Source organism: Colossoma macropomum, unplaced genomic scaffold (genome assembly GCF_904425465.1).
Source record: "Colossoma macropomum unplaced genomic scaffold, Colossoma_macropomum, whole genome shotgun sequence".
NCBI classification, from domain to species: domain Eukaryota; kingdom Metazoa; phylum Chordata; class Actinopteri; order Characiformes; family Serrasalmidae; genus Colossoma; species Colossoma macropomum.
The window spans coordinates 18213232-18357410 of record NW_023494805.1 but is presented as its reverse complement, the minus strand read 5'-3'; the positions used below and the strand labels follow the sequence as shown (position 1 = coordinate 18357410).

At 38.4% G+C, this 144179-nt stretch overlaps 4 protein-coding genes across 5 annotated transcripts in view; 3 read left to right on the top strand and 1 right to left on the bottom strand.

Annotated features, from left to right (window-relative positions):
• LOC118825468 (macrophage mannose receptor 1-like) overlaps positions 1–22385 on the top strand; it is a 37938-nt gene extending 15553 nt beyond the window's left edge. Inside the window, 14 exon segments of the mRNA XM_036596071.1 lie at positions 2235–2296; positions 2390–2490; positions 3789–3931; positions 4160–4262; positions 11532–11671; positions 12000–12105; positions 12190–12249; positions 12252–12415; positions 12532–12697; positions 14041–14199; positions 14446–14562; positions 14674–14880; positions 20120–20152; positions 22043–22385. Of these exon segments, the coding sequence (XP_036451964.1) occupies positions 2235–2296; positions 2390–2490; positions 3789–3931; positions 4160–4262; positions 11532–11671; positions 12000–12105; positions 12190–12249; positions 12252–12415; positions 12532–12697; positions 14041–14199; positions 14446–14562; positions 14674–14880; positions 20120–20152; positions 22043–22272 (1791 nt within the window). The 3' untranslated portion in view covers positions 22273–22385.
• Positions 22386–28886: 6501 nt separating this feature from the next.
• LOC118825469 (macrophage mannose receptor 1-like) lies at positions 28887–57246 on the top strand. Its single transcript, XM_036596072.1, has 31 exons — positions 28887–29050; positions 29391–29780; positions 30434–30613; positions 30721–30876; positions 32110–32223; positions 32771–32908; positions 33000–33179; positions 34542–34699; positions 34821–34928; positions 35560–35675; positions 37015–37163; positions 37263–37462; positions 37683–37807; positions 39599–39674; positions 39793–39961; positions 41669–41704; positions 41811–41977; positions 43416–43477; positions 43576–43676; positions 43897–44039; positions 44119–44221; positions 44816–44961; positions 48706–48747; positions 48843–48948; positions 49051–49280; positions 52169–52334; positions 52551–52709; positions 54253–54369; positions 54681–54869; positions 55832–55861; positions 56922–57246. Exons 1-31 carry the CDS (start codon positions 28987–28989, stop codon positions 57074–57076), a joined length of 4275 nt encoding a protein of 1424 aa, XP_036451965.1. The 5' UTR covers positions 28887–28986; the 3' UTR covers positions 57077–57246.
• An 11579-nt stretch (positions 57247–68825) lies between these two features.
• LOC118826502 (macrophage mannose receptor 1-like) lies at positions 68826–92165 on the top strand. Of its 2 annotated transcripts, none has more exons than XM_036597487.1 (30): positions 68826–69085; positions 73977–74363; positions 74610–74789; positions 74966–75121; positions 75390–75503; positions 75659–75796; positions 75909–76088; positions 76401–76558; positions 76734–76850; positions 76967–77082; positions 78537–78685; positions 79416–79615; positions 79876–80000; positions 80156–80228; positions 80333–80489; positions 82077–82112; positions 82210–82376; positions 82506–82567; positions 82657–82757; positions 83936–84078; positions 84689–84791; positions 84988–85136; positions 85621–85729; positions 86134–86360; positions 87254–87419; positions 87727–87885; positions 88048–88164; positions 88830–89030; positions 91472–91510; positions 91703–92165. In XM_036597487.1, the coding sequence occupies exons 1-30, from the start codon at positions 69052–69054 to the stop codon at positions 91918–91920; spliced, it is 4281 nt and encodes a 1426-aa protein (XP_036453380.1). In that variant the 5' UTR covers positions 68826–69051; the 3' UTR covers positions 91921–92165. The 2 variants fall into 2 exon arrangements, with proteins under 2 accessions (XP_036453380.1, XP_036453379.1); XM_036597486.1 differs by lacking the exon at positions 68826–69085 and adding an exon at positions 73504–73634.
• Positions 92166–102143: 9978 nt separating this feature from the next.
• On the bottom strand, positions 102144–141558 carry cacnb2b (calcium channel, voltage-dependent, beta 2b). The gene is made up of 14 exons (XM_036597634.1): positions 141414–141558; positions 124619–124696; positions 117912–118034; positions 115813–115952; positions 115578–115639; positions 115259–115281; positions 114961–115041; positions 113141–113199; positions 112876–112985; positions 111262–111270; positions 108629–108780; positions 108201–108296; positions 107539–107712; positions 102144–103113 (listed from the first exon to the last, which is right to left on the bottom strand). Exons 1-14 carry the CDS (start codon positions 141429–141431, stop codon positions 102472–102474), a joined length of 1767 nt encoding a protein of 588 aa, XP_036453527.1. The 5' UTR covers positions 141432–141558; the 3' UTR covers positions 102144–102471.
• Positions 141559–144179: the final 2621 nt, after the last annotated feature.

Here is a 144179-nt window from a genome sequence, read left to right as displayed (position 1 = left end):
AGATACACTACATAGACAAAAGTATTGGCCCTTCTAAATCTGTAGGCATTAATATAGAGTTGGTCCTCCCTTTGCAACTATAACAGCTTCCACTCTTCTGGGAAGGGTTTCTACAAGATTTTGAAAAGTGTCTGTGGGAATTTTTCCAGAAGAGCGTTTGTGAGGTCAGACGCTGGTGTTGGACGAGAGGGCCTGGCTCGCAATCTCTGTTCTAGTTCATCCCAAAGATGTTCAGTGCTGTTGAGGTCAGGGCTCTGTGCAGGCCAGTCAAGTTCTTTCACACCAAACTCACCCAGCTATGTCTTTTATGGACCTTGCTTTGTGCACTGGGGCACAATCATGTTGGAACAGAAAAAGGCCTTCACCAAAATGTTCTCACAAAAATAAAAGCAAACCATTGTCCAAAATGTCTAGATTTGCTGAGGGATTAAGATTTCCCTTCACTGGAACTAAGGTGTCTTGGCCAACCCCTCCTCATCATCCCTCCTCCACCAAACTCTACAGTTGGCAGAATGCAGTCAGGCAGGTAATGTTCTCCTGGCCTCCGCTGAACTCGTCCATCAGACTGACAGATAGAGAAGCACAGAACACGTTTCCACTGCTCCAGAGCCTAGTAACAGCATGCTTCACCCCCCCTTCTCATTGTGCATTTTGATTTTAGGCTTGTGTGTAGCTGCTCGGCCATGGAAACCCATTTTGTGAAGCTCTTAAATGCAGTTCTTTTGCTGTTGCTTCCACAGCCAATTTTGAGCTCTTTAGTGAGTGATTCAACAGAGGATAGACACTGTACGCTTCAGTACTCGCCGGCCCCATTCTGTGAGTTTGTGTGGTCTGAGCTGTTGCTGCTCCTAAGTGGTTCAATTTCACAACCATGGCACTTACAGTTGACAGGGGCAGATCTAGCAGGACAGAAATGTTGCAAACTGAGTTGTGGCAGAGTGGACATCCTTTGACAGTGCCATGTTTAAAGTCACTCATCAGTATCACTCATTCTACTGCAGGTGTTTGTCTATGGAGATTTCAAGACTGTTTGCTTATTTTATCCACCTGATAGCAATGGGTGTAGCTGACACACCTGAACTCAATAGTTGAAGGGGTATCCCAATACTTTTGTAGTGTAGAATATTGTCTCTGCAACTGTCTGCAAGCCGCGTCACCTCCTCCCTGTATGTCGCCTTTTTTGTTGCTGAGAAGACCTACCATGTAGTATCATCAGCAAACCTGAGCATGTGAGTTGAGCTATGCTTTTCAGCACAGTGTATTTCATTACTGACCACTCAAAGCACATCATGATCAGATTGAGCAGATTCAGATTGGGTTGATAGTCATTGAGGCAAGACACAGTAGACAGTAGGCTGCCTCAGAGAAATGTTGAAGATGTTAGTTAGGACATCCGCAACTTAATTCGTTTTCAGTGCCCGGCCAGGTGTGTTGTTAGGGCCAGCAGTCTTATGAGGGTCAGCTGTGGAAAGGGTAGTCCTCATGTCTAGTGGGTAGACCAAGAATTTGGTCTGTGGGAGGAGGGGTGGTCCTCCTTGCTGGCTAAAATCATGCATTTGGGAGCAATGCATCACCATCACAGGCATGTGATATCACTTTGTGTTCAGTGATGGCCTGAATGTCCTGCCACATACACTGTGTGTCTCTGGTGTGTAGAAAGTCTCCACAGACGCTCTGTGTATTAGTTGTCCCTTTGCCTTTCTATTAGCCCAGGACAGGTTGGCTCTTGCTATGCTGAGAGCAGCTTTGTCATCTGGCTTGAAGGGAGCGTTCCAGGTTTTCAGCAGCACATGCACCTCTGCAGTCCTTCACTGCTACTGGTTAGCATGTATGGTGATGGTCTTAAAGGAAGTCACATCATCTATGCACTTGCTAATGTAACCAGTCACAGATGGCATATAGTTCTCCAAATCAGTAGAATCATTATACGTGGCATGTTATATTTTGCTGCATATAAAAGCATAGCATATTAACATTCCTGGCTTATTACATACTAAGGCTGATTATACAGTAACTGCAGGGACTTCAATGCAAACTAATAGATTTTCTTAGGTTATAGAAGATGCGTAATAAAATATTGTTTGGTAGAAGGGAATAATTGTACCAAAGAGCACTTGCATTGCTTCCTGGTCAAACGTTTTATTTGCCGAAGGTCATATGTATTAATTATAACTACTTTGTGATTATATTATGATTTGAACTGAGTGTGACAAAGTATAATTTGTGTATTACAGGTTAAAGAAGAGCGCAGGAATATTTATATTGGTATGAATGTTGATATGGACAAGTCATTTTCGTAAGTCTGAAGAATGCAAGCCCATTCTCTGTCCACATTCAAACACATATTATTAAAAAAGAAGTATGTAGTTATGCAGTTTTTTCTGGCAAGGTGGATGGATGGATCGCCAATTGTATTCCAGGCATGGGCACAAAACCAGCCGGCCTTTTTGAACAACGAGGAGCACTGTGTAAAGATGAATTGGTACAATGGTAAGTCAGTCTTCAGTGTTGAAGCTATATTGAAATTGACCACAGCAACCAGACAAAATGGCACACATGTAAAGTAGAAACTGGAGAATCTAATCATTTTAAACCCCATATGTGTAATTGTGAATCAAAAGCATTGCATCTGGCTATTGGAGCAAATTTAGTTTATTTATTTTATTTAATAGTTAAATGTTTGTGACTAGTATAGAGAATATGCATTATTGAGAGCCTACCAATATCTCCACAAACACACTTGTTTAGCTGGCAGCAGGTTATTTTAGTCAAATTTCATTTTGTACTAAGATTTCCTTCTGAACTTTGAGTGAAATTTTACAATGTGTAATCTGAATTCCTGATATTAAGAAAAATAAGAAAAAAGCTAAAACGGCTTGCCATAGTAATTAAAATTGTGTGAAAAAATGCCACATATTAAACTTGGTAAAAATTGCTATAATATATTGGAAAAAAACTCAAATTAATTTACAATAAATTGGAAAAAAGCTTAAATATTTACCTATAAGAAATTCCTAAATGCTACAGGTAAAACCTGAATTTGAAGATGTAATAATTACATTTTTATATACTTAGTGTTTAAAAGTAAAAACATTTTCTGATAAAGAAACTTTGTTTCTTGATTAAAGTTGAAAGTATCTTTACCAAACACTTTACAATGGTTTGCCAGCACTTCTTCTCTTAAAATTCATAGCTCTGTTTCTGAGAAATTTGGTTGTCTTTGTTTTTTTTGCCTCATCTGTTCCATCCTGCCCTTTTTGTCAGCCAACCAAAGCTTCACTTGACATGGGTCTTTAATATGTATAACCTCATTTACATGTGGATTTTGACTGGTTCTCGTTTAGAACACAGATGAAAGTACTGCAGTGTTAAAAGACACCGGTGCACTAATTACCGCTGTGGTGACTTTACGAATAGCTCTTATTTACAATGCCATGCATTTTGCATGGAGTAGCGCTGTTACGGAGTTTCCCATTTTTGTTGTCGTTCTTTTTTCATTTTTCTTAATTTATGTTTTCAATCTTTCTGTAATCTGAAAGTCATATTGAAAAAAATGGAACAATCATTGTGGTCTTTTTGTCCTAATCTCATTCTAATCTCCCCCCACAAAAAGAAAGGCCTTCTTGGATTGAATTCAGAGTGTTAGAGGATGAAAACTGATCAGTTCTGCAAAGACATGGCCTGGATGGAACCCAGTTTGATATATGATATAATCCACCCTAGTGTACTACATTTGAAGATGTTTGTAAATTCTGTAGTCAGAGTAACAGATCATTGCTTTTTTTCAGGACTTTGGGAAAGTGTAAACTGTGGTGAAGCGATGCATTTTGTCTGTAAGAAAAGTGACTCTGTCCTGGTGAATACCACTGTTGCCCCCACTGAGCCCCCCCAAGGAGGCTGTGCTTCTGACTGGGTGAAATTTCAGGAAAAGGTGAAAGAGATTCTACATTAAGCATATCACACTCTTAGTAACATATATCCTGGTTTATGTGATCCAATCTTGCATAATATATATAAAACAGTGAAAAGTAGTGAGCATGCTATGTTCCAGTGTTCTCTACACCACTGGATAGGGCCACAGTAAAGGAATGGAACTTGCCTACAGTTTTGTCTCTTGTCTTCAGATATAATGCATGAGAAAATGTGTGTTTGCTTACAGTGTTTCCAGATAGGACTGGACATGAAAACATGGGCAGAAGCCAGATCATACTGTAAACGTCTTGGAGGAAATTTAGTTTCCATTACCAATATACATCAGCAAGGTCAGTAAAATCATCAGAAAAAATAGCAAATACTTTCTTTTGAATGTTATCTGCAGATGCTTTGTCTTTTACTAATATTTGACTAAATATCTAATAAATGTACCTGTACTTGAAGTTGAAGGCATTAGATTCTATTATAGATTCTCTAACCTTAACTGTTTGTCACCAAATAGTTTTACTATTTGAGCATGTATATATGCAGTCATGTGAAAAAGTATTTACACCCCAAGAAGTGTTTGTTTTTTGACATTTGTGGGCATATCGGTATTTGATTATCAGCAACTGGCAAATAACAAAATAACAAACAAAAAAAATTTACTGAGATTTTGTTTTTCTCTGTTGAAAAAGTAAGTACACCCCTGACTTAAGTAATTGGCACTGTCCAATACTACAATGCTATTTCCTGATTCTTTAGGATTATTTTACAACATTTAAAACTGTCTTCATAGCCATTCATTACTAAAGGTACTCTTTACGTTGTTACTTTGTGGCTTCTGTTGCAGAACATTAAAAGAAAGCAGTACTTTGAATGCTTTCCACGCAGCTAGGAAGTCACGTTCACCACAAGTTCAAAATCATACAGTTCCCAAACAACTGCTATAATACTGATTTTTCTGACATTTCCCTCCTGTTTATAGTATATGAGAGTTCAAGCGCAAAATCAAAGCATTAATCGAACCACAATAAGGAAATGACAGTGTGTACATCTAGAATGTAATTTCCACAGCCTGCTCTCCACTAGGTTTTCACAGGCCATTCACTATCACTGTCCTTTATTTACAAATTGGGCTCTTCAATTTCTTCCACTGCTGCCAGGGTGTTGAATTCCTCCAGCACTAACATGGCTACATAACCTGACTCCTCTGAGCCAATGGCCTCATATACCAAGACCTTGGTGACAGCAGAGTCAATGAGGCACAGGATGAGTCCTCTCGCACAGGGGATGAGACAACACCAGACAACAGGTAGTGATGAGGGCTGCTGCCACAGCAAAGGAAACTAGAACAGAATAGACAAGAGCACCCCACTTTCTGAACCATGATTCGAGTAGGGAGGTCAAGGGGTTATTGATACCAGCATTATCATGCATTTGTTTGGACAGGGTCTCTAACCCATGGAGAGCCCTAGTAAAACTTCCATCAGGGGAGGTATTATTGGGAATGAAAGCACAACAAAAATCACGAACATCCTATATACACCGCCTCACTCAGCTAGTAACATATCTAGAGCAATTCTATTTTGCCATGCCATAAGTGATGTAGCCTGCAGTTGTACATAGAGAGCTTTTAGAGCATCTCTACTATGATTTATGAACTGCAACTGATTGTAATACAAATAGTTAATCCAATCCACATTTTTATTAATCGTTGGCCACAGAAAAATTGATTCAAAATCTGCCGCAATCTGATTTCTAGCCTTAAACTCATCCGGTACACCTCTAGGGACCCCTATTGCATCTGTATAGATAAAGTTATCAAAGGCTCCTGGTGCTGAAGCATTGCGCTTCTGGCGGTGGTGATGCTTTAGCCTCTCAGGCAGTGCGGGCAAGGCGGTAGTGGGGTAGATATGAAAGGGCATGAGGAGCTGCACCAAGGTGCAGGATCCCTGCCAGGACTGGGGCAACACAGCCCTCTGTTTGCTAACCCCACACAGGCACCACAGGTCAGCGCGTGCCATGGTGTGGTTGGTGAATCACTTAGACGGATAACCATTACTATTTTTGGTGACATCGTTGGTATATGTGCACCAGGGAAGCGTTGACACATTCTTCCAACCAGAGGACCTAGAGAAACAGGTGTAGTTCCCAGGTAAGGCTAGAACACCAGGTGGCATAGTAGGCTTGGTGGCTGGAAACAAATAAGAAAGAAGTTGACATGTGCAATTGAAAAATTTGTCACGTGTGAACAGCCGCAGGGCACATCCCTCATCTGCATTTGCTTGTGTTAGTCTGAAGGGAGTTGTTCCTAGAAGAGGTCTGCTAGCTGAGCATGCTATGCAATTGCTAACATTTGTGGTTTTAGCCGTGTACAGTAATGGCTTCAATGGCTAGTTTTTCAGATATGGAGAAACGTGTGGAATTCAACCAAGAGCCAGCAGTTGTGGTAATGTTAGAGGCAGTTTGTGAGTAAGGTTTTGGGGTGACCTTTATTTGAAAATGACCCAAAGGATCTTGTCCGGAGACATAAAAACCAAGCACATAAAGACCAGCATCTGAGAGTTTTGGATTTATGAGGGTGAGATACATCAGATTACAATCATCGATGGAACAGCTTGTGGGCGTTGTGTTGGGTTAAAGGATCGGGTCCTCGGGAGGCTCCTGGACTCACCAAGGGTAGCTGGTGTGATTATTGGGATGATGTTATTTACAATTTTGCCCCACCTATAAATCCCAAAATTGCAAATAACATCATCCCAATAATCACACCAGCTACCCTTGGTGAGTCCAGGAGTGTCTATCAGGGGTGTTTCACAGGCATATTTTTCTGCCCAAATGTAACCAGTTCTCTGGTCAGTACATTCAATTACTTGGCACAGGTCAGATTTGACCGTGCCAGTGATCCCTTCCTGGTACTCCATTGTTAGGGCCTTGATTGTTCTTTGGGGGCCCCCTTCACCGGGTTGCCCTGAAAGATGGGAGAATGAATCCCTTTTACAACATAGAGCCCGTAGGCAGTGATAATTATGTAGCAAAAAGTCATTCTGGTCATGGTCGAACCTGCTCACTACTGTCTCTGGACCTTTGTAATTTCTTCACCGGTGTTGAGACGAGTGACCCTATTGGTTTCACTCCCCTTTGTAGCCGGACTAGTCCTAAAGAGGCTCTAAGCAGGTTTGTTTCGACCGTGATCAAAAAGTTCTCGTACTTTCTTACAGTGAGAGAGATGAATTCAGGAGGGACGTTCAGCTATTTTTACTGCTGTGGGGGTTGCTAGTAGAACCTGGAACGGTCCCTCCCACCGTGGGTCTGCCCAGGATTTCTTCTTTATGATCTTTATGAAAACACAGTCTCCAGATTTGACTTCTGTGTTTGGCCTCAGTTCTCCTTCAGCCTGCATGGGAGGGTTATTAATAGAGAGAACATTTTGTTTATTCAACAAGTTCCTCATATAGGTAGCCAAGCTGTCTTCTGCTTCTTCACTTCCTTTTGAGAGAGATTTAAAGAGGTATCCCATACCTGGGAATTATTTCTTTTACTAATGCTTTTGCCACAGTTAATGCATTTGGATTAGCACAGGGAAATATTTCAGTCCATTTGGTGAGTGAATCTATAATTACTAGGCAATACTTCTTTCCTTCGCATTTATTTAATTCTATGAAATCCATACATATGTGTTGAAAAGGCCATTGTGGGCTTTTTAGGTCTGAAATTTCCCTGTGGGTTGTGTTTGCACATATTTCACATGCTAGACAAAAAATTTCGAGTAATTCGCAAACCCATAAGCTGTGAACACCTGATTTATGGTATGCACCATCCCTCCTGTTGAGACATGGCAGGGGCCATGGCTCAAAAGATCAGCATACCTAAATAAGTTCTTTGGAAGGATAGGCTTCCCTAGGGGTCAGCAGTAGATGTTAGAAGCATTGACCTGTGTCCCATTTTTCAACCAGTGCTGTTTTTCAGTGTCAGGAGAAACATGTTGCATATCTGCTAGACCTTCCTCATTTAAGTGTGTGTGTGTGTCTGAACTGAGAGAGAGGATGTGAGTCACACTAAGAGCGGCCCGCTTCGCTTCCTCATCAGCTCTGTGGTCATCGTGGCGTGTGTGAGCAGCACACTTACAAACAGCGAGACGTTTAGGCAATTGAATTGAGTGTAAAAGGTCTGGGATAAGTTGTTTGTGGTTAATTCGTTTACCTGCGGAGGTAAACATACCTCTGTTTTTCCATTGTTGGGCAAAAATGTGGACAGTAGCCAGTGACATTAGTGCCATCAGGGCATTTGCTACTAGAGCCATCAACAAACATAGTAATGTCAGGGCTGGCGGATGGTTGGTCTTTGAGATCAGCGCGAGGCAATACATTTTCTGCTATAACATCCAAACAACAATGAGGGGATCCCTCAGAGGCGTTTGGCATAAGGGTTGAAGGGTTAAGCCCCTTGCTACATTCTATTTCCAGATGAGGTTGTGACAACAATGTCGTCATACATGACAAATGTCTGGAGGGAGAGAGATAAGAGATTTTGTTCTGCAGCAAAATAATAGAGACAGCGTGTGGCACACGCAAAACCAAATGATGAAACAAAACCACAGAAGCGGAAGCTTGAACAGCGAGTGAGGCAGCAACAATGGCCTGCACACAGGGAGGCAATGCCCTAGCCACAGGGTTTAGTTTGGAGGAGTAAAACCCCACAGGGCAAGCTTTCTCCCCAGTACAGAAGTCATGAAGCCATTTCTGCAATCTACAGTCTGAAAAAAGGTTTTAGAGTAGTCAGGAATCCCTAACACAGATGAGCTAACCAGAAGTTGCTTAATACGAATGAAAGCGTCCTCGGCTTCGGGAGTCCAGAGGAGGCTGTCATGGGCTGCCATGGGGCTAGAGTAGATGAGGTCCATCAATGGGGCTACAATCTCAGCATAATTAGTGATCCAACTATGGCAATAATTAACCATGCCGAGAAAAGACATGATTTGTCGTTTCGTCTTAGGTTTAGGTGCCTGGAGAACAGCACTTTTACGGGCCTCATCTATGTGCCTGCCCTCATGGGAGAGAATGTGGCCAGGATATTTCACTTGTGTCTTGCTAAGTTGCAACTTGTCTTTACTGACTTTTTGGCTGTTCTCCACCAAGAAGTGGAGAAGCGCTACTGTGTCAGTCCAGCACGAGTCCTTATCAGGACTAGCAATATGTCATCAAAATACAGCAAAATTTGCACAGGAATAGAGAAAAAGCCGTTGTTTATGTCAACAACTTGTTTTCAGGAAGCAAATCATTGAGCAGGGTGTGGAGGTCAGGCACAGTTGGTGCTCGAGGAATTACAGCTTTATTTACCGCTTGTAGATCTTGGACCGTTCTCCAGCCGGAGGATGGTGGTGCCTTTTTAACAGGAAACAATGGGGTGTTGCACGGAGAGTCAGGACACTCAATTAGTACTCCAGCTTTTAATAGATCTGCAATGATAGGTTCTATACCAGCCTCGGCTTCAGGCTGAAGTGGATAATGTCTCTGATGTGGTCGGAAAGAAGATTTTGGAGTAATTGAAACAGGAGCAATGCCTTTAATAAGGCCTACATCAGCTTTACCTTTAAACCATAAACAGTCAGGGACAGTACTCAGCACTGCCTCTGCGTTTTCAGTCAACACATAGATTAGTCAAGGTTCCTTAGAGGAACCAGACAAATGAACTCCAGGGGTGCCTCTAGTAACCCAATTCAGGCGTGTAACAAATGCATGGAGGCTTTGAGAATGTTGGACCCCTGGCATGTATTCTTCGCAAGCTTTCTCGCAGCGAGTTACAAATTCTCCTACATCCATCAAACCAGTTTTGGGTTCCTTAGAGAGGGAAACGTGGGGAGCCGTGCAGCCACAATGCAGTTTTTGCATTTCGGGCTGTAATGTGCATGCGGCTCCACACATTCCCCTTCCAGACCAGTACAGATTTGTTTTTGTCAGACTGGTCTCCTGAGTTTTGAAAAAGCATTGTTCGTACATTACATCACACCCTCCTGTGTGTTAATAATATGTTGTGCAATGTAGATCAGGAGGGCTCAGATAGTGAGCTCTTGGAGGGACTAAGGCTCAAGCTTTGTCAATAAGGGCCTTAGTAATTGAGCTTGGGCCAACATTTGTAAGGTACAAGGAGAAACAGTAATGTGGTTCTAACACCAATACCAGGTCTGCACAGCACTGCGCCCGCAGACCATCACGGACCGGGACCACAGCCATGTGCAGATCGGCTAACCGATCTCTTCCCGATAAATTCACTGGCACATCGGGGGAGAACACAATTTGGGTGTCGTGACTGCGTACACCGGAGTGTGGGCTAAACACACGCACGGGAGTAGACAGTGACGCTTTATTAACTCTGCCATTGGCTGATTTAACATAAATTGAATCATCAGAATTTTGAACATGGGGAACTAAACTAACTAAAAAAACTGAGTAAAATTGTATCAACATGCATGAGGCAAACAGGTTCATCCTCAACTCCTTCAGTTACCTCACCAATGTTAGGAGTAATAAAAGAGTCAGTCTGACCTGTTTCTGTGTCTAGTCATGGCGTCCAGTCGTCAGTCGATTTGTGGCTTGTATGTGGTGTCTACGTATAACTGCATTATCGTCCTCTTTGTCAGTCAGTGCTAAAACGTCAGCCTTCCTAAGTTCTCTCGTCTTTTAAATTCCCGGTGACTCGTTTACGAGCCTCACTCAACCAGTTTTTAGCAAAATTATAACCTCTTCAGTTTGACACAGAAAGCCAAGATGATGACTTATATTATGAATTTTGCACTGCTCACAATTATCCACAGTAATCCTATTAATTGGGGTGAAGGTAACTAGTGTTGTTATTCAAAGGGAGGCAGAGCACTAAGAAGCTACAGTTAAGGCTGTATCTGTGTGATGCATCATAGATTTAAACACTGTTGTAAATCTTTGATCTTGCCATGGAAGAGATTGGGGAGACCGGGGTTTGCAGAAATAATGATGGTTTTATTAAAAAGAGAGCGCTCAGTGTACCGGCTTTAGTCCCACCCCAATCTAAACAGCAGCTCAGACACACAGCTTTTATGCTATGCCACTGACCCCCCACCCCCAATACAGTCATACAGAACAGAGTGGGACTTTTGAATCCTGTCATAAATACCTTACTATGTTCTGCCCCAGGACATCCTCCTTAGGGGGTGTTGTAAGGCCATTTGGTGTAATTGTTCAAACCATGAGAACAGAAATGGAGGTGGCTTCTTAAACCCTTCAGCATTAATACTGTTTAACAATGAGTAACAATTAAAACAAAGGAAAACAAACAGAAAACTAGAAAATACATGAAAAGAAAACAGTTCCAACAACACTGTAACCAGGTGTTGAGAAGACATTAAATTGGGTAAAAATGAAATTGACTTTAATTAAAATTCAGTATTTAACCCTGAAATTTAAATCAAATAGAGAATAAAAGTGAACCTATATGCCATGAACTGGAATTTGATTACAAGAATTCAGTTGAAATATGAGTTGCCAATGTAAAGGAGGAACAAGATTCATCATTTAACGTGAACACTGTCCAGCCACTGGTTAACAATTGTTTAACAGGCTATGCTCCTTCTATGGTTGTAGCCTTTTTAATCCTAATGATGGATGAAGACACTCCAGATTTATGGACTGGACTCAGTAATATGGTGGGCAAGGGATTTAGATGGACAGATGGAAGTCCTGTCCATTACACAGGCTGGGCCAAAGGAGACAACAATATGAAGGTATGAGCATTACACTATTTACTAGCTATTAATTTACTTTGGAAACAGGCGTGTAAGATTGACTACATCAGGAGTGCTCAACCTATCACCCTGGAGAGTTCAGATCCAACACACCTGGCTCTAATATTGGTGTGTTTTGGGTTGAAGCTAAACTCTACAGGATGGTGGATCTCCAGGACCAGGATTGAGCACCCCTGGACTACATGTAACAACAAAAAAAAATGGCCACCGTTAATGATGAGACAGGAATATCACTGCACTTTTGACCAGATGATCTTTGAATCTGTACATATAACCCCGAGTTAGGACATTGTCTTTTATATTGAAGGATAATGCTTGTGTTGCAATGGGAAGCATGCAGAACCCTGAGCTGGGAACATGGGTGAAAAGAAACTGCACTGAAACCAGTGGTTATATTTGCAGTCGTGCTCTGGGTAAGTCTAGAACATCATTTGTGAACATTTTGCCTCATTTTCTTTGTTTTCCATTTCCTTATACATCTTTGCTTCTACATTCAGATCGTTCAATCATCCCAAGACCCACAGAGATACCCAAAACTTTCAAGCTTGGAAATGCTTCTTCATGCTCATCCAAACCAACCTGACCTGGAAGGAAGCACAGCGTCTCTGTGAGGCTGAGGGAACAAACCTGGCCAGCATTCGGGATACCTCCACCCAGTCCTACATTGCTATGCAGGTGCATAGACTCGGACAACCCTTGTGGATTGGACTTAATAGTATGGAGGTATGTTGAATGTGTCAAACAGAAAGGATAGAAATCTTGGAGACTAAAGACCTTTTACACTTCTGGCAGAATTTCTGTCTGTAAAGCTGCTAAAATATGTTAATCTATGTGAACAGACACAGGGATATTTCCTGTGGATCGATAACTGGCTGTTAAATATGGAAAGATGGGCCTCTAATGAACCGAAGAAGGACCATCCTTGTGTTTATGTGGATGTAGATGGAATGTGGAAAACTGCTCGCTGTAACGAAACCTACTATAGCGTGTGTAAGAAAACAACAGGTGAGCTAAGGGCTTTGGCCTTTATGGACTGATTTCAACAGCAATGTAGTGCTGCTAGCACTGTTGAGTATTCCTACAACAGCCAATTCAAAGTGTTTTTGTTAATATCTTATTCCACTTGACTCTAAAGCTGACAGTATACGACCAAAGAATTAAACAAAACTGAATTTTAAACACACACAAACACAATCACAAATGCTTCTCTAATATGGGAGGAGATGCATAGACCAGCTAAACGGAGATGAAAAACATGACATTTGCTACCAAAGTTCGTATATGCCGACTCTGTTTAACTGAATAGAATAGCAAGGTATAGATGTTAATTATTTTTTTTTTTTGGCAAAATGGGCTGTAGAGAGGCCGCATTGTCCTACCGAGTACAATGCTTGGTTTTAGCTTCAGTGTTCAGTGTTAGTATTGCTGCTCAGTTTCTCAGTATTTCTGCTCAGTACTCGGTGAGCAGCGTGTTATTTTGAATGAAACTGTATTTGAAATTGTTCATAGAGGCTGTGTTTTATGTAGCATGTCAGTCAGACTGAGTGTTTAATACAGTGTGAGTATATAAATTGTAGGCTTTGTCTGTACATGATGGACTGAAAAAAACATACAGTGCCAATCATTAAAGAACAAGATTTCTGAAATTGTAAAATGTGTGTCTGGCTTTAGAGGACATTCAATTATAACTCAGCCAAACAAAAGACTCTGAGGAGACCTAAACTCCACAGAGAATAGCAGGGGAAGTTCACTTCTAGACATGTAACCTCTCTCCACAAACCCACAACCCAACACTATAACACACATTCAACACATACACACATCTTAAACTAACAAACAGCAATGGAGCAGCTTTGAAGACCATGCACCAAAAGCCCCTTCTGTAACATGGAGCAAGTTACAGCCATCACAGTATGGACCATAATGCCAAAGAGGGGCCAATGATACAGTGATTAGGAGTTCAGTTACGAAACACATCATTTTGCTTCAAAGCATCACTTTTGTTCGACGTACAGCTTAAGAGGATGGGGGAGTTGAGTGAGCAGACATCTAAACTGAGGTTCAACTAATGCCTTCTTATCTCAGCTCTTTACTGTAAACAATACTCTGATTCCAAGAGCACACGAGAACAACTTACCACCTCCTTCATGTTCAGTCAAGACTTCGTTTCCTCGCTACAGCCCAGAAAGCTTTTCCGTGTTCGGCAGATGCATTATACCTTGTACCATTGCTAATCTATAACCTGTTACATTTATGTTTAAAGTATTTAGCAAATTCTCTTCTCCAGATCAGTGTGCTACATGATTGCGGTGAATCTTTAACAATATTTAAAAATATGACTTTCACAGACGTTGCTCCAACTCCACCAGCTCAGTACCCAGGTGTGTGTCCTGAGCAAACCAATGATCATCCAAAGATGATATGGGTACCTTATAGAGGGCACTGCTATGCTTTTGCATATGGTTCAGAATCATGGTACACAGCTAATCGAATGTGCATGATGAGAGGTGAGTGTCACAATAAGTTTTGGACCAAGATATTGGTCACATGATATGTTAGATTAATTATCTTTCATACATTTCATTTGTTTTTCACAACTACATTGTCATTGCACTGCTTTGTTATTTTTCAGACTGTATGTTTGATGAGCTTAAGGCTTGACTATATGCTTAAAACATGTAATACCATGCTTACTGACTGTTTGTACTTAAAGCAAAAAGTGGTGGAAATGCAGTGTTTTTACATCCCACCAGGAGCTAATCTTGTCAGCATTGAAGATACAATGGAGGCCAAGTTTATACAGAGCTACATCAAGATCTTAGGTAGTGATTATTCTTATTTCTGGATAGGCCTTTTCCAGAATGATGCAGGTAATACCAAAATGAACTGTAAATCGTCATTCACTCAGACATACATTTGTTTTTTGCAAAATGCAAAAGGTTAATGAACGTAAATTGTTATATAATGTTTGACCTGCACAGGAAACTTGCTGTGGATAGACGACAGTGTGGTGGATTACACTAACTGGGACGAAACTGCAGAGCCTGAAGACACAGGCAATGAATATGAACACTATAATTATCAAGATGACAAATACGACTGTGCAGTTATTTCAACCACTACTACACTGTGGCAGATGCAACACTGTACATCTGCTCACTTACCATTCATCTGCAAAAAAGCCAAAGGTATGCTTCTATTTAATTCTGGGCAATACTTATAATCAGAAACACAGATTATTATACAGATGAATCATTAGTGAAGGTTGTATGTTTTAAAAAGGAGTGAAAAGTAATTACTTATTTATCATGGAAAACATATGTGTTTGCAACTTATCATAAAATTCTGTATTAACTTGATAAACTGTCCATTTTTCTGCAAATTAATCTCTTGTGTCACTGGAGAGAAAGGTATTAGCAGGCACATTGTTTGTGTTGTTCACAAAACTCAAGAGTCAGTTCACTTGACAAAAGATGCCATAGGGTACCATTGCATGGAGCTTGGCCACCCCTCTGGCCATCCCAGTTAAACAAAATGAGCGTGCCCATGTGTCTCAAAACGAATAGTGCCCTTTTCGATGAGTTCTAAAAACTTAATATGCCACTGTGCACAACCTGTGTAAACTTATACTGTGCAACATACCAGGGCTGCATCCATCATTTTATAACATTACTTTAAAATAGCAGCCTGATTTCACTCATGCCCAAACTTTTTTGCCTGACGCTTTTATTTGACATCATACAGTACACACAGTCTGGGCCCAAACTGCTCACTACAGCACTAAGTAGTATATAAAAAATAGTGTATCATCAATAGAAGTACAATATGTGAAGAATAGCAGTGTGTGTCTCAGCACGCAGCACTCTTTACCTTAAATTTCATAGAGCGCGAGACTGTGAGGTACAGCGCTCTATTTGGCAATACATATATGTCTAATGAAATGTCCACAAGATGACATGCTTTGAGAATTCAGGTTTATGGAAAACTGGCAAAGCGTCATGGCATTTTAAGTTGCTGAAGTTTGCTGCAAGTTTCACCTGGTGAGCTACTTGAATTTCTACTTACATTAATCACAAACATACTGATCTCTGCACTTACACAGGCTTCCTATTCATGAGTTTCTTATATGAATTTTCTGTTAAAATTCATAACATTTTTCAGGGCATGTATTAGGGCTATGTTATTAAAATAAAATTGTTTTGAATTTGTTCATGACGTTAGCTTCTTCTTTGTCAGCTCCTATGACTACATTATGTAACATTTACTGGGCAATTTCAGGTGGAACAAAAAATCGTAGGAGATGACAAAGAAGAAGCTGACGTCATTAACAAATTCAGAACAATTTTATGTTATTTTAATAAAATAGCCCTAATACATGCCCAGAAAAATGTTATGAACCACTGTTATTCTTTGCCACCCCAATAAATTCACTGGGTCTAACCTGTCCGCCCCATTGTGAAAGTTCTGCCTACACCCATGGGGAGCAGGAATATTTGGTGGGCATGGTGACAAATCGCCAATGAGCCAGGGGTCTAGAAAGTCTTTCCACAGGGACCCAGCGATGTTCCTTAGGTTCATAACCCTCCAAGTCCACCAGATAATAAGAGAATAATCTGGTGGGCCTGAATATGGGAATCCAGAAAGGCCCAGACTACGTAAGCCAGTTCCTTACATTCTGATGCTTAGTTGTTTCCTTAGGGGTAGGTAGCTCCTTTAGAAGGATGCAGCACACTTTAGACAGTCTGTCAATAATAACCACAATAACAGTGAAACTTTGTGTAGGGAACAGATCAATTATAAAATCAGCAGCTATGTGTGACCATGGTCTATGAGGAATAGACATTGGTTCTAAGAGACCAACTGATACCTGTCAAGTTTGTTTACTCTGAGCACAAATTATGATTATTTGAAGCCTTCACATAATCCATAACATCTCTATCTGGAGATGGCCACCCAAATTTACCTCTTATCAGAATGGTGGTTCACTGGATGTCCAAATGTCCAGAGCTCAGCAACGTATGGATCTGTAAGGGAAGGGAAGTGTGAACAGTCTAGGCTACATATACATTGAAGAGAGAAGAAGGGCCAATTTCTTTAGCTTGAGATTGTTGAATTTTCTCCCTGATGTCCCAATAAACAGGAAAAACAATGCATATAAACGGGAGGATGATTTCACTTGACTGTGTGTTTTGGGCAGTGTCATGGAAATGAGAGCATCTGCCTTTATGTAAAGTTAAGCCTGGTGGGGATTAAGGCATTTAACTGCCTTTATGTGTTCAAAATTGTGATTATCAGTAAAAAATTAATTCCTTTCATTGCAGCTTTCATGAGTAGAATGTACAGTTTCAGGGGAGTGTCATGACGTTGTGAAAAGACTGCCCCATGCCTGCTTCACAGCTTCTACTATGAAAGGCAGAGAAGTGCCAGGTTGACATAATATAACCTCTCTTTTAGCAAGTTAAAGGCTTTCAAAGCTAATTCATGCCACTTTGAAGCCTTGGGTTTGTGAGTGAGACGTGAGTGGGTTTGCTATGCTACTGAAACCATGAATGAATCCTAGGTAGAAATTAGCAGATCCCAAGAACCTTTGTAAATCTTTAGCTGACCTTGGTCGAGTCCATTCTATGATGGCTTTAACCTTTCATTCATCCATTTGCACCAGTCTGCATGCATAGTACATAAGACAGTGCCACTCACTATTAAGTTTTTTACTGGGCTGTGCAAGCACTTTTGAAATGGTATAATATATAATATAATGATATGGTATAAAACTTTGTCTGGTAACTGGACTTAAACTGATACAGACAAGATCCAATTTGGTGGAGCTGATCATGCCATCTCCAAGTGTCATTTAAACTTTGGCTTAAATAGTTTTAAGGCACCTTTATCCCCACTATTCTCTGCTGCTAGCATGAGGAAGGTGAGTGCATGATCCACAACTGATCTCTTGCGCATCTTACCTGCCACAATTGTTCACCTGGGTCCTTAATAATAGGTGCATGATAAGGCACCTCTCAAAACTCTTTAAATGAGAAGTATGACAGTGTGCCTGTAGTCTAAGAATTCCACATGGCTGTGGCCCATTAGTGGTTAGTGCCAGTCAGTAGTGACACCACAGAAATGATGTTAGGGTCATCTGTGGGGAAAGTTGCAGGTATGTGACTAAAATAGATGGAGCGCTGTAGCAAGAAAAGAAACATTTGCATAGTTTTGAGGAATCATTGCATTTGCTTGGGATAGCTGAACTATCAATGTGGGCCATCACCAGTGGTAACTAAACTGACCAGGGCAGTGGCAAGAATATGAATGAGTGCAGAAGGCGAGTTAGCATGTTGGTTTTAAAGAACATGACTAGTTCTTCCAAAGTGTCCTTGAGTCGCTGCGGTTGCTGCTTACAAGATCCTAGCATGTTTCCTTGTGTCACCACAGCTGATTGTAAGTTTTGCCAACCGCTGGATCCAAACTATATTGTGACATACAGTGGAGGAAATAAGTATTTGATCCCCCACTGATTTTGAAAGTTTGTACTCTGACAAATAATTAAACAGTCTATGATTTTTATGGTAGCTTCATTTTAACAGTGAGAGATGGAATATCAAAAAGAACATCTAGAAAATTAAATAATATTTAAATAAAAAATAATTTGCATTTCATTGAGGGAAATAAGTATTTGATCCCCTAAAAACCATGACTAATGTTGGCTCCCACAGACCACTGACACACCCTAATCTCAGTGAAGTCGTTACCTGCATGAGAGAGACCTGTCCCAAATTGTCACCTGTATAAAAGGCCACCTGCCAACAGACTCAGTGACACTCCAACATCTCCACCATGGGCAAGACTAAAGAGCTGTCTAAAGATGTCAGGGACAAAACTGTTGACCTATACAAGGCTGGAATGGGCTACAAAGCCATAAGTAAGAAGCTGGATGAGAAGGTGACAACTGTTGGTGCAATTATTCGTAAGTGGAAGAAGTACAACATTACTGTCAATCGACCTAGGCCTGGAGCTCCATGCAAGATATCACCTCGTGGAGTCTCATCGATCATGAGAAAGGCTAAAAATCAGCCAAGAACTACACGGGAGGAGCTGGAGCTGGTTAATGATCTCAAGGCAGCTGGGACCACAGTCTCAAAAAAAACCATTGGTAATACACTGAGACGTAATGGTTTAAAATCCTGCAGTGCACGCCAGGTTCCTCTGCTCAAGAAGGCTCACGTCCAGGCCCGCCTCAAGTTTGCCAATGAACATATTAATGACTCAGAGAGAGACTGGGAGAAGGTGCTGTGGTCAGATGAGACCAAAATTGAGCTCTTTGGCCTCAACTCAACTCGACGTGTTTGGAGGAAGAAAAATACAGAATATGACCCTAAGAACACCATCCCCACCGTCAAGCATGGTGGTGGAAGTATTATGTTTTGGGGGTGTTTTTCTTCTAAGGGCACAGGCCAACTTCACCGCATCGACGGGAAGATGAACGGGGCCATGTATCGCAAAATCCTGGGTGACAACCTCCTTGCCTCCGCCAGGGCACTGAAAATGGGTCGTGGATGGGTCTTCCAGCACGACAACGACCCAAAACATACAGCCAAGGAAACAAAGGAGTGGCTCCATAAGAAGCATATCAAGGTCATGGAATGGCCTAGCCAGTCTGCTGACCTCAATCCCATAGAAAATCTATGGAGAGAGCTGAAGCTTTGCGTTTCCAAATGCATGCCTAAAAACCTTAAGGATTTGGAGATGATCTGCAGAGAGGAGTGGGCCAAAATTACTCCTGAAGTGTTTGCAAACCTTATAAAAAACTACAAGAAACATCTGACTGCTGTGCTTGCCAACAAGGGTTTTGCCACCAAGTATTAAATGATGTTTTACTAGGGGGTCAAATACTTATTTCCTTCAATGAAATTCAAATTCATTTTTATTTCTCATTTCATGTAATTTTCTCATTTTTTCTTTTGATATTCTATGTGTCACTGTTAAAATAAAGCTGGCATAAAATTATGAGACGTTTCATTTATTTTTTTGTATTAAAACTTTTAAAGTCAGTGGGGGATCAAATACTTATTTCCTCCACTGTATATATATTGTGACGGATACTCATAAAGTTTGAAGGATTCATGTGCAGTTCTTTTTGACACAATTGTTCACAAAATACAGTCCAATGGTCAGTCTGTTCACCAAGCTCAGGTTCAGTCATACAAAAGGTGGTAAAGGCCATGTCCAAGTACTGTGCCATGTCATCAGTCTGAAAAGGTGAAAACCAGTAGACCTCAGACTTCTATAGGGCACGTAATTCTCATATTTTGTGGTTTTCCAAAGTATCGTGTAATGTTATTGCTTGAGTGTTGTTAATGTCAATGCTTTCACACGTGACCTAATTTGAGTGTTAAACTAATCTGTTCTTCTCTGCTTTACTTGTCATTCCAGAGATAAAGCCAACCACGGAAATGACACCTACAGGTAATAATCCAGATGATGCAGATTTAATCTTTTGTTTGTATTCTTTTCCTGTTTTATATGTTTAATGGAGAGACACACTTTGAATAATTAACAGAACCTTTAGACCTCGATAATAAATCCTTCACATTACTTTTTGATCAAAAGTCCTTAAGTTTGCTTAATGTTAAATGTTAAGAATGTTCACATGCTATAAGAAAAGACAAAGAATACATTATGGGATTAGATTTATAAGGTGTAGTATAATTTATTATTTACTGCTAATTATTGTTTTTTTTATTGACAAAAATTTCTGAGAGCAGAAGTTGTAAACAGTAACGAGATAAAAGTTCATTTTTGAATGATCACATACTAGATGCCGTTAAAAGTTTCTGTCTATGGTCTAATCAGTGCAGCTGAAGAATGTATCAAATTCTTATGCTATTCTTAGCCCAATATATAATAGAATATTTATTTGTCATTGTCTTAATCATGCTTAATCATGGATAATGTTGAAAAAACCCTGTCAATATGACCCAAACATTCCACATATAAAAAGGTCAGGCTCTTATGTCTTTGAATGGGGAGAGGCCTAAAAATTTAAGACCACATTGCTGTTTCAAAAACAGTTTTGAAATCACTGGTATAATCTGACAAAAAAAAATAGTAGAGTTTGCAGCAAATAATGTACAGAAATGGTCATTTTCAGCCTTTTCTGGCTACTGTGCTTGTGCAGATCTTCACAACGAAGGGGGAGCAAGCCATTTGGCTCTTTTTATCGACTAGGGTTGTAAACAGACAGCATGTTGAGCCTTCAAAATCCCAACCAGTGACCTGTCCCTTTATAATGTCCCTGGTGGCAGCTTGCTGTGAGATAGCCATAACCATAATAAAGTGTCGTAACCTTTATATTTGAGGATCTTGATTTTATTTGATTTTTTGTTGTAGTGATAACAAATGAAAGCTGAAATGTCTGAAATGTCTGGCTATTTTACTTGCCCTTCATCCACTGCAGGGTTGTCACATCAGAATGACAAGCTGAACTATGTCCAGCTTGCCTACCAAAATGGTGGCAGGGTGTTCTTAATGACATAATCAAATGCTATGAATACCGTTCCACTTCCCACCTCACTTGTCTGATATAAACAGTTGGGCTCTCAACCCTTCACCCCATTAAAAAAATGCCTAGCCCTTTTGTTGGCGGAACAGCAAATCACTGCATCAATGCGAGCACTTCATGTCGGCAGTCATGTGATCCATGATGATGTTTTTCATAGCTTCAAATGATCAGTAGTAGGCCCGTCACAATTAATAGTCAATTTCATCACCTTACATGAAAAGACACATAAAATGTTTAATTAATGGTTGAGTTATAGTGAGTAAGGAGAGATTAATGATTAAAACATAGAGACAGTCAGCTGAATATGTGGAGGGTGAAGGAAAGTGATCAGAAAGGCCCAAAAGACTGTCTTCCAGCAGGGCTGGGATTCTCAAAACATCTTAAAACAAAGATGAGGCTGAAATGCACATCTATTTCTATTCTGTAACGGGTATTCAAACTGAAGTAGCAAAGTAAAAGCACATTTATTAGAAATGAATTCACTTGAATTACAAATGAATTTTTTGAATGAAAAAAATACTAGGATTTATTCTACTCAAAAAAGTACAGTTAGAGTAAAGAATATATTCAAGTACTGTGACGAGAGTAAATGTAATCTTTACTTTCCACCTCTGCTAATTACTAAATACTTAATCGTACTAAGTAATAACTAATGCTTAATAACATTTAACTAAAAAATCAATTATTGGTAATTTATGACTTATTAACAACATAATTAATTTGTGACCCTTAATGTAAAGGTTACCTTGTACTGAATTAAAGTTTGAATGCTGTTTTCTCTGGTTTTGCTGTAGGTAAAGCTAAAACAGGCAGGCCTTTTAGTGGAGTGGCAGTGGCGGTGGTGATTGCAGTGCTGTGTTTGCTGGCTGGATTGGTGTACGTCTATCATAAAAGTGCCACAAAACAGGCGACCACATCTGAGCACCCAATGCAGGACACTGGAGAAGCTCTGCTTCCAGAGGACAATGATACTAAAGTGTTGGTTAATCAAATAGAGGTTAATGAAGAAGCCCCTGCTTTGTAATCAGTGAATACATGTATATGTATTGTGATATCTGATCTGCCAGTAAAATAAAAGACGTTTATTATAAAAGAAATATATTTTGCACTGTTAATTGTACTACTTCCAATCATTTTGTACTTTTACCACACAAGGGATCAGGTTTAGATAAGTGGGTAGTCCTTTAGGGTTGGAAGAATTTGTCTTGGACAGTGGAAATGTAGTGATGTTGCTAAATAAACTACCGTTTTGATTCTGTTTAAATCAGCATTGTGTATTTACTTTCAAAGGATATCTTTGAATGCTGAACTTGTGTTTCTGACCAGTGAAATCAACCCATAAAATATCCATTCATTCATTTTGTGCTTGAAGTGTGGCTTAAACCAGAAATGAAGAACTGAATATGGGTGTATTTACTGACTGTAAGAGACTGCAGAGTAATCAAGAGGTGCTGATGTTAATAACATAATAGCAGAATAGCAGAATAACAGAACACAATGCAAACAGCCAATCAGCAGTCTGGATTTTGGAACAAGCATGCTTATTGGCTTATTGATGCTGACTAGACTCAGTATTTAGTACTGAATGTCATTTTTGGTATTAAATGACAAGAAATTTTGTTATTTGGCATCAAAGTATTTCCTTTAGTACTATAACAGTATTACGTTTCGATTCCCAGCTCTAGTTCTAGTAGCCATAGCATTAGTGCACTCTGTAGTTTTAGTTACAGACCGTAGTCCATCTGTTTCTGTGCATAATTTGTTAGCCCCCTTTTACCCTGTTCTTCAATGCTCAGGACCCCCAAAGGACCACCACAGAGTGGGTTTTATTTGGATCATTCCCAGCACTGCAGTGACACTGACATGGTGTTGTTGTGATAGTGTGTGTTGCGCTGATACGAGTAGATCAGACTCAGCAGTGGACATGGTTAAACATCTATGCCTTCAAAGCAATTTTCTGACTAGACCTGCAAAACAATGTATTTCACACATACTGCAGAGAAAGTAGAAGTAAAAAGAAAACTTTTTGTGTAACTTACTTGACAGCTCAGGATCACATGCTTTTAAAATAAACAGTCTGAATTGTTCTTTGGGATTGAAATCTGTTTTTTAATGTTTGCTTTGACAGCACTGCGAGCAGTTAGAGGGGGTATGAAATTGCAGTTACTAAACACGCACAGTATGTCATGCTTACAGTTTTCATAGTTTCCCTTCCCTCTGAATAACCACACATTGCCATGCAAGACAGCATGTCTCTGCTGAAGGCTGGATTTGTCAGAACTTATGTAACGTATGCTTCCTATCTTTTGTCTGGCTTGAGAAAGCTTACATTGTCCAGGTTGTGCAATACTGAGGTGGTACAATATGTATTTGGAAGTGGTGATGACTAAGCACTTGTTGCGTTTTGCAAATACAAAGCAGGAGTTGTCTGTGCTGTAGTTTTGCTTGTATTACGTATGTAAATTGTTGAAATAGTAAATGTAGCATTAAATCACTTTACATTGAGGCTTTGTTTGGAATGCACACAAGATCTCATACATTTTTAGATTAATTTTCCACCTTTTTCTTTTTGCTTCAATGCCTTTTTAGCATTCGTACATTGTTCTAATAGAAATATCTCAGATATTATGCAATATTGCTGTCTACGTACTTGGATTGCAATTACTGTTACATGGTATAATACAGTATTAAAAATATGTAATCAAGAACTTTTAAACAGAGATGGCAATACACTCATCAAATGTCTCTATTACTAGTCCAAAGACAAATAAATCGCTGTTGTCAGAAGAAAACCTCGTATCTTCACTTTTGATATTTTTCTGTTTTTGACATAATTTGAAAATATTTGTTGCTCTTTACATTGTTTGCAAATTTCATGAAGGACAGACTAAAAGAAATGACCTAAAATGACTTGGAAAAAATTCTGGTTCCATTGATTTACATTGAAAGTAAAGAAGGTTTTTCCTTCTCCTGTAAAGTTAGCATTTTGTGGATGAGATGAGAAGAGGTTTTCTTTCGACAACAGTGAAATGTAACATAATGTCAATAACATAAAAACATTGTATTTTATGTTCTTTGTCTCTGCAAAGCTTCACTCTTCTCACAGCAAAGTCTCCTATTTGCTAGAACGTGCATAACATGTGCTTCCAATCTCCGGCTTGACTTGACATGATGTTTTTTTTACTGTGGGTTATTTCCGCATTCTTAACACCCCAGGAGGTTTCAAGCCCTTCCTAACCTCACGGGGAGTCCGTTCTTCTTAATTAAGTATCTTGAAAGCAATTATACTTTAGTGCTTCTAAAGACAGACAGAAAACATACTTCAACTTTGTGATCATACCTACAACTTTCACCTTCAGCTTTTATACTATACCAAAACTTGATAATAGTGCTGCAAAGCTCTTTCAGCCAATAATATTTAATTACAACTAAAATATTGTTTAAAAATGTTTTATAAGCATTGTCAAAGCATATGTAGTGGAATATGTATCTACATGGGAGCTCTTTACTGCAGTTTTGTGGAAATGAAAAGCATGCAGTGTCATCAGAAGTACAGTTTATGCCCAAAATATGTCTCCTTTACTGCTGTAACAGGCTCTACTCTTCTGGGAAGGCTTTACACTAGATGTTAGAACACTGCTGTGATTCGATTGCATTCAGTCACAAGAGTGGCAGCAATGGGTGTATAGCTTGAAGCAGCTGAAATCAGTATTTAGAAGTGGTGTCTGGATACTTTTGAATATATGGTGTATACAAACAGGATGAGTGTGGATGTGTGCAGGAGAAACCAGGACACTGGTGCTACTTCCCTACTGAATTCAGGATCATGTTTCTCCATCACGGCATGGTACGTGACGCAGAAGAGGTATTTTTAAGCTAGTCTAGTTTTTCTCCCAGAACGCAATGGACACTAAAAACACCCATAACCCCAGAAGGATGGGGTCAGAGAGATACCAGAATCCAGCAGCCAATGCACACACACACACACACACACACACACACACTTTTGAATCTCATCCAGGGGAACATCTTATCCCCAAAAGTTCTAATTGTACTTTGCCACTTTAAAAGAGAAAAACATCTTTCTCACAAACGAATGCACTGCTCTTTCCAACCTTTACCCCTAATTCTACAGGTTTTCTTGTTCAACATAACAGCATAGCTCAGTATTATCCACAGACAAAAAATTACAGCAACTGACCCAAAACCTTTCCAGGAGAACAAATCACAGGAATGCAGTGAGCCAGATGGAGTTCTGGAATTAATTAGACCACAGCCATTCAGTGAAAGTGTTGAGATTAGATTTGCGCTCATCTATTGTTCAGAAGAGAAAAGATAAGGTGTATCTATACGTATAATATATAGTTGTTTGCAAAAATTTGGACGCCCTGGTCAAATGACATTTTGTTGAATTTCTGAGTGAAAATAAGTCACACATCCTCTACAGCATACAGAGTCCACGTCTGCACAGAAGTAATTCTGAATTCATAATGACATTTTAAAAGGCAGCTGGCTTTTCCAAAATCTACTGAAAAATTGTTCCTTCAGCGGTGCATTGGATATGGATCATTCTACTGAACTGGTTCAAAGTCAGAGTTGAAAACACACAATTTCAGATTTTTTAACTGTACCTTAATTATGTTTATTTAATTAAAACACTGAACATTCAATAATGGCAATTTTTGTATAAAGTTTTGTATTAATTTTAGTATTTTCATTAAAACTCAAAGAAATTTTACTTAATTGCAGAACAGTGTGTGCAGAGGCATGGCTAAAATAAGACTCCGCCTACATATTAAATGTCTTTGTGTTTTGGTAGTGACATGAAAATATGCGACAGCATTTTATGAATTCATTTAAAAATTAAACTCATGGTAAATTGAAGTCTTTACACTTTAAAATAGATCACAAAGATCTTTTTAAAAACAACTTTAAAAAATATATTATTTATGAACTATAATTTTGTATACCTGTAGCTTATTACTATCACTATAATAATGTATTGGATTTAAATAGATCAAAGCAGAATCTTTGTGAATATTTAAGATCTAAAAGCTTTTTAATTCTTTTCTGATTGTTTTACATTTTTTATTTATTTTTCACTGTCAAGCTGCAGTATTTGATAGAGTGGTATATATATATATATATATATATATATATATATATATATATATATATATATATAGATGTGTGTGTGTATCAGCTCATGTTTATATATATTTATATATATCTCATTGATGCCACAAAACCTTGTATCTCCATACATGTTGATTGTGCAATATCTATTTGCCTTTGTACAAAAAGTGGATTTGATCTTCTTATCAGAGGAATTTCTTATCAGAAATTCTGAAATTCATGTTCAAATTCTACTACAAGTCTATTTGTTATGCTGAAAATATAATTTGTAAAGAAAAACTACATTAAATTTAAAAACGAAGGCAAATGAGAAGGATTTTCACTTTTGAACAAATTCTGTATGTATGAGCTTGTTGGACAACGCATTCTAAAGCCATGGGCATTAATATGGAGTTTTGGAATTTTTTGGCAGCTATAACAACCTTCACTCTTCTTGGAAGGCTTTCCACAAAATGTTGGAGTGTGTCTGTGGGAATTTGTGCCCATTCAGTCAAAAGAGCACTTGTGAGGTCAGACACTGATGTTGGACAAGAAGGATTGGCTCCCAATTGACCTTCCAATTCATCCCAAAGGGGTTTAGTAGGGTTGAGGTCAGGGCTCTGTGCAGGCCACTGGAGTTCCTCCATACCAAATTTGTCAAACCATGTCTTAGTGGACCTTGCTTTGTGCACAGGGCCATAATAATGCTAGAACAGCAAAGGGCCTTCAATAAACTGTTGCCACAAATTTAGAAGCATATAATTGGCTAAAATGTCTTTGTGTGCTGTAGCTTTACCATTCACTGGAACTAAGAGGCCAAATGGTGATAAACAGCCCAGGTCATTATCCCTCATCCACAAAATACTGTTAGTACTATGCACTTCATCCATCAGACTGCCAGACAGCGAAGCGTGATTCATCACTCCAGAGATGATCCAGAGTTCAGTGGTGATGTGCTTTACACTATTCCAGCCAACGCTTGGCACTTCATAATTTCAGTCTTGTGTGCAGCTGCCCATTTCATGAAGCTCCTGATGCACAGTTCTTGTGCTGATTTTGCTTCCAGAGGTGGTTTGGAACTCTTTGGTGTTACAACAGAGGATCGGTGATTTTTACATGCTTTCAGCCACCGCAGTCTCTGTGGTCTTCTGATTCATGGTTGAGCTGTTGTTGCTCCTGGATGCCTCCATTTCACAAATAGTAACACTTACAGTTGACAGGGGCAGATCTAGCAGGGCTGAGATTTCACAAACTGACTTGTGGCTAAGGTGGCATCCTATGACAGCTCCACGTTTAAAGTCACTCAGCTCTGTTTATACCAATGTTTATACACATACATATCATCACTATTGGAATAAAACCTCCCATCTCAAAACCAGTATTTTTACAAGACAAGGAATTGTTAACTTGTAAAGGAAGTTAATGTAACAAGTTTTATTTCCAAGTAATGTTAGATAATTTCTGATGATCTGGTCATCATGAAACTTTAATACAAAGTAAAGTGTAACTAGAATTTTCAGGTTATGTAAAAAAAAGTAAAAAATGGACAAAAAATGGAGATGCAAGATTTTGTTCTGACTGTGACGATCACTGCTGTCAGAACAAAATCTTGTGTCTCCATTACGAAGCTGTGACTGTGGCAGTACTCCTCTTGTCACTGGGGTGGTAACCTCAAGCGTACATTTCAGGACTGAGGAAACAAAATTGTATCATAATCCATTGAAATTATATTTTCTAAGTTGTATCGACTCAACACACCCCGTTTCATCTCCAGGCTTTTTATTTTATTGTTCTGTGTTAAAACATTAGGCTATGAAAAGATACAAATATGCACTTTTCATCTGGGAAAAAACTTATTTAAGGTACACAATTGGTCCTAAAACCATTGCTGTACCTTTGAGGGTGCATCTACATTGTTTGTACCTTGATGAATAAAAAATGTACCTGAACAGAACCTTAATTTCTGTGTAATCTTTATATGATCTGAATATACTGTATATGTTTACATTAACATCTATTCAAAGTCAGTGAAGTTTTTGCCTTCTCCTGTAAAGTTGCTGCTTGGGAAGTATGAGGTTTTGTCCAAGACATATCTTTGTTAAAGCAAGATCGTTTTTCTCATTTTTGGTCTATTTTTTTCTTTTACATAATTTGGAAATGCCAGTTTACCTTTTTACTGAGTCGACATCTCAGAAAAAAACTGAAATGAAATTAAATCTTACTACATAACTTGCATTGAAAGTTACGAATGTTTTCATCTACTGTAAAGTCACTTGGAGATACAAAGTTTTGTTCCAACAGTTCCAAAAACTGATGTTAAATTCAGAAATGAAATGATGATTGTTCATTACAATATGCAGAAATATGCAATATTTAACTGTGGCCCACGCAGTTGTGGTGTGAAGTTCACAGAAAGTCAGCATAATGTGAGAGAGACAGAGTTGTTGTAGAAGTATTGTCCCACATCTGATTCCCTAGATAAGTCATGTGACAGGATGTTATGGTTTATGTTGAGGAGTGGACACTCCTCTTAAGGGGCTGGTCATGAAAACTAAAAGTGGTACTCTCATGCCGATCTGTGCGTGGTTAGACAGTGAGCTACAGGACCTTAAAGACCATCAGGATGATAAAAATATCTGCTATAATGTTGATTTTACTTAAGCTGTCACTCAGCTTTGCACAGTCAGGTAAGCACCTCTTTGTGTTACGTGTATGGAAAAAGGAATCTTATCATTCTTTAGGACTGTTAATCCATTTGAGCAACAAATGCACTCTAAGCTGTTGCATAACCTGCAAAAGGCTCTCTTTTTTCTGAAAGTCTAATGTAAGGGGACACAACTCCGGTCCTGGAGGGCTGATTTGCCTACTCAAACACATCCACTAAACCTGCCAATTAACAGATAAGTGCAATCAGGTGTGTTTAAGGAGGTAAATCACCAAACTGTCCTGGTTTACGATAATAACTATGCAAAACAGTCAGATTTGCCTGCTGTGTTCAGTCATGAAACATACTAACTTCCCGAACAGATGGAACCTCCTTTACGATCTACAATGCACGTAAGAACAGATGTCTGGGAGACAGCCTGCAAGAGCTGTTTCTGTGCAACCCCCAGAGCCCAAAACAGCAGTTCCGCTGGACTTCAGAGAACCGCATCTTTAATGTTGAGCAGAAGAAATGCCTCGGCACGGGCAGCAAGAGTGAGGGCAATAAACTACAGTGGTACATCTGTGATGCCAACAATGACCTCCAGAAGTGGGAGTGCCAGAATGACACACTGTTCGGCCTGAAGAATGAGTCTCTTTACTTGTCTCTTCAGGGAAATTCTCATGTACTAACACTTTCCAAAAACCCTGGAGACAAGGGCAGGTGGACGATTCATGGAACAATGGACAATGTTTGTTCCAGGCCATATGAAGGTATGTGTCATAGCTGTCTTAAAAGGGAATTCCAGTGGCCACGCAAACTTTTTCAAAATTTCCGCATAACTCAGTCATTGAGATGTTAACAAAGTCATTCAAAGCAGTTTGATGTGAAACACTTCACTGTAGAGAAACTTACCGACTCAGATGTCTTTATAGTGGTGGTGATAGGAACCAGAGGTCACAATGTTTACAAGGCAAATATAGCCATTTTATGAACTATCCCAAACCACCACTGCACCTACACTGAGTTTATATATGTAATGTTGGTATAATAGTATCAAAATCTGAAATAAATAACTGCTTTTAACATGGATTGCAATTCAATTTCAATTAAATTTCAAGTACAAATAAAGAAGTAAGATTAAGCCTACAGCAATTTTATAACCTATAATATTTGTGAACAAAGGTTGGATCAGTGTAAAAGATTAAAATATTTTATCGTGTCCAATAAGTTTAAAAAAACATTTCTTTAATTCTTTCAAGAATGACAAGAATATTTTTTCCTTATATTTATACCACAATATCAAAATGGACTTGTCCACCCTATAGGTGCATTAGAATAAGAAAGAATAAGTACACTAAACACTAACTTAAAATAATGGCACTATATATATAATATTCTTCTTCTTTTCTTCCTGATTTTACAGAATTATACACGATTAAAGGCAACACCCTCGGACGGCCGTGTCATTTTCCTTTCAATTTCAAGAATAAATGGTATACAGACTGCACAACAGAAGGCCGCTCATCCAATCATCTGTGGTGCGCAATTGAAAGGGAATATGAACCTAATCAACTTTGGGGTTATTGCCCAACACAGCAAATGGGTACGTGTTGCACATTACAAAAACATACAAACACTGTACATACTGTAACATATAAATATTGTAAATAAGTCTTTAGTATATGGACATCTACTGGTGGCCACTGACAGGTAACGACTTCTGGAGGAAGAGTCCTCTGACAGACGTCTATTACCAGCTGAATGAAGGGTCTGCACTGACCTGGTATCAGGCCAGGAAGAGCTGTCAGCAGCAGGGGGGAGACTTGCTGAGCATCACTGAACCCCATGAACAGACCTTCATATCAGGTATTGTCTCTTATGACTCCAGAGAAAAACCCTATCAGGTAAAAACTCAACACAGCAGTTATTAACGTGCATGAATCAGTTGAATGACAGCAACATTTCATTGAGACCCTATATATACATATACTTACACTACTTATAACTAGCATGTCATGCTATTACTTATCAGAATTAACATTCACAGGAGTTTTCAATCCCAATGTGTCAAATCATATCGACATGTCTGTGACTGAATGCAGGAGACTCAAACACAGTGGAATCCCGTGGTGGTGTCCATAGAAATGAATGAACATTAATTAAATTAAAATGAGATCATGGAACTGACCACATTGTGATCCGTAAAAACCAGCATGTGATGTTTTTCTTCTACCTGACTTGTGAAGCTTTTTTTGAGTGTATGCAAAAATGCATCATTAGAAGTCAGTATATGAAAACAGCTTGATAAAAAGGGTCAGTGTATGGTGTATATAGGTGTTCATATGCTGGACTACACCACTGAATTATTGAACATTGTGAGCACTGAAATTAGTAGAATTCCTTGGTGAAACCATACTGTAATACAAGACACACCTGGCTGAAAACCCTAAACATTTTTTTTTTCCAAATTTGCCATTTTCTTTCTGCTTTTGAATAAATGTACAAAACATAAAGCATATACAATTTTTTTTATTTGCATTCAAAAACTGACAAGACTTAGCTGACAACAAAACTAAGCTGATAATAAATAAAAATACTTTACATAAACAGAGACTAGGGAGAATGGTTAGTCATTCAAGGCAATTAATATCATTATATTTTCGTTAAAGGTGACATTTTTTTGCTGTCGTTCATGATTTTTTTAGTCAGTTCTAAAAACTGTGTCTACAAATGACATCTGTGTGCTATCAGACCTACAGCAGAGAAGTTGAGCCTCATGCTCTCTTTTAATATTTGGCATATTGCTTGTTTGATGCTCCTTGTAGAAACCATTAAATAGTTCCACACAATTGACTTTTTTTTCCCGCTGTTGATCTGCTGCCACTCAAAATGTTTGAATGAGTTGCCCACTGACTGGCGCAGGAGAGCAAGGAGAGCATTTTTAATCACTGTTTCTTGCTTTCATACCCTTCACATGATTTGTTAAGTGACCTGTTTGACACTTTTTTGTGGGCCTATTTAACACAAATAATGATCAATTGTGAGAAATGAAAAAAAAAAAAATCATAGTAAAATATTGTCATTTTATTATTTTCCTAGGATTGACCGATAACACAGGTCCAGTATTGTGGACAGGGCTGAACCGTTTAGATGCATCAAGTGGATGGCGCTGGGTCAATGGACAACCTTTACGTTATCTCAGATGGCTCAGTGGTGAGTTTTTCAGGGTGTGATTTTGAAAGTATGTCAGTCCAAAACCAACAATACTTTTTCAATGAACTCTGCATAATATGTATCATATCATGTGTGAAGAATACTGAAATATTGAACACCGGTGAGAGTAATCTGCCTTAAAATAATATTTTAGTAGTAAAATGGCATAATGAGATTAAATATTATTAATTTTTTGCAGTGTCAGAAAATTAAATAAAAGCCTCCAACACAAGTATAATATCAAATATATCAGTTTTTATTTACATTTTTACTGATTCTATCAGTGATAATGCAATGTGTAAGTTGTGTCTGATGTGATTGGCTGACCATACACACTTCATCACTTCTGGTGTGAAATTGGATTTAAACTGAACATTTAAGGTGTGATCTATGAGGGCAAACTATAAATATTCATAACACAAAATTGTATTTGGAGCACAGATGTTTGAAATATTTTATAAAAACCCATCATGTCAACAGTCAGGCTCTAGATGAGCTAATTCATTCATTCATTTATGAGTTTATTTGTGTGTTTCCCTGGGAAAAGGTCAACCATCTGCTGCACCAGGCCACAGCTGTGGGGTGATAAGTCAGCTTCATGGCTCTGAATGGTCCACTGCTGTTTGTTCTGAGAGACATGGATATATCTGCCAAAAAGGTCTCCCCACTCCCACTGTTCCACCAGGTAAACAGTGTATCTTCATCTTTTTTATATAAAATAGTGCTTGACTTTGACATCCTACATAGTTTATGTTATTTGAATTGTTGCTGTCCAGTTGTGCACACAGGTTCTTGTTCCAGTCCATGGATCCCTTACTCAGGCCACTGCTACCTCCTCACTCGTACAAAGACAACATGGCTGGAGGCCAGAGACACCTGTCGACGTAAAGGCGGAGATCTGCTGAGCATTCTCAGTGTAGAAGAGCAAAGCTTCATCATCTCACAACTTGGATACTGTGAGTCCCAGTGTACCCGCTAACAACTATAGCTTAAAGAAAGACTTTGGTCCATGAGGAGTATGTGAGGTGGCAACCCAAATGGTTGTCATATGTTCAAGACACTCGGGGGCAGATTTACTAAAAAAAGGCACTATTCACAGACAATATACTGAGACTTTGTACTGGTGGGGCTGGCCAGTTATGCAGGTTATCTACTAAGAATTTGAAATAAACAAATAAACACAGGTACAATTAACATATGACCAGTGTAATATAAATCCCCGTTTGGCTCACATGCTTTTTGTATGGAAGCCCATTACTGCCAAGTAGGAGAAAAATGTGATTACACAGTTATTTTTTCAATTTTATCTCAACCTCAGGATGCTAGCGTTTACCCAACTCAAACATCTCAGTTGGGTCAAACAGTCTTCCAACTCCCATTTCTATTTTTGCAGCTCATTGGTAAATAAACTGTAAAATGTGAGTAACTCTGGTTGTCGAGTGGTCCTGCAGACTAAGACAGCATCTAGAAGGCAGAATATGTTGCTCCAAAATGTGTTCAGCATTAATGGTGCTTTCACAGATGTGCAAGTTACCCATTAATACCCACCCATACCATGATAAATACTGGCTTTTGAATGTTATGCTGGCAACAATCTACATGTATGTTTTGTTCTCTGGTCCAGAGGATACAATGCCCACTATTTCCATAATGGACAATCAGACCACAATACGCATTTCCATTGTGCACTAGTCAATTTTAGATGAGCATGAGCCCAGAGAAGTCAGCAGCGTTTCTGGATGTTGTTGAGAAATGACTTCTACTGTGCATGGTACAGTCTTATGTTGAATTTGTTGATGCAGCAACGAACGGTGTTTGTTGACAACCGTTTGTCAAAGTATTCCCAAGCCTATGTGATGATATCCATCACAGAAGCCTGTTTTTAATGCAGTGCCATTTGAGGGTTAAAAAGTCATTTATGGTTTTTGGTCTTGCTTTTAGACACAGAGATTTCTCTGAATTCCCTGAGCCTTTTAATGTTATTATGCACAGTATACGGTGAATTACCTAAAAAAGCTTGCAATTCCTGACTAAATTTTGACTGAACTAAGACATTTGAGTTGGGTGAACTCTAGTGTCCTGGGGTTAACTCAGGAACTGCTGTGTAATCACTTACTTCACTTGAGCAGGGGATTAGAGTGCTTGAGAGAGTCTGAATAGGAGTCTAAATGCCCCTTATTTCAGTCAACCTGCAGGGAATCGATGTACATTCACAGAAATATTTTGCCTCTTTGTGACTATTAACAGTAATTATATAGAGAAGTATAAATAAATCCACGGTACTGAGAAATACCTGTCATTTTCACTAATCTATACAGCAAAGATAGATGAACTGTGGATCGGTTTTAATGACCTCAAGACTTCAATGCTGTTTGAGTGGAGTGACCACTCCAGTGTCACGTTTGCCCTGTGGGACACAAATGAGCCGAGCCACTATGCTGGCCTTAAAGAAGACTGTGTGTTAATGAGAGGAGAGGTATGTAAACACTCCCCAGCATCTTCATAAGCACCAAGCCAGCAACATAAATCCATAAATCCAGACATGAAATTAGAAGAGAGGCTCATTCCATCTAGTTAACACACTGTTTCTCTATTAGGAGGGAAAATGGGCTGACCACATCTGTCAGAACAAGAATGGATACATCTGTAAGAAAAACACCCATTCAGATTCATCCACTCTTGTCACAAGCCCAGACTGCAAATCTGTAAGTGCTTATTTTAACCACTATTGTGAGATGCAGTGACTTTGTTTTGGTATTATATACTGTATTATGTGTGTGTAATTACTGCGACTGAGTACCAGTGATTGAGTATCATTTCATTTTGTTACCATATGAAATGCAAATTTATTTACAGTCATTCAAAAGTTATACAAAAGTTTGAACACCCGGTTCTGTTGATTTTCTATATGTAAAGAACACATCCTCTACAGCTGTTTCCCAACTCTGGACCTCTAGGCTCACTTTCCCTACACATCTTTGGTTCCAGCACATCTGATCCAAATAATCAGCTCATTCGTAACCCCTTATTGAGCTGAAGTGGGTGTATAAAAGCAGAGAAAGCACTAAAATGTGCAGGGCACTGAGCCAAGGTTAGGAAACACTGCTGTACATAACGTTCATTATGGCATTTTTCTGCGTATTTCAGATTTCAACATAGGAAAAAAAAGATAAACAATGTGACTTAACTTTTATACAGGCCACGTTTTATGTTTTTCATTCCAACGTCATTTGAGCAGGGGTGTCCATCTGACTATATGTGTTGTGCATGAATTAATTCCATTCCATTCAAATGCATCTACTTATTACATCCTCTCACCTATCTTGGCTGTTTAAGGGTTGGATGAAGTTTGGTTACTACTGCTATCTCGCAGGATCAGAGTCTAAGACCTTTGAAGAGGCCAAGCAGATGTGTGAGAAAACTGGATCTTATTTATCCGACATTACAGACAGGTCAGGACCACTTTATAATGGAAAACTGATCAAATGTACTTAATGTAAGATGTGTACTATAGTCTGCAGTAGTCGTGGGGCTGGGTTGCACAAGCTGTATGTGAGTTTAGTGTTCACTTTATGTATTACTAAACTAAAATGGGTTGCACAACACAGATTAGTTTTCGTGTTGAGCTTAGTAGTTACAAAATATTTACAACTCCTTCTAAGCAAGGAGTGTTGGAGAAATCAACCCAAACACAGAGAGCAAGATCAGGAAACACCCTGGACAAGACGCCAGTCCATCACAGGGCAGAGACACAGACATACACAATTACACACACATTCACACTTAAGGGCAATTTAGTGTGTCCAGTTGGCCTGAATGCATGTCTTTGGACTGGGGGAGGAAACCAGAGCACACAAGGAGAACATACAAACTCCACATAGAAAGGACTCAGGTAACCCTGCCAGGGAATTAAACCCAGGCCCGTCTTGCTGCGAGGCGACAGCAATGATTTTTACTTAACATGCTCACGAGTCCTATAATGTGGGAAGGATGGCAGTGTAGCTCAATGAGTGATTCAGGCAGCAGCCAATGAGAGAGAATAAAAGGCAAAGAGACGTGAGTGCGTCCAACATGTTCACCAGACCTTGGATACAGTGAAGCTGTCGAATGCAGGCAAAGAGTCACTGTTTTTACAATTTTAAGTCAGCTGCCAATTTGTAGTAAAATATTTCTCCAGCTCTCACTGTCATATCTGTGCTTCAACCCCATATTCATCCCCAGCTTGAGTTTTCGCTACACTTCTTTGTACATAAAAGCACAAACAGGTCCAGTCTGGACTAGATTTATTTATATCACGTGATAATGAGGGAAATTTAGTTCTTTTTCGGAGCTGAAACTGGTTATGTGTGGTTATATGATACTCTCTTTTTGCTATTGTGGTCTAGTGTGCATGTCCATGACAAACAAACAAGAAATTCAGGAAAAGACTGACATTTTTTAAACCTGTTAGGATATTAAAAGTTGTGAAGGGTACGCTTAGCTTTAGTAAGTTGTTACAAGTTAAAACATGACATCTGGATTGGTTGTGCAACCAAATTTAGCCAAAGCATAGTTTGAAACTACCTAATGTTAACTAAATACTTAGTAAAGACTTTGCACACAAACTTAAGTACAAACTTACATATAACTGGTGCAACCCAGTGCTGGAAGTCTAAATTTGAGTTAAAAAGTCTACCGTACATCATTACATTTTCAAGAACCATTGGTTTAAATAGTTTTAAAGAAGTTTCTAAGCACCTAAGAAGTCTCTAATAGATCACTCTTCGCTGACTCTTTTGTTTTTTCCTCTAGGATTGAAAATGCATTTCTGGTCAGTCTAATTGGAGCCCGACCAGAGAAGCACTTCTGGATTGGACTATCTAACCAGGAGAATCAACACACTTTTGAGTGGACGAACACTAAGGAGGTTTCATTTACCCACTTCAATAATGCCATGCCAGGTAAAGCCTGATAAATGTGCTTCATCTACAAAATATTCCCTAAACAAACATTTAAAGCAGTAAAGAATTATTTTCATCACTGCTTTTACAAAACTACAGGAGGGAAACAAGGCTGTGTTGCCATGAGAACGGGAGTACTTGCTGGGTTATGGGATGTGCTAAGATGCACTAATCAAGAGAAATACATCTGCAAACAGAAAGCTGAGGGAGTGATCACAACTCCAGCGCCGCCAACCACTCCAGCTTTTGGCTGCAGCGAGGGCTGGTATCCCCTCACAAACAGTAATCACTGTTTCAAGGTATAATGAGAATAATCAGAAGTTAAAAAGTAGGACGATGATGTGTCTGTGTGGAGATCTTTGAATGTGAATACAAGAAAATGACAGTGTTGTCAGTGGACGGGTGAATCAGAGTGCCTTAACATAGTGATGGAATGTATATTTGAATCTGCATTTTTAGTCTTTCGACTTTGTGAACGTGGTCTTACACTCATCACTGCTTTGTTTTTGATTGCTAAAGTTGTATCAGGTGGAAAAGGCCAAACAAAAGGCATGGTCTGAGGCTCTAGATTTCTGCCGGGAAATTGGGGGGGATCTCCTCAGTCTCCACAGTGCTGATGACATTCCAGAGAATCTTCGTACTTCGTAAGACTGTGAATTTAAAAATGATTCTTTCTATTCTAAACAATGTTCATTTACTTGTCTATCTTTAATGTTTTACACCAAAGGTTGGTGGTATTATTGCACAACAGTCACTATTAGAGCTACACTTTGACAAAATCAGCTGTGAAAAAGTATGTACCAAACGTTGAGTGTATAGGGGGTCCTTACAAAATACGAGTATATCTTCAAAGATGAGACACGAGCTGCATCAAAAGAAATAGGCTGTAGTTGTAATATCAATCAGGTAGACTACTTTCAATAACACAACTTAATGACGTGCATAAACTGAAAATAGCTTATGCATTTTAAAAACTGTTGCTTGTTTAATTTGTTTTAATGAGTTATAAATTGGCACAGGATCTATAACAATGACTGTCTGTAAAGAATATTTCCAGGGAGGCTGATAAATACATTCTGTCAATCAAACCAGGTCATAGTCAGACATCTGTTTTGTGAGACTACCATGCTTTATTTTTTTGAATCCACTATATAAGTAACCTTTGTTCATCCAACACTATGATGCTAATTCCCACATCGATGTATAGTGTTGTGTAAGTGCCAAGCTAGTGGTGATTCACATCAATATTTTTTGTGGTAGCTCTAGTTGACAGAGCAGACGTTTGAAGATTGTAACAGGTTTTCCATAATGTAGCATATTTTTTACTTTCTTCATTTGTAACAGTTGTAATTCTCATTTTTGGATTTTATGTCTCTCAGCTGACAGAACGCTAGACTACAGCCTGCGTTGGCTATCAGTAACATGCAAAGGTCTTCTAGAAAGCCTTGACTGTGGTCCTGACATTGGAATCAAAATGTAGTTCTACTGTCACTTTCTAATTATGCTGGTGGCTACCTGGAAGCATAACGTCAAGTTGAGTCAAGTCAAAGTTTATTTATGTGCCGCTTTTTACAACAAACATTGTCACAAAGCAGCTTTACAGAACAATATCCGGGTCCAAGCCCTGATGTGCAAGCCAGTGGTGACAGTGGCAAGGAAAAACTCCTTGAGAGGAACCAAGACTCAAAAGGGGAGCCCATCCTCTTCTGGTCAACACTGCATAGCAAACAAGAACAGAGAATAAGGTTTGACCATCAGTATAAGACACAGAAAAGGGCAAAAGCAGGAGAAGCAATGTCTATAATAAAAAAAAAGCAGCTGTATCATCAGGAGGGTCAGTGTCGTGCAGGTGAGGTTTGCACAGCTTTGTACAACAGAAGTTCCATGGTGGTCAAACTAAGGTTTTTGTAGCTCCTTATGAGCTAGCCTGACTGTATTTACTAATTTACTGAAACACAGTGACAAAACTATGCTTCATTAGTTTCCCTTTTGCTGTTTCACTATTTTTCCAGCAAAGTTAGCAATAGAAAAAGATTGTTACTACAATACATGCAGGTATTAAACATAACAAGCATGCAAGCAAGTAGCTTCGAGTTGTTGATTCTAAAAGAAATAGAAACGGTATATCAGGGCAGGGATGTAGGAGGGTGTTTTAAGTTTGGCGTGCTCAAATTTTAAGCAGTGTATATGTGACATGAATGATGAAATGATGTATGCTTTGTCTTTTTTATTCCTTTTTTTGATAATTTACATTGTTAACAATGTCATAACATGCTATAATGAGGTGAGAGACGACAATACATTTATATAACTCACACATCAAACCACTGATGCACATCCTTGATCTGCACTTACATTCTGCTCGAACTTGTTGGTGTGTGTTGTGGTAACCGATAATATTTCTTTAAATCTTTATATAAATATTATGTTTGCAGTTATCTATTAGAGGCATGGATTGGCTACAGCATCCAGGATCCCTCTGTTGGTTATACATGGAGCGATGGTTCCGCTGTGAGTCTGGTTTGAAATATAATAAGCGGTCCTGACATTATTCTTTATAAGGAGAGGAGGGAATGGACTGGTGTGAGCGGTGATGTGATTCAGCTTTGGTTTCTTTTCTTCTTTTCAGTCATCCTATAGTAGCTGGAAAGAAGGGGAGCCAAACAATTTAAACAACGTGGAAAAGTGTGTTAAAATGCATTTCATTCAAAAGTATTATACTAATTGGAAGAAAACAGAACAATGGACTGATGAGCATTGTGAAGACAGAGGGCATTGGTATTGTGAGATACAAAAAGGTAAAGCAAGCTAAATATCTGATCCTAGGCTATTAAATAAGGAAGAATGGCTCTAATTAAATCCTAGTGTCATGTGAGAAGAGTACATTAAAATACACTGGTCAGCCATAACATTAAAATAACCTTCTATGTTCACCGTCCTTTTTATCAGCTCCACTTACTATATAGATGCAAAACAGACTGTAGCCCATCTGTTTCTCTCCATACTTTGTAAGCCCTCTTTCACCCTGTATGTCAATGTCAGGACCCCCACAGGACCACCATAGAGCAGGTTTTTTTTGGGTGGTGGATCATTCTCAGGACTGCAGTGTTCATTGTGCTGGTACGAGTGGATCAGACACAGATGTATAGTCAGAGATGATAGCTCATCTGTTGCTGCACAGTTTGTGTTGGTCATCCTCTGTCTTCATCAGTGGTCACAGGACGCTGCCCACAGGATGCTGTTCGCTGGATATTTTTGGCTGGTGGACTATTCTCAGTCCAGCAGAGACACTGAGGGGTTTAAAACACCAGTGTCACTGCGGTGTTAAGAATGATTCACAGTCAAAATAATATCTGCTCTGTGGGGGTCCTGACCACTAAAAAACTGGGTAAAAGGGGGCTAACAAAGTATGCACCTATATGATAAGCAGAGCTGATAAAATGGACAATAAGTGTAGATACAAGGAGGTGGACTTGATGAAATGAAGTGTCCAGTTTGTGCATGTGTTTCTTTTATATTATACATTATATATTAAAGTCTGCATAATAGTATTTAGATTCTTACATGGACCATTCTACTAAATTAGTTCAAATTCTGGTAATCCCACAGTGTAAATAAATAAATAAATAAATAAATAAAGGAGTATTCAGAGCTTAGATATTTACAAGGATTATTTTATGATCTATTTAGACCCAGGCATTAATTGATATAGTAATAAACTAATCATTATCTAAGCTATTTTTTTTATATTTTTCGAAGTGTTTTAGTCCATAGGTGGAGGCTTATTTTAGCCACACCCCTTCATTTTAGAACAGGAAGAGAGACCACATCCCAGTCCCTCATGGCCACAGGGTGAACAGTTATATCCCATTGTTTTGAAGAAAATGTGTCCCAAAGTCTGAAAATCATTGTGTAACATTAAGAATTGTCATTACCAAAACACATATACTCTGCAAAACTTTTTTGCGTTTTAAAATTTTTTTACAATTTGATGTGTGTAATACTGTTCAAAGCTGTGTTGGCTAGTCATGTGTTGGCTAACATTTTTGAGTTCTGCCCAATATTAGCTAAAATTCCCACTGTCGAAACAGTCACTGCCACAACGTGTAGTAGAGTTTTGGAGGTGTTGTTATTGTTTTAGTATGGACAAAATTGAATGTTCAATTGTTTATTTTAATAAAATAAGTAAAATTTAAAAATCAATACAGAAGTCTGAAACGTGTTTTGAACTTTGAACCAATTCAGTAGAATGATCCATGTATTATAGTCTACAGCTGTGGTGAAGTGGGTGAATGCACCTTTGAATGAAAGCATGGATGATGAGAGTAATGAGCAAATGAGCTGGAATAAAATGTGCGACATTTTAACAGGTTTAGAACAGGTTAAAAAAATAATCCCAGGCCAGATGATGCCCCTGGAATGAACAGTGGAAAGAATTAAACAAGATGACTACTGTTGTGCATTCCATGTGGTCAGTCTCTTATCTGACCTCTGTGTCTTTCTAGGCATAACACCAAAGGAAGTAAACATTACACATAAAAGTAAGTCATCTAACTGATTGAGCAACACACAGATGGAGTTCCAACTTATGTGATTTTGTTCCTACTGACTAGAAGAAAACAAATGCATTTCTCTCTACTTTCACAGCATATAATAAAACAGATGATGGCTGGATTATATTCAAGAACAATCAATATTATTTCTATGATCACCCTTCTAACCATATGGGTAAAAGACGGAGCTTCTGTAAACACAGACATGGTGATCTTGTGGTCATTAATGATGAAGAGGAGAGAGTGTTTTTATGGCACCAGGTAAAGTTGTTGAAATGACATTTTAATTTTTTAAAACATAAGGTCAGTTGTACACAAGTGAGAAAGCACAATGCAAAATATGCTGTAAGTCAGGGCTGGAGTGAGATTTGTTGACTGGGAGTTATATGATGCAGACTAGGCCACCCCAGACTTTAACTGTGTCTCTCCTGCTACACACACACACTCACAGCATGCACACATAGAGCATTGCCTTTATGCAAAACAACTTATTGCTCGGATAGGTCCTCATCCTCCTAAGTAGCTCTTGTCTTCTCGTTGTCATCTTGTTCTTTTGTTTTTGTTTTTTTTTCCCTTGCAGCTCATGCGCTGCTGTCTATCTTCAAGTGATTCATTTATGAAAACTGCTTCATTGGTACTGCACAAAAAAGTACCATTGTGCTAAATTTGATGTGCTAATCTCTTGATGTTTATGTTGCCTAATTCAAGTTTTCGTTCCACCTTAAATAGTGCAGCAGTTACATGCTGGTGTATGAATGTAACTGCTACATCATTTCATTTGGAACAGCAGATGAGAATAAAGCTTCATCTAATCGGCAGGGATTCTACAGGGATGTAATTCCACCCCGACTCAAAAAAATTGAATTTGGGAACAAATTTAATGTCCATTGTGGCTATATCTGAGTATATTTGCACTGCAACTTCTCACATGTGCACATTCCTGAAATAATGTTGAAGCGTTGAACTAACACAGACATAGCCAAGACATCCTATGTTGTCATTAGTTGTCATGACTAATATAACAGGGTCATGTTGCCATTGCCGATAAATGTCATAACAGGTGCCATAATGTTTGATGTAATGACTTCTTTGGTCACATGCTAATTTTTTTTTCTAGTTTGCCATCATGACATCAACCCTTATGATGTGTCATAACAAATTAACCGCAATGCTAATGTGACACTGTTATATTACTGAATGTAATCTGTCATTACAGTTCATGACGACATATGACATCTGCTATGATATATGTGTGGCATGGTTATATTAATGTTATGCAGCAGAGTTCAAGTAAAGTGTTACCATAATATTTTTCTATTAGTAAACATTTTGTTTTGTACATCTTTGTGGCCTGGGCCTCCACTGAGCTGCAGTGACTGTTGCTATTGCCTTCCTTTTGAGATGCTACTGCTAATTCATAACAGTGTTAAAGAAGAGGAGGAAACTCCACACAAAAACGTTGACCAGTGGCTACCCAAACTTCGATCTTGACTCAGACTCAATTTGTGCCGGTCTTGGTCTTGACTCGGACTCGGCTGTAGCGGTCTTGACTACAACAGTAGAATGCTGCCTATTTGTGCTTGAAACAGGTGCAAAAGGCTCAATATATCTGACCCATTATGTTTATGCATGCACAGTAACTGTATGGTGTAGCTTATTGTGATCTTACTGCAGGGTGTGTGTTGTTTGTGTGTTACAGATGAAAGAAAGATATTACAACTTTTATATTGGCATGTATATTGATCTGGACAAGTCGCTTTCGTAAGTTTAAAAAAAACAATACTGTGCCCACATTAAAAAGCACATTAAGCATATTATATAAACAAAGAAATACAATGATATAACTGTTCTTTGGCAAGGTGGATGGATGGATCGCCAGTACTATTCCAGGCATGGGAACAAAACCAGCCAGCCTTCTTGAACAATGATGAACACTGTGTAAAGATGACTTACTCTCAAGGTAAGTCATCACAGTTGAAACAAAGAGTTACACACTGATGTAACTGCATTAATGCATTGCTGTATCTTAAAGAATAGTACACATGTTCATGTGTTATGGAGTCCCTATGTAGTTAACCTTCAAATAAAGAGTTCTAGATTGTATAAACCATTGTTATGGGAACAATGATGTTTGGTAAACTCTTTAGTCAGATTAACAGATCATTGCTTTCTTTCTTCAGGGCTTTGGCAAAGTGTGAACTGTGGTGATGGAGTGGGCTTTGTATGTAAACGGAGTGGCTCTGTCCCAATAAATGTCACTGCAGCCCCTACTGAGCCCCCCAAAGGGGGCTGTGCTCCTGACTGGGTGAAATTTGAGGAAAAGGTACTGAATAATAAAAGAGGTTTATTTTTGGTTTTGCCAGATGTGTAAATATGTAACAATTTTGTTTGTTTGCGTACAGTGTTATAAGATAGGACTGGACCTGAAAACATGGACTGAAGCCAGATCATACTGTAGACGTCTTGGAGGAAATCTAGCTGCTATTACCAATAGAATTCAGCAAGGTAAGACCAAGTTCAGTGATAGTAAAGCTGTAAATTATTACCAGTTTATTCTGTATTTTCTTCCAAGAAAACCAAAAAGGACAATAAATAGAGGACAGACTGTAGAATGTGGAACCAAGTAGAGGTCGCACACAGTGAGATATTCAAGATTGTTAAACCGTCTGAGCATTTGTAGATTATAGGATCACAAATGCTGTTGGGTCTGGGTGAGATCAGCTTTAAGCATCTTTGGAAGAGGTGATCAAAATCTTTGATCATCACATTGCACTACTGAGTGTCTTCTTAAAGTGTTTTTTTTTAATGTTTGTTTATTATTAAATTTCATATGATTAGGTACATTATATACACTATCAATGAATAGTAAAGTGGTCCCTGCTTTTGGAGACCCACCTTTTTGCAGAGGTCAATTACAGTGGTAATCAAGCACACGTAATCCAGCTAATTAATGCATTTGCTAATCCTAGATTAGCTGGATCAATTGTGTAATATGGTTGGACCTGAATTACATCACCTCGTGACCACTGACATGGAATTTTCCCATGTCTGATTCTTTATAATATGTCATTATGATATGTCCTCATTTGTTTGCTCCAGTCTTCTTAACCTCAAGGATGGATGATGCCAACGTGCCAGATTTATGGCTTGGCTTGAATAATTTGGTATCGGACAGATTTAGATGGACAGATGGAAGTGAATTTAGGCATGCAGAGTTCGACGCTTCAGAAGCTGGCAACATCAAGGTAAGATGACCAATGCAGTTGTTATTTACAAAGGGTCAAAAACTGACTTGAGTTTTAGAAATTCAACAAATTTATATTCTGATGCACTCCTTCTGTCCTCTAACACATTCAGAACTTTTCATTGAGTAAAATCAGTTGGCTCAATGAATCAATAAGAGCTATAAATGACTCAAAAGTGTCTGTTTTTTAGTATTATTGCCATTTTTTTCAACTTAATCGAAATTATTGATGTTATGATGCATCATTGCTTTTGTCTGTCTATAACAGTACAGCAGCTTCTAAACAAAAGAATTAACATATTTCATTGAATTTGTTGATGGACTGGACTTTCTATAATAATCTACAGCCGTATTACTGAAAGAAGATCTAACAGGTCAAGATAAACTTGGTAAACTGGAAATTAAGAATATTGTGACAGCTCTTTGTGCTGTTTATCAGAGTCATCACTCCACAGTTTCAGTTGCTTTAGTCGACCACACTAACGTTATTACTCTGTATAAGAAGCCACATGTTCAACTGAGTCTCATCATTCACCACCATCACTGTAATTTTTTTATCTGAGGAGGTTTTTATTAATATTAACGTATGAAGTGTTTGGGATTTTTAAAAGGCTATTAGAAAAAAAAAAAACTCATATGTCACAGCACCAATTTCAGTGTAGATCAATGTTACGTCATTATGCTAGTTTTAGTGAAAGATGCTGCATGGGCCTACATAAATCAATAGAAACAGATGGTTAAAACAGAAGTTAAGATACACTATATTGCCAAAAGTATTTACTCACCCATCCAAATCATTGAATGCAGGTGTTCCAGTCACTTCCATGGCCACAGGTGTATAAAACCAAGCACCTAGGTAGGCAGACTGCTTCTACAAACATTTGTGAAAGAATGGGTCGCTCTCAGGAGCTCAGTGAATTACAGCGTGGTACTGTGATGGGACGCCACCTGTGCAACAAGTCCAGTCATGAAATTTCCTCTCTACTAAATATTCCACTGTCAACTGTCAGTGGTATTATAACAAAGTGGAAGCGATTGGGAATGACAGCAATTCAGTCACAAAGTGGTAGGCCACGCAAAATGACAGAGCGGGGTCAGCGGATGCTGAGGCGCATAGTGCGCAGAGGTCACCAACTTTCTGCAGAGTCAGTCGCTACAGACCTCCAAACTTCATGTGGCCTTTAGATTAGCTCAAGCACAGTGCGCAGAGACCTTCATGGAATGGGTTTCCATGGCTGAGCAGCTGCGTCCAAACCTTACATCACTAAGCGCAATGCAGTGGTGTACAGCACGCCGCCACTGGACTCTAGAGCAGTGGAGACGTGTTCTCTGGAGTGACGAATCATGCTTCTCCGTCTGGCAATCCGATGGATGAGTCTGGGTTTGGTGATTGTCAGGAGAACGGTACTTGTCTGTCTGCATTGTGCCAAGTGTAAAGTTTGGTGTAGGCGACATTATGGTGTGGGATTGTTTTTCAGGAGTTGGGCTCGGCCCCTTAGTTCCAGTGAAAGGAACTCTTAATGCTTCAGCAGACCAAGAGATTTTGGACAATTTCATGCTCCCAACTTTGTGGTAACAGTTTGGGGATGGCCCCTTCCTGTTCCAACATGACTGCGCACCAGTGCACAAAGCAAAGTCCATAAAGACATGGATGAGCGAGTTTGATGTGGAAAAACTTGACTGGCCTGCACAGAGTCCTGACCTCAACCCGATAGAACACCTTAGGGATGAATTAGACTGCAAGCCAGGCCTTCTCGTCCAACATCACATTCTGACCTCATAAATGCGCTTCTGAAGAATGGTCAAAAGTTCCCATAAACACACTCCTAACCCTTGTGGAAAGCCTTCCCAGAAGAGTTGAAGCTGTTATAGCTGCAAAGGGTGGGCCGACATCATATTAAACCCTATGGATTAAGAATGGGATGTCACTCAAGTTTATATGCATGTGAAGGCAGACGAGCGAATACTTTTGGCAATATAGTGTACCTCTGGGGTTGTCTTAGGACTTTAGCAGTTTGGTCTGTTTAGGATGGTTAGGATGTTTCTGTAATACTGTTTTCTTATCTGGAGTTAATGTATAAGATTTTGGTTGACACTTTATTTTGAGTGGTCCTTTTAGACGAAACAAATACTCAGCAGACTCTCAGTAACATAACAAAAACATATGAGGGTTAGGATTAGTGTGTGGACATGCTGTAAATATTGCAGCATTGCAGGACTCATGATTGTCTTTAGTTGACTTTGAAATGCAGATCGGAATAAGAAGCAGATCACACACAGCATTCGGGATAAATTAATACACAAGAAAAAATGTTTCTATCTCCCTAAGCCAAAAATATAAATAAAATACTGTCAGCCCTACTTTAAAAACAACAGTAACTGCAATGAAAGAAAACATGTCTTAACATCTGTCCAGGCCTTTTTATTATCTGGGATAAAATTAGCCTTTTGCCTCATTTACAGTTCTGTTAATACTGTTTATTAGTGACCACTGTCCTTGACAAATAAATAAGTGGGTAGCGCCGTCACCTCACAGCAAGAATGGCCTGGGTTCAATTCCCGGCCGGGTGACCAGGGTCATTTCTGTGTGGAGTTAGCATGTTCTCCCCCTGTCTGCGTGGGTTTCCTCCCACAGTCCAAAGACATGCAGTCAAGCCAGTTGGACATGAATGAGTGTGAATGTGAATCTGTCTGCCCTGCGATGGACTGGCGACCTGTCCAGGGTGTATCCTGCCTTCCGCCCAATGACAGCTGTAATGGGCTCCAGCGTCCCACCACAGGCCAGAAGGATAAGTGGTTTAGATGGTGTGTGTGTGTATATTTATATAAATAATGACAGCAAAGAGTCCAGGCCACAAGGAGAGGGGGTTGGTGGCTTATGGTTTTTACCAAACTGTACAGTTTTTCTGAACTCACTACCTCCCTCTTTCTATTAGGAGTTTTTTGGCAGGTATTGTTTAGGCAAGCATATGCGAAGAACAGGAGTTCCTAAACTTTTACAACCTGCAGCCCACACAAGCAGCCACACAACCTGCTACAAAAGCTGCTGTGGTCCAAAAGAAGATTTGATCAGCCCTATTGTTTCAAATATAAGCAAATGTAACACAGGCATTGTTGCCAGTCAATTTTTTTTCTGAACACACAACAATAATATTTGACATATTGAAAATCATTGGTTTGGTTAATTGTCTTTACATTGTAATGACTACACCCTAGCAGTACTACAGTGGCCCTCTACAGTGCTGTGGCTCATTTTCACCTCTTGTTTGTAATTGTGATATTTCTTTCATTCAGAGTGTTTTCAATGTTTTACTTATATTCTTGTGTAAAACACTTAAGAATTTTAAACTAAAATGAAAAGTGCTGTTTACGTCTATTACTATTATTATTATTATTATTGAGCTTTTGGCCAAGAGTATTATGGAGCCATGTAAACTCATAACAACCCATGATATTTTACATTACTGTTATAGCATCAATAATTTGCATATCATCGCTGTCGGAAACCTGGTATCTCTGTTTTTGTTGTTTTTCAGTTTTTGACATAATTTGAAAATGCCCGTTGTCCTTTATACTGTATGTAAATTTCATGATGAATGGACTAAAAGAAACGGCCCAAAGTGACTTGAAAATTAAAGTAGGTTTTTTCCTTCTCCTGTTAAGTTACGTTTTTGGAGATAAGAGGTTTTCTTCTGACAACAGCAAATATATGCCAAATGTATAATGCAATCCTGTTTTCTTGCAGTTTGATTCCATTTCAGGGGACGAACATCTGAAAAGTACTCGGGTATCTTTTCTTTTCAATTCATGAATGTTATAGCATTTTGGACATAGCAACATTTTTCACATAAAATTTTTACATAAAATGATTTCATGTTTTAGCCTCAAATTTGTGTAGTAATGGGAGGCGTGCAAAGGCCAAACCTGGGAAAGTGGGTGACAAAAAACTGCAATGATACCAGCGGTTACATTTGCAGCCAAGCTGTTGGTAAGTCTAAAAAATGACTCTGGAAGGATTTTGGATGTTTTTCAGCTTCTGTCATTTTGCAAACAATAGATTCATAATATTCACTTTTTGTTTTGTATTCAGATCACTTTATTGAACCAAGCTCCGCAGAGGTGCCCCAAACTTTCATCAGGCTTGGAAGTTCTTCCTACATGCTGGTTCAAACAAACTTGACCTGGCAGGAAGCACAGATTTACTGTGAAGCTGAGGGGGCAAAACTGGCCAGCATTCAAGACACCCTAACCCAGGCCTACATAGACCTGCAGACCTATAAACTCAGACAACCCCTGTGGATCGGCCTTAACAACTTGGAGGTATGAAAGAGTAGAAAAAGATTGCTTCAAACAGAAGTAACAATGCCATGTGTGCCATTCGCCCTCTTGAATTCCTGTTAAATTCTATATTTAGGCTGATGACTCCTAACCAGATATTGCACACACCTAACACTATACCGAGTTTCTTACCTTTCATGTTAACATAATACCTGTCATAATTGGTAGTCCACCAGATTTTATTCGCATTCTGTCTCAGATAACTTTTTAACTTCAGACAATGCCTTGAATGCTTCTGTTTAACGCTTAGGCTGGCTTTACATGGTAAATGTGCCGTGCAACTTTAGCTGCTTGAAACAAACATGAAATTAAATTGCACTTGAGTTGTTGGATTGCATAATGTACAGCACCCAGCAACTCACTTACAAGTGCCAATTAAAATGCTGATAACACATCAAGTGACCATATCAAATGATCAAACTACTGATTTTGAAGTCAGTGGACAAAAAAGTGAAGCAGAAAATGGCTTATTGGAAGAAGTCCTGGTTGAATTTATGTAAGGTGGGTAGTTTTTCACTTTTCACAAAGATCAAACAAATGTAGGGTTCTCAAACGCTAATGTTTCTGTAACCAGCTGGTTTAACTAGCCAGCTAAGAGCAAAAGCTGTTTAAGCGGCTGCTTGTGCCATTATTTGTTCTTCTAGTCTGCTGTTACCATGCTGTAATGCGACTGCAACGTATGCACGTATCCATGTTATCGGTACCCATACTCTGTTTTCTTAGGCTGGCTTTGCATGGTGAAACTTTCATGTACCTTTAGTTGCTTAATCCCTATATGAAACTAAATTACACTTAAGTTGCATAATGGAAAGCATCTTGCAACTCATTTGAAACTCAGCTGCAGCAGTTGCAAGTGTCTCAACTTTGTGAAAAAGGTTCATGGAACATGATCTATGTAGATAATGGAATTTTCATTGTCTCCTTTCTTGATGACAGCTAATGTTGTACAGAGCTTAGATTCCTTTGGGATCCTTTAGGAGAAAAGGGGAGACATGACAGGGTCAATGAGACATCAATATGAATTGTCTTTAAACACTAGATCTCAAAGGCTTAACATACACAGAACCAATATCAAATTTAAATCTATACTAAAGAACCACAGACAGATAAAACACATACATATAGAAAAGAACGGCTGAAAAACTTAATGTTATAATAAGAGTATAAAAGGTGTGTTGAGTGAAACATTTTGATAGTTGTTGAATTGCTGAATTGCTTTTTGAATCTTAGTTCTTCTCAGTATTTCTTCCTTCTGCATTTGAAGGACGGCTGTGCAAAATATACGAGGATCATGTGAAACTGGTGAATATATTGTGGGGACAACTGCATTAAAAACCATATGAGCTTTGTTAATATAACGGAACTTTCACACCCCGTATTTTCACTAAACCTCAGGAAGAAGACAGAAGAAGGAAAATGTATTGCATAGTACATGATAAATTTATCATTTTTAAGCACTGTAAATGAAAGGAGCTCACACAGGGAACAAATATTTAAAAAAAAACTTCATGAACTGACTAGGAATCACCTAGATGAACAAATAAATATCTATTAACAGTTGTTGGGTTGTACTAAAGTACCATCGTTCTCCATCCTATTAGCTACAGGATGAGTGAGATATCAAGTAGCCTGTAACCGTGATTGCTGCTTAAACAATAATTTTCAAATTACCTGCAGTTGAAGGCCTAAGTTTACAAACACTGTTGAAGTCTTTAAAACTCATAATTATCCCCCCCCCTCCAGATTCAATCTTAATAAACTGTAGCTTTAGCAAGTGGTTTAGGATGCCTTCTTTGTACCTGACAAGAAATCTTTCCAACCAATGTTTACAAACATGTTATTTCACTTATAATTCACTTTTTCAATTTCCATTAGTTTAGAAATTTACATACACAGGTTTACTGTATCTTTAAATAGCTTAGGAAATTCCAGAGAATGTCATTATGGCTTTAGAAGCTTCTGATAGGCTAACTGACATTTTGAGTTTGAGTTAATTGGAGGTGTACCTCTGACAGTATTTTAAGGCCTGCCTTATAAGGCCTACTTGCCTCTTTGCTTGACATCATGGGAAAACCAAGAAATCAGCCAAGACATCAGAAAATGAATCCGTGGACCTCCCTTGGAGAAATTCCCAAGTGCCTGAAAGTACAACGTTCATCTGTTTAAGCGATAATATGCAAGTTTAAACACCATGGGACCACAGAGCCATCACACAGTTTAGGAAGGAGACACATTCTGTCTAGAATGTGCGAAAAATACAAATCAATCCAAGAACAACAGCAAACCATCCTGTGAAAATGCTAGAGGAAGCAGGTACAAAAATATCTATATCAACAGTAAAACATGTCCTATATGGACATGAACTGAAATTCCACTCAGCAGGAAAGAAGCCACTGTCCCAAAACTGCCATAAAAAGATTTAACGTTTTGTAGAAATGTCCTCTGGTCTGATGAAACAATCCCAATGTCATCCCAACTGTGAAGTATGGGGGTGGCAGCATCATGTTGTGGGGGTGCTGGACAATGACCTCAAGCATACTTCCAAATCTGTGGCAAAATGGTGTAAGGACAACAAAGTGAAGGTAATGGAGTGGCCATCACAAAGCCCTGACCATAACTGAACTTTCATTAGACACTAACTGTGATCGCATTAAGGGACATTTTGTATGTACATCTGGCCCTGGGAGTTTTCCCTACCACTGTTGCCCTTAGCTTGTTCACAAGGGGTTTGGATCCAGAGTTCTGTGAATCGCTATACAAATAAATGAACTGATTGAACTGACTAAACTAAAGAACTGCTTTGGTCTTATACAGTGTTCTGTACATAAAGATAAAGCTGTACAAAAAGTGTTGGTTGTGTTTGTGAACAGACAGATGGATACTTCCACTGGATCGATAAGTGGGAATTAAATATGACAAGGTGGGACTCAAATGAACCAAAGAAGGACCACCCCTGTGTTTATGTGGATGTAGGTGGAACATGGAAATCTGCTCAATGCAATCAAACCCTCTACAGCATGTGTAAGAAATCAACAGGTGAGTTATGTGCTGTTGCTTTTCCTTCTATCAGACCGTCATTTGATTAGAATATGCCAGGAATCACACAGTGAGGCTGTTTATCAGACTGTGGAATTAAGAATACTTTCCTGATTCTGATTCTCTGTCGTACCTCTGAGGGGTTGTTACTGTTTAGCTTGCATCAATATGCATGATCATTGCTGCAAATTCACAACTTTAAAACCTTCTTTACAGACATTGCTCCAACTACACCAGTTCCCTATTTAGGCGTGTGCCCCAATCAAACCGAAGAAGAACCAAAGATGACGTGGCTGCCTTTTAAAGGGCACTGCTATGCATTTGTAAAGCAATCAGTATCATGGAACAAAGCCTCTCAAATCTGTATGTCGAGAGGTCAGTGTCCACATCCCTTTCTAAAAAGTTTACTTGAACCATGCACACATAACATTGACATAACCATGCTGTAAAGATGGTATGCCAGATGTCTTATTATTAAATATTTATTAAATATTTTATTCATTAATATAACAGTGTCATGTAACTATTATTGCATAAATGTCATGATAGATGTTGCCTGATGTTTGATGTCATGACAGCTTATATCACATGCTAATTCTTGCTACCAAAGTTAGCCATCAAGACATAAAGCAGGATATGTGTAACATGACACTGTAATTTTGCTGGACATAATCTGTCATGACAACTCATGACAGCGTATATCTGCTACCAAAGAGCTACCAAAGTTTTCTTTAGTCATGATATGATTAATGTGACATGATCCTTTGTATGTATGTATGTATATTATTTAAACCTTACAGTAAATTTTGCCAACAAATCATTTGTTTTTGTACAGCGTATTTTAGTAGTTTATTAGTATAAGGCTTAAACTGTGTATGTTAGGGGTTGCATAGACTAGTTGAATAATAAATCCACTGGTCAGTACACTCTAAAAAGGTACGAAACTCTCACTGGGGCAGTACCCCTCTTCTCACTGGGATAGTACCCTCAAGGGTACATCTCAGTACCTTTAATACACATAATTGTACCGTAATCCAATTAAATGATATTTTTTAAGTTGTATTGACTCCACACACCTCGTCTCGTCTCCAGGCTTTTTATTTTATTCTTCTGTTTTAAAACATTAGGTTACATTAAGATTAAAAATATATCTTTCACCTGGGAAAAACTTATTTAAGGTACACAATTGGACCTTAAAACCAGTGTTGTACTTTTGAGGGTACATTGTACCTTGACGAAAAACGTACCTTATTTCTAACAGTGTACAGTCGAATAGTCTAGGACAGGGCCTGAGATACAGAGGCAGTAAATAAAGGTATTGAACAGACAGAAGGAGAAAACAGTTTCTTCCTAAGCACCTTATTTGTGTGGAAATACTACTAAGATGAATTCAATATCACTGCTAGCTGCAGAAGACTGTGCTAAAATACAGGCTCAATATCCAGAAAATGTAGATTTCGAGAAACACTGTATCTAATTAGAAAGGGCAATTTGACTGATATGCAAAATGACCAGTGACAGAACGTTTGCGCAATGTGAGCGCTCACATTAAATTAAATGGAGTACTTTGAGGAACCACAAAACTGGATATCATGAATGTTTCCTGGTTCAGTGTTTATCTCACTCTGCAAGATAATGGTGAGTAGATGCAACTGCTTGCAACTAGCCTTTAGCTTTACAAACAATCGTGCATGGAGGCGTAGATAACCAGAACCAGTTTAAACTCTCTGAGAGTTGAGGGGAGAGAGTCTGAGAGTTGCAGTGATTAATTTATAATCCCAATGGTGAAGTCTTTTTTTATAATTAATAGTCATGCAACCCTTAGTATATATTTTAGAATACTATAACATACTTGATATTGCCTGTGGTCACAATGAATAGAAAAAAATGAGAAAATACTTCTTTTTCCTTGGCACAGGAGCTAATCTTGTTAGCATTTTGGATCCAGTGGAAGAGAGTTTTGTAGACACATACATCAAGTTGTTCAGTGATGATTACAGAGAATTCTGGATGGGTCTATTCAAGAACCTTGCAGGTAATGCTACAGTGACAGAACACTTATTTCATGTTACTACATTTAATTGCAAACTCACTGCATTGTACCATCAGTTCACTATCAATCATTTTCACCAACACCTTACTTATGAATCTAATTGGAAAAGATTATCATAATATACAGATTTTTGTGTTACAATATAACTACATGAATACATTTTTTGTAATGACTATCTGATTATCTGCCCGTCATCCTGATTATTTCTATCAATTTACAGTCTTTGCAGAAATGATTTTTCCCTCACAGTGTTAAAGGTGTTTACACAGTTATGATTTTGTGTGTCTGCACAGGTCAATGGCTGTGGGTGGACAAAAGTGTGTTGAATTACTTTAAATTGACACAAATAATGGTCGGTGATGAATTTCTTTACTTCCAATCGTATGAGGCGACCTTAGACTGTGCATTATTTGCAGAACACGGAATATGGCTAAAGGACCGTTGTGAAGAACATGCACCCTTCATCTGCAAAACAGCCAAAGGTGTGTTTTAAGTCTGCAGTATAGGGAGTATATAGAGAGTTTCCATTTGTTTTTGAAACAATATCAACTGACTTTCAATCAAAAACACATTTTTATTTGTGTAATAAAGGTGGTATTAATCATAAAATAGCAGATATTGATTCTGACAAACCTTTTTGTTGCTTTTCATTTCTTGCATAATTTCAAAACTCAAGTTAGCCTTTGCCTTGTGTTAGCATTTCATGTAAAGTCACCATTTTGGAGATATGAGGTTGTGTTCCAACAGTGACGATATTATATATCATATTGTAGCGTCCACCACTACTAAAAGAAACACTGCTTTTGCACGAGTCATGGTGCTTTATTGTCCAGCTTTTGTCGGCCACAGCCACGCCACACATAAGCAAAGCTTTTTGTCTCTAACAACTTGTTCTCTACCCTGCACACATCTCTCCATCTCTATACACACATATACACACAATCCCCGGGGCAGCCTCTTCAAAAAAACTAACATGCAAAACATTTCTTGAACATGCTTTTTAATATATACACCACTTCATTAGGTACACCTGCTTGTATCTTCACTCTTTGTCCATTTTAACAGAACTTACCATATAGGTACAATTTGTAATTCTACTGTGGTCCAGTAGCCCCTTGTACCCTGTTCTTCAATGGTCAGGACACCCACAGAGCATGTATCATTTGGTTGGTGGGTTATTCTCAGCATTGCACTGACTTGGTGGTGACATGTGAATGTGTGCTGTGCTGGTACGAGTGGATTAGATACAGCAGTATATGTATCTCCAAAATAGTAACTTTATAAGACAAAGAATGAAATGCTGTTACTTGGAATTAAAGTAATTTCCAAGTATCTATGCCATTCACAACAATAAAGTTTATAAATGTAACAAATCTTATGTGTTTAGATCTTAACTTGAGTAAGAAGCTGACTAAGCCAATTTTTTCTCTTTTTTTCCCTCCAGTTATACTGGCACCCACACAAAAAATGGCAGGTAATAACCATACACGTATAGTAGTATAGTGGTACTTTTATTCATCTGTTTTTTCTTTTTCTACTTAGCAGGTAATTAAATTGTTGATGAACGTGGTGAATCACTCACTTTCCTACAAGATCAAAAATCTTTTTTGAATTAGACTGTATTTGAAATGTTAAGGGATAGGAATCATGGTTTAAAATGGAAAGAAAATGAGCCATTGGATCAGATATGGTAAGCCTTTGGCCCCAGTTCCAGGCACAAAAAGGTTATATTCTGCCTGCATGTTATGTAGGACACTGGCACTAGTTTAAACATACATATAAACATACATAATATTCTAGCAGTTTATGTGCTGTGTACATGAAAAAATGCAAAACATCTCTCCCTCTTGTACAGATGCATATGTTCATTTTTGCTAAATATGGGAAAAATCACTCAAATTGGGTCGTTTCATCAATGCCGTTTTCACCTCAGCTCATACAATTCATAAATGAACACTAAGCTGAAAAAAACAACCTGTTTGAAATTCATTGTCAGGAAAATCAACCTTTTTAAACAGATCAATCTATTTAGACTACAGTATTTTAGCTGCACCCATTTATGCTGAAATTATAAGTTATAGTAGAAGATCAAGAGCAGAGAATTTGAAACAATTCCTCTTTACATAACCTCTCCAGAGTTTTGCCGAAAGTATAAGGAGTTGGCAAAGGGAGGTTGTACGAAGTATTAAATGCAGGGGTGCCAGTAATTGTGGCACATGTGATGTTATTAAAATAATAGTTTTTTGATAAGGGTTTTTTTTCTCAGAATAAATTTACTTCGATTAAAGGTTGGATTGTCCTCATTTATTCAGTGTGAGATTAAGCTGATTCACCTAAAGGTGAATTTCTTATAACCCTTTTTACTCATTTTTACCAGTGGTGCCAGTAATTTTGGAGGGGACTGTATATGTGGCTCATGGTATCAAGTACTCTACTTGTACTGTACTAATTTACTACTCTTGTCACATATCCCACTAGTAATGCTATAATCTATCTAACAATTATCAATGCTGTGTTGTTTGATTTTGCTGCAGGGAAAGATGAACCACACCGGGCATTTAATGGTGTGTCAGTGGTCGTGGTGATTGCGGTGGTGGGTGTGCTGGCTGGACTGGCCTGCATTTACCACAGATGCTCCAGGAGATTGGCTGCTGCTCCTATGATAGACCTGGTGTGTCAGGAGCTCTAACATGGATGTTAATAAATGGGCTTTTGTTTCATAATTTGTCTATTGTGTTTGTTTATTGTTTTTAGGTTGCCTATTGTGATAAGTGAACTGGCAAAAATCAACCCCCATATTATCATTATTTCACTGGTTCCATGTAATAACTGGTTATTTGATTAAAGCCCTGTTCTAACTGGATGAGTTTATCAGGGGGAGGTTGTGTCTTCTGTCTGTGAGCTTTCCAGTGGGTTGTGTCTTCTATGAACACAGATTTTATTAATATTATTATTTTTTGGTGAAATTTGACATTAGTGACATAGGCTATGTCATCGCTGTCAAAACAAACCTGGAATCACCAAAAAAGTACAGGAAAATGAAAACATTCTTGACTTCCAATCTAAGTCAATGTAGCAAGATTTCATTTTCATTTCATTTTGCTCTGAAAAGTTCACACAGTAAAAATGTCAGCTGCAATTTCTAGATTATGTAATTTGTCAGGTCAGCATCTTTTTGACACGACAAAACTAACTAAACAAACTCTTCCCGGCCTCCAGTAGTTCTCTGTGAGGGAGATGACGTCACCTTGTTACAGAGCAAAAGGCTGGAATTCCAAGAGTCACTCCTTCTGGAATGTATTTTGAGCTTTGAAACCTTGCAGACTGTGCACATGCAAAAAAGCACAGGACCTGAAAAGCATAATAGGTCCCTTTAACCGTAGTGATGAAAGTGGATCCAAATCCAAAATGTTCAAGTACCGTCCATAAGTGCTGCTATTCAAGACAATCAACCCTTTTTTCATCATCAAGTGAGAATCCTGTTAACTGGAATTTCAATAATAATATGGAGTTTTATTATTAAAATAAAATTTTAAATTGGAATTTTAATAATAACATGGAGTAGCCTTCTATTGTTGTCTGGGTCAAAAAGTCCATCCTAAAATCCTTTAATAAAGCCTGTTTGATCAACACGGATTAATTTAGTGATAAATAATGGCTATTTTCTGATGTCTGTGAAATTAACCATTTTTAATTGCACAGTTAAAAGAATCAAGAATTAAAGGACTGACTAAATCCCAAACAGCCAGGTATTGTTCTTGAGGGACCCTTTCTATAACTGGAGACTTTCCTTTTTGGAGAGATTTTGTAACATTTTCAGCAGGAGAGAAATAAGAAACTGTGGTATGTGGTTTTGTCTAAGTTAACTCTAATAAGTGTAGAGTGGAATAATTTTGATTTTTTTTTAAATAGTAAATGGACCTGTAGTCACTTCCCCCCTCCACTGTTGGAATAATATCAATAGATTTGATTCATTTTCTTGTAATCTAAGTGGACGACTGGGCCTGTCTCCTTGACAATAGTACTTTTGTCAGTCTCTGTCTGCCAACACATTCAATGGTTTGAGCAGTTACTAAAACAGTTAGAAGAGAACAAAAACAATAACAAAAGTTCAGTATTGTGATTCAGTTTATGCTGTGTGCTGTACGTTGTTTGGTTAAGTACACTTCCTTACATTTACACTTATTGTCCATTTCATCAGCTCCACTTGCCATATGCATGCACTTTGTAGTTCTACAGTTACAGGCTGTAGTCCATCTGTTTCTCTGCATGCACTGTTAGCCCTCTTTTACCCTGTTCTTCAACAGTCAGGACCACCACAGAGCAGTGCTGCTTGAGTTTTGGAACAACTCAGCTGGACTGAGAATAGTCCACCAACCGAAAATATCCAGTCTACAGCGTCCTGTGACCACTGAGTAAGGACTAGAGGATGACCAATGCAAACTGTGCAGCAGCAGATGAGCTACTGTCTCCGTCTACTGCCTCCTCTACAAAGTGGTTCAACAAGATAGGTTTGTCTAATATTGTGGACAGTAAGTGGACACAGTGTTTAAAAACTCCAACAAAACTGCTGTGTCTGATACCAGAGCAACACAGACTAACATATTACTGTCACTGCAGTGCTGAGAATGATCCACCACTCACATAATACCTGCTCTGTGGTGATCCTGACCATTGAAGTAAAATGGGGCTAACAAAGTATGCAGAGAAACAAATGACCTACAGTCTGTAATTGAAGGGCTACAAAGTGCTCCTATATGGTAAATAAGGCTGATAAAATGGAGTAAGAACAAAGAGTGTAGATACAAGGCAGGAATGTGGACCGGGGGGTGTATATGAAAGTGTGGTGCTGGAGCTAACCCCTTTTTTGAGGGAGTCAAGAAGGGCCCCCATGGCATAGACTGGAGACCTCTTCACCATGAAGGCTGGAAGTGGAGTGTCCAGAGGTTCAGCATCCTGAAGGGAACCTGGCAAACAGTGGCCTGAAGAAAAAGATATGAAAGGAGAGTGTCCAGGATGAGAGGGATCAGTTGCAATTTCGCCAGCGAGCTTCATTATCCTGTTTTTGTAGATGTCCTGAAGTGTTGGCAGACTACATTTGATGATCCTCTCCACTGTCCTGATTATGTGCTGGAATTTAACATGTTCTTATGAGGTAGAGAAACCAAACCAGATGGTTATGGATGATGTGACAACTGACTTCATGATTGCTGTGTAGAATTGGATTATCAGGCTCTGCGGCAGGTTAAATTTCTTCAGCTCTTTTGGCGATGGAGACAGTGTTCCTCTGCTACTTCATGGCCCCTGGAAATGGTGGTGCTCATGAATTTAAGTGACTCCGCAGTGGAAACCACAGAGCCACTGATGTTGAGGTGGGGTAGGGTTGCGCCTGAAGTCCACCACCATCTCTGCAGCCTTTTTCTGTGGGGTAGCAGAGGACTGGCAGAGAGAGGCTGAAGATTGTCCTTGCTTTCAAATCTGCAGTAGAACTCATTCAGGTCATTGGTGAGCTGGTGGTCATTCAGGATAAGGGAAGTTTTTTCACCTAATTGGAGATCTCTTGGAGGGCCCACCAGACAGAAGTTGGGTCATTAGCAGCAAAGTGGCTTTTCAGCTGAGACATCAATCTGATCCAATGTGGAGACTTGAACCTTAATGAACAGCCAGATTCTTTTCCCACGCCTGTACTTTGATGCCTCCCTACAGTGGTGAGTTGCTTTGGTCTCCTGACTGCACTTTTCTGGTGGAAATACAGAAATTTACTCCATCCAGAACTTCCTCCTCAACAGGGTTTCAAAGAAAGAGGATAGGTTGGAAACTGAGGGATTGGTGAGGAATCAGCTTTGGTATTTTGGATGTAACAAGAAGACCATGCAAGCCTGAAGTACTATCTTTCACTCTTTTTCTTAGCAGCACAGCCAAATAAGCTTAGTATACACTCTACTCAAAGCTCATCCTTTCCACGTAATCACTAGAAGTCTCAGAGCGACACCTAGTGGTACAAATCAGGTGCACTTAGCCTGTATACAGAATTATGCTTGAGAACACAATATACAGTATTCTCCCATTTTAAAATAGAACTTTCTACACCACCACAACAATGTGGGGTTGCAACTAGTTTGACAGGACCTAGTCAAACAACATAGGAGTCACAGGAGTCATTTAATTTGGCAGAGCCGGAGCGTGATGATGAAGAAACGCCACTGTAAATTGTTTTTCTGTTTTAGTAATTCAGAGTCAGACCGTTAAAACAATGAAAATGAAATATTAAAAGCACTTTGTTTTTCCATACTGAATTAAATACAGAAATGCAAATACACATTTTGCATCTGAAATATATCTTAAATAGTGAACTCTCACATGGAAAATGCAATTTACCCAATTTAATTAGCATATTCAAATTTGCAGTGGAATTAAAAAAGTCCAAAACATGCTGCAATAAGAAGAGAAACAGCTATTAAAGTGTGATAGAATGACATTGGACACACGAGTCCAATGTCATTCTATCATTGGACACACAGGAGTCATGGTGTTCTTCATGGTGTGATTCACAAAAAGTGTGATGCAATCTCTGCCAGAGGCTCTGTTATTTACACATTGTAATGCAGGGTCAATCTTCTCTTATAAGGAATACACTGACATATATCTGTCACACAGCAGCCTAAAATTACCAACCAAATCTCATTCATTACAACAGTGGTCACTAATTTTATCCGTAAGGCCGATGTGTTGCAGATTTTCATTGTAACTAAATAGAAGCATGTTTTCTTCCATTTATTTTTGCAACCTGTAAGCAAAGTCACCCGGAGAGGTTTGGTGTGAAATGCTTCATTCTAGAGAAACTTGCAGAGTCAGAATTGTTCACAGTGAAGGTGATAGGAATCAAACATCCACCTCTAAAAGCTCCCTCACAGAAACATATTACATGAAATGGTTATGAATACACAGCCTGATGTCAACTAAATTGATGGTTTTGTGACAAAGTGTTTGGTCTCAAATGTATTTTAATCCTTTATTCATGGTGGAGGGATACATGAAGGGTGTTTGATGGCAAAATAGTCCCAAAGAAAAATTATGTTTTCAGGTTTATTACTATTTTACCATCATCAACATTCAATATAAAACTCAGAAGATATGTTCTAGGTGGTTCGCTGGTGGTTTTGGATAGTAAATAAAATGGCTATATTTGCATTGTAGAAGTCGGGACCCCTGGTTCCTATCATCACCACTGTAGAGAAATCAGAGTTGGTAAGTGTTTTTTGCAAATGAACCATTTTACATCAAACCACTCTGCACGACTGTCTCAACCACTAAATTGTATGGAAATTTTAAAAAATAGTGGAATTTCCCGTTTATATGGAAAAAACAAAGTGCTTTTCACATTTCACTTTCATTATCTTGCTGGTCTGACTCTTACTTCTTAAAATGGAATAACAATCTCCCATTTGCAGTTGTATTTCCTCATGCTGCTATAAGAAGACAAACTGCTATTAAAATGTGATCAATTTGAATTAGGCCTATTTGGGAAAGAATGACATTTATAGGGGGGTTGAGGTGAAAAACAGGGGGGCTGAAGGCCTTTTAAATATGGTCTAGAACTGCCCCTGGTACAGGCCATGCTGAGCTGGGTGACCAGTTAAACTAGCACTAGACCAGTATAAACCTGCTTAGACCAGAACGCATGCTGGTCTAATCCGTCTTTTTCAGCACGGGATCCGGACTAAAACCTTTGGAATGTTGCTTGAAAACACTGCTTGATTAGTAAGTTTGTTTAAACTTAATTTTGCCCAACTGATTTTATTATATCATTATTTAATCTATTTTTTATTTTATTTATCAATTAACTGTGAATTCAGAATTAACGTTATGGAGAGGAATTGAAAAACAATCAGTACAGTGGAAAAATGTAAATGCAATGTAATGCATTGTTTTACTATAGTGACACCTCAAAATAAACACAAACCGTCTGTTGCATAGTTTTCCCGTCGTTTGACCTCTTTAGTGACAATACAAGAGGATTTGCAAATAAAAACAAAATGCTGAATTTGTGTCAGAATTATCGCTTTTAAATAAAAACCAAGCCACAGCTACATTGCTTTAAACTGCGCGGTGTGACTTGAACACCTCCTCGAAAAGCCATCATTGCAGTGAAAACGTTAAACGCAACGCAGACGAGATCGGAGTGACGTGTACAAAACGCGCCAAAATGAAAATTGTAAAACGGATAGTTCCGGTCCTAAAATCTGATTGGCTGAGCCGCGTTCGAAGCCGTTATAAAAGACTCGATATACACGCAACTATGACCGCATCACAGCAACTGAACTCTGTATTACTGCGCCACGACACGAAAATCCTTGCGCTGTCAATGGAATAATATGCTGGCATGGAGCCCCAGGCGTGCTGAGGAAGTAAGAGCTCGTTTCTGTTTAAACTGAAGAGATGACAACTTATTTACTTAACTCGAACTAGACTGGTCAGCTGGCTAAAAGGCTAAAAGATAGTAAAGGTGCTAAACAGCTCATTATTACATATCACAGGCTTGAATTACTTAGCTACAGTATAATTCACAGTAAAATGGCTCACAAGCTTGAAATGTCCGTGTTTCAGTCAAACGTAGCATCAAACCCAGGCGCCCTATTTAGAGACGTATTCAAATTCTTGCCTCTACAGCCAAATAGTACACTATTTGTCAACTATGAATGTGGCTGAATACTAAATGACTATTTTTTTTTCTATTACTTTTCGGGAGCCAGAGCCATTTTTTTAATTACTACGTAGTGCACTGCGCAGGAAGCAGGAGTCATATGAGATTCAGCCCCAGCGAGGGTAATTTGGTCTCTGTATGAAGCCAATTCTAGTCTCTCTTTGCAGATATTTGGTGTTGTAGCGGCGCCTATAGGGTCTTACACACATTACCGTTTTATGGAACGAGTATAAACTGGCTGCAGAATGGATGTCTCACTCAGTATATGAGAGTGTTCGTTGTTTAAGTCCCAGTTAAAATAAAGGGAGAGTTCACCTTCGCATATTTGCTGCACAGTTTCCATTTTGACAGACTTCCATAAACTAATAATGAAGACATAATAATAAAGAGGTTAAAAAATTGTAATGTTTTCCCTGCCATTGTGAGTACGAAGAATATGATTAAAGGACAATTATATAATTTATTTGGCAGATATATGATGTTCCTTCAGATCATTTCTACATGTATAATTTCATTGCAAGTAGTTTAAAGTATGAAACAAAAATTTCACGCTGAGTTTTCTAAGTTCGATTTCTGTCTAATCTAAATTTAAATTTAATCGAATGTAATCTGATTTAGATTTAGTAGTATTTTCCAGTCTCAGACGTAGCTGTTAGTATGGCACAATGAGCAATAATGCATAAAAATAAATAAATAAGAAGCTGAAATTGCAGAAGGATTTATTCATATGGAGTGACACAAATGGCAGATTCCAAACTGAGAACCAGTCTCCTACATTTAGGAAATCCTGGTTTTGTTCAGGCCCAGGTTGATTTAATGCTTTAAAAATAACTGGGACTGTCATAATGAAAACTGTGCAACAAATACGTGAACATGAACTCCCCCTCTATGTCCCTGTCATTCACTGAATCAGAGGCCACGAATAGGAAGCTAACTTCAGCCGGTGAATAAGACACTGCAAATAAGGAGCCAAATGACTCAGAAGCTGCAACTAATTAGCTAACCTCAGCCTTGTAAACTCTCTCGACTCCAGTTCACAGATAGTAATATAACAGATACGTCACGTTAAAGGTTTTTTTTTTGCTAATCAGAAATCGAGTCATTTTATCTTGTGTTTCTAGTGTAAATCAAAAAAACTATAGGCCATACAGTGCTGGGATCCACATCATACCTTGCCTACTAAGGGAGGACTCCATCATTAACATGACATAAGTTAAATATGAAATAAAAATAAAGTAAAGTTACTTTGGTGAGCAAACACAATCACACAGTCTGTGGGTTATAACTGACAAGTGTACAAATATCATTGGATATGTTTATTTTGTAATAGGATTTGTATGTGAGAGAGAAAGACACCAAGCATAATTGTAGTGAGTTGTTTTATTCATGCTGTGTTGTGTTCAGCTGTGAATGTTAAACTCTTTGAATTCTTTATTTTTTACATTAGACTAGACTGTAGTTGGGCCTGCTGTGGTGCTTGGCATCGGTGCTGCAGTGTTGGAGGAAGGAATCTGACATCAGAGGTGGAAAGGGTTCAAGCTTTCTCTGAAGCTGACTCACTGCACAAGTAAGACTGTCCCTTGAAGTAAAAGGGGGAAAAGGTTTTTTTTTTTTTTACTTCACTACAATTTATATTGGGTACACTACAAAGCATACTACATTTTTTATTGGGCCATGTAGTGCTATTTTGATTCATTTTTTTTCTTTTTTTTTTTAATGCTCATTTAAGAGCTACAGTTTCCAGAGGAGGAAATGTGTGTGGTGAACAGTATGACAGTATGACTCAGAACCAACAGAAACCTCTTAACCTCTTAAAATCCAAGGCTTATTACATTAAGACCTATTATTTAGAAATTATGTGAACTACAGTGCAAAGTGTCTGAGCTATTCTTAGGTTATAGAAGTGTGTAATAAAACTTGCCTGCCTTAGACAGTCAAGCTCAGTGCTCACTTTTAAGAAGCACCGAAAAACGTATCTCTTTAAATTAGCATTTAACTAAAACTGAATGTCTCGTGGTGTTTATCTTGTAATCTTCTTTATTTTCTTCTGTTTCTAATTAAGTACTAATGATCTTTTCTATAACTATGTTTTATCACCTGTCTGTAAAGCACTTTGAGCTGCCACCAGCATGGAAAGTGCTATATAAATTATTATTATTATTATTATTATTATTATTATTAAATGGCCTGACGGTGGGCCCCGGCCATTTAAGGAGTTAACAGATTTGTGAATCTACTTTCATTCAGTATTTCAGCAAAATATATTTGAAATACATATTATTTTGTCATTTAAATTTGATGGTCCTGGTATAAAACACTTTTTCAAAATACTAAAACTGCTTTACTCATAAATGCCGTCACAAATACTCAGATACTCTGTTGGCGCCAACTCTTGGAGAACAGTTTACAGTGTTTTCTCTTGTCTACTAGTAGTAGTAGAAAACATCTCTGTTTTTAGCTGTGGCCAACTGCACATGGATGAAAATACTAGATTTTTAATTTGGTAATAAATAAGTCTTTAAAAAAAATTAAATACTGATGAACTCCTGATAAAAAAAAAATCAAATCCTAAATACATTAATCTATATTTACAATGAATAAATTCTCACCAGAAATTCATGTCCAATGTTTGTAGACGCGTGCTCATACTAAGTTTCTTCTGAAATCAAGGGTATTTTTTTGAGATTTTGTCCTTTTTGGAGCAGTAACAGCCTCTACTCATCTGGGAAGATTTTACACTGAAGGTACTAGATGGAGCTCCATCACGCCAGAGAACACAGTTCCACTGCTTCACAGCCCAGTGCTGGGAGGCTTTATACCCCTCTAGCCGACTGTGTCTTATTCTGTTGGCAGTGCTTTTCGGTGGGGATTATAAAAGTTGTGTATACATAATTAAACACCTGTGTTAGTAGTGGTACCACAAAGTGGCTGAATCTACAAATTAGAAAATAGAAAAGGGGTTTACAGACTTTTGAATATATTAGTGTATTATCTGAAATGAATGCTGGTAAAATATGAAGCACAATGTAAAAGCTGGTAAATGAAAATTTACTGAATAAAATACCTGCGAACATATTGTAAAAGTTTTTGTCTTGTGAAGAAAGAGGTGTTTTTCATTCAGAATCCAGTACCAATTTTGCAGGTAATCACAGCTAAAGCAAATATTCCAAGCTTGTACTTGACTCTGTTAGATTCTTCCTAATGTTTACAAAATGATTCATTGTTAGTCATCAGATGTATTCATCCAAATTAGTCATCAATCTCAGTACTAAGAATTCAGTGATTCTACGCAAACACTTTGTGCCACTTTCCAAACAATCGTTGTGCAATCTTAGGGTGACATTGTCTATGACCACAGACTGCTGTGTAAGTGGTGTGGTGGCTTCTCAGTTACACCGCCTGTTTTCACTAATACCGCTGGTTCAGCGTTCTCTGTCGAGTCACACCAAAAAAATGTAAGGATGTGTTTTGCAAGCCTTGTCAAAGAGGAAATGAAAGCACTTATCATCCTTTCCTGGATGGCCCTGTGACACATCTTCAACCAAATTTACAATCCCAGTCCTCCACAGCTGAACTGCCAAAACATATAGTACAGGGGTACATTTTTGATTGCCTAGCAGTGACAGTAAGACATTTGGGGAACATAAGGGTTTGTGTCATGCTCTAGAGCAGTGGAGATAAGGGTGATTATTTGTTGGTACCATGATGGCGTCAAAGATGTATAACAGTAAAGACAGCAGTTTACACGCATCCACGTGACCACTTGTATCACTTTGGTTCCATTCACACTTCAGGTTAAAGTGGCCCAAATCTAATTTCTCTTAAATGTGGCCTATATTTGACAGTTTGAGCAGATCGCACCCCAGAACTGACCTGTAGAACGCCAATTCACCTGGCATCTAACAAACACAGCTGTCTTCTGCTGTTCTGTAGAATTAATAGGCTTTCACAGTGATAATCCGGTCATAATCGGATTTCTGCAGTTATCCGATTATTCAAATGGTCATGTAAACACCATACCCCAATCTAGAAATCCGATTAAGAAATCTGATAAAGAGAGCTGAATTTTAGCTCAGTAATCAGATTTCCCAGTGCATGTAAACTCTTACTCTGATTTCTTTTGGATTTCTCAGTCAGCATGTGCAAGAACAGACAGTGGTACCCGAAATAAGCAAGCAGCATTGCTGCGAGACAGCAACAAAACACTTGGAGCGCCACTAAAACCAAACACGAAATAAAGGATTTTAATATTCTTATATAAAGGTGTTAATCGGATTACTGACAAAATCTGATTTCCTACAGTGATTGGATTATTTGGTGTATGTAAACGCAGTTATTGACACAAAGAGTGCAATGTGTGTTTGGAAAGAGTTGCAAAGCATTCAAGTCAAGTCACTTGCATGGATTAATTATGTTAGCTGTTATTACTTGCAAAATTGCTATTTTTAAATGAAGATATAATAATAATAAACATCAACAAACAAATAACACCCAATTTAGCCATCCTGGAAAGAATCAGTTAGATCCTCAACTGGCAGTGATCAGATTTTATTTGAATGGAGAAAAAAAAAAACATTTTACTCTGTTTGAAAGTTTTGTTGATATTCATTAATTATAGGAAGAAAGAGTTCAGTTACCATTTGCTTCAGACAGAGGCACTGCACTTGGCTGATCTCGAACAGTTTCACCTTACCCTGAGATTGACCAAGTACAGATGATGTTGAGACCAAGACAAGACCCAGACCAGACAAAGACCATTCATTTGTGATTGAGTGTGTTTTTTCCTGTTCTGTGTCACATATGAAGAAAAGATTGAATTTGGGCTACTTTTACCTGCAATGTGAACATAGCCTTTGCTACAGACTACATTCTCTATGTGCTGCAGCACTGCAGAGCTTTGAGTTTTTCCTGCTCAGTGAGTTCATTCCGGTGTGAAAGAAAGGAGAATGCTACGCTCTGCAGTGCATGATTCTTGATGAATGCATGAATGTTAAATTAATTAAGTAATGCAGGTGGTCATTGTGATATGCATGTCGTTACCAAATGATCAATTGTATCTGTGAGGGAACACAGATGTGCGTAGCTGAAGTTGTGTGCCCTGCAGTGCCAAAACAGTGAATTCAGTTACCTCTATGAAAAGTTATCAAAAAAAATCAGAAACTCTTCATAACTGTGCTGATGAAAATCAAGATTCAAGACTTCAAATCTACATCATAAGTTGTAGACCTAAATAATGAAATGTATAGGCCTTTTTGAATCAGATTCTATTTCAATCAAACTTTTTTGATTCTATTTTTTAAACATTTGGTGTTTCACTAAGAAGCACTTTCAGATAAAACATTATAATTCTCTAGAGAGCCTCTATCCTTTTAGATCATGAATATATTCTTCTGTTTCTTGCTGTTCTGGGATCCACTATGCACAGAAACTGTAGTAGAGGCACAAGAATGCATCCTGTCTTGCTGCTCAGCAAAATGATTTTCCTACATTTCAGCTGCAGGAAAGACCTTGAAGGTTATGAGAATATCAGGAGAAACACTTTTGCATGACCCAGGTTTTGCAGGAAATGGGAGTTCAGGTGACATCAGCAGAAGCAGTGTATCCAAAGGAAGCATACTGCCTGTCTTTATGATGGAAAAAACAAGTGTAGGATCCTGTCCTGAAATGATTATAATTATATCTTTGTAAATGTTTTGAAAGGCCCAGGCCAGGAAATATGTTTTGATAGACAGACAGACATTCTTGGTGGGTGCTATAGGAGGAATCGTTAAAGAATGAGGTGTAAGCGAGGAAATGTGGCCACTGGACATAACTCCCAAGCTATTTCGCATCAGTCCCTCAAACCAGTTTTCACCTGGCTCATACCTGCAGCACCCTACTTTACACCCATTCATGGCTGAGACCACACACAAGAATTGGAGGCAATCCCGCACCCTTCCTGGAGCTCCGCCCTGCAGTTCATGGATTGTTTATTTCATCCCAGTTTATTGAGAGGTGCGGAAGTTAATGTTGTTTTTGTGCAGTGTTTAAAATGTCAAATGTTATCTGTTTAAATGTGTTCTTGAGTTTTGAAGTGCCTGTTGTTATTCAGTATAATTTTCAAATTAGTAGTTTTCGTATTACACCAGTCCTTTCATGTTTGTTGCTTAATTGACTCCTAGTTCATTTTGGGATACAGTTTAATTAAATTTCTTTTCATGTCTTTATCCTGTGTACCACCATTTGGTCAGTGTAAGTTGCTCAAAATGTGCTTTATAAATAAATTGTACTTATTAAATCTTACTCAAATTAGAAAAGGAATTCATTCACATCAGTTACTGACCAACGATGAATTGAGTGGCTCTGTGGTTGAAAACTGACCATTTATAAAGAACTAGCAGATAGCCACCAAACATTGTGTATTGCAGCAAATGGGCTATGGTCTCTAACTGCACAGTTAAATTGTTTACTTCTTTACACCAGGGCATTTGCAAAAAATGACCAGAGAATGTATTATTGATAATACATTTTTATAACTATATCTGAGTGAGTGACTGTAAGCTATGAGAACTTACTGTAGCTCTCTGACTCTGTACATAAATGCAGTGTCATCAAAAGAACATCTGCTGTGGGATCATGTACATATGACTTAAAAAGAAAGTGGCAGAACTTCCCAAAACAATTAGTAATCAGTTACTGCAAGTGTTGGTGTGACATCTGAGCAAAAGTCTGCTTACTGTAATAAGCGCTTCCATCTCCTATGATGCAGTCAGCATGGATTAGACTACATTAATAGCTGAAAACTCCTGACCTTATCAGGTCACCAGGAAGCTTGCATATGATTTGTAGGCTAGTAAGTAACATAATGCCTAGCGATCAGTGAATCCTGAGGGATAGTAATAGGTCATTTTGGTAATATCTATCAGTTTTAGCATTGTAATATTTCAGCTTGTTTTTGTTTCAGAGATTAATTATAAATGAACTAATACATTTATGATAAATGTGTTTTCCTATTCCTATCCTCGCTCCTTAAATGAGAATTTTTGAATGGGATGTCATAACAACATAACAATCATAACTGTATCATGGCTAAAACTATATACTGTGGAAGTTGTCAGATTGTTTTAGAACAGAGGTATTCAGTTACAGTCCTGGGGACCTAGTGTCCAGCAAATTGTTTTTTTGTTTTTTTCTTTCCATTTCCCTGCTCAAAAACACCTGATTCCAGCTCAGTTGCACTTGAATACACCTAGGAATGTACCAGCACTGCCACAAAAAATCCCATCCTGACATTGTAAACCTATTCTGTTTGACTGTTCGGAATATGTTTGCTCAATCTGATATTTCTGACTTGATTATTTACATACACTATAGTCCAAAAGTTTAGTTCGCTGTTCAGAATTATTGTTTTAAATAATGTAAAACTAATTTTGTTGCAGATAGGTGTATAAAATGATTCTAATATGCAACTCATGTCATTGGAAAGCTGTAAATAGATATTGCGAAATGTTAATCGTGCAGAATCATGAATGGATATTTATGGCTGTAGATATTTCTGAAATAACTGACAGAAATAGGGCTTGGGTGTGATAGTGGGGGTCAGTGTATCTACCATGAGGAGGAAACTTATGGCTAGAAGTGACCTGCCTGCTCTGTGGCTGTGTTTGTACACCTAATTCCACTTGTTGATTCAGTTGGTCTCAGTCTTCAAACAGTTGATCAGGAGTGTTCCTGCTTTGCTGGAATGAAAACCTGCAACCACACCAGCCCTTTGCTATTAGTATTGGACACCTTTGGTCATCTTATACCATTGGCAGACAGATTAGCTTGTTTCAGGACATGTTGTAGATAATTTTGCTTGTTTTAAGAGATAATGCTTAAAACAGGAAAACATATCTGCCATTCTGCAAATAAGTTAAATAGTCTTATTTTGACAACTAGGAATACATCGACACCGATACTCGTGTCTTGTATCGGCCTGATACAGTGCTAATTTTCTTGTTCTCAGCCTCATAAAAAGGCACTGGTACTGGTACTATCTGATACCACCTGTTAGCATGTGAGGTAAGCTGAGTGTACAGTGCCCTGCTAATGAACAGACAACTCAAGCTTGCAGTGAATGAGAGTCTGCTTCGTGGCGGTCACACTCAAAGCCGTCGGCCTATTTAAACATCCTGTCTTGGCAGATTCCCACCAGGAACACGCTGTTTGATTTTAGCCCAGACAGAGTCACAACCACAACCACTTCCCCAATATGGATGGAGACGAGTAGGCTAACAGCAGGCAACATTTCCCACCAAAATTCACATATACTGACTTCACTGTTTGACTGAATAGAATTGTGAAGTGTAAATGAAAATACAGTAATTTTTATAACTGTCTTTGTTAAGCAGGCTGTAGAGAGAGACGTTATTGTCCTGCTGTGTGTATATATTGCACATGCACAGTGTAGACGCCGATGAGGAGTAGAGGTCAAAACTGTGAATCATGAAACTGTGAAGGATCGGTGTGGTTCAGCCTTATATGTTTGAGCAGTCTGTCTGAATTTGGCAATCAAGAGCCTCACAGGATAACAGACCAGCCGAAACCGGAACAGAGGAAGACGTCAGAAAAATCACTTATCAGAAAAGACCAACATCATTCTTTCAGTTGACAGTAAATTCATCACAAAAAATATAGATAATAGTGGGAAGATAAAATACAAATGTATTTGATGCAAAAGTGACTCTAGAAGGATCCGATTTTTGTGGTTAGACAGAGGAAAATCAGATTTGTGAATGGTAATGGAAATTTTAACTATAATTTTAACCAATGATAAATGCTAATCACTGAAAGACATTCTGTATATTCTGGATTAGGGCTGGCATACTGTGCTTTTAAGAGGGCTGTGGCCAGCACATTTTGATGATTTTCCCACTCTTAAAGCAACATTATATAACATTTTTACCTTAAAATAACAGTGTCAAAACCATTTTGATGGTACACTGACTAGAACACGTAGCCAGAGGAAGTGAGGAAAAGAAAAAGAGAGTGACCAAGCAAGACCAGACCAGACGAGTAAATCTCGCACTGGCTTTTACTTGTCGACATGGTTCTTTCTCTTCTGATGTTGTCTTTGCTGATGTGCTGAATTCCGATTCCCCAGGAAAATCTGGCTTCCCTTTGCGTGCATGTGCGCCACAATGGTAAACATCCAAAATAGTGAGTGTAATCTGTAGCATTTATATGTTTGCATGTGCTTGCGAAAGGGAATTCTGTATCCTTATCAGCAAATGCACGTGTACAGCTGTCCATGATGGTGCTTCAAAGCGCTATTTGTGGTGTAAAAGTGAAATACACTCCACAACTATAGGGGAAAGGCAAGAGCAAAAAAATGCCTGAAACATACTTTACGCAAGGGTGCGAACACAGACATTTTAAGCTATGCAGATGGGGTTTAATGTGTTATTGCATTCAAAAATGTGTCACAACACATTTCATAATGCAACGCAAGCACAGGCTGCATTCTGAGCGTTACAGCAACATCCAAGCTGTCCAAGCGGTCTTGTAGGGCCAGCATGCTTTCTCAGCTGTCATTGCAGACAAGCAGTTAAGTCTCACGCAAAGATGGCTTAAATGAACATAAAAAATATGATACATTATCGTCTTTCCAGTTTAACAGAAGAGCTTAAGCAGCTCACTTTTCTCTAATTGTTCACATTTAGCTCTTGAGACTGTTGGAATAACAGTAGATCCCTCTCTGATTTGTCCTCTATCTCCTCCTTCAGTACTGAATGTTTTAACCGCCACAGCAACATGAGAATGCCTGGTGGGTTTGTACAGAATGGCCGAGCATTTGCAACGTGTTGGCTGACCGCTGTCATTTGCATTTGTGTTTTTGCATTGAGAATGTTTCTGGCCTAATGCTGCTTTAACACACCAACTAAAGCTGCACTCAAGTCATGTTGGAAACATTGTATTTACAAGATAAGCGCACATGACCACAATGTCGTAAAATATACATTTAACAATTACTGAAAGAGTTAAAACTGTTTTAATAAAAAAATATATAATTACAGTTTTATTATAATTATATTCATTTTTGAATTGTATCGCTTTGCATCACCTGCATTTATAGAAACTTACATTAGTAGTACATGGTGCATGATTCGTGTTTTTCACAGCCACTACTAACTACTTCTCAATTCTTAAAACTGGCATTTACAAAGAAAGCTTAGCTATTGAGTAACTAATAATTGCTGAGAACAGTATTCCAGTAAAGTCTAACGATGGTTAACTGTGACAGACGGTTTGACCGTTTATTCCCAGAAGAGACATGATGAAATCGGTTTGCCACAATACTTCCAAAAGAAATGCATGTGACAGGATATTATGGTTGTGAGGAGTGGACACTCCTCTTAAAAGCAGGTCACGAAGACCAAAGTGTCATTCTGAAGTTGAACAAGAGTTTGATACCAGATTGGGCTCTTGTAAAGCTAGAGGATTTTAAAGACCATTAAGATGGTGAAAATAACTGTCATCATTGTGCTTTTACTCAACATGTCACACTGCTTTGCTCAGTCAGGTATGTTGTCTCTTTTGCTGCAGGAATTACTGTCTTAATTAGCAAACAGCTTCTCAGCTACAGAAATGTCTATTGTTACTTAAAGAAGCTATGAAACAATAGCAGAAATAAACAAGTAGTGTATAATGTCATATTAGATCTAATTTGGTTTGCATTGGGGTGCCTAGAAATTATCCTATTGAAATGTATTAACAGTGAAATGAAAAAGTACACCAATCTAACATTCCTTAGTGCTAAAGTACTGCATAACTTGCAGTGTATTGTTCTGTTGTAATCAAGATGCTAGTGTGCCCATTTGCCTTGCTTTGTTCAGTAGTAAATGCATGCTTTTTTCATCTATAGATGGGCCCTTTTTGATCTACAATGCACGTAAGAACAGATGCCTGGGAGACAACCTGCGAGAGCTGTTTCCGTGCAACCCTCAGAGCCCAAGACAGCAGTTCCGCTGGACGTCAGAGAACCGCATTTTTAACGTGGAGCAGAAGAAATGCCTCGGCACGGGCAGCAAGAGTGAGGGCAATAAACTGCAGTGGTACTTCTGTGATGCCAACAATGACCTCCAGAAGTGGGAGTGCCAGAATGACACACTGTTCGGCCTGAAGAATGAGTCTCTTTACTTGTCTCTTCAGGGAGAGTCTAATCTAGTAACACTCTCCAGAAACCCAGGAGACAAGGGCAGGTGGACGATTCATGGATCGATGGGCAGCGTTTGCTCTCGGCCATATGAAGGTATTTGGTTTCACATCTCAGAGATGTTTGATTCCACAGAATAAGCAGCAGTCTCACAGCATCTGTGCGACATTCAATATGTGTCTGTAATTTGTACATATAGTGGCGCACTTTCCTCTACACAGCAAGACGTAACTGGCATGGCAGCTACTACTACTGCATTAAGACTGTATGTGTATATGTATGTATGTAGTGTATTTGAATAATAATCAGTACTCAGAGCTACTCTTTTGTCCCTTTTCACAGAAATATATACAATTAAAGGAAATGCCTTTGGGCGTCCTTGTCAATTTCCATTCCGTTTCAAGAATAAATGGTATTCAGACTGCACAACAGAAGGCTCCTCCAACAAACGTCTATGGTGTGCGATTGAAAGTCGATATGAAGCTCATGAGCTCTGGGGTTATTGCCCAACACGTCAGAAAGGTACATGTATCCTGCATTAACAAGTTACAATACAGAACAATACAATACTACAAAAAAAAAAACAAACATCCAGCAGTTAGTTATTCACAAACAAATCTTCATTTGCTCCAGCTCATTAAGTTTATCTACTCTTTATGGACATCTGCTGGTGGTTCCTGACATGATATCTCTTGCAGATGACAATTTCTGGAGGAAGAGTCCTCTGACAGACGTCTATTACCAGCTGAATGAAGAGTCTGCACTGACCTGGTATCAGGCCAGGAAGAGCTGTCAGCAGCAGGGGGGAGACCTGCTGAGCGTCACTGAACCCCATGAACAGACCTTCATATCAGGTGCTGTGGTCTTATGGGTGCTTAGAAAAACATCCTATAACTATGTGTTAAATGCTTAGCTACAGTAATAACAGTAACACAAAAGGTGAAAGATGACTAAATATGTTCATGTTGTAACAGTGATATTCCTAAAGCTGAGAAAAAGTTTTGTCTACTGCCTTTACCTTTTAAAACAACGCTGTATTTTCTTATTTGTAAAGCACTTTGAATGACAGCAGTGTATGAAAGGTGCTATATAAATAAACTTGCCTTGCCTTGCCTTATGCAGGGTTGACTCAACAGTCAGGGGCAGTATTGTGGACAGGGCTGAACAGTTTAGATGCATCAAGTGGATGGCACTGGGTCAATGGACAACCTTTACGTTATCTGAAATGGCTGAGTGGTGAGTTTTACTATCTGTGGTACACATTTACACGGTCAATGTGATGCCACATCCTGTTTTAATTACTGTGGGCCATGTTTATCGTGTCATCTGTTTGGTCTGTGAGTTATTTTAAGTCATTTATGTGCCACTATGCATGTTTCCTCAAAAAAAAGGACAACCATCTGCTGCACCAGGCCACAGCTGTGGGGTGGCAAGTCAGCTTCATGGCTCTGAATGGTCCACTGCTGTTTGTTCTGAGAGACATGGATATATCTGCCAAAAACGTCTCCTCACTCCCACTGTTCCACCAGGTAAACAGTGTATCTTCATCACTGAACATCTTTTGTTTTATGAAACATTTCTGGTCTTTGATTTCCTTGATATTTTGCCTATGATTTAAAATGTTTGTCCACTGCTCTCCAGTTGTCCACACAGGTTCTTGTTACAGTCCATGGATCCCTTACTCAGGTCACTGCTACCTCCTCACTCGTACAAAGAAAACATGGCTGGAGGCCAGAGACGCTTGTCGGCGTGAAGGTGGAGATCTGTTGAGCGTTCTCAGTGTAGAAGAGCAAAGCTTTGCCATCTCACAACTCGGATACTGTGAGTTTTATTGCTCATTTCTTGTTAAAATTCAAGAATCTGGTAGATGACAGGGACTAGGGTGACAAAAGTTCAGGTTGTTCAGATTGGTGATAAAACATAAGTAAACACTGTTTAAAGTAAAGGTTAAAATCAAACTAATGATGCCAGCAACCTAAATATCAGTCCATCCAATCCATAGCAGCAGCCTACAAAGAATACAAACATTTTCAGTGTGATCTTTAAAATGTCTGTTTTATTCTCAAACTGACAAAGCAAGCAGCACCGATGTTTTTATTTACTTTACTGATATATTTCCTCCGATCTGTACAGTAAAGACAGATGAACTGTGGATCGGTTTTAATGACCTCAGGACTGAAATGCTATTTGAGTGGAGTGACCACTCCAGTGTCCCGTTTGCCTTGTGGGACGTGAATGAACCGAGCCACAGTGCTACCCTCAAAGAAGACTGTGTTTTAATGAGAGGACAGGTAACAGTTCTCAGCCAAGTCATTCCAGCCACTCCTACTCTGCACATAACAATGCTCATTCTTTCCATTTCACTTGGTTTTGGGATGAGTTTAGATAATACAGAGCAGCGTAACAAACAAATACAGAAGAAGAGAGGCTACGTCTATCTAGTTAACACATCTGTTACTTTACTAGGAGGGAAAATGGGCTGATCAGGTCTGTCACAACAAGTATGGATACATCTGTAAGAAGAAAACCCATTCAAATCCATCCACTAATGACACTGTTGTTGCAAGCCCAGGCTGCAAACCTGTAAGTATTTCTTTGAAATGCTTTTCGAGTCAGAATACCATTTGACAGATACTGCCTTTTGTGTAATTGTGATGAATGTTTTTTAATTGTTGACTCACATTTCTTGGCTATTTAAGGGTTGGACCAGGTTTGGTTACTACTGCTATCTAGCGGCATCAGAGACTAAAACCTTTGATGTGGCCAAGCAGATGTGTGAGAAAACTGGATCTTATTTGGCTGACATTACAAACAGGTCAGTGCCCTGTATTTATATGGAACTGTATAGTGAACTCCTCACTAACAGTGTTTACTGGAACAGTATAAGCTGATATGGCTCTGAAACTACTGTTGTGATCACTAGAGCAATAGCATGTTTTATATATATATATATATATATATATATATATATATATATATATATATATATATATTTAATATTAAATAAATATATTGGAGAATGAGGCCCACTAATTTGAAATGTTTAAAACTTCCAAAAATTCCAAACTTTTGAAGTGTGTCTTGATTCCACTTCATTTTAACAAGCTGTGACAAAAGGGGGTAAAATGTAAAAATTTGAAACGTCAATATAGTTTGTGAATTATTTTGATTATATGAAGTACATATGATATGTAAAATCTTTATATAATTAATTGCAAATGATTATTGTATGTGACCAAACAGATATAAAAATTCACATATAAACTCACCCTCAGCAAGGGGGTTACATGTGTTGCCTGATACCAGGTGTGTGGGAACGTGTTTTAAGTTTGGGTACTACAATTTTAAGCAGTACCCCTAACTTATATGTGACGTGAACAGTGACGTCATGCAAAATGATTTGCCATTATCGATAATTATTTTTTTTTAAATTTACATGAAGCTGGTCATGTCATAATGTGAGACATAAAAAGAGAGATAACAATATGCATATAACTGACACATCAAACTGCTGATATGCCCTTTCGTTCTGGACGAACTTTGTGCGAATAAACTGAGCAGCAACCAATCAGATTGTTGATGCGTGGAGCGATCATGTGATGCATTAAGCGATCGTGTGATGTCCACAGCCACATGGTGAGAGTTAACACTGGAATGCACACCGAGCAGAAGATATAATGGTTGATAAAACTGTCATTATTTTAGATTTTAGTTTAAAGACAATACAGGGAAGTGATTCGGCTCGCTGTAAAGAAAATATAAAAATACAGACTCCACTCTAAAAGCACACAAGGGTCTTTTCTATGCTCAGATTATTCTAAAGTTTTTTATAAAGAACTTTTCATTATTAATATTATTTTCAGCAGTTGCAGTCTCTTAGCACCCCACTTGCCATGTCCCTGCCTAATTCTGTCTAAAGATCAATAAAGTGAAACTCGAGCAAACCACTTTGTGTCTTTATGATGAAAATCTAGCTTTATTTTTAGGGTGTGCAAAAAGGTGCCTTTTGCACATTTGTCTGGCCAAAAGATCTAACTTTACATATTAACTTCAAAGGAAAAGAAACCTCTGAAGTAGCAAAGTACTACCTTCATAATTTTGAATAATTGTATTGATTTACATTGATTCCACACCTTTTAATGGTAGTATTTTTCTTGTATGTCCATTTTTACAGTTTAGTACAGTTTTCAGTCTCAATTTAGTTGGAACAGCTGTTTTAAACACTAGGCAGTAATTCTCTCTTTCTCTGTGTCTTTTTTCTCCCCTCAGGATTGAAAATGCGTTCCTGGTCAGTCTAATTGGGGCTCGACCAGAGAAGCACTTCTGGATCGGACTATCTAACAGGGACAATCGCCACATTTTTAAGTGGACAAACAATAAGAAGGTTCCTTTCACACATTTCAATGCTGGAATGCCAGGTAAATGCGAAAGACGAAATGTGCATCATTCCACGCCAACTCAATCAAAAAACCCTGTTTAATTCATACATCCATGCAGAATTCTTTTTAAAGCCACTTCAGGGTCTAAATCACATCTTAAATACTGAGATTAACTGCTGGCACAATTGATTAAAAAAAAGACAAAACAATAATGCAGTGAGTCCACCATACCCACCGAGTAACAAAAACATGAACACCACACAAGGGTTACGAATTTAAAAGCCAGTTTGGCCAGTTAAAGAGCAAACAATGTTTGTTGCACTTAAATGTACTGGGAATGTGCTAGTGTGTTCATTTAGCTCACACAGTATGAGCTTTGTGTTAAAGTGATTAATAAAAAGCAGCCAAAAAATCTGCCATTAGACAACTTGGCCTATGAAACATATCACATGACCTTATATCTCCAAAATGGTAACTTTACAGGAGAAGGAAAAAACCTACTTTAGTTCTAATGTAAGTTAGTGGAACCAGACTTTTTTTTAAGTCATTTTAGGTCATTTCTTTTAGTCCATTCATCATGAAATTCACACACAATGTAAAAATTAACAGACATTTTCAAATAATGTCAAAAACTGAAAAACAAAATGGAGATACAAGGTTTTGTTTCAACAGCAGCGATATGTTAATTTTAACAGGAAAAAAGCAGTGAATGCAGAAATGCTTGTATCTGTAACTTCATTTCCAAAACTGTCACTGTCTTCAAACACAGGGGGGAAACAAGGTTGTGTTGCCATGACCACGGGAGTACTTGCTGGATTATGGGATGTGCTAAACTGCACTAATCAAGAGAAATACATCTGCAAGCAGAAAGCTGAGGGAGTGATCACAACTCCAGCCCCCCCAACCACTCCTGCTGTCAGCTGTAGTGACGGCTGGCATCCTCTCACAAACAGAGATTACTGTTTCAAGGTATAATGAGAATCTTTCATCACTAATGATAACAGTAATGATCAGCTTGAGAGGCAGACAGTATGGTATTTGTGTTGTGAAAGCTTTGAAATCTGAAGATGAAAAACAATTAAAAACACACTGTAATTAAAGTGCCTTAATATGGTGACTAATGGAATAGATTTAAGTATATTTTTTGTTGCTTTCCGGCTTTGTTTTATGTTCTCTGCAATCTACCTCAGCGCTGATTTTTGTTTGTGTTTTTAATCTCCCTGTTAAAGCTGTTTCCAGCGAGGCGAAGTGGAGAGAAGACGTGGTCTGAAGCGCTTGACTTCTGCCGGGAAATTGGTGGTGACCTGCTCAGTATCCACAGTGCTAATGATATGAACGTGCACGACTTCGAATTGTAAGACTATGATTGTAATAAAATCTAGCCATAGCAACATCTTTATAGTCAATATTCTAACCTTTCTTGTGTGGGAATTAAGAGTAGCTTTGATTCTTCAAGCTATAGAAGTGAAAACAAACCTACAGTCTTTATAAAGATATTTATGTTTGCAGTTCACAACCAGCGTGGATTGGCTACAGCATCCAGGATCCGTCTGTTGGTTACACATGGAGTGATGGCTCCTCTGTGAGTTTGGTTTGAATGTTATCATCTGTCCTGAGATGCTTCTTTATAGAGAGGGGAAGACATATACCTCTCTCAAAATTCAGCTTTGATTTTTTCTGTTTCAGTCATCTTATGAAAACTGGGAAGAAGGGGAACCAAACAATTTAAACGATGTAGAAAAATGTGTTACGATGCGTTATCGCTGGTGGAGACGCGGAGAAGGACAATGGAATGACCTGCAGTGTGAAAGCAAAACAGCTTGGTATTGCGAGATTCAAAAAGGTAAAGCCAAAGTAAAATACTTTTTTTGGAGGTGTCTAATTTACTCTAATCCTTGCAAAGTGTTTTTGAATCATGGAAACATTACCTTGTACTGTAAATACAGTACTGTGCAAAAATCAGATACTACCCTTTTGGATTCCAGTCATAACAGCCTTTAAGTACAAGTTATTCATTTTTCGGAGTCAGAAGAAAGGAGTATAATATATCTATCAGTGTTTAATTTGTAATCTCTTTACTTTTGAGCACATTCTACCACTGTTCCTTCCTCCCAGTTGTATAGCTGCATCCCAAAAGAGTTCAAAGAGACACTAACATCCACACAAGCAGCTCCCCAAACACACCGTAGTTGCCTTGCACAGCTCTCTCTCATGAACATCTAACATTGAAGTTAAAAATGATGAAAAGCTACCCAAAACTGGACATCTGAGATGTGGAATAAGACTTTATAGGCTGAAATGTCTAAATTTGAGATCTTTGGAAGTAACAAAAGGCAGTATTCATTTCACTAAAGCAATGAAAGACTCAGTCAAGCATGGTGGAGGATCAGTGTAAGTTTGGGGATGTATAACAACATCTGTGGTTGGTGGTTTGTGACTGAACAGTGCAAACAAGTTTCAATACATCATGCAGTGCCGTCTGGGAAATGCAGTCAACTTCTAACCTGAACTTTGGAGGTATTTACAAGAGGCATGGCAAAATATCCCTGCAGATTTCTTTGAAAAACTGAGAGAAAAAAAGTAGCCCCAAAAAGAATAGAAGGTGTCATGAAGGCAAAGGGTGGAAAAATGCTGAAAAATGAATAACTTGTCCGTGGCTGTTTCGACTGGAAAAGAAATATATGACGGGGTGGTCTCTGACAGATACACGTCTGTTCAGCTCTATTACACCAGTTACAGCTAGCCAAGAAGTTTATTTTGTTTAAAAACTTCACGCTTCCAACAGTTAATACTATATGTGAATCTTAGCTCAGCTAGTGTGGAAAAAAGTTGCAGTCCCTACACAAGGGATCCAACCAGGGTTGGGCAATATACAGTGCTTCTGTACTTAAGTAAAAGTAGATGTACTGTAGATGTTTAAGTTGTATTAAAGAGACATGTTTTTCATGCAGCCACATAGGTCTCCTTAACACAACGTATATATGAAAATAATAGTATACAAGATCTATAATAGCTCAAAGTACTTTTGTACTTTTGCTCAAGTAGAAATGCAGATAGAAAACCCATATAGCATTTTACAAGGAGCACATCTAATTATACAGTACAGAAGTATTGTATTTTGTCCACCCCTGGATCCAACTCATTATAGGCTTAACAACTAGCTGGTGAATTATGGGTAGAACACTGACCTTTGCAGTGCTGTGGGCGACACTAAAATGCCCATTGTTGTAAAGACATTTTCTGTTGCCAAATCAGTGAACAGATCAGAGTGAACCTTTTAATTCAGTAATTCAGAGTTCACAGTGACACAGTCTGCTCTCAGACTGCCCATGAACAGAAATGTCTGTGATTGTATAACAGGCCTGGATTTGTAGATTTGGAGCAATAATAAAAAATCTCTGTTTGATAAATGATCTCTGTCTCTCTATAGGAGTTACACCAAAGGAAGTAGAAATTACAGAAAAAGGTAAGTCTTCTGCACAGTCGGCCAGGCTGTTTATCATACTTTTTAATGACATGGGAAGATTTTCGAAGGTAATTCTGTTTTCTTCCTACTCTTGTAGAATATAATAAAACAGAAGACGGCTGGCTTATCTTCAAAGACAATCAGTATTACGTCCCTAAAGGTTCTTATTTTTCTATGGAAGAAGGCCGGAGCTTCTGTAAGCACAGACATGGTGATCTTGTGGTAATAAATGATGAGGAAGAAAGAGTGTTTCTGTGGCATCAGGTAAGATTTTAGATAAATTGAGCCTTCTGGTCACACTTAAATAATTAAAAAAAAAGTCATGTTCATATTTGTATGTTAATATAACGCAACTTACGTTTCGCTCATTGTGTCATCTTTTGTGTGTTTTAGCTTTTGATGGGTTATACTGACGCTTATATTGGTATGACCGTCGATCTGGATAAGTCTGTTTTGTAAGTTTGAACAAGAGCCCTCACATTGAAAAGTGCATTAAGCATATGACTACGACAAAAACAAACTTAAATGATTGTTTCTTTGCAAGGTGGATGGATGGATCGCCAGTCGTATTCCAGAGGTGGTCAGAAAACCAGCCAGCTTTTTTGAATAATGAGGAGCGCTGTGTGAAGATGACTAGGTCTCAAGGTCAGTCATCACAGTGGAAATATGAAGATAAATAATAATTACAGTTATACCGCGATAACAAAAGCATAATATATTTTTAAATTAATTACTCCTCATAGCTCAACATAGAGCAAGTGGAAAAAATCTTTGTAAAATGCAGATTTAAAACTTTCACTCTATCACATTAGTGTTGGTAAGTAAAAGAGCAGATATTTTATTATGACTTAGATTTGATAAAAAGTTAATGTGTCTACAGTCTTGTTTTGTGGGAAGGTTTTTTCATTGACATTGAAATAAATAAGAAAGATAACTAGCGCTATTGCCTCACAGCAAGAAGGGCCTGGGTTTATTTCCCTGGCCAGGTGACCAGGATTTTGTTTGTTGTGTGGAGTATGCATGTTCTTCCCATGTCTGCGTGGGTTTCCTCCGGGTGCTCCAGTTTCCTACCACAGTCCAAAGACATGCAGTCAGGCCAATTAAAGATGCTAAATTTGCCCTTGGTGTGAATGTATATGTCTGTGTGTCTGCCCCGTGATGGACGGGCCACCTGTCCAGGGTGTTTCCTGCCTTCCCGTTTCCAGCACCCCCCACCCCCCCGACCCAGGAGGATAAGCAGCTTAGAAATTGTGGTCGTACTTCGTTTGGATAGTCCATTATTGTCCCCTATACATTATCTACAGATTTTCGAACTGTTCACAAACTGTCTGTTGAAACTTGGTTGGTTCCAAACAGTGGTGGGGTTAAGGTTAGGATTTGGACCAGGGTTAGGGCTAGGATCAGGGTGAGTGTTGGGTTTTGGTTTGGGGTTGAGGTTAAGGTTAGGGTTAGGATTAGAGTCAGGTTTAGAGTTATGATCAGTTTAGTAGATATTTAGTTGAATGTAACTTGAAAGTAAATTAAATATCTGCACAGCATCTAAAATGGACTGTCCAAATAAAGTGTTACTGAAAATGTGTGTGTGTGTGTGTGTGTGTGTGTGTGTGTGTAACTCAAACTTGTAGATGTAGAATGTGAATGTAGTTGAATGTAATTCTACTTAAACGTGTAATTGCATTATAATCCATCACAGCTACATCTGTAAATACTAATACACATGGGAAAAAAGCATTTCACTGTGTGTAAAATATAGATTATGAACCAGACATATAAAGATGTTTGGAAATACTGCAGTCAGGGTAACAGATCTCTGCTTTGTCCAGGGCTTTGGGAAAGTGTGAACTGTGGTGATTCAGAGAAGTTTATCTGTAAGCGAAGTGGATCTGTCCCAGTAAATACCACTGCTGCCCCCACTGAGCCCCCCAAAGGAGGCTGTGCTCCCGACTGGGTGAAATTTCAGGAAAAGGTAAAATAGGAAGACGGTTTGTTCTTAATGATATGTGATCACATGGTTTGATAATGCTTTTTTGGGTCTGTAAATAGGATTAAAGTAAATGTACACTGTGGCTCATCAGATCTACCTAAAAAAAATTACTTTATGTGGTAACAAGTAAATTAACTAATTTTACTCAACCTAAATAAATACTGTGAATGAACGATTCTTTCAATCAGTGTAGTTTTTAAGTTGAATAAAATTAATTCAATTCCTTGTTACCACATGAAGTAATTTTTTTAGGTAGATCTGACAAGCCACTTTTTTACAGTGTATGCACAACAACACAATACACAGCTTACTCACTATTTTCTTTGTCCTTTTGATGGAATGATGGAATCGTCCTGAAAACGAGTTCAGCCTTAAAAAAAAAACGGCATGTGGTAAAAAGCAGTTGACCGGTTTTATTCAGCTCAAAAAAATTACTATGCTTGAAATAATTGTTCATTCAAAATATTTAAGTTGAATAAAACTAGTTAATGAAATTGTTACCACATGCAGTGTTTTTTTTAGGTTGAGCTGACGAACCATTTTTTACAGTGTATGCATGTAACATGTTATGACTATGGTTATTTATTTGCAGTGTTACAAAGTGCAGCTGGAGCCAAAACCCTGGATTAAAGCCAGATCATACTGTAGGGACGTTGGAGGAGATCTAGCATCTATTTCTAATGCACTTCAGCAAGGTCAGATATCTACTCTGTTCAAAAACTAGCATAATGTATTCTGTAGTCATATTAGAGTCATTTGATTATTCCTTTCCATTCCATGACAAATCCAGCAAGGGGATTAAACAAAAAAGACTTTCCAGTTAGTATTGTGTGCTGCACATTTGTTAATCACTTGTTTACTATGTCACATTCTTTCCCTTGTTGATTTCAGCCTTCTTGACCTTAAAGATGGTAGATGATAACACCCCAGATTTATGGCTTGGCTTTAGTAGTTTGGCAGGCAGAAGATTTAAATGGACAGATGGAAGTCCTGTCACCTTCACAAACTGGCCAAAAGGAGCATCAGGATACTTTTCAGAGGCATGTCAAACACACAGAACAATCTTTTCTTTTTAGCATGTGTGCATGTGTGTATGTATGTATGTATATGGTATGTAAGCATTAATACTTATATATCGCTAGTGTCGGAACAAAACCTCGCATCTCCATTTTTGACGTTTTTCAGTTTTTGACATCATTTGAAAATGCCCACTGCCCTTTACATTGTGTGTAAATTTCATGATGAATGGACCAAAGAAATGGCCCATAGTGACTTCCATTCAGTGGGTTTCATTGACTAGCATTAAAGGTAAAGCATGTTTTTTCCTTCTCCTGAAAAGTTATCGTTTTGGAGATACGAGGTTTTGTTCTGACAGCAGCGATATGTTGTCCATATATGCTGACTGCATACTATGGTGATGGTTTTCACGTAAATTAAATATTAACATGCACCTTAATTATGTGATAGGCTTTCAGGCTAAACTTGTAATCCTAAATTAGGATCCTATGTCTTTTTTTTTAAAAGGAGAGCATGTGTGTTGCTATGGGGGGCAGGCAAAGAGCACAGCTGGGCAAGTGGGAGAAAAAAGACTGCAATGATACGAATAGTGGCTTTATTTGCAGTCGTGCTCTGGGTAAGTTTAAAAAAGCATTTTTGCTACTCTGTTTCACTGTTGAATAGAAGTTGAACAAGAAAGTAAGATAAGATAATCCTTTATTAGTCCCACAATGGGGGAATTCACAGTGCTACAGCAGCAAAGGGATAGCAAGGCACTCAAGAAAGAAGTAACAAGAAGAGAATTAACCAGCAAGTAATTAACCTTGTTAATTACTTAACAGGGTTGTACAGTTTGTTACTGTAACAAGTCTGTAACTGTAACATCTGGTCATGGAAGAGTTTTTCTTATTTTAACTGTTTTTGCATGTAAACAAATGTCTTTAGAACAATACGTGTTCAAGCTTATAAAATGTGCATATTGTTATGTGTTCTAACTTTTGACTGGTAGTGTTTTTTTTTTATTTTTGTTTTTATGTTCAGATCACTTAATCATGCCAAGCCCCACGGAGGTGCCGAAAACTTTCAAGCTTGAAAATTCTTCCTACACGCTCATCCAAAAAAACCTGACCTGGAGTGAAACACAGAGTCTCTGTAAGCTTGAGGGGGCAAACCTGGCCAGCATTCGAGACATTCTCACCCAGTCCTACATAGAGCTGCAGGCTCATAAGCTCGGACAACCCCTGTGGATTGGTCTTAACAGTATCGAGGTATGACTGAGCATGAAAGAGCAGAGAGCTTCTTTGGTGCCCTTAACAAAGATGGGTAAAACAGTCATGAAGAAATATCTTGTGGTTAATTCTCTCAGTCCCACAGTAAAAAAAAATATATAGATAAAAAAAGATAAAAAGATATTGTGGTAGTGTCTAGCTCCAGGTGCTTACATTTGTGGTTAGATTAAAGAAAAAGCTCTCTTCTGATGCACTTTCCAAATAGTTCATTGGCATGTAGCTTGCATCTGATTATAATTTTGAAGACTTGGTGACCCCAAAATATAACCATCTTCTGCAAATGTCCAGCCATGGTTGAATCCCCCTCATTGTACATAGGGGTAAAAACGCTTGCATCTTTTCCCAGGCAGGTACACTACAGTTCCGGCTACACTTCCCATTTATTGCCCAAACAGTGGATATGGATCTTTTCAGGCATGCAGCTACTTTTTATAGCTGTTACCTGATTTATCATGGTCAAAACACTTTTGTCTCAAATTATTTCTGTACTCTTTAATCTTCCCCATGTCGACAAATGACCGAAAAAATTTGCCCTCTGTGGCACCACATATGGAAAACTTCAATAGGAACATGGAACTATCAATAGAAACATAGTTCAGGTCCATGTTGTACATAAGAACTTTTACGTGTGCTAATAATTGTGAAACTGGGTTTGTGTTTTCTGAAAATAAATTTAATTTGATTGCAGATTAGATTTTCTCATAATTTCAGCGTGACATCGAGCTGATTAACCACAAAGACATTTTTTCATTGCCTTTTTTACCAGTCTTTACCAACTAACCAACCAACCAGTAATTATGCAACTGAATGTATATGGCACATTTGACCTTTTACCCTTAATTCAAAAACTGATGATATAAATTTTTGAACAGACAGATGGATACTTCCTGTGGATTGATAATTGGCAGTTAAATATGGAGAGATGGGCTGAAGATGAACCGAAGAAGGGTCTTCCCTGTGTATATGTTGATGTAGATGGAAAGTGGAAAACTGCCCAGTGCAATCAAACCTACTACGGCCTGTGTAAGAAATCAACAGGTGAGCTATATTCAGCCACTGAGCATGGCATGCTATAAAGACAGACTTTAACAACCAAACAATCCATACTTCTCTTTTTCGCCCTGAAGTGTGAACACAGTTTTTCATTTCCAATGATGATAGTCTGTCATCACCAAAAGGAGGGGGAATTGAGTGAGCAGGCTCCCTAGTGACAACGCACTAATATTCCATCAGTCCCATATTTACCTCTTTTTACTAACAGAAAGTTTTCTGTATCACTTGTAGCTCATAGACCTGTGTGCTAAGTCATTTCTGTAAGCTGTCTTTTTTAACATGATCTTCACAGAAATTGCCCCACCTCCACCAGAACAGTACCCTGGCACATGTCCTGAGCAAACTGAAGCTGAACCAGCGATGACATGGCTGCCTTTTAGAGGGCACTGTTATGCATTTGTAACCTCTTCATATTCATGGATCATGGCATCAGACATCTGTAACAGAAGAGGTAAAAAGAACTTCATAATAACATTAATCGTGTATACATATACTGTGTTTACCACAGATATATATATCTGTGGTCCTTTCTGTGTGTAGTTTGTATGTTCTCCCTGTGTCTGTAATATAATATGTATTATATGTATTATTATTTTTATTTTATTTCTTTCAGGAGCCAGTCTTGTCAGCATTCAAGACCCAAAAGAGGCAGCGTTTATAGAGAATTACATCAGTTTTATCGGGAACTTTCAGAGCAATTTCTGGATAGGCCTTTACAAGACCTTTATGGGTAAGTAATAAATTATTTTCAGTATGACACCCTGCAACATCAATCATTGGCAGACAAAGCTTGTCTATTAATTCAGGTGTGAATACAAGTTTAAAAGGCAAATAAAAAGCTTTTGTGGATGTAACAAAACACTCAACCCACGATTCAATTCAATCCATGAGACTTGGTCCATAATTCAGTGCTTTTACAATATTTTGAACAAAATTCCAAGGAACAAAAATGATGATAATCATGTTGTTGCACAGCTTCCTAATGACACTAAAGCTGTGAGGCTGTAGGACTGCTGAAGTGGATTGTTGGTTCTGACTCTTTGCAAACACTGGTGTTTAAAAAATACAGTTGCATTAGACAGCATAATTGGTAGAATTTCCATAATCCATGATGCTTTGTCACACCTTCACAGTGCTCACTGTCACAGATTTGCCATGTGATATCACAGTGTCACAATGCATTACTGCACCCCTAATAGCTTTACATGTTAAAACATGGCAGCATCAACATCTTGATGCCACAAAACAATATCTTTGAAGGTGGTTTATCTCTTTTTTCATTAGGTACCTCTAATCATGATTGTTTATTGTAGATTGTTGAACGTTGATTGAAACTTTTTCTTCAGTGTTTTTAAGATACTTTAACAGGTAGCGTATTCTGTTTGATTCATACAGGACACTGGAAGTGGCTAGACGACAGTGTGGTGGATTACACAAACTGGGAAGAATCTGGAGATCAGAGTGAAGATCTTGATCATTATTATTATTTTTTTCCTCATGAGGGGGACTGTGCATTAATCTCTTCCAGAACTAAACAGTGGAGGAAACATCACTGCAGATACAATGAAGCAATGTTCATCTGCAAAACAGCCAAAGGTATCTTACGTCAGTGCTGTGAATTACATGTAATTGCTTCCTACAAAGTGAGTTCTATGTAACATGACTGGTTGGAAAGAAAAAAACATAATTAGCACGTGTCACAGAAATTAGCATGCAGCACTGAGAATAATGTATAGCACGGTCCCTCGGATATATAAGATACATCATATGTGCCAGTGGGTGTGCTACAAGAAGTGGACTGCTCTGAGGTCTGACCTGAATGTTCCTTTATAGATGTTGGTATTAATGTGATTATAATATCCATCCAGTGTTACAAGACCATCTTAAAAGGACTAAATATTTTAGAGCTTAGCCATTTTGCCCAGGTGATTCCAGTTCTCACTGAGTTGCAAAGGTCAATATTAGCAATTAAAGGTGATATTCTTGGCTCATCAAAGGGCCTTTATAGAAATGTGGCAAGAAAGAAGCCCTTCCAGGAAAAACAGTATATTGTTGCTCATAAAAAAAGAAAATGCAAAGTGTCATTTGAAAACACTTGTTATGGTCTGATGAGATCTAAGTGGAAAGTGGTATGTATGACATAAATTTAATACTGCAAATCAGCCAGGTAAGATCAGGTAAAATCAGGTGGAGGTAGCATCATGTTAAGGGGAAAGAACACTGGCAGGGCAATACTGAAGTGTCTTAAAAAAAAGAAGAAATTGGATGTCCTTGAAGAGCCCACACAGAGCTCTGACCTATACCCATGGAACATCTGTAGCAAGTCCTCACAGTTGCACTTTACCATGCTTTTCAAGAACGCAAAGAGGCTTACAATTGTAGTAAAACACAGAATACCAGAAGACAAACACGGAAAACAGGGTAAAATTGTGATAAGAATGTAGGATTAGCTGGGTGATAAGTTGTAGGTTAGAGATGAGGAGCAAATCTAGAAAATGCTCAATTGCAAAAACTATGAAGTTTGGATGGGAGAATGGTTAGCAAACCACCTGAAGAGTGGAGAGTATGGGAGGGTTTATAAGGAAGAAGAAGATAGGACAAGTAGGAAGGATTGAGGTTGTTCAGAGCTTTGTGAGTGAGCAGAAGATTTTTGAAGTGAATGCGGTACTTTATAGGAAGCCAGTGGAGATCATGGAGAATACGTGTAATGTGGTTGTGAGGGCTAGGATGAGTGAGAAGACGAGCAGCAGAGTCCTGGACCACCTGGAAGGGAAGAAGAGCTAATGCGTGCAAGAAGAAAGTTACAATAATTACTAAAAATTTGTTTTAACAATATAGCTGACGTGGGCATTCAGTGAGAGAGTCAGGTCTGTAGTATGACAACCAGATTTCTGACCTGAAGGGTAGGGAAGCCTACTATATTGTCACGTGAAAGAGTTGCAGAGCCAATTTTGTTGACGGATGATTTAGATCTAGTGAGAAGGAGTTCAGTCTTGTCACTATTTACGTAAGTTATGCTTCAGTTATTTTTGAAGGATTTGGTCCTGAGATAAATCTGTGTGTCAGCCGCATAGCAATGTAAGTCCAGTTTAAAACATCTATCATCTGTCCGAGGGGAAGTACGTAAGTGATGAAGAGCAGAGGTCAGATGACTAAACCCTGTGGGACCCCTTGAGTAGCAATCGAAGTTGATGAAGTACAGCCAGAGAGAAAAATAAACTGTTTTCTATAAATGAGGCAAGAGGTGAACCAGTCCAGTTCAGAGCCAACTGTGCTCAATTAATGCAGCCTCAATAAGAGAATAGAATGACACACTGTGTCAAAGGCCGCACTCAGATCTAGTAATATAAGAATTCCAAGGGCTCCAGCATCTGCAGATATAAGGTCATTGATGACCTTTGTCAAGGCGGTTTCAGTCCTGTTGCACTGATGGAAAACAGAATGAAAGGTTTGAAAAGATTTTGCGCCATAAATTAGCCTGCAGTTCATTAGCAACAACTCGTTCAAGAATTTTGGGCAGAAATGGAAAGTTTGAAATAAAGCAGTAGTTATTAAAATTAGTTGGATCAAGGCCAGGTTTTTTGAGAATAGGAGTAACTGCAGCTAGCTTATAGCCAGTGGGAAGTCAACTGGAGAGGTACAACTTAAATAGGTGCAAGGCATCTCTATAGGCAGGTCTGTGTTAATTATAAGCTTATAAGCATTATTACAAGCTTATCAGCATGAAGCTTATAAACAGCTGGCAGTTCTGGCAGAACTTGTTTCATCATGTTGTGCAAAATTAATAGAGACTTATCCAAAAAAACTCTAGGCTGTAAGAGCTGTAAGAGGTGGTTCAAGCAGCTATGGTCATGCCAGCAAGTGTTCATTGAAATCCAGTTGCATTTAGTATTGTGGATAATGTTGGGGCGCTGGTAATATGTGTTTATTCTACACTGAGTAATGATCTTTAATTGATTCTGGTATTTTTCTATATTTTATGTCATGACACACCTGAGACTGAACCTAACTGTACATTTTTCTATTTTTCACTACAGTTACACTACTAAGCCCAACCGTTGGAACAAACCACACAGGTAATAGCCTGACTGACACTGCAGCAAGTAAAAGTGTTAAAGGGAACTATTCTGCAAATGATCTACAATGGGATCTGTGCAAATGGAAACACATAAATATTTAATTTCACACTGTGATTAAAATGCATTATATGAAGAAGTATCATCTTTATGTACTGCATCTAACTGCGTTCAATGCTGTATTCTCTGCAGAAGTTGCTGAATCACATCGCGCGTATGCTGCTGGTGTGTCGGTGGTCGTGGTGATTGTAGTGCTGTCTGTGCTGGCTGGACTGGCTTACATCTATCACAGAACCTCCAACCGTCAGATTGTTCTTCCTTCTCTTGTGAACCCAATGTACTACACTACAACATCCCCCATATCAGAGGAGAAAGGCACCAAATCCTTAGTGGACAATATGGATGAATAGATTCCAGCTTTGCAATTTGTGTATATGTACATTGTGACTCTTTTATATGACTTAACTAAATGTCTTTGTGTTCTGTGTATTATTTTGACATTTATGATGTCATGTACATGTTTTTAAACTGTATTTGGGATTTAAAGTTAGTGTGAAATTAAAGCTTACTAAATCAACTTTATACAATATACAATGTGAGGCAGCTGTTGATGTTGTTGTCGATTTTCTATGCAGTAAATAAAGCATTTTTTACATTTTGTTCAGAAATGTGCCTTTTTTCCACTATTCCAGTATTCTAAACCAAAGAGCATCTCTCTCTCTCTCTCTCTCTCTCTCTATATATATATATATATATATATATATATATATACATATATATATATATATATATGTATATATATAGTGTTTATTTTCCTTTACAATGAACAGAACAAACTTCTGCATGTTTTATGCACAATTATTGTTTACTTGCTGCATTTAATGTAGTCTGTGGAAAAGGCACATTTTATAGTTTGTTTTATTTTTTCCAAAAATATAAATTGTGAACTAGAATTTGCTGTAAAATACCAATTTACATTACTTGTCCAAATAGAAAATTTGTGAACTTATTTTGGGCACATGAAAAAGTATTCATACTACAGCTCAAGGAGGAAGTACTAGTGTAGCAGCCACTGGGTTCAGATTGCTGTATGTACAGTGACATCATGAACAATCTAGTTGTCTGTGTATAGCTGTGTTGCAGATGCATCATTATTTAATGCCCAAGAAATCTCATAAAAAATCTAGACTTGATTCTAGATTTGACATTTGCATCCAGTGTCTGTTGTGAACCAAAAGAATGCAGGCAAGACCCTGTCATACTGAAAAATCGCAATAAGTCAACCAGATGCGGAATTAGAGCTTAATATATTTGTCAGTTTAGACTTCATTTCCCACATGTGTCAGGCTCAGGTCGTGTTTGGGTTCTCACAGCCATCTTCCATTTTTAACACATTTTACCCTACATTTCCTTGACTTTAATTTTCTCCATTTATCCTTCCCTTCTGCTTTCATACCCTGAAATACAACCCTGTTTCCAAAAAAGTTTGGATGCTGTGCAAAGACAAAATTTTAAATATTGAAACTGAGAATTTTTATTTTTTTGAAAAATATATGCCCATTTTGAATTTGATACCAACAACACGTTCCACAGAAGTTGGGACGGGGGCATGTTTACCACTGTGTTTCATCACCTCTTCTTTTAACAACACTCTGTAAGCGTTTGGGAACTGAGGAGATCAACTGCTGTAGTTTTGAAAGTGAAATGTTTTCCCATTCTTGTTCAATACAGGAATTCAGATGCTTAACAGTTTGGGGGCTCATTTGTCATATTTTTCATAACCCTCCAAATGTTTTCAAATTCAAAATGGGCAAATATTTTTCAATAAATAAAATTTCTCATTTTTAACATTTGATATGTTGTCTTTGTACTATTTTCAATGAAATATAGGGTTTAAATGATTTGCACATCATTGCATTTTGTTTTTATTTACATTTTGCACAGCATCACAACATTTTTGGAATTGGGATTGTATTTTTAATCTGGCATGCCGAAGTCAGCAGCTCATGATATTAACATACCACAATGGTCCATGCCTTTTGTGGCCTGCATTGTTGTAAGAGCCTGTCAATACTATTGCTGTTTCAGCGTTCTTTGTCGAGTGACACCAGAAAACGGAAGGGCACATTATGCAAGCTTTAGTAAAGAGGAAATGAAAACACCCATCATCCTTTCCTGGACGGCCCTGTGACAATTCATTTTTAACTGAAAATGTGATCCCAACCCTGCTACTCACTGAATCATAAAGGACAATAGGGCAGGACTTAGTTTGCCTGGAAATGACAGTAGGATGGGATCTGAAAAAGTGGAGATGAGTGTGATACTTTGGTCAAACCCCAATCGTGTCAGGCTTGTTAAACAGTAATGGCAGCAGTTCTTGCATATTTCAGTGACCACTTAGATCACTTTAGAGCAGGGGTCAAACTGCATTCCTGAAGCTCCCTGATACTGCAGAGCTTAGTGTTTTCCCTATTCTAACACACCAACACATGAAGGGCTTTATATTTAAGTTTCTCAAGCAAAAAGCAGGGAGAATGCTACATTCTGCATTGTTGCGTGAGGAATGCAGTCTGACACAATCTCTGAAGCTAAGAGCACTACATTTCTGATGTATTTTCTGATGTATCTGTCTTATTTGTATTTAACTGCAAGACGTTCTGAGATGCCCACTGGTTAATTTCATCTGTGCAGTCAAACAAGGAGCCTATAGTCTTGTCAACATCAAGTACCAAGTACAGATATAACTAGGGTGTCACTAAGGACTACAGGCTTCTATGAAAGTTCCAGTACACCAAATTTTAGAGATGATCCCTTCTTCTGTGGGAGGCCTAAAAGTCTCTTAAGACAAATGCTGCTAAAGTGTTGACCATGAAGGCTGGAGGTGGACTGTCCCAAGGTTCACCATCCTGCAGAGGACCTGGCAAACACTGGCCTGAGGAAAGAGTCCTGAAGGGTGATAAATCCCTCTTCACTATGGTGGAGAGCAGCCGGTGCCTTTTGTCTTCTCACTGCCATCTCCAGGTGGACAGTAGTTGAATTGCATACATATTCACTCTGGTGAAATCATTCAATGACTGCTTAAACTTTCTCCATACTAGGGCTACTGGAAACTGAGAAGGCAGTTGAGGAGTGGAGTAAGGAGCTGTTGAATTGGGAAAAACCTGTTTTAGTTACCTTGCTGGTCCCCACAAGTACTTTGAGTATACCAGCAGAGCTCCTGATGATGACAGACATAAGACTTATACTGATGCTCAGATGCTCCATGGTATAAATTGCTCTGTGGTATAAATTGCAGTTCTTGGTCCAACATTATGGCAGTCCAAAGTAAGGTGTGTGCCTAGGTGTTGAGCTTACCCCTTATGGTCTTAGGAATGTACACCACCAGCTTTTTCTATCTCCTTACCACCCCAGAGGGTGGGAGTAACCAAGCAGGTGGGTTATAGGATGGGAGCTGGTGAAGGATCTATAGACTCAAGGTCATGAATACACTATATGGACAAAAGTAATGGGACATCTACACATTATACCTACAGGAGATTTTTTGACACCCCTTTCTAAATTCACAGGATCAACATGGAGTTGGTCCCCTCTTTGCAGCTACAACTGTGTCCACTCTTCTGGGAAGCTTTCTACAAGATTTTGGAGTGTGTCTGTGGGATATTTTGCCCATTCATCCAGAACCTTGTTTGTGAGGTCAGATGCTGATGTTGAACGAGAGGGCCTGGGTCACAATCTCTGTTCTATTTCATCCCAAAGATGTTCGATGGGGTTGAGGTCAGGACCAGCAGGCCAGTCAAGTTCTTCCACACCAAACTCACCCAGCCATGCCTTTATGGACCTTACTTTGTGCACTGGGGCTCAGTCATGCTGGAACAGAAAAAAGCCTTCCCCAAACTGTTCCCACAAAGTTGTAAGCATACAATTGTCCAAAATGTCTCGGTATGCTGAAGCATTAAGATTTCCCTTCACGTGAATTAAGGGGCCTAGGCCAACCCCTGAAAAACAACCCCATAGCATTATCCCTCCTCCACTAAACTTTACTGCAGTTGGCACAATGCAGTCAGGCAAGTAATGTTCTCCTGGCATTCGCCAAACCCAGACTCGTCCATCAGACTGCCAGATAGAGAAGTGTGATTCATCACACCACAGAATATGTGTTTGTCTATCGAGATTGCAAGGCTATGTGCTTAATTTTAACCACCTCTTAACAATGGGTTTGGCTGAAACACCTGAACTCAATAATTACGAGGGGTGTCCCAATACGTTTGTCCATATAGTGTATCTCTATAGGTATTATCAAATCAGACAGTACTACTAAACTGAATGAAATAATAACCGGTAGGATTATGTAACACATCATGAAAAGATACAACAGCGATAAAGTTAGCTATATAGAGTTTACACCAGATTAGATTCTAGAGGGTTTACAGCATAATGAGACTTGCCACCAGGCCAGTATTGGAAAGGAAAGCAAAGAAAAGCTTTGAGCAGTGAAGCTGTTTGCTGCTTCTGAATCAATTATACATGCAATAAAGGCAGAATTAATTTTCCAACATAAATAAATTGACACATTGAAAGAGGTAGCAGCGTTTTTGCTTAATGCTTTGTTCATCCTGTTTTGGTATGTGCTTTTTGAGCATTTGGCAAGCTCCACATCATGACTTGCTAGTTTGGTTTGGTCCTCCTGCAATCCACATTAAAAGGCACTGACCAGAATGCGGTCATCCCAGCCTGCCGAAGTTCAAAAGTTGAGAGCATACTCAGCTGTCATGCTCGGATCTTGGGTAAGATGTATCTTTTCTCTCCTGACTCTCTATCCTCCGTGGGGTGATTAAGCACAACCCAAAATATGCTAAATTTCTTATAAGACTGCACTTCCTCTTCCTGCTTGGTTACAAAACGATGTTCAGGACTTCTTGCCTGGAAAGGACAGCTGTTTTTTTAATAAGTGTTGCATATGCTAAATAATAAGTGAGGATAAAGACATGATGTTCAGTTCTTTTTATTACAAATAACCCTTCGCAGTCTAGTGTTGTGTTGCTGATTGTTGTCAACAATGTAGCATATACATGTGGACTGCACTGTATGGCAGTTTTTCTTCTGAGCATTAAACACAAATCCAAAGAGCACAGAAGGTTAAATTGACGTACAGCTACACTGGAACTTTTATTTCAATACTGGACCCCCAGTCTTCAGCAAAGGAAAACATCATGTTTATTTTAGATTCAACTGGGTGTCCAACTACACCTACCAACTACTTCCGCTTACCTCTTTATAATTTAACTAGCTGTGTACGTTCTCTTATTTTCTGTAAGGAGTAATTGTACTTCTGCTCAAGTCCGTCTCGGACGTAGCTGTATGTACTTCAGGAAAATTTGTCTTCCATAACCGAACAGTACCAAAATGTTCAGGACAAATAACCTTGGTTCCCTTTGTTTTTCCCAACAGGGAATGAATAATGAATACAAGGTGGATCTAAATTCTACCAAAAAAGCATTTTAAACGTTATACAGCAAAATAGATATAACTTGGCAGTGAAGTGTATGGATGTTCATTAAGATGTCCTGGTTGGCTAATGAACCATCACCACAAGTTTGACCTAAAAGTAGAACAGAATGTTACAGAACAGCTTGAACTCTATTCGGTTTTATCAGCCCAAACTTACAAAGGCATTTATGGGGAATACACAAATGCATAGATAGTGTATCCAAGCTAAATAAAATATACTATATGGCCAAAAGTATGTGGATACCCCTCCTAATTACTGAGTTCAGGTCCCGTCAGTCACACTCATTGCTAACAGGTGTATAAAATCAAGCCATGCAATCTTCTAGACAAACACTGACAGTTGAATGAATCACTCTGAAGAGCTTGGGGACTTTAAATGTGCCACTGTCATAGGATAACAACTTCACCACAAGTCAACCACAAGTTTGTGAAATTACTGCCCTGCTAGATCTGCCCCAGTCAAATGTAAGTGCTGTTACTGTGAAATGGATACATCTAGAAGTGACAGCAACTCTGCCAAGAAGCAGTAGACCACGTACATTTTCAGAACAGAGCCACCGAGTGCTGAAGCATGTAGCGCATAAAACTCACCGATCCTCTGTTGCATAACTCACTACAGAGTTCCAAATCACCTCTGAAAGCAACTTCAACACAAGAACTGTGCATTGGGAGCTTCGTGAAATGGATTCCATGGCCAAGCAGCTGCACACAAGCCTAAGATCACTATGCACTTGTGCACAAAGCAAGGTCCATAAAGACATGGTTTGATGAGTCTGGTGGAGGAACTCCAGTGGCACAGAGCCCTGACCTCAACCCCACTGAACACCTTTGGGATGAATTTGATTGATTTGATATTGATTGTGAACCAGGCCTTCTTGTCAAACATCAGTGTCTGACCTCACAAATGCTCTTTTGACTGAATGGGCACAAATTTACACAGACAGACAAGTGTAAAGCCACCTTGTGTAAAGCCTTCTCAGAAGACTGGAGGCTGTTACAGCGACAAAGGGGAGGCTCCATATTAATGCCCATGGTTTCGGAAAGAGATGTCCAACAAGCTCATATAGGTGTGATGTTTTCAGGTGTCCCCATACATTTGGCCATATATATATAAAAATGGCGCATAGCATAATTGGTACATATTTTACTCTCTGAATATAAGAACCATGCTTCGAGACGAGGAATGTGCACAGACTGGGTGCTTGGATTCGCTCTTCATTCATTATAATTGGGATGACTGTAAAAACAATTTTCTGTCTGTTCATAACAAAAGAATCACTGTAGAATTGTGAGGCACAGAACTGCCTAGATGAAAAATAGTAATTAAATCTCACCTGCCAGTCCTGCTAACTAGTTATAGAAACCAACCCTCTGGGTCATTCCACAGCAACCTCAATTTAGCTCATGCAACCATGCAAAATTTCAGACTTGCGCCCTTTTTCTTTTAGTTAGGTTTAGTTAGATTTTAGTTAGATTTTTGCACTTCTAAGTTAGAAGTTTGTTAGAAGTTTTTCCTGTTAGGACCAAACTGCAATTTAATTATTGAGGTTAACTGCTTACAGAATGACTGAGCTAAACTGAAATATTAACTGGTTATAAATACAACAGTAAGAATATTTTTTCACTTCAAATAAACTAGCTTTGTGCTAATAAGTGCCTTCAACAGGTCAATTTATCAATTTTTTAGGTAAATATTTCAAATTTGAAATGTAATATTTCATTCAGATTTCAAAATAGTCTTTGCGAAATTAAGGTTTTATGTAGTACTCTGACATTCATAGCAATAATTTCTGATTGGAATATTAGAATCTACACAATGTGTTCAAAACAGCTTCTAAAAATCCATCTTATAGACCAGTTTGCCCAGTATTTTCTCTCAAAAGGGACTAAACCTATTTCCTTCAGTTTTTTCCTAAATAAGGACAGTTATTTCTAACATATAAACAAATTGCACATGCTCTCAAATTGCAATTTATAATTTTTCATGTCTTATTGAATTATTTAAGATGCCCAAATTAGGAAGGAGTCAAACTGTACAAAAGAAAAACACTGTATTTACAAAATAACCTTTATAATGCTCTGGAAAATCTTGGCTAAGCACAGTGTCTCTCAGTTTGATGGAAAATGGTGGCTAGCATTCCATCAGGAAATAAGATGATGATAGTCATTTGAATTTTTTTGCATCCTTATGGCCTGTAAATAGATTTTGATGGCCAGCGAGACAGGGCACTTGTTGGGTACCTCTGCAAAATATTCTGTATATGTTTAACCACAAACAAACAAGAAATACAAGAACTAAGCATTATACATGTTACCTGTTATTTACTTGTACTTTATGTTATTTTCAGCCCCATTTTCAAAAAAATCTATATAAACATTTCAATTAGACATAACTGTCCTTATTTAGAAAAAAATGATGAAAATAAAATACTACTTCAGAAAGTCAGTGGTCAAAAAGGTCTACAAAATGGATTTGAGTGTTTACTTTTAGAAATGAACAATACATAAAATGTTTTAAAAAAATGTGTTTAAAAAAATGACTAGATGTTTACCGTTTTAAAAATGAAATATTAAATATTAATCAGAAAATTGTATATTCTGCAATAAATGAACCAGTTGAGGGCTTTTATTAGCAAAGAAACTAGCTAATGTAAAGTTTAATATTATTCTTATTGTTGTATTCACACCTTGTTAATATTTCATCTCATTTCAAAAACTCATTGGAGCGCAGGTTTATAATTTTGCATGATTGCTTGTGTCCAGTTTGAGTTTTTGTTAGAATTTGGAATGTGAGTTGCCATCTCTCTCTCTAATGTACAGTTGAAAAGGACACTATCCCAAGAAAACAATGAACTGTTTTATGATCTGTATCAGTAAAATAATGTCCCAACATTATGTCCTGGCTTTATATTCAATGTGTGTCAGTACTTCAAGATACCACAGGTCAATATCAATGTACAATGTTCAGATAAAATGAGAAGAATGTCAGGGCAAAGACAGGAGCAGCTGTACCACAGCTCATTCATCACTCCTTTCATTGGGGTCAAATAAATATTTTGAAAGATACATTAATACCTAAAACTTAAAACAGCAAGTAAGTTAACAATAAAAGACAGTGTAACAATGTGATGCGTAACAGAAATGAAAAGCATCCTGAGTACATACTGTAGGAGCAGGTGAAATACCAATAGCTGTACTGTCCAAAAGTTAGTCCAAGTATTTTCAGCTGTGTCCGACTATTTACGTGCAATATTTTGGATACTTTTTGAATCAAGTTCCATAGAATTCAATGGAATGATTTACTTGCTGATGGCACCAAAGACGCTCTGCAAGCTAGCCATAAAAACAGTCAGTAGCATGGTTAGCAGTCTTTTGTGTTGCTTTTACTGCATAGCAATGTTACGCAGTGTGCCACGTTTTCTGTTTCATATTGACATATTAAATGTAAAATCACTAAAGTAGGTATGACCGATTCACCTTAAGCAGTTTTGCGATACCCAACATTAGCCCAGAGTTATAAAAGAGAACGCACAACATCTCAAGGCACTGCTATAAGGATGAACAGATGGGCAGTCATAAATGAATACTGGTGCTATAAAACAACACATTCTAACTGTTGTTAAGCTAACCTAACAGTGTTCATTTGTTTGCAGCATCACATCCTGCATAGCACTAGATCATACTGAGGTGAGGCAAAAGCCAGCTCTGTGTAGCTAGCTCTTCTGTTTAGAAAAACATGCATAAAGCTTTCAAAAGCCACCATTGTTATATTTAAATCTGTACTCAATGTTGGTTACTATGAAGAAATTACCAAGCTAATTTTAACAGCCCCTCTACATATTTGTGTATGGGCTCTATATATTTGTAAATGATTACTAATGTTAAATAAATAGCGAAGCTCTGGCAAAATTTCACTACAACATTAAATAGACCATTAACCTAACTAAAAATAACATAAAGAGACTTTGTCTGGTCTTTGGCCAGCTAAAATCTTCTTGCCAAGAACTGTGACCCTAGTATTACAGTAATTAAAAACCTTTCCTGAAGAAAAAATTACATATTGCCATGTAAAAGACTACAGTTAACTAGCTGTTTTTGCTTGCCCCCCGCCACTCCCAGTACAAACCCAGTTCCAAAAACATTGGGAAAGTAGGTAAAATACAAAACAGACAGCTATGAATTGTTCACTGTGTTTTACAGGTATTTAATTGAAAACAGCACAAACTTCTGTTTTTTGTAAATATACTCTAATTCCAGATTTGATGCCTGCAACACATTCCAGTTGTGACAGGGGCAGTGTAAGACAGGGAAAAGTTCATGGAACTTTCCACAGGTAAACAGGTGAATAGGTAACAAGAGAAGTTATCATGATTGGGTTATAAAAGAAGCATCACAAAGGCTCAGTCGCCACTTTGTGAAACATTGTTTAAAGATTCAGAGAAGCCGGAAAAACCTCTGCGCATAAAGTTCAAGGCCGAAAAATCAGTGCGGGATGCCTGTGAATATCGATCCCTATGATGACGTTGCACTAAAATCCAACATGCCAAACATCCAACATCCAAAAGTGAGCATCTGTCATGGTATGGGCATGTGTTAGTGCCCATGGCATGGGTGACTTGCACATCTGCGAAGGCACCATTCATGCTGAGGGGTACATACATATTTTGGAGCAGGATCTGCTGCCATCTAGATGATGTCTTTTTCAGGAATGTTTCAGCAAGACAATGCCAAGCCACAGTCTGCATATGTTACAACAGCGTGGCTTCATAGTAAGAGATTGCAGTTGCTAGACTGGCCTGCCTGCAGTCCAAACCTGTCTACCATTGAAAACATGAGGTGTATTATGGAGCACAATATATGACAACAGAGACCCTGGACTGTTGAGTAGGTGAAGTATTATAACAAGCAAGAATGGAAAGAAAATTCCACTTTCACAGCAACAACAATTGGTGTTCTCAGTTCCCAAACGATTACTGAACGTTGTTAAAAGGAAGTTTGATGTAACACGGTGGTAAACATGCCCCTGTCACAATTTTTTTGGGACATGTTGCAGGCATCTATTTAGAGTGAGCACATATATCCAAAAAACAAAAAGTTTTTCCTACTTGGAATTGAGTTTGTTATTAGCCTCCAGTACTATTTGGAAACACTTAAGTACACTTTATTTGCAGCTACATAGCAGGTATATGTTTCATGTTATTCATGCTTGTGTTGAACCATTTGGACAGTACAAGTATTGGCATTACACCTACATTTCACTTAGCAGCATCAACGCAGTGCAAGTTCACATTATTCAACGATGAATGTACATATCCATGGGCCAGTTACCATCCTCCCCACGTCTGTCCCTATCCCTCTCTCTGTTTCTGTCCCTGTCCCGCTCTCGACTCTGATAGTGGTAGTGGTTATGAGGGAGGCTGTAGTGCTGTTCTTGGTGAGAGTGTAGTGGCTGTTCATGGTGGGAGCGCATTGGCTGTTCGTGATGCGAGCGTATTGGCTGTTCGTGGTGAGGGCCGTAGAGGCTGATCGTGGTGGTGGGAACGTATCTGGCTCTGGTGCCTGTGCTGCCTGTTGCGTTCGTTGTGCTTCAGCTCATAGTCCTGTCCATGAGGGGAGTGGTCCTCGTGAATGTCCATGGTCCCGCGGTGGTGGTGATGGCGGTGACGATGGTGATTGTGGTGCTGGTGGTTGTGGTCTCTGAGGGTTGTAGTCCTGTTTTGGTACACTTCAGTTTGGTCCAGTTCGTCCTCATCCAGCTGCAGGTGCCGGCTCCGTGGCTCCGTGTACACAGAGTCCTTGCTGGGCATCAGCTCTATGTCCGCTGGCTGTGGGTGGGCAGGGTGGTGGTTGTGGTGCTCGGTGCGGTTCGCGCTGGTCCGGTGGTGGTGGTGGTGATGGTGATGGTGATGATGGTGGCTATGCTGTGGTCTCTTTGGCTCACTCCTCAAGAGCCTTTCCTCCTCTTCTGCCTCTTCCTCCCTTGCCTCCTCTTCCTCATCCTCCCTCTGCTCCTCAGCCTGAGGTTGCAGCTCCAACTGGTTCTCTTGAGATCCTTTCCTCTTGGTGGCTGCTGTTCTCTTGCTTTTTGTTTCCTCCTGGTGTCCAAGATTAGAAACATAAAGTTAGTTGTGAGAAAGAAGTAACTCTGTGGACCAAATGTACTGAACATTGTCACATTTTGAATGCACGAAATCACACACAGCTGATCTTTCAATGTGTAGGCCCCAATCAAAAAGCACAGTAGGTTTTAGCATGCCTGACTTCATGCATGTGCATTTTAGGGTGTGGCACTGTTGAGGCACAGAAATAGAGGTAAAGACCAATTAACCACCAGACCCGGTTATCAGGCCACCCCAGAAAAGATGAATAAAATGGCCTTACAGGGATAACAATCTGGAGCAATTTGCTGACATAAACTGACCAGAAAACTGCGTCTTAGTATACGGAAGCCTAGTATACGGAAATGCAATTACTTTGAAAATGTTCCCCTCACAGAGGTTGTGAGAAAAGACAGCTCTTCTTAAAAGCAAGCCTCTCTTTTCATCTCATTAAAAAAGTAATCTTTTTTTATATTTTCCTCCATTTTTACCCATTTAGGAGTTTCTTTTTATTGTGTGTTTCACTTTCACTTTGGTTGAGCATCAGCTTTTCCCTTTATGAAAAAAAAAAATATATATATGCAAAGTGTATTTATTAAATGCATTAAAAATGCCATTTCAGTACACTTATAGAATATATATTTTTATTTTTAAAAATTCTTTAATAATGTTATCTTGTTGACAGTATTTTCTAATAGGCATTATCTGTCTAAAGGCTACTTTAGCTAATTTTGATCTAAAATTGGCAAATGTAACCTTTACAGTGAATGACACCTATTGGAATAAGCATTTACAAACATTATGATGTAGGTGTCATATAGCCATATATGACCATATAGTGGTCATGCTAATTTTGATTTGTTTTAGTTAATCTACAGATCTTATGCCATGGATTTCAATTCATGGTGAGCCTGTACCTAATAAACAAGCAAAATGAGTATCAGACTGCATGCTGTTTTAGGATGCCCCATAAAGTAATTTCTCGCATTTCCCTCCCTTATTCCAAACGCCAAGACATGTTTGGTGTCTAAAGTTTGCCTCATTAGTTTTGCACTGGAGCTATGAGGCTAACAGACCTAACACTCGATTTAAGCCTATGTCACCCAAATTGTGCTTAGTAGGAAAGAGTTTACGTAGGGATTGAACAGAGTTAACACAAATACACAGTCCACCGGCTGCTACTTTTGGCATGTCCACTCCCAAGTGAATCTCTGATTAATGAGTCTGAATGACCTCTGCAGCTCAATGTGCTCAAGTGTCAAAACTGGACTCTGCCCAGTTCTGACTGTTTTGAAGGGTTTCTTTTTCAGTAGATGCCAATATTTCTCCAGTTCACTAGCAGTTTTTCATCTCATGCCGTAGTCAGAGCACTTTTTGCACTGCACTGGTGACTCAGGCAGAGTACCTGATATTCCTGTCCACAGGAGGGCAGCATCTGTCCATCAAAGCATAAATGTGAAATGGTAGCAGGATGGAAAATGAATCATGATCTATGGCGGCGGTGTAGGGCAAGATGCAGGGGTGGGGATCCCATTCAGTTAACTGACGACGTTGCACAGTATTCTCCATGCCTTATGGCCAAAATAAACGTTAATTTTCTTTTCAGTGAATAGTTATTTCTGGGTGCAGGTTCCAGCCATGGGTATTCTCATTAGTGGAGATGGTATTTTGGTATCAATGGGTATCGGTAAGCTAAAAATGCTGGCTCGGCTATTGAAGGGAAAAAAGAATGAAACTGATCCACTCCTGTAACAAATCTATCCTGAAATTGCACACACTCACATTGTATGATGTGGTGGTCTTAGCTGTGTACTTCATCCTGTGTGGTAGTAGTGCGTTTGAGTAGTTTGATTATAATGGACTACTTTTAGATGCTGTTCTTAAGTAAAATGCTGCAATTGAAAAAAGCACATTTGAGAGCTTAGTAACTTTTAAAGAACATATATAGGATCAGTACTGGCTGAAACTCAAGATTTCAGTGTTGGTATTGAAAAAACAAAACAAAAAACAAACTTATATGCCATCCCCATCACTTAGGGAGGGCATATATGATTCAACTATGATTATATGAAATAACATGAAATAACGTCTTTTTCGTTTTCTTCTGCTGAATAGTTTTTTTTATTTGTTTGTTTACTTTTGTCTCTTTCACTGCTAATGGAGCTCACAATCCTTTCAGCCTGGCTGCCTAATCTATATAGAATATTTTAAAATTATGATCCTGCATCTGTGTCTGCAAATCTGGTCTACATGGACTATGTGGATTTGATTGCTGAATTTGATGCCAGGAAGTTCAGGAGAGTCTATAAAAGCTGTGGTGAGTTGTTGGTCACTATGCAATATATTAAAGACTATCTGTTCCTGGATGGTAAGTGACATTATTGTAGCCTGAGGTACATTAGCTCATAGTTAAATCTAGATTTGACTTGACTTGCCCAGAGCTCACTCCTCAAGATGGTCCTGGTGCCACCTCTACACAATAGCTGAAGAGCATTTAGCCTAGAGGGTAGGACTGTTGGTGTAAACATATTTACAATATAACTGCTTTTAATGTTCATTTAGTCAGAAAATGATGGTTTCCAGTTATTACAACTATAATGCTCTATACTCTTTCCTTTCTGTGTGCCACATTTAGTGTTATAATTTACTCCACTTCTGGTTTGTGTTCATCAGTATTTAATATATTACTTTTATTGTACTTGAGAATCCAGACACTCCATGCTGTTGTAGGAAAGCTTTGTTTGAGCTGTTTTTTAAGCAGGAAAATTGTAGGTCATACACAGGGAAAAGGGAAAAAGCTATGCACTCCAGCATTAATTACCAAAGTTTCTTTCTTTCTACTATTGTTTTGTTGACCTAACAGCTAATTAAAGACTAAGAATACAGACTAAAAAGGCACTAAAATTCCTGCTCTAGGGTCAATTACTAAAGAACAACAACTATACCATCACACTCACCAGAGGTTCTTCTACCTCAAATCTGTCTTCTTTCAATGTCCAACAGAGGTTTTAGTTGAAGGTGGTAGGGAAGAAATTGAGAAGTGTCATGAACAAGGAGAGCACACATGGTAGTGGTGGTAAGTCACACTGGGTTGATTTCATATGAAGGCATGAAGATCCTATTTTTACCCATTGTACTTAAAGGGAATTTCACAGATTTTTCAAATATTCTGCATAATACAGTCTAACTTACCAACTCAGATTTTCTCTCCAGTGGTGGCGAAAGGAACCAATGGCTATAACACAAATATTGTATTTGCAGAAGTATTTTATTTTTTCAAAAAATTCCAAAGTGGGAAAAAATCCAAAATGAAACAATAATTCACTCTTGCTGAAACTGAAAGCAAAGGAAAGGAAGCTGTAATAAAGGCAAAGTGTCGGCACATTAAATACTGAAACAATTATGGTTAGTTTTGAGGCTTCTGTGTAATTCTCTGTTAAAGCTACACTATGTAAGATTTGGAGACCTCTTTGGTAGACACTCTTTGGCAGTGTGCAGAAGAACATTTTGTGACATCGACTGTGCTTCAGACACCTTGCCCAAGCAGATAAATCTGATGATTGTGAACGTGATGAAAGAGTATTCAAAGAGATTTCGGTCAAAACTTGGAGAAGGACATGTCTTCTGTGGATACAAGTAAATTAACTACTATTGTCATCATATCTTAATCAGTATAATGTTGATTTTGCATTTAAGACCTAATCATCAAGCCAGGTCTTCTTTCTGAGTCTATTAATTTTATTAATAAATAAAGGGGTATGACATGGTCCAAAAAACTCCCATGGAGTCCAACCCAATACCTCTGACTTTTAAATGACTATTAAGCGACTTGCAGCAGCACACGCACACCATATTTTAGTATGTTTTTATTCTCAGTAACAAAAATTCTTACAGGGTTCAGCCTTAAATATGTTTTCTAAACAGGACTTATTGGCCATTTAGACTGGAAATTAAATATACGATGGGTGGTTTTGCATATTAATGTACGTTTCAGACCAAATCTTTATTAAAACAGTGTCTCAGAGATCAGGCATTTCATGTAACAATTTTCTGTGATTTGGGCTTCACAGACATTAAACGCTTCAGACGTCTGCTTCCTATCACCAGAGCTGCGAACAGTCGTACTTTAGTAAGGATTTCACATCAAACCAATGTGAATAACTTTGTTTAAATCTTAACTCTTTAAATCCTAACTCTCAGGCAGAAATTTTGAAAAAAAATGGTTTCTTGAATTACCCTTTAAGAAACATGAATTGAAGTAAGACTTCAGTTCAGTGGTGCAGACTGGTAATCTATGAAAAGAACACAATCTGCTGTTTTGAGTGGTATATTTTGCTTATGCAGTGTCTATGCATCTGTGTGGCCAGAGATACCCCAGCCTGTCTTTCTGCTGTTGCTTCCGAAGGAAGCATTTGTGCATACCTTAACAGGTGTGGGGCTGGTAGGGAGTGTGTTCTCTGCCAATTTCTCTACCAGGGGGTTGGCTGGCTCCATCTCCGGAGGATGGGTGGCTCTCCAGTAAGATTCCAGGTATTCAGCTATGTGCTCACAGGCATCTGAAAGCTGGTTCTCGTCTAAGATGACATCAAAGATCTCCTAAAAGATGAAGTAGCAGGGATGAGTGTTAACCTTAACATGCACAATGAAGTGATTGTGCAAACCACAGAGCAACACAGAGAATCTATGTCACTGTCTGCCTCCAAGGTCCCAGGAGGTGCCTCACAACATGAGGCAATTTAAAAATAACAGTCTCTTGGTAATCAAATCAAGTGGACTCTGATTAAAGCCTTAAGCAAGATTGAAATGAGAGGACACGCAAGGAAATAAGAGCAACTATAAAAAAGGAGGACATCCAAGTGGTCTTTCTGAATGCTAACATAAGGTTCAATTTGATTTCTCAAGACAGATCAACGACACAGCAAGTCATCTGTGATGTTCTGTGATGACACAAATAGTAAAAAGAGTGCTTTTTCTTAGAAAGCTTGATCGTGTTTTACTTTATGGACTACATGTCACCAACATTCCCGCTCTTGTGGCATTAAATTGAGCACAGAGCACGAACTGGCTAATGAGGACACACTTACATTAGGACACTGGGCAAGTTTATCTGCAGCCACCAGCTGAACGTTGAGATGTTTGGTCTGACTCTTTCCCCTGGTCTTTATCAACCTGGTGAGAACCTGAAGCATCAGAGAAAGAAAAAGGAGAAGGAGGAAGACAGATGAACAGGAGATGAGTAGGAGCAGGAGGGATGGAAGTAAGACTACTAGTACCTGGCCACTTCCACCACTGATTGTGCAGCACAGATTTCTACTATTCACACATACATAATAAAAGTCCTACAAGGTACTAATTCCATTTTTGAGTAACACTATGAACAGTAGGGTCTTTAATTATCAAACATCATGTTAACACTATTATAAGGCTGTTATATATATGCTTATGATGACTGATTAGTTTTGTTTGTGAACTGCTAACTAAACTGGGGTACTGAACTGCTGGGGGTCCAAACCTTGGGGGATGAGATCTTGACATAGACAAGGATGGGGGCCAGGGAGGTCTTGCTGAGCTGGAGGGGATGGTTTATGGTATCCGCATCCAGGACCACCAGCTGCAGGCTTCGGGCCAGCTCGAAGATCCTCTCCACCTCGCCTTGGATCTGAGCTGCAGGGACATGGGAGCGCAAGTTAACTTCAAAGGATCAAACAATGCTTCAATATGACCAAATATGCACATCTGTCGCATGTGGTAAGTTTCTACAGACAATAATTTCAGTGCATTTATCTATACATAGTACTGTACAAAAATCAGTGACCAACCTTTTAATTTCAAAAAAATGGCCATTAAATGCAAGTTATTTGTTTTTCAGCATCAGGCAAAAAAAGCTGAAAACACATATCTAAAAGAAAATTACACAGAAACCTAAACAACTAAATATAGAACATTCAGTATTTAGTGTGTCCAGTTTGGTCTTCATTACAGCTGCTTTTCAGAAGACCTGCTTTCAGTTTTCCAAAGAAATCTACAGGGATATTTTTCCACACCTCCAAAGTTTAGTCTTAGAAGTTGGTTGCATTTCCTGCTTCTTACTATTCTGCTTCTCATTCAATGATGTTGAGGTCTGGACTCTGGGATGGTCAGTATATTCTGAGAACACCAGCAGCTTCTTCGTTTGATTTGCAAATCAATCGGTTTTTCTATTTTTTTGTCTATTTCTTTTTCTCTGTAAGGACTTCTTGACAGCTACACATCCTTTCAGACTCATAGTGTTGAGTTGTCTTCTCACAGTAGAAAGATGGACAGAAACACCTGCGGATTTTTTCAGGTCTGAAGCAAGAGTGGAGCTTGATTTTCTCCTCTCTCTCAAAGATGAAAGCTTTAAGTACTGTTTATCTGATGAATGACCATTTTGGTGGTCTACCAGGTTTCACATGGTTGTTAGGAGGCCCTTGTCTCTGTCGTTTGCTCATTTCTGCAACTCCAGTTTTAGAAACCCCTGTTTTCTTCACATATTTTCCTCTGACATTCCTCTTCTTTATGCAAGTGTATTAATGTTTTATGAATCTCATCAGAAATAATGGCTGAAAATGATGAATAATTTGTCCTAAATGGTTGTTCTCACTGGAAAAAAGAGAGAGTGGTCTCTGATTTTACACAGTACTGTAGTAAAATATAGAAAACCTGTTGACTCAAAACAGATTAGTAAGAAGCCAATGGGCAGGGCCTATTTCTGTAAAGCTTTAAGATCATTTTAGTTGTTATGGCATTCAGTCCTTTGACTTATTCTCGTTCTCATCTCTGAAAGCATTAGCACTGGATTCAGCTTATTCAGCCTAATAAAACACCCAATAGTAAGACCATTATATTTTCATGGTAAATATGATAACTAATGTGTAAAAAAATGACCAAAATATGCTGAATGAATGGCACAGTATATGGTACAAGACACTATGAATGGTCAAAGATAGCATTCAGCTCCTGTGCAAATAAAGGGCTAGCATCGCAGAACATGGCAAACATGCTGAACATAAACCAGAAAATGTCCCTCCAAACTCCAGCTCGCTGTGAACTACACAGTACTAGCTATTCTCCACAACATACAAAAGAGGTCTGATACATTTTATACTGAAGCAAACACAATTTTACTTTTTTCTTTAGCCAGAGCCTAAATGGACCATTCTACCAAATCAGTTCAAGCTGTAGTCTCTCAGTAAAAACTATTCAAAAAACAATGACATATTCAGATCCAAGGCATTAATTGAGATAGCAATAAGCTAATTATATACAAAATGATCATTTATAATGTACTTTTCACTGGGAGGTAGCTGTCCTAAACCTTGACCCCTAAATTAACACTTGTGAAAATGATACTTTAATTTTGCTGATCTTTTTGCTTTTTTTTTTGAAGGGAAGTTGAAAGATTTAGATATATAATAACTTTAATTTTTCAGTGAAACTTTATTCAAAAAATGCTGTCACACTTTTCACACGTCACTACCGAAACACAAGAGTATTAGTCCAAAGGCTGAGTCTTATTTTAGCCACATCGCTGCATTTTAGAGCAGGAAGTGAGACAGTCAGATCTCATTGTTTTAAAGTAAATGTGTTCCAAAGTCTGAAAATCAGTGGTTAACATTAAGAACTGTCATTACTGAAACATGTTTTCTGCCATTAAGTAAACTATTTTTGTATTTTAATGAAAAAATATTAGGGTTATGAATGTACAGCTGTTCAAAGCTGTGTAAGCTAGTCTTGTCCTGGCTAGTATTTTTAAGTTCTGCCTAAAATTAGCTAACATCGTCACTCCCGAAACAGTCACTACCTAAACATTTGGTAAAATTTCAGTAGTGTTATGACTGTTTTGTTAGTGACAAAATGGAACATTCAATCATTTGATTTAAGAAAATAAACATAATTAAGGCATAAAGTCGCTCAAAGCAAATAGATTTTAGTCTGAAGTCCAAGTCATTTAGAAGTCTGAAATGTGCCTTCAACTCTAACTTTGAACCAATTCGATAGAATGGTACATATACCCCTAACTCAGTATATATCAGGACTCTCTAGCACTTTTGATTGTGCTACTGCTAATGGAATGTAAATGGTTGCTCTGAAATCAACAGGAATGGGTTCGGGAGCGATACATACCAGCGGCGTCTGAGGCAAGAAAGCAATGTGTGGGACAGAGCGGAGAGAACCAATCAGTCCCCTCAACAGTGTGAGCAACTGTAGCTAGCTATACACTTCATATCCCCACTGAGCCAGAAAACACTGTCCACTTTTACCCCAGCATTAGAGTACAACAGTAAAATAGTGTTGTTTTTTTATATGGAGTAGGAGAAGGTTTTCCCAGTAAGTGGGGAATTGCCTTATTAACAAAAGCACCTACATCCTTATGGTCTTGTATCATGAAGTGGCAAAAATTTGTGTTTCAGTCAGGCTGAAAAGAATGCAAATGCTTTAGTAATACCTTTCCTGATACCCTACGACCACTGAATCTGAGATCAGTAAAGAGCACAGAACACTAGGGCCATATGTATGAAAGCAGAATCCCCCAGTAAAGTGAGGTGCACACGTATTTCTCATTTTGGAATACTGACTGGGTCAGTGGGACCAGTGCCCAAGGGCCTCTGACCACAAGGCCCTAGGCAACTGGGGACAGTCCACTGCAAATACAAAAATTAGATGAATGAACTGTCCTTGATTATGTAATGACTGAATAAACTTAATAAAAACCCCTGGGCCCATATCTGCCACTATATTCAAAGTAATTAAAGCCCCCGCCCCCAAATTCAGAAACGTGCAGAAATATAACTGTGCAGAAAATGATAGGCTATTGCCCATTAATTGAGAATTAGTAACATTATTTAAGTTAGCTTCTTACATTACATTTTGCTGTTTAAAAGTGCACTTAAACAAACATGAGCTATTTATTAAAGTTATTTTTCAGGCCTTTTTTTCACTTATTGTCAGAGTGAGGGGATGAGGGGCTTCCAAAGATGCCCCATGAGACCCTATTAGTTAGTCGCTAAGCCTCCAAAGATAGACAATGAAAGAAGTCTCTATCCATCCATTTTTGGAAGCTTTATGTATGTAGACACAGCCTTTGTCACTAATTATATTATGTTATTTTGAATTTAGGCTGGGGGGAGCCTGTCTGGTTCAAACGAAATAGACTAGTGTGAAAATTAATCGTGTTGATTTACCAAACGTTTCAGCCTCTGTTACAATGGGCCCCTCGGTTTGTTACAATTCACCCCACTTTTGCATTCCCTCCACTTTTGGCTGAATTGTTTCCAAACGGTAGGCGCTGGAAACCATTAAATTTGTAGCAGAGAAGTGTAGACTACTGAAAACAATCAAATACTTTTAAATAACATTATTAAGCAAATACCAAATTGTGCCCCATTCTCCTCTGTCTTAGAATTTTCTTAGAGTTTTAAACATTACTCTGCTCAGTTAAGTCATAACAGCATTATAGTTTGCATTAGCATAAAGGTATATTCAACTTTGCCTTCTGTTCAAAACAAACCAATGCCATTATGCTATGCTCTGTAGTTATATAGGATTCAACAGACTACTAAAGTCACATTTCCAGTTAATGCTACATAAATTCTTTCCATGAGTTGTCAGTAATTCCCATTCTCCCTCATCATAGTTGCTCAGCGCAATTTTTATGTACATACATATATATGTTCATACATTTGGCCCCTGGAATGTAATGTCCAAATGAAAGATGATGAGTCTGAAACAAAGCATTACCGAGGCTGGAGCGCGTGTTGGAGCGATCCATTATAGCATGTTTGCTGGGGTTGTTCAGGATCGACCGCTTAGCAAGAGCAATATCTGCCGTCACCCGAGTGATTGTTATTCTATCAAAACAAGACAAAGAAGAAAAATAGACATGAAATATTCTGCAAAAGAACCTGGAAAGGTTTTATGGCTGCATCAAATAATCAGACTGTGCGAAAAAACATTTCACAAATAAATATTTAACAAGCTAATTAACACTGCAGTGGCTACATACCTGCCTTCAAATCTGTGTTTTAAAAAATCAAAGAGTGCCTTTTGCATCATGTCTGTAACCTGTAAAAAAAGAAAAAAGGGGAGAGATGGGGAGAAGGGAGGAGAAAAGAGGAGAGGAGAAAAGAGGAGAGAGGGGAGAAAGGTTGAGAAAGGAGGGGAGGGAGGAAAGGAGTGGAGGAGAGAGGAGAGATGAGAGAAGGGGAGGAGAGAAGAGGAGAGACGAGAGAAGGGGTGGAAAGAAGGGGAGAAAGGAGGGGAGTGGAGGAAAGAGGAGGAGGGGTGAGTGAAACTTTAATCACCACATAATCTGTTCATAAGCCCTGTTAAATCCTCAGGAAGGTGGGCTGTAAAGTCAGAGCCGAACACTAGAGGGAGCAGTAAACTCTGTTTATAAGGTGACTTGCTCACAAGTGTGGACCATCTGTTGTCTACGAACTGTAGGGCTGCATGATATGGACATAATGCCAGTATTGTGATTTTATTTTTGCAATATGAGGTAACTTGGGGGAAGAAGCCCTCCAAAGTAAAATGTTCCCACCCCTTATTCCCTCAGTCTAATCTTAACACATTCACTGACTGTGATCTAACAAATTCTGAGATTTTATCTTTGCATTTGTGTGATTTATTCAACATAGGATAATAGTGATCTGTTCATTTCTATTAACTTGTCCAAAAACATTATATACAATGATTATGGGGGTTATGAGCAGTATGTTTGGTTTTGAGAGGATATTTATTTATTTATTTATTTATTTATTTATTTTAAAGTAAAAATATAAAGTCAGACCTTTGGGACAATAAGTCCTCCCAGACAAAGGACAAAATGTCCCCTTCACTATTTTGCTCATAAAATTAATGTAGTTAGATTTTTCAGTTGAAGAGTTACATCCAAATCTGATTTGTGTTGTCATGATAATAATTCAAAAATTAGATGTTGAATGCTATCGCTTGGTTATGATGATGATGATGATGATGATGATTATTATTATTATTATTATTATTATTATTATTATTATTATTATTATTGTTGTTATTATTATTAGTATTATTATTATTGTTGTTATTATTATTAGTATTATTATTATTATTATTATTATTATTGTTTAAACAACAACAACAACATTATAATTAATGTAATCACAATGACCATTTATTTAATTAACAAACAAATACCTGATTTTTCAATTTTACTTTTATTTAATTGTTTTACCATACCTTATTAAAATTAATTGGAATAATTAAGACATCACTTAATAGAAGGCTTAATTTAATTTTTAATACTTTTTTGATTGTTCTGTTTTACTTTGCTTAATAGGGCAATTTTGAAAGGTGCACAGACTAGAAATGCTTTGAGAATTATAAATGATACATTCCACAAAACTTCATTAAATGGTTGAACACAGTGTTTGTCAGGAGGGCTTCTTATCCCCTAATCTTAAAATCTTCACATTTTTTGTTCTATAAAAAACAGATTTGACTGCTTTTCAAGTTTATTTCCCCTAATTAAATGCTCAACTCATGCACAGATCCTGTTTAGCTAACTGTAAATGGACGTTGTTCTTAAAGGGGGCATCAGCCCTATTTTCCCCTATTAAAAATCAATCAGTAATGTCAAAGATGGTTTTGTTGGATTATATGTTGCATTTTGGAGTCTCTGCAATATCAGCATGTAATGATATAATGATACCAATATAATGGTAATTGTTAATAAAGGATACTTTAATGGTAGGTAATGGCTCATTTTGTTTCAGCTGCTAGTTTTATCAAGGATTTAGCCTAAAGAGCAACCTGCAAAGATTCTGACTGTAAGGTAATAGGCACCTCATAGCCCTTGAGGGAAGGCCCCATCAGCACCACGGGGCGCATGGAAGGCACAACGTCATACGCTGCCAGTTGCTCCCCCTGCAAAAATCAGTGCAAAGATCATTTTTTTGGGTGTGTTTGCAGGTCATACCATAAATTGTTCATTAAAATGAGAGTTTATAGATATGTATGCAGAGTAAAGCTAATGATTTATAAAAGGTAAATGCAACATCAGTAGAAAAGCAACGTATTAGGGAAAGGAGAAAGACATTCACTGTAGAAAAAGTAGGCTGGATCACACTCCAAGTGTACTCACCGATTTCTTCTTCACTTGCTGAACTGTGGTGTAAGATTAAGAGAGGGCAAAAATTACATTTCGTGCAAGCATGTGAAATAATAAAGCACCTCCTTTTCTCACCTCTCTGCCCCATTAAAAGCCCTAATGTGCGCTATTTCATGCTATTAGTACTGTTAATGAATCATTTGAGGACGAATAGGCAACTCATGTTGGACATTGTGTTCTGAGATAATCATGTTTGATCTAACCTAATTAGCATGCTAATGGAACGGTGAGAGGCTATAGCACTGTGGGCATTCAATCAGGTGACCTTGCCTAGCGATTCATTTGAGCTTACCTGTCGGAGGGGGAGTGACTTTCTTCGAGTTCATATCATCTTTGGCAGAGCTTGCTGCTTTGCTGGAATGACAAATGGGTGATTTCATCACATTACATTTTAACCGTCTGCAGAAATCTTCAGTATGTCAACTTAAATCTGTACATTACTATGCAAACGCTCAGCAGCATTCAAGCGCATGAAAGCTGCTTGATATATTGGATGGGATGCTCTGCAAGAAATGAAAGAAGTTTACTTGGCTAGGGCTTTGGCTGCCTTCCTGGCTTGGACCTCTCTCCTGATGAGAATGGTCTCCAGGTTGACCGGGCTGGGGATGAAACCCACCTCCCCTCCCTCTTTCACCGGCCGCCCAATCCACCAGTCATTATTGAACTTCTGCAACATAACACAATGATCAGCTTAAGACCAGCACTGACATCTCAATTAACCTCTCAAACAAGGGCGCTCTTTGCACTGGGCAAAGGTAGGGCCTCCCTGAGCTCTCATGAAAATTAGATGTACTGTAGATGTTGATGTTCAATAACCTCTTCTGGACTATATATACACTTTAACAATAGCTGATATTTGCCATTGTAGTGGTTATTTTCCATCATTTTAACCTCTTAAATGGCCATGGTCTGACAGTGTGCTAAAAGTCTTAGTGTGTAACAAGCCTGGGATTTTAAGTGGATAAAGCAGCCACACCTCCTGGTCATGGTAATAATGGCTTATTCCATGTTGTTAAGTGATGATACAACTGCATAAGGACAGAAGGGTATCAGCAAGTCAATTAAGCAATAATCTACATTATGGAGAGAAGATTCTTTTGGGTGTTGAGAGGGGAAATCAAATAAAGTGATTCAAGTACAGCAAAGAAAGAGTTCTGCATAGGCTCAGCAGACTTACATAATGCAAGTGTTAATGTTAGTGTAGATAGCTCCAGTGTTTAATTACTCAAAAAAGTAATCCATTACAAAGCTACTAATAACTTTTCTCAGAATGTAATAGGATTATGTTTACTTTACTTTGTTGGCAGTTAATTTTGCTTGTTTCAAGCATTATTTCTTAAAACAAGTAAAAGTGTCTGCCAATTAGTGAGATAATTTCACTTAATAAAATTACTTATGTAAAAAATACTTACGGCCTAAAACTTAAGGAACCTCAACTAATTTAACAATGTGCATTTGGGAGTTTGGGGCATGGGGGGGCTGTGGGCATGCCTGACTTTTGACTAGACCCCAGAATCAGTAAATCCACCCCTGCTCTCCACAACAGTGTTAAAACTAAAAACTTTGTAAATAGTTCTTGGCTTGGACATAGTTGGACATTGTAGCTCAAAGAAAAACCTGGTGTTAACTGGTAGTGAATCTTTATGTGGAGGTTCATCACAGCTAAGCAACGAATCAGGCAAAAATAGAATTGTGTGTAGTTTTGAACTTAACTTAGCAGCCAGTTGACATCATGCAAACTGCATGTCTAAATCATCACACACTTACCTTAAACTGTGTTGAGTTGTTAAGTAATCTCAGATAGACTGCTTATGTTTTCTGACACTGTGGTCTTGAAGCCTTAATGTCTGTAATTTTGTACGTAATTTTGTCCATTTTTATAGATAACAGTGCCGGAAACCACATAAGCAAGTCTATTAGAGATTACTTAAAGGTTCACAGATTTCCCAAAATTTCAGCATAATTAAATGGTTCAGATGTAAACAGAGTCATTCAGAGTGGTTTGGTGTGAAATGCTTTGTTCTTTCAGAAACTTTCACAGTTAGAATTTTCACAGTGGTGGTGAAAGGACATCAGAGCAACCTCACAGAAGGTTATTGAACAAAATGGTTATGAATATGTTGCCTGACGCCTTCGAGAAGGTTTAGGCCTAAAGCATATTTTTTAACATCCACATGAATGAAATATATGACATCAACACTTAAGTTCATGAAACACATAATTTGTGTGGAGCCCTTGTACACATTTGAATCATGTAAATTCAACAACTTTTAGTGTACAAAAGTGTTTCACATCAAAACATTGAATGACATCTTAACATTTTACATCTCAACGATTGAAATACGAAGAATATTTTTAAAAATCAGTGCAGTTCCCTTATAACAACTGGACGTGGACTGAGGCAAGTGTGTGATGATGATGCTTGCATGATGCTGATAGGTGAGGTATAAGCTTCCTTTGCTTGTGCCTCATTGCTCCAGTGCAAAACTGAAGAAGCAAACTTAGGGGCAAAAATATGTCTTGGCTGATTACATTTGTGGAAAGGAGACATTTGTGTGCATTTTTGGCTTAACTATTGCTTTAACGTTAGGCTGATAAAATGTAGGAGTGTTTACTGCCCCCTCACCTCTTTGACATGCAGGAAGTCTTTAGCCTCAAAGGAAACCCCGTGTCCAGGTATTGGGACATTGTCGTCATCGGCAGGAGTGTAGGTGTAGTTCGTGCGCACAGCGAATGCAACAGGCTTATACTGCCAAAAAGAAACAGGCAAGAGGCATTTAAATTGCAAAATGGTTTCGTGATTCACCCAATGTAATAATCAAATGAGTGTAAAATTCTGTATTTCTCATCTCTTCCTCTGGAACCAGCATCTGATTTAAAAGTGAGCAAAGATAAGAAATGTGTGAACTTCTGTGAGAACAACTGGAGTTTGAATGCATAGATCAGGGCAGCCTAAAGTGTGGCCCACCAGCCAAAGATGGCCTGAAAGGATGTTTAATTTGGTCTGTCTGTATGAGCCTACCCCCACTCCCTCACCCAAAGAGACAACAAACATATAAGTAACTACATATAACTTTAAAAAAAAAATCTTGTTTTCCATTTTTAAATCAGGATTTTTGAAAGTATTTAATAACATAAATATAGAAAAAAGCACAGTTTAGCTATTGGAGTCTGTTTTATTTTGACCATATTATATTAGCCAATATAATATTGAGTTCAGGTGTTCAGGTCTTTGCTAACAGGTGTATAAAATCAAGCACATACTCATGCAAACTCCATAGCAAACACTGGTGGTAGAATGGGTTGTACTGAAGAGCTCAGTGACTTTAAACATGGCACTGTCATAGGATGCCACCTTTTCCAGTTTGTGACATTTCTGCTCTGCTAGATCTGCCCCAGTCAACTGTAAGTGAAATGAAAGTGTTTGTGACCAACAACAGCTTAGCAATGAAGTGTTAGACTATGCAAACTCATACTACAGGGCTGCTAAATGTTTAAGCTCGCAGCATGTAAAAATCACTTCTGTTGCATCAGTGACTACACTGAGTTCTGATTAATGAGTACTGAGTTCCAAGTTGCCTCCGAAAGCCATATTAGCACAAGGACTGTGCATTGCAAGTTCAATGAAATAGGTTTCCATGGCTGAGCAGCTGCACACAGGCCTAAAAACACTATGCACAGTACCAAGTGTCAACTGGAGTGGTGTAAAGCACATCAGCACTGGACTCTGGAACAGTGAAACGTGTTCTCTGGAGCGATGAATCATGTTATCTGGAAGTCTAATAGACAAATCAGGGTTTTGGCAGATGCCCAGAGAACACTACCTGCTGGAATGCATAGTACCAACAGTAGAGTTTGGTGGAGGAGGGATAATGGTCTGGGACTGGGTTTCAGGGTTTGGGCCTCTAGTTCTAGTGAAGTTAATGCTACAGCATACAAAGACAGTTTACACAATTATATACTTCCAACTTTGTGGCCACAGTTTGGGGAAGACCCTTTCCTGTTCCAGCATGACTGAGCCCCTGTGTACAAAGCAAGGTCCATAAAGACATGGTTTCATGAGTTTGGTGTGGAAGAACTCCAGTGGCCTGCACCTTTGAGATGAACTGGAATGTCAACTGTGAGCCAGGACTGTTTGTCTAACATCAGCTTCTGATCTCACAAATGCTCTTTGGACTGAATTGGCACAAATTCTCATAAACAGACCTTGTGTGCAGAGTGGACCAAAAAGCCCATGGTTTTGGAATGGGATGTCAAACAAGCTTATACAGGTGTTTTGGTTGGGTGTCCATACTTTTGGCCATATAATGTCTGTTAAAGGGAATTCTTGTTTAACATAATTCTGCCTCTACTCTTCTGAGAAGTAAAGTCATTCAGAGTGGTTTGATGTGATTATGTTCTCGAGAAACTTACTGACTCAAATTTCTTTACAATATTTGTTATTGCCCTGTAAACCTATACATGTCTTCAGAGTTTTTATATGATGTTCATAATAATAAAATAATTCTAAATCTGAAAAACAAAAAGTTTTCTTTGGGGACTATTTTGCCTTACAACACCCTGCTTGTACTTCCCCAGCATTAATGGATTTAATATGATGTTTGAGGGGAAAAACTTATCTCAAAACTATCATAACACATTTCATGTAATAACTTTCTTTTAATGCCTTTCAGAGGCATTAAACACTTCAGTCTGGTACCTATGAACAGCACAGTAAACAATTGTAGGGAGAAACTGTAAGTTTCTCTAGAACACAGCATTTCACACCAAACCTCTCACAGTGACTTTGTTGACAAACATTGAATTTTGAGATCTGAATTGTGAAAAATCAGCAGGATCCCCCTTTAACAGGTTTTTTGGCTCCTTAAAATCTGTATCAGAACTGGTGACAAAATTTTCATGTCCGTCAGGCCCTAATTTGGACCAGCAGTGGGGCCACTGAGAGAGAAACACTGCTGCACTCAGCATCTGAGCAGTTGCACATGTGTTACATTGCCTATGGCACAGTACTAATTATATCTCTCATTCATTTAGTTTCAGACCAGATGAAATGCATGAGTTCATCTTCAAAGGGCTCCAGAGTGGACCAGTTATGGGAGACACAGTCAAGCTGAAACTATAGGGCTTAAGGTGTACGTGTGTTCAGGAAGGTATGGGAGACCTCCTGTGCTCATGTGTGCAACCACAGCATCATCAGACCACCTTTAGGGCTAACTCTGAGTTGTGTATGGCCTTCTGAAGCTAGCATTTATGTGCAATGGCGGTTTTAATACACCCCCTATGTTGTTCATATCAAGGCAGGGCCTTTTTTGACTGTAAATGAACATTTAATTATTTAAGCATAATTTACATCCAAAAACATGATCATTTACAGGTAGATCACATTTACACAATTTTCTTAAGCAACACCATTTGATATGACTGAGACCCTGGGAACACAGAGTAAAAAACAGCAATTTTATAATGTATTAAGCTAGAGTTGAATGTTATATTATGAATCCAGAAAGTCCAAAGGAAAAACACAAAAACAAAATGGAGATATAATAAAACACAGCTTACAAAAACACTAATATGTCTGGGTCCCAAAGATTGTAATGGGAACGCTTGATTGACATCTCAACAGATGAAAAAATTAAGAGACACGCAAACAGACAGACAGATGAGCTATCTTGATACCTCAGTGATGCTTCCTAGGTTAGCTTTCGCTCGGTTGTTAGCTTTCGATCGATTAGCAAGGTAGCATAGTAGGAAACACATAGTTTCCCAAGATTAGGACCAGTTATTCATATAGCATAATTTGAACATTGTGCGCTCACAAGACCAAGATTAACTGGATTAGAAGGAAAACATCATTTTAGGTTATCTGGGTCTTTAACAGCTTCATGTAGTTTCAAGCAACTGTGAGGTGATTTATGCCTGTGGTTAGTCTTGCAGGGCCAGAGGGACAACCATGAGAAATTTTGGGCTTTTGTGTTTTTTTAGCGTGGCATGTGTAAAATTTCTAAACCAAGTAGAGGGCGATTGTGTATTTGTCAACATTGTCCAACAGACAACAAGCCTGTTGTTAGACCATGGCTGTAATGTAGGTTAGCAAGCCCCCCAAAAAACTCCAGAGAAGCATGTAGATGTATATCATGTATAGGAAGAACACATTACATATACACATAAACATTACCTCTCGCAAGGGAAAAAACACTAGCATTCAGTTTACTTGTGTTATTGATGATACTCTCAATATAAAAAACCCTGACAAAAGAAATTTAGGAGTGGGTTTTAGAGGAGGCACAGCCTTGTCAGCACCAGATTCCACACCCCAGCTCTGTATTCTAATGAGATTATGTCTGCATAATAATATGCATGGTGCTAATTGGTAGAGTATAAGCTTCTATTACTTGTTAGCTACAGTAGTCTCACAGCTTCAGGTCCAAACTAAAGAAGAAAACTCGTTTAGGAAACTAAACATACCTTGGGTGTTCAACATTTGGGATAAATCTGATTTGGGTTTAAACAAGATTTTTCAGCAAACCTTTCCTTTAAGAACAATGTCCACTTACTTACACTACAAGCAAAATCTCCTCACAGATATTGCAGACTGTTTTTTTTGGTGCTATGTGCCTAACAGTATGCATGTGGTGGAACTGGTGGAACGCATAGGCTGTCCCAAATAGCCCTTCTTTGCGGTAAATGACAAGAGCACTAACACGTGTTAAAAGTAATATACTAAAACTTAAACAACTTAAGATGTTTCATGTTCCATTTACAACAAAGTCAAATGTCAACATTCTGGCAATCAAGCTGTTAACTGCCCCAATTTGAAAGGTGAGGGGAGCAAGGTGGCTGAACTAGGACGAGACATTGCTTATTCAGTTTAATTAAAAAACACCTCAGGGAGTACATGAAAGGAGGCAGGGGTATTCACTGAGTTTTCAGAGGAAGGCTAGGAACCTGACACATAAGGAATCTATCAGTCAAAGAGCTCTAGTTAACATGTTGTTTTTGTTTCACAGGAAAATATGGGCTAGATGGGCCTATATGTGCCTTAACGGACTAGGAAGTTTTAAAAAGGACAAGTTTCAGAATTAACCCTTTTGTGCAGAAGTAAAAAAATAGTTCATTTTGATTTACTCTTCTTATTAAGTAATGTGGTCTATCAATACTGTTATCACATCTATTTTCAATGACATGAATCTGAAAATTTATAGACTTCTGTAATGAATACTTTATTTAAGTCACCTTGAACAAGGGAGGTGGAGGAAAAACATGTTAATATAATTTTCTCCAACCCACTTGTGCATTGTGATGTAAACGAAACTGTGAATATGTATTAGAAGTGGGCAAAACCCACTGCATATGACAAAAGACTACTTTAAAAAAGAAAAAAAGACGTGAAATGACAAATGTTGTTTAATATGACCAGGGACATGACCATGTAAAAAAGTTTCATTCTGATTTCAGTTCGACGTTAAAGGTGGTGTCTACAAATCTAAGAAAAGTTTATTTTGTTCTATAAGACAGGGTGAGTTCTACAAGGACTTCTGGCTACCCAAAAATTTTACCGTAATTTAATACAGAGGTATTTGGGGGAAAAGCAGAAAGTCCCTCATATAAGCGCCTGTAGCATTGTTAGGCTGCCTAACTAGCTAATTATTTACTTATCAAAACAAACCATACACTGGTAAAACTTTGTGAACCCTTTAGAATTTTCTGAATTTATACAAAAAACCTATAATGTGACCAGATGTCCATCTAAATAATAATAGATAAAAAGAACTTAATAAAGCAAACAAGTATATATTTTTTAATTTATTTATTGAACAAAGTAATCCAACATTAAATGTCTTTGTTGGCAAAAGTATGTGAACCTCTAGAATGTTTGGTAAAAGGAATAATTAAGGAGGTTCAATCAATTGGGTGACCCTGCCCTATTTCTAAAACATCAACTTGAGATTTCACCATCAAAGTCTAATCTCCACCACACACGTTGGTGAGCGTACACCATGCTTTAGTCAAAGGAGATTTCTGAGGTTCTCAAAAAAACAGTTGTTGATGCTCATCATGCAGGAAGAGCTACAAAAAATCGAAAGAGTCTGGACTTCACCAATCCACTGTCAGGCTGTGTGCAAATTCAACACTGTAACCCTTGCCAAGAGTGACTGTCCAAGAAAAATCACTCCAAGAAAAAGGCATATAATATTCTGGGATATCACCAAGAACCACAGGGCAACATCTAAAGATCTGCAGGCCTCTCTTATACGGGCGAATGCCAGTGTTCATGAATCCAACATTACACAAGAATAGTGTGTATGGAATGATAGCTGGGCGGAAGCCACTATTCACAAAGAAAAACATTGTTTCCTGTTCAAAGTTTGCTAAAGACCATGTGGATGAGCCAAAAGACAATAGAACAAATCTTATGTGCACTGATAATGCCAAAATAGATAAGCATGCTGTTTGGCAAAAACTCAACATTGCATTTCAGCATAGGAACTTCATTCAACAGTGAAACATGGTGGTGGTGGTATCATAGTTTGGGACTGTTTTCCAGCCATTGGACCATGAAAGCTTGCCATCATTAATGGTACTAGGACTTCTGGATTGTATGGAGAAAATTTTACAGAAAAGTATCCATCCATGAACTAACATTCAACAGGTCTTGCAGCAAGACAACAACACACTAGCTGAGAGGGACTAGCCATCAGGAGGACTGGGACAATTCCTGGTGGCCTGCTATGTTTGTGGCCCACTGAGAGAGTGTGAAAGAAAGAAATACATGGTTGTTTCTAATGTAGTCCTATGTAAAATGAATAGAGACCACCCAGGACAAACAGCATATGCCTGGCGAATACTGGAGTGCACATTTCTAGATATATAGGGGTGTGGAGGTCATTGTAGTTGCAGTGGGCTGGTCTAGATAAAAGTCTAGGGCTGAATTTAGTTCTCAGTCCAGCCCTGCACACCAGTCAGTCTACCAAAACAATGGTTGAAGAAAAAGATAAAATGTGCTTTGGAATGCCTGACTCAAAGTCCAGACCTCAGTCCAATAGAAATGTTGTGGTAGGACCAGAAGTGTGGACTTTATGTAAGAAAGCCCACCTATGTCACTGAGTTAAAGCATTTCTGACATAAGGAATGGGACAAAATTCCTCCATGTCAATGTGTTGGACTGATCAACAGTTTCAGGAAATGTGTAGTTGAACAAGGGGGTCACTTCAGTTCCTGAAAGAGGAGGATGTGCAAAACTACTAAATAACATTATGATTATGGTAACAGGTATCATTAAGAGCAATAGTACGTATATGTGCACCAGAGCAGTTTGCAAGAAATGTAGTGTACCTTGGCCTTCTCCAGCTGAACCTGAGCATTCTTCTCCTTCTCCTCAGCGGCCCCTGAGTCCTGACGGTCCGCCGAACCCTAACACAAAAAGAACACGAGCTAATAAGAAGGACTGGATCAGAAAACTGAAGACATGCAACTGCAAACAACAAAGCAGGAGGTGGAAATGAAACTGGTCAGCAAGTGTTTGATGGGCTCATAAAGAGACATGGGTAATGTTTACTGGAAAGTGAAAAGCTCAGTTTCCTGGAACATTTTCTCAATCTCATTCAGATGCAGTTAAACTCTTTCTGACATGCACTGTCTCAGCCTGTTACTCTCCTACAGTAGCTGTCCTCTCCACATCATGGGGAGAGGAAAGAGGAAGAGATGATCAGAAACTGATCTGAATTTCAATTCATCTCCACAACTCAAACAAATGCTAACATCCACTTAACAGGTAAGCTAAAATGTATGCTTTTCAGTTTTACTAATAAAATGAAATAAATCCATTGTACTTTTAGGGTTTGGCCTTAAAGATGAATGTGTAGGTCAATATCAATATTTAAGTCTAAAAACTTTAGGGTAGTTCTCACATCCAGTGTAAAAGTCAAGTTTAACTGTTCCACTGGTGCATTAATTGAGTAGTCAAAACTGAGTAGTGGCATGGCATGCTACCAACATGTTCGCTATAAAATTTTTTGTTTGTATTTTGTACCTACAGGCTCAACAAGGAACACTGTAGCAAGTTAGAGAAGTTAGGCAGCACCAACATTTAGCAGGGACCTTTATGCTAAATATTTGAACATGGCTTACATGATGGCAACATCGACAATACGCTGTCAGTTTGTGAAATGTTGCTTTTGGCCTAATGAAACATCTTTATAACTCATAACTCAGTGACTTTTAAGGTGCTAGTTAGCCAAGCTTCTCACAGTGTAGTGAGTGCACACATGATGTAGCAAGATAGATATATTTAGCTAGCTAGCTAGCTTTCTTCTCTGCTAGAAAAATAGTACAGACCAGCATGGCTGATCGCCAGCAAAAACAGAATATGTTGTGTTTTGATGCTGGTATGCTGCATGCCATATCGAGCATGACCAAGCTAGGGGTGACCAGCTGAACCAAAACCAGACCAATAGACCAACACAGACCAGTTTAAATGAGCATGAAATGCTTGCTGGTCTGTGTTGGTTTTTTCAGCATGTTAAATTTCACATCTAAAATGACAAATGCCAACAAGTTGGGAGAATTAAATGAAATTAAATAATACACTTTTTATTCAGTACACATTAACTCAGCAATACTAAGGTATTCAAGTAATAATAATAAATACCCAACCACGTTTTATGCAGTGTCGTTTGGGCAGTGCTGAAAAACCTGTGAAATCGCTGCAATGGATATCAGAGGATCAAATTTTGTCATAGGTAAAGCAAAGCAGGATGCGTTTGACATTTCCTGTGATGTCATGAGCTTGTTAAATCAGGGATGTGCTCACTCCAGCATGTAGGCAATGGCTGTGACTGCACTGTGGCATAAATGATCCCAGGCATTATCCTTCAGGAATCCTTCATCACAAATTTTATTGCTAACTCTAGGCGAAGGGCATTACACAAAGGCCTGGGAAGGACGCTTTGCGTTGTCAAGCAATAAGAACTCGAGGTGGAGTCATGCGGCCTTGACTGGACGAGGTTGTGAGGTTATAAAGCGATATGAGATGCTCCATGTGTTTTCTTTTCTTATTTTGCCATTATGAAGTGCTGGTTCTTGCGCCCAGACCGAAGGCAATACTTAGATATAAGCTCTTTTATGTTTTCAGGGTAATGGGTTGTATCAAGCCCTACATTTCTCTTCTGTGTCCACTCTTTCTCTTTCTCTTTCTTTCTGTGTACACTCACACACAAAATTATTCATCCTGTGGTAGATACTGTCCTGCATGACACCATTTTGATGATATGGATAATCAGGTTAAGTGAAGTATGCTGGTAATGTGATACCATTAAATAAAAAATAGCTGCAAAATGTGTGAAAAACATCCAAAACAGAGTATATGATGAGTAATAGCACATACATCACAGCAGACTGAAGGAAAAGTAGTGTATCTAAGACTACTGGACTGTTTGTCAGATAGAGATTGTGCCAATGGTCATATTCACATTGATAAGGAATGGCAGAAGGTCCTACTGCTGTCTGATGGGCCAGAAATTAGTAGATGTGACTGAGAAATGACTAGTGCTGGATGATACACCTATAACGTCTATTGTCTACATGTAATTGATGTCACCCAGTCTAATGAGGAAAATCATGTGAAGTGCAATGTGATACCATTAAATAAAAAGAAAATGGGTCTGTAAAATAAGCTTGCAGAGCAGAAGGTGAATCCATGTGATGCTGGACAGGAATTTGAGGCTAGGGTCAAGGTTACTCCTATGATTGACAAATCTAGCAAATTACCTAGTGAATATATTTATTCAATACTATTACATAATAAACTATATGTCCAAAAGTAGGTTACCATCCGCAAAGCCACGCATCAGCTAGCATTGATACATAGCCCCCCAGCACTGGACTGTGAAGCAGGGCTACTGTGTTTTCTGGAGTGATGGAGCTCTAACCAAGAGGTCTTTGTGATCCAGAGCTAATCATCCAACATCTGTAGCTGACATCACTAATGCTCTTGTGGTTGAATGCAATCAAAACCTAACAGCAATGTTCCAACATCTAGTGTAAAGCCTTCCCAGAAGAGCAGAGGCTGTTACTGCAGCAGTAGACAAACTCCCTATTAATACCTTTGATTTCAGAAGAAACGTTAAGCAGGTGAAACTTTTGGAATTGTTATGTATCTTCTGTGGCTGGCTTTGAGGTTGCATGTGCAGAAAGCGTCAACAGCACAGTATATCACAAGCACCAAAGTGTACTGAAGGATCACAAACTTCTACTGCACTGTTTCTGGTCAATAGAGTGACAATTGTCATATTCTTACTGAGAAGGATGGTCAAAAGGCCCTACCGCTGTGTGGCCAGAGACTTATTACACTGAGAAATTACTAATGTTGGGCTGTAAATCATATTATTGTCTTCCATTCTAATATTGATTTTCAGTTGTTGCGATATTGATAAATAATTAAGGGGTTTTTTTGGGTTGTTGTTAAATGAAAGAACAGTTCAAATACGTAAATAATGTGTCAATGTCAACAAGAATCAATGTTTTAAAATAAAATAACAACAATTTTGTTGCAGAAAGAAATTGTAAAATGGTTCCAATATTCTAGGACCTTCGTAGGAAGCCATGAAGCTGTAAATAAAAATGAAGAATGATCAACAGAGCTGAAGAGGACTCTGTAATGACCGAGAATGATGTATAACATCAAGGAGATAGATATAATTAAATTAATACCCATAATGCCTGTTTTTTGAAAAATTAAAATTGCTGAAAACAGTAATTGTTCATTTCAAAATACTTTTTGATGTCTAATTTATAATGTTTAAATCTACACTACATAAGTAATTATTTTGTATAAAATAACAAAAACTATTAATCCGACAATTCCAAACTGTAGAACAGTATTGTATGAAAAATAAATAGCATGTTTCTGATATTGTGGTTTCTTTCTGGTGAACATTTACAATACAATAAGGTAATAAATGAATATAAAAACAAATGCAGTCCAACAATGCAATTAAATCAAGCTATAACTATATTAACATAGAGTTCAGCTCTCTGGAAGCATATGTTCATGCCTTTCGCAAACTTAAATATCATATGAAATTGTGATATACTAAGAAAATGTCCCGATACCGAACCGAACAATGCTAGAAATGACTCCACTCAAATTGCAGCAAATAAAAACCCTGCTACAGAAAAGTAGTGCTGAAAATGAGCTGGTACGTTTGACAAGCTTATATTACCTGAGGAAACAGTGAGAACATATGCACAGAACACATGGCTAATTAGGGACCAAAGAGTGAGGAGGAAAATGAGGAAGAACAGAAAACAAAAGGAGATTACATAGGAGGAGAAGAGAGAGGGCCATTTCCCATGGGCACAGTCATGTAGAGGAGCCTTTGCTTTTGTTTACTCTTGTTTGCCATAGACATCTGTTCACCCAGCACCATGTCTCCTGCTACTCCATGTCATGCAGAGCGCAGTACAAAACGCTGCTGAATTATTAAACAACCCTACATTCACAAAGAGGTCGCCAGTGTTTTCCAGACCCCTACGAAGCCCTGTTCTCTCCACTCTAGTGCATCCAACCAGTCAACTGTCACGCTAATTTGATTACACGGTCAGCAGACATAGCAGGAAGTTCCACAGGAGTCATGCTGAAGGGCTTCCGTTTCTTTGGAGCACCTCCCGAAAGTGATTCTAAGCTCAGAACTATTAGCTCAGCTCTTTCAGTCAGACACCAGCATGCTCTTCAGCTGTCTTACAGAAGCATCCGCAGTCAAGATATCAGTGTCTCTGCCAGCCAGCTAAGCCCTGGAGAATTAACCTGACATGTCTTTTCAAACATCTGATGGAGTTCAGTTAAGGATAAGACATTGAGGGGACATTCAGTAGCTTAGGCTCTGTTCACACACCGGGGCAAATCAGATTTGTTTCTTGTAAATGACTTTTCAGACTGATAGTTCACATTTTAAGTTACAGGTGACCAAATTTGATTTGTATGGTCAGCCTAGGACAGGGGTCAGCAACATGTATCTCTTTTACTGCCCTGTTGTGGCTCCACAGCATAATTAGATTTTAGTTACAAATAAAATAATCCTGCTTTGCAGTAAAATAAAGTTCTGCTGATCATTCTAACACAGTTTTAACAATAAATGGTCATAACCGCTGGAGTTAATGTAGCCTAGCTATAACTGCTAATTCACCCTTTAACCCTGAAGGCTGGCCCATAGACTGCTGGTCACCATAGCAAAGCAGCCAACAGTCTCACCTACCTAGTAGCTAGCGAAAAGGCAAAGAGAAAGATTTAAGACGATAATTTGGAGACGGAAGGACTTATTTGCATTTATAAGCAATGGTCCTGACCATTGATGAACAGGGTAAAAGGGGGCTAACAAAGCATGCAGAGAAACAGATGGACTACAATCTGTAACTGTAGAATAACAGAGTGCACCTATATGCTAAGTGGAGCTGATGAAAGAGACAATGAGGGTAGACACAGAGAGGTGGTCTTAATGTTATGGCTGATCGGTGTGGTTGTCAGGACTGAGGAGGTTAAATCCAGTTTTTTCACACAGTAGTGCTCCTCCATGTAAATGAGTTCTTACTAAACTCAACAGCTTTGTATAACTGTAATGTTTTACCTACTGTTTTACTTAGGACTGTTGTTAAATGTACCTTAAAGGCACATATTTGCACCTATGTTAGCTAGTTAGCTAATGGCATTTGTAGTTTAATAATGCTAATCAGAGTTAAATTGGTTATATAAGGCAGGAAGGCAGGTGTTTTAATTATTTTTTTTTGTTGTTGTTGAAATCATGTGATTTGGTCGTTTTGGTCACTTTGAAGCACCGTTTCAAAACAGAGCGGGTGCAAAAGCTTTGACACCTTTTGGATCACATATCAAGAAAACCCACCACTACAATTGTCTCTTCTATCCTGTGGGCCAGGTTCTTCCTTGACTGAATGCTCCAGTATCTATGGGGATGTTGGAAGGTTCTTCTGACTGCAAAGAACACCTCAGACCTTCTCAAATTTATAAAAGTTTACACCACTAAAATTATGTGAAGCTCTCGTTCAGGGCATGACTAAAAACAGCCATTTACTTATCAATTCACAACACACTAATGACCCAGAATGAACCTCGATGGCCTGTTTCCCACTCAAGTGTTTTCCTGCCATTAGTGTTCACTGTTAAAGTAAAATACATGCTGATTCCTTTGGCTTTCTTAGATTGAATAAATTAATGATTTGGCAAAGTAGGCCGAAGAGTTGATTCTTACACTTTCTGGCCTACTTTAAATGATCTCTAGTGCTCTGTGCAGTCTTGCGGACCCACTAGAGGGGGTTTGACAGAAAACTGTACAGCCTTAATTAAAGTCTCAATTATATTACTTTAATGTTTAAGAAATCTAAGATGCTTGAAATATAGATGATATGAGAGCTCATCTCATTACTGGTTCTGAATGACATACATTAGTTTCTGAAAATGGTACAGATGGAGACAGTCTATCATAGCAATCAGTCCAGAGACGTGTTTAAGCTGAACTGCATATAAGCATTCATTTTTCATGACAGTAAGGCCAGTTTTCTTCACTCAAAAGGAACTTGCCAGCTAGACACACTTAGAGTGAAGAAAAGTAACAACTGATTATTTATTTATTATATCTCTGTCTTGCCCATATTGCAGACACAAACAGGGCCTCTCAAAGGATTATAATAGTTAGTGGAGGTGACGGATCACAGTCTACTACACAATTCAATGATCTAGATGACTGAAAATGTTCTAGCTGACATTCTGAAACAGCAGCCTGGGGTGACAGAACTAGAATAACCTATGCTAACCTATGAATAAATGTTACAATGTTACAGAAATGTGACAGTCACCTTTCCCCTCACTTTGAAAAAAAAAAAAAAAAATGTTTGTGGTGACATTACTTTATGGGCTGGACGTATCAATGAAGGACTCTTATGGTCATATGCAAAAGTTTGAACACCCCTGGTCAAATCACAGGTTACAGACCGAAACATGGTGAGATCTGTAAAGAACAACCCAACAACAGTCAGTGACATCACCAACAATCTCCACAAGACAGGGGTGAAGGTATCACAATCCACCTTCTGAAGATTTCACGAGCAGAATCATAGAAACCATTCCACAAGATGCAAACCACTCATCAGCAGTAAGAATTGTAAGGCTAGATTGGAATTCACAAATAAATAAAATCTGGAACAGAGTTTTGTGGACTGATGAGACAGTCTTAATCTTAGGTGATCTTAAGTGATGAAAAGGCCAAAATGAGGAGAAAGAAATAATTTGCTCACAATCTAAAATGTACAATCTCACTAGTCAAGCCTGGTGGAGGTAGTGCCATGGCTTGAGCTTGCAAGGCTGCTTCCGGAACAGACTCACTAAGCTTTATTAACGATGTAAGTCATGATGGCAGCAGCAGAATGAATTCAGATGTCTACAGAAACATTCTGTCTGCTAATTTATAGAGAAATGCATCTGATCCAATTGGGAGGAACTTCATTATGCACCAAGATAATGACCCAAAACACACTGCCAATACAACAAAGGACTTCATCAGAGGAAAAAAAGTGAAAGGTTTTAGTCTGACCAAGTCAATCACCAGACCTTAACCCAACTGAGCATGCATTTCACCTCCTGGAGAGGAGACTGAAGGCAGAAATTCCCTTTATCTAATGGTCTGAATTCAGCTCATTAGCTGATTAGAAAAATCAGGTGTTTTTAATGAGGCAGAACACTGAAGTCTGCAGTGGTGTGGTCTACATGTGCAGTAAAAGCATTCATTTGGTGACATAAGATGCCCCTATATAGTCCACTCAGTAGGTGCTGGAACACCTATCATGTTATGCTAGGCGGGATTAACTGATGCTGCTGACCATCAGCAGCAAAGCAGAACTCGTGGAGACGCTGCCCATAATATCACACTTTTCACCCTGCATGACTCAGAATGAATCAAAATGGCATGTTTCGCTGTCAGCTCCAAATAAGGTAAAACAAGCAAAAAACAGGCCTAGATATTTTAACTTGTGGATGATTCTAACAGCAAATGAGCCAATGTTATTCTGTGATTTCTCTGTTGCGTGGCAACTGGCGCAATGTTTCTTGGACTGTGTTATAAGACAGCGTTGCCTTTGAATAAATGTACATTTCAATAAAAATGTGTCCATTAAAAAGACGAGTCTTATAATTGTAATATATCCCACCACTGAGGGAAAACGACTCTGTACAGATCCAGTTACTGAAACAACCAGTAAATTCTTCTTCTCATTATTGTCTGGCTGTAATGCTGATCCGATTTTGTGAAAAGTGCTCTATAAATTGAACTGAAATTAAATAAACTGAATGGAACATCTCTCTCATTAAACTTTGCTTTGCTTCAAAACACTGAACCCCGACCTAGAAGTTACAAACAAACATGATCTTTTCTATGCAGCTTTAAGGAGCCCATGCACTACATTTTTCTTATATTTAATATATTATTTCAGATATCCTCTTATGATATTTGGGTTGACCATTTCCAACCTCTCTTTATGGCTTAATATTAATTAGTGTTAGTACTTTTTGTTTCTATGTCTTTAAAGGGAAAATCCATCAATTGTTCAACCTTTCCATGTGATTAAAACATTGACATGCAAACAGTCATTCAGGGTGGTGTGATGTAAAGTGCTTCGTTTTAGAGAAACTTGGAGTCAGAATTGTTCACAGTGGTGGTGATAGGAACCAGACATTTGAGGAGTTTAATGCCTCTAAAAGCTACATCACATAAAGTTATTATATAAAATCATTATGAATACACTGTTTGAGATTATTTTATGAAAGTTTTGAGAGAATATTTAGGTTATTTTTTAAACAAATTCATGACAGAGAGGTACATAAAGGGCATTCCAAGACTAGAAAATGTTTTTTTTTTACCAATGTGAAAAGTATATGTAAAAATTCTGAAGACATGTGTAGTTTTATGGGGTATTTCAGATATATAAAATGGCTATTTTTGCTTTATGTAGATAATGACCCCTGGTTCCTATCACCACCACTGTAAAGAAATCAGAGTCGGTAAGTTTGTCCAGAATGAAACGTTTCACATTTCACAGTTTGGATTTATCACTTTATTACAGTTATCAACATTATTTGTTAAACCTCAGAAGACACTGGTTATTTTGGATAGTAAATAAAATGGCTATATATGCACTGTAGACATCACAACCTCTGGTTCCTGTCACCACCACAAGTTTTTCCACAAAGCACCACTTCACATCAAACCACCCACAATGACTTTGTTTACATGTGAACAATTCAATTATGCAGAAATTTTGATGTTGATGAAATTCTCCTTTAACACTACCATATACCCTGTACTGTGCCTCATTAAAAAAAAAGTCTGAAACACTCTTTATATATGAATATATGAATAGGTGAAGCTGAACTGCTGTAGAATGAATAGACACATGTAAATGTGTTGTTTCTCACAACATTCCAAACCCATGAATTCAAAACAAGCTGGTTTGGTTTGCTTTTCCATATATGGGAAGTATGGAGTGAGTAGTGAATAGCATACAATGTTTACAAACTACATCACGCTCCTTCATTTCACAAAAGGGATGAAACTTTGTTTTTCTATGATAATGGCGCCTTTGAAACAGAACAGATTCAGGGAGATAGTTTGTTAAAATGTATTATGGCCTTTACCACTTGTACCAAAATATAGTCTACAAACATCACAGCACTTAGCTTTGTGGATGTTATTGATTTTGTTATGTAATAATTCACAAATCTACAGAATGGTAACCTCGAATGGAAATAATGCAGCACATGATGCTGAGAGAAGCTGCCCTTTTGCCCTGCTCTGGTAGCAGATATCCATCCAACTGTTCTGCTGAATGATCAAGATTAGGATTTGACTAAGACAAGCTCATCCTACACACAATCAAAAAAATCATGTTGCCATGGACACATCAAGACAAGAAAATGCATATGTTAAGTATTTCATCTTCTAACACAGCAAAATATGTCACATCCTTGAGTGTGTGTGTGTATACACATAATGTTCATATATATTTATATATATATATATATATATATACATATGCTGATCAGCCATAACTCCTTGTATCTACACTCTTTGTCTATTTTATCAGCTCCACTTACCATATACGTGCACTTTGTAGTTCTACAGTTACAGATTTTAGTCCACCTGTTTCTCTGCATACTTTGTTAGCCCCCTTTTACCCTGTTCTTCAGTGGTCAGGACCCCTATGGACCACCACAGAGCAGATATTATTAGGGTGGTGAATGATTCTCAGCACTTCAGTGACACTGACGTGGTGGTGATGTGTTAATGTGTGTTGCGCTGGTACGAGTGGATCAGACACAGCAGTGCTGCTGGAGCTTTTAAAAACCTCAGTGTCACTGCTGGACTGAGAATAGTCCCCTAACTAAAAATATATAGCCAGCAGCGTCCTGTGACCACTGATGAAGGACTAAAGGATGACCAGCACAAATTATGCAGCATCAGATGAGCTACTGTCTCTGACTTTACATCTACAAGGTAGATCAACAAGGTAAGAGTGTCTAATAGAGTGGACAGTGTTTAAAAACTCCAGCAGCATGTCTGATTCACTCGTTCCAGCACTCAGTACTCAGCAGCAATTATGCTAACATTCTACTGCCCGTTTTCTATAGACAAATGGAAATATACAAGTAAGTAAGCCCTTAAAATTCCAGGCTTTTGACATAATAAGGCTTATTATTCAGTAACTACAGGGACTTCAATGCAAACTGGTTCAGCTATTCTTAGTTATAGAAGTGTGTAGTAAAATTTGGGCCTGCCAATGGGCCCTGGCCATTTAAAAGGTTAAAGGAAGAATGGAAATATACAGGTAGTGAAGGAAGATCCCACACAAATGGTTAGAAACTCTATTCACCCCCCATTCACTGAAAACTTGCTTGTGCCTCTGGCATTTTGCAGTCATATTTCTGATATAACAGGAGAAATAAGAAGTGGCCAGGCTCCCTTTAAAACCAGCTCTGTGCTTCTTAGGTCATCATTTGATGGTTTCCTAAATCAGATGCGTAGTAGTTCATACGTCATTCAGGACTTCCCCCAACACTGACACAGAGTTCAAACTGAGTCAGACATTTTTAGCTACTTAGCACATTTTTTCTTCAAATCTTTCTTTCTCTCACTCTCCTGATGAAAAAGACAGCAAGAAGGTCCTCATTCTGTCTCTGCATACAGTATTTTCAGCATTTACCTTGAGACGACAACAAGCTACTCAGCCTGAACTGAACTGTAGAAGTGACAGCATCACAGTGCCAAGCGAGAAAGATCAGTTATATCTCTGGAAGGGACTTTTAAGGCATTACTACATAAGTATATATAAATCTATGTATTTCATAGGTATGTCTGCAGGGTAATCACACATTAGAGCAGGACATCTTCATATCATGCCCTGGCTTGATCTACTCAGTCATACATCACACACGACAAAATGCCACCCGCTTCCCGCAGCCCGCTGCATCCTTATGGAAAATGCTCTAGTAATCTAATTAAGGCCAATTTCCTGTCTGTCACTAAACAAGCTTTGGTGGGTCACCCTGTACATTCATGTGCACTATAGTCATTCAGGATCAGTGTCTATACACCAAAACACCACAGTATTCATTTCATATTACAAATGACTATGCTTGGACAATTCAATATTCAGATCTTAGATATTTACAAGGATTATGTTATGATTTATAGGTTCTTTCTATTAGGTGTCTGTACCAAACCCTAACCCCTAAATTTCAACTTCTGAAAAGAATACATTTTTTGTGTCCGTTTTTTAATGCTGATCTTTTTTAATCTCTTTTAAAGCGAAAGTGAAAGATTTAGATTTATCATGAGTTTAATTTTCAAATAAAAATATATATATATTCAAAAAATGCTGCCCCATCTTTTCATGTCACTGCTAAAACACAAAGAGTTTTAGACCATAGGTGGAGCCTTATTTTAGTCACACCCCTGCATTTTAGAGCAGGAAGTGATGCTGCGTCCCTGTCCCTGATGACCACACGGTGAGCAGTTAGATCCCATCATTGTGAAGTAAATGTGTCCCAAAGTCTGAAGATCAGTGTTTAACATTAAGAATTGCCACTGTAGAAATATGTTTTCAGCAATTATGTAAACATTTTTTCTGTTTTAATGAAGCACATTATGATACGATATGTGTTTGCTTGTGATGTACTGGCTAGCATTTTTGAGTTATGCTCAAAATTAGCTAAAATTGTCACTAGAGGCCCCCTAGTGGCTCAAAGAGCAGCAGTTATTGCATGTTCCAACTCCTCCACGATTGTAGCCCTCTAGCTCTCATTAACAAGATCTAACTCTCAACAAAACATTGTCATGTTGATTGATCTGTAGTACTCTCGCCAGCCATGTTCAGAGTAGTCTGCTGAAGTCGTCCACCAGTGCTGACGTTAATGATATTACTGACATTGCCGGCAACACCTTTGTGAAGTATCATGCAAATGATACTTCAGACTCGATGTACTTCGATGATAAACAAATTCATGGCCTGGCAGTAGCCGGAATTAATGTTTTATCAAGAAAACCATGAATGAAACTCACCATTTAGCAGCTATATTTTAACAAGAGGACAACAGATGCAGTTATAGCAACAAGAAGTTGAGCTTCAGCCTGTTTAGACTGGAACTACAGATGATTTGAAGGATCAAAATAGGCTTTTAATGGCACTGAAAGAACTAACAGCATTAATAATTTATCGTGATAATAACACATTAACTTTGACACCAGTACTTGTAATGTATTGAAACTATGTTAAATGATCAAATATTGACCTGCATTATCTTATCCCAAATACATTAATTTTTATTACATGAACACAGCATAGTATGACTGAGCACTATTTCAGCATAGATTTGTTACAAGATCAGATTCATTCTTTTTTTTCTTTCCAACATTGAACCAAACATTTTCTGCTGATATTGGCCAAATATGGATACTGATATGTCATCTCTAGTCATAGAGAGTAAAAAAAACCATGGTGATTGATTCATTTTGCTGCCTTCAGTGATACCAGTACCGCAGAGCCAATCTTCCAAATAACAAACATTACATTGTGTAGCACTAAATTGCCAACCATGTAGTACAAACCTGTGCCCTGCTGGCTTGCCTCTAGTTTTAAAAGGCCTTCAATGAAAGTGTCCGTCACTAAGACTCTACATTGTCTACTCCAGTCTGAAACACATGAAACGACACGCGAGTACGTGACCAGTGGGACAGAAACACAGGACTGAGCTACACCGCTAGATATGTCCTTCTCTCACACTCCCTCTCACTGCCCCTCTCCCACATGATTGCTTTTCTGTAAGGAGATTAAGATGGCATGCGTCAATCCAGGATTTGGAGAGAAAGAGACAAATGCAAACTCCCTTTAACCGACCAGCCCTACAACGTGGAGATAAAAACATTTTTCCCAAAAAAGTGGCACATTTAGCACTGATGAACAAAAGGACAGAAGATGCGTGACACTGGAAACCATTCTATTGAATCATTGAGTGTTTCCACTGAAAAAAAGTCTTTTGTTGAGCACAAATAGACCTTTCATCTTATGTAAAAACATTTAAATTCATAATTAAAAACCTGCTATGGAGCAGAAGCACTATTTTGTTCTGAAGCAAGAGAGCTGTAGTGATGTGGAGCCAGACTGGTGACACAGACAAATCTATCAGCTGTATTAATACAGAGTGTACTCATCTGATTAGGTTACTTTTCCTTATATTTAACCAGAACTTTCTCGAAGCCTGGTTTGTTTGGCATTAAGCTGTGACAGAAGGCAATAAGTATCCTGCCCCAATGACAGCTCCTAAGAGGCTTTTTCTATTCTTAGTTGCAGGTATCTCTTGTAAAGTCTTGGCCATCAAAGCAGGGCAATAGTGCACCTTACTGGGGGGAAAACTATCTGCAGCGCAGGGATCTTGAATAAAACATCTGAGCGTTTTCAAAGCTAGACTGAGTACAGTGTGTTATATGGTAATATGGGCCATCTATGTCACTGGTTCTTTTATTCACTTTCACACAAAAAAACATTATATTTGAAATTCAATCAGCATATCTACTGTATTTTTTAAAATACATTAGTAAGTACCAGCTGGATAAATAACAGTCTCTTAAAGTGTCTCCTAATATTCAGCTGAAACAATTCATACATGTGTATAACATTCATATACACATTTTCCCCTCATAACTGTTTGTTTTTTGTGGCTATAAATCTTCAATTTGTAACTTTGGAATCAATAATGTTTCTGGAACTTCTTCACTGATGTTCCTGAATACCTGAATTCACCCCATTACTTAAAACAAATAGATTTCCAAATAGACCCTAGTGAACAGGGCAAAAATGACTAGTAGCAGTGTAAGTTGGTGACCAGGCCCCCAAATATCTTAACTGGACTAATAATGTCACTACTTATGCAATTTTTTACCCATAACTTATGGAAAGGCATGTACCAATGTGAACATTTAATATCACAATAATTATCGAACTATTTATTGTGATTTATGATACTATCACAATATTTTATGTTTGAAGGCTTTGTTAATATTTTTTCCCAAAAAAATGTTTCCTGATACTCCACCCATCATTACAACTTACCCTGAAAGATCGAGTCTGTTAATTTACACTATTGAGACCGAGACCAGACTTGAGAACTACAACACTAAGTTAGGCTAAATATATTGGAAAATTTCAGCCTGACAGCTGTTTGTATAATTGCATAGGACTTAATTCATTTCTGGAATCCTTTTTCAGTAGTCATGATGGGTATGATGCATGTGGTAGACATTCTAGCACAGAGTAGACTGATAAATCAATGTGATGATCAGTTATTAATGTGTTGGTCGCTGGGCTCTGCTAAAGCCTGAGTAGACTGATAAACCAATGAAATGATCAGTTATTAATCTCAGTGTTACTGAGCTGTCCTAAAGCCTGAGTAGACTAAGTCAATGTGATAAGTCTGTTATTAATCCCAGTGTTACTGAGCTGTTCTAAAGCCTGAGTAGACTGAAAAATCAATGTGATGAGTCAGTCATTAATCTTAGTGTTATTGAGCTCTCCTAAAGCCTGAGTAGACTGATAAATCAACATGCGATGATCAGTTATTAATCTCAGTGTTACTGAGCTCTGCTAAAGCCTGAGTAGACTGATAAATCAACATGATGATCGGTTATTAATCTCAGTGTTACTGAGCTTCGCTAAAGCCTGAGTAGACTGATAAATCAATGTGATGATCGGTTATTAATCTCAGTGTTACTGAGCTTCGCTAAAGCCTTAGATGACTGATGAATCAATCTGATGATCAGTTATTAATCTCTGTGTTACTGGGCTCTGCTAAAGCCTGAGTAGACTGATAAATCAATGTGATGATCAGTTATTAATTTCAGTGTTACTGGGCTCTGCTAAAGCCTGCGTAGACTGATAAATCAATGTGATAAGTCAATCATTTATTTCAGCATTACTGAACTCTCCTTAAGCCTGAGTAGACTGATAAACCAATGCGATGATCAGTTATTAATCCCAGTGTTACTGAGCTGTCCTAAAGACTGAGTAGACTGATAAATCAACGTGATGATCAGTTATTAATCTCAGTGTTATTGAGCTCTGCTAAAGCCTGAGTAGACTGATAAACCAATGCGATGATCAGTTATTAATCCCAGTGTTACTGAGCTGTCCTAAAGGCTGAGTAGACTGATAAATCAACATGATGATCAGTTATTAATCTCAGTGTTACTGGGCTCTGCTAAAGCCTAAGTAGACTATAAATTAATGTGATTAGCCAGTTATCTCTTAATACACTCTTTTGGGGGATGATGGAACTGATCACTTTGGTCATTAGTGGACATGTTCACAAGTGGTAAGCATAGCATCAGTGTTGTACTAGACTAGAGCATGCATTTCATGGCAAGGTAAATACATGCCATTAACTGAAAATCACATAGCTATTCACTTTATAGTCAAATTTGCAGGATTTTGTTATTGGGATATGGCAAGTTGTTTGTTTCGTTCAGGAGATGGGATTATAGGAGCATCAGTGGACTGAAGCAGCCACGGTAATATTAAGAATTTTGTAGCTTCATTTAAATAAGTGGATTTTCCATGAAACACATTAAAAGAAGACTTAGATGAAGAAAATCTTTTATGTAACAGTGAACTGCGAGGGACAGTGTGATTTTCCAAATCAATATACCTTATCAATATACATTCTAAATGTATTTTGAATGTATTTTGAATATGTTACTGTTTATGAATTGTATGGAATACGTTACTTAAAATAGTGTATTCAGTATCCAGCCACGGCTATGTAGCCCAACACTGCTTAGTAACATATTTCACACATTAGCCTGGTTGACATATAGCAATAATGAGCAAACAAGCAAAGTAAACTGTTTTTGTTTGTCTATTTGTTTTTTTTTTTTTTTTTCATGTTTGGGCCCATTCACCTTTTTTCACTGCAAAAAATATTTTGACATTAGAAACTGAAAATATGTTGACGTTAAATAAATGAAATGTATTCTCTTCAAGTAAATAGTTTCTGTAAAATGAACAAAAATGAATGGAAACTGTATTTCAAAGAATGAAAACTTTCTTCCAATGAAACTCCGATGAATTGCATCGAAAAGTGTCAATTTTGTTCCATTCACAATTGAACTTTATGTTGAGGTAACAAAGTCTGTGTATACTGACTCTACTGTCTTTGATTGAATGGAAAAGTGTGGCATCATTGAGTACATAGTTACCCCACTGTGCAGCCAAACTGTTTACATAAACTCAAGGAGAACATGCGAGAACATCCAGGGCCGCATCACCTACAGTCCTGCATTGTGTAACAGCGTAAAGGCGAATGGCAGCAGAGCTCCGGAGCGGGGCTCCCGGTCTGAGTGCATTGTCCACAGCGAATAAAAGCAATGAGGCAGAGCGGCTCAGCTCGCAAGGATTACAGCTGAACGCAACAGATGGCAACTCTCCTCGAATGGCACTCTCCTACCTACTTCATCACTCTCCACTACACGCGCACACACACATTACACTGCACACACGCACACAAATGGGGACATTTTACCTTTTTCTTGGGCGGCATACCGACTAAAGCGGCCTGCTTTTCGTCCCTCCACGATTAAAGTGCGCTGAGTGAACTCTACAGCTCCTCGCTCAGACTGAGAGCTGAGAGAAAGATCCGCTCTCGCCAACGTCCCTCTTTAATCCGCTCCGTCCCAGAGCCAAACTTGTGAAACTATGTGCGCTTCAGCACTGACTTGGCGCCAGTTACATCCCCAACCGTCACATTCCGTTGAAAAGCCGCTAAAAAGAGCGCGAAAAAGCACACAAAGCGGATACGAGGAGAGAGAGAGAGTCCATACATCAGCAGCGCGCGCTGTGAGTGCCTCTCACCCTGAGTTTGTGTGTGTGAGCAGTTGTGTGTGTGTGCGGAGTATGAGCATGTGTGTGTGCGGAGAGTGTGTGTGTGTGTGTGTGTTTCCCCTCCCTGAAGCTCAGCAGCGGCTTTGAGGGCTTATTCCCCAGCGGGACATCTGTTGCTCCCCACACCATCTCCCAACCTGAACTCCAGCAGAGAGGGCTGTGACCCGCACCGAGCTGACCCAGCTGACCCAGGGCGCTGGTGGCTGTTCGACTGATTTTCAGTAATCAAACATTGCCTTTGGGTAGAGAGCATTTATATTTTAAAAACCATGAATGTGTCCAAAAGTTTGTAGACACCTGCTTAGCCAACGTTTCTTCTGAAACCATGGGTCTGTCTCCTTTTCTGCAGTAACAGCCTCTACTCTTCTGGGAAGCTTTACACTAGATGTTGAACACTGCTGTGAGGACTGGATTGCATTCAGCCGTGCCAGCATTAGTGAGGTCAGATACTGAAGTTATATGTTTAATTCTGGAATTACAAACACCACTCCAACTCATCCTAAAGGTATTGGATGGAGCTCCATCACTCCATAGAACCCAGTTCCACTCACCACAGCTCCAGTACTTGAGACTTACCTCTTAACACCCCTCAAGCCATATATATATATATATATATATATATATATATAATATATATATATATATATATATATATATATATATATAGTGTGTGTGTGTGTGTGTGTGTGTGTGTGTGTGTATATATATATATATATATATATATATATATATATATATATATGTATATATATATACACACACATATATATATAGTATATACATTTAGTTAGTGCAATGATTGTATTTTCTAATATTACACTTCATCTTATTACTAAATTACTTCAAAAATACAATTTTAAAAGGAAAATGTAATAAATAATATGTGGTATGAATATATGTTTGTTTCCTCATTGAGAGTGGAGGTGGGATTATGGAGGAATTTGGTGGGCCAAATCAAACATCGTCATGGGCCACATGCACATCTGATTAATTTATTAGCATGACGGTCTTAGCGTGTTTGCGTGTGTGTTGCAACTGCTCTCCAACACAGCCCTGCTTTATGTGACTAAAACAAATTAGAAAAAGTGGAAAGTGCAGACTCGAAACTGTTGATGCAGAATAAAAATAGAATGTATGCGCAATTCATTATGTCACTACATGATTATTAAATTATTACTTATTCATTATTTTTTGTTACTCATTATGACACATGAAATGGATCATGATCATAATCTAATTTAGGAGTTCTATTTCTCATGTGGCTTAGTGTCAGATCTTTCTAGATGATTCCTAATGGACTAATCAGATCACACAGTACTACAGGTGTGTGACAGAGAGAGTGTGTGTGTGTGTGTTTCCCAAAAAACTAAATAAAAAACGATGGTGTTATGTTGTATCTGTAAAAATGAAAGAATTTTGACATCAGCATGTCTGTGTGTTTATACGCACGTCTGATTAATTTGTTAGCATGATGCTCTTAGCGTGTGTGCGGATGTGCGTGTGTGGCTAAGTTGGAGAGCAACTCAGACACTCTGTGGACAACAGATGGGCCGAATGTTTCCATCAGGGCTCCAAATCCCCAGAGATTTTTATTTTGGTGCCCAGAGAAACAGATACAGCTTTATATCAGAGTTACATAAGAGGCCGAGCTGAGCGTGCAGCTACGGCTGAAGAGCATGCAGGGAGGCTGAAGGCTATAGGTGGGCTTTCTCACGACAATCATGACACATAGCAGGAAAACTGTGCTGCACTGCTAAGTTTGGACGCCAGCATTTCAATAAGCAAAGATTCTGTTCACTGTATTCTGGGACTTCAGACTGAATAGACTGCAAAACAATGATGAGTCGTTGTCCTAATTGGTCACAGGCATGCATACACCTGAAAGGGCCCATATCATAGAAAAGTGAATTTTCCTCAATTTTTATATAAATGCTTGATGTAGTAAGTAAACACTGTGTAAACATAAACATACCATTTGGACTGGTATATATATAAAACTAAGCTGCAAAAATAGCCTTTTTTGAATTCAGTGCTTTTGTGATGTCACAAAAACCAGTGCATTTACACACATCCACCGGTTCAGCCTATGGCCTCCATACACTATGAAATTATGAGTGTTTCAGCCTGGACTGTGAGATACAATACGATCAGAGAACAGAGGTCAGTTACATACAGTACTGTTCAAAAATCAGAGGACTCTTCTGTTATTTATATGTAATATTATGTATTATTTCCAATCAAAATGGCCATTTTAATTTTTTAGCATCAGGAAAATATAGGATACATACATTTAACAGAAAATTACCACAACAACTAAATATAATATCATTTTTTACAAAGTTCTGCCTTAGAAGTTGCTTCTCACAATGCAAGAATTCCCAAACAAGTCAAGTCAAGGTTTATTTAT

Bases quoted from the DNA above. Each gene is read 5' to 3' on its own strand.
- LOC118825469 (XM_036596072.1), top strand. From the start codon at position 28,987: ATGATAAAAATATCTGCTATAATGTTGATTTTACTTAAGCTGTCACTC. The intron at 44,222-44,815 runs GTAAGACCAAGT...TGTTTGCTCCAG, and splicing joins TACCAATAGAATTCAGCAAG to TCTTCTTAACCTCAAGGATG. The intron at 44,962-48,705 runs GTAAGATGACCA...GTTTTCTTGCAG, and splicing joins CAGAAGCTGGCAACATCAAG to TTTGATTCCATTTCAGGGGA.
- LOC118826502 (XM_036597486.1), top strand. From the start codon at position 73,571: ATGGTGAAAATAACTGTCATCATTGTGCTTTTACTCAACATGTCACAC. The intron at 77,083-78,536 runs GTCAGTGCCCTG...TTCTCCCCTCAG, and splicing joins TTGGCTGACATTACAAACAG to GATTGAAAATGCGTTCCTGG. The intron at 79,616-79,875 runs GTATAATGAGAA...TCCCTGTTAAAG, and splicing joins ACAGAGATTACTGTTTCAAG to CTGTTTCCAGCGAGGCGAAG.
- cacnb2b (XM_036597634.1), bottom strand. The intron at 118,035-124,618 runs GTACACTACATT...TCTTTTTGGCAG, and splicing joins TTCAGCTGGAGAAGGCCAAG to TATAAGCCTGTTGCATTCGC. The intron at 113,200-114,960 runs GTGCCTATTACC...CTTTTTTTACAG, and splicing joins CTTCCCTCAAGGGCTATGAG to GTTACAGACATGATGCAAAA.